The 144,179-nt window shown below is 42.7% G+C and overlaps 1 protein-coding gene across 6 annotated transcripts; it reads left to right on the forward strand.

The window, feature by feature from the left end:
• The first annotated feature begins 40,070 nt into the window (after positions 1 to 40,070).
• Positions 40,071 to 99,326, forward strand: FAM107B (family with sequence similarity 107 member B). 6 transcript variants are annotated; one of them, XM_053943303.1, is made up of 5 exons: positions 40,080 to 40,169; positions 41,936 to 42,052; positions 89,840 to 90,023; positions 94,016 to 94,169; positions 96,164 to 99,326. In XM_053943303.1, exons 3-5 carry the CDS (start codon positions 89,896 to 89,898, stop codon positions 96,278 to 96,280), a joined length of 399 nt encoding a protein of 132 aa, XP_053799278.1. In that variant the 5' UTR covers positions 40,080 to 40,169; positions 41,936 to 42,052; positions 89,840 to 89,895; the 3' UTR covers positions 96,281 to 99,326. The 6 variants fall into 6 exon arrangements, with proteins under 6 accessions (XP_053799284.1, XP_053799278.1, XP_053799281.1 ...); XM_053943309.1 differs by lacking the exon at positions 41,936 to 42,052 and having other exon boundaries at positions 40,071 to 40,169; XM_053943306.1 differs by lacking the exons at positions 40,080 to 40,169; positions 41,936 to 42,052 and adding an exon at positions 57,681 to 57,830.
• Positions 99,327 to 144,179: the final 44,853 nt, after the last annotated feature.

Genomic DNA, 144,179 nt, shown 5'->3' on the forward strand with positions numbered 1-144,179 from the left:
TTCATCACAGGACAGGCTTCTCCCTCCCTCCACAGCCTGCCCACGTTAATGTGCACCCACATTCACAGAAAATGTGGGATTAAGATTTATTCAGATGAGCCTTTGGGCTGCTCTGATTTCTCCTGGGAACTGCAGAGGTTCCTTTGCAAGTCCCAGGTAATGCTGTCAGCATCTGTCCCACCCAGTGGGATGGAGCACAAGGGCACTCCGCAGGAGGCTCACCCCACATCCTGGCACAGGGGCTCCCCAGGCAAGGGGCACATGAGGCTGGATGATGCCATCCAAGTCACTGAGCCCCTGCTCCATCATGCCTCCTCTCAAAGCACACAGAGCATCCTCTGCCATCCCAGAGCAACTTTATTTCCTTCCACTGCTGTGGCCCGAGGGAGATCAGCTGAGTGCTGCAAAGGGAAAAATTAAGAAAAAATATTTCAGCTGTTCCCTGCTGTGTGGGAGCACAGAAACAGCTGCAAGTAGCTGTAGCTCCTGTCTTCTGGGAGACAACTTTTTTGGGAAATGATGAACGTTACCCAGAACTTTAAAAGCTGTCCTGGGGCAGTGAGGGGAAGGACAGTGCTGAGAACTTCAAGATTTGCTTTTATAATCTGATTATCTCCAGTATTTCTTTAGCCAACCCACACTGTCTTGAGATGGACACTTGTCTGTGGGTCAGGGGATCCTCTAAGACCCTAACTCCTGGCAGTAGGAAAATGGCTACTTTCACATTTTTAACCAAACCCCACATTTTTTTTAAATGCTCCCTGCACAATCACCTGGAGTTCTCTGAAGCCTCTGAGTTCTCCATCAAACTGAGAAGTGAAACGTTGCTCCCACCCTGTTTCCTCCCTTTTAACCTCAACATGAAGGGCTGGACAGAGAAGGGAAAATGCATGAGCAAACATTAGTTTGCTCTTAAATAAATTCCAGTTGAGAAACAAAAGAGAGGACTGCAGCTTTTCCACCTGTCCCTTCCCTTGCCCCACCAGCTCTGCTGGAAGGGACCCCTCTTACCCAAACACCCAAGCTCTGCTGTGCTGTGCACCCCCAGTGCTTCCCATATCAATCAGAGGAGAATTATGGGGTGACACAGAGCCTGTGTCCCTCTTTTTGCCATTTTTCATGTTCCTCCCCTCCTCTGGTGCAGTTAATGTGCAGCTGATCCTGGAACTCTGATCCCTGTGGAAGCCCAGGGGCAGCAGAGTGGGCAAAGGGGCTTTCAGAGAAGGGAGAGGAATGAGAGGTGTGAGTGGGTCTGGGGTGTCCCAGAGCACAGCCCACTCCCAGGGAAAAGGGGGGCTCCATGAGGGCTCCTTGCTGTAGGTCTCTCCTGTGAGTTTGGAGAAGCACCTGCAGTATATGCTGGGATGTCAGCAGCCTCAGAGTAGGCAGGAACAGCCCTGCTGTGGGACATTTTCCATTCCTGGGTGTTTGGCAGCTGACTTCAACCACAGAAACCAGCAGCTTCTGCTTTCTCAATTCTTATTGCAAAGCCCTTTGCAGCATTGCACAACTTGGCCTCACATCTGGCAGTATTGCTGTATCAAGGACAAATATATAAATGAGGATTTGATGAGGATTTCCTTTCTTTTCCTCTTCCTCTTTCCCCTTTGCTTTCAACTTTGTTTTTTTTGCTTTGGGCAAACTTGCTTGCCTGTTTTTGTCTATGGGGCATAATAGTATGGAATTCACAGATTCATTAAGGTTGGAAAAGACCTCCAAGATCAAGTCCAACCTTTGATTCAGCACCACGCATGCCCACCAAACCATATCACAAAGTACCACATCTGCTCCTTTTCCAGTTCCACAGATTCAGCAGTACCTTCCCTTGGCACCAAAACATACAGCAAGAGTGAGGAGGTGAGGGAATATTTTTATTCAAGGAAATTGTCTTCTAGACTGTGTTCCTTAAATATCCAGTCTGTCAAATACAGTCACGCACTGGCAGGATCACCAGAACTAGTGTGGGATGCAGAGGAAATTGGAGGCAACTATTCCTAGAAACTAAATGTCTCAAGGACAAGACTTTAAGCAAATGTCAATGAAAGTAAAGAAATGAGTAAAGAAGCCTACATGACTTGTTCTTTGTGAAAAATTTGTGCAAATACTGCTATTGTCCCAAACATGATCTATTTTTGTGTCCTCTACATAGAAAAGTACAAAGATGTCTGCTGAGGGCAGACAGGGAGACCTGGCTCATCCCTCTGCCTGTGTCCAGCTCCAATCCTAAATTTCCTCTTCCCACTAACCAGAAACTCCTGAGGTGATATTTTCTTGCCAGTTTTTGGATGGATCTCCTGTGCTCTGCCTCTGACCTGCTCCTTTCTGCAGAGAAAGCTTTGACCAGGTTCCTCAGTGGCAAATATCTGGCCATAGCTCATGGCCCTGTTTTGCTTGAGCTGTTTGTCACCTGTAATACAATTTTTGTGAGCTATGTCCTCCCTTTTAGATTTGGGGAAAATTCATGATGGTGCTGTAAAAGAAAAGGAATATAAAGGGATTTATCTTTTGTACAAATATTAAGCAATACTTCCTGTTGTAGCCTCCTTTACCTTTCTAAAGTAATGACAAGTAGCTTTAATTTAACTCCTATTCTCCTTACAGGTTTAGCCACTCTGTCATTATTAAAAATGTGGCTATTTCAGGTGTTTGTCAGTAAATCCTGTTTTGGGTGCGTGGGAATCAGCTTGTACTCAGGAGCTCATTGTGTGTCTTTTTGCAATTACAGAGCAAATAGTGCAGGAAAGGCAGAAATCAGGATAGAAAAAAACCCATGGAAATCAACAAGTTTAGCCAGGGAATGTGCTGTGTTGTAGCAGTGAGTTGGTTATAGACAAGCTGTCTGTAATTCATAGTCTGTTTCTGGCGGGCATATCATTCCTGGAAAAACAAAAAGTAGCAAAAATCCAAACTGGTCCAAAAACAAAAGCCTTCAAAAATTCAAAAATTTCCATAAACCTTTCTCCCCAGTATCCCCAGTAAGGTTTTACCTTTTTTTTTTTTTTTTTTTTCTATCCTGCATTAATTATAAGACCAGGGATCTTCCCTCCTCCCTTCATTCAGTTTGTTTCTAAAAACCCTTTCTCAATTCAGAGATGCACAATAACTCCAATCTACTCTCAGGGCCACCTTTGAGACCCAGAGGGTGGAAGATCAGGACTGACCTGTTTTTGACAAGCAGGATAGAGACTGGAATATGATTCCAAGCAGAGACATTAGAGTTAAGTGTTTGAGAGGCCTTTTTCATCTTGAGGTGGAATTAAAATTTGTTGATGCATCCAGTGCCTTTAAATACAATCAAGAGGCTTAGAGACAGACAAAGTGAGGCTTTTATTTCAACTGGAAAGTGGTTTCTGCCCAAAGAAATTGTGAGAAAATGTTTCTGTAAGAGGACAAAGAGGTTTTCCAGGCAGAAAGTACAAAAGCTGTTTACATGGGCTTCAGCATTTGATCACAAAGCCTAGGGCAGAGCTGGAGAGAGCTTGTGACAAAGCATTCTTCCTTGAGGAAAACCAGCAAGAGGGAGTGAACTTCAAGAAGAGATCAGGCAAGACCAGTTTGACTGGCTTTAAACCCCTCCAAAATGCCACCCCTCTTTGTAAAAATGCCACCCTTCTTTGTGATAAAGAGGACCCTTTGCAAAGCCACTTTGCAGTGCTGGCTTTGACACTAACCTTGTAACTCGAAGAGCCACAAAATAAATAAGGTGAGAAGTGAATCCTCTCAAAAAAAAAAAAAAAAAAAAAAAAGCAACAAAACTTTCTCAAATATAATTTTGAGAAATAGATAGTAGCTATTTCTATACACCTATTTGTATATTAAAAAAAGAAAAGAGAGAAAGCAAATGAGTCCGGGAAATTCCCCATTGACTTGCTATTGATGTTATGCAGAAAGAGCTCAGATCCTGCAGCAATGGGAAGCTCATGACACATCTGGAAGCTTCTTCTGGAGCTGAAAACTCCAAACCAAGAGCAGCCTCTGGCTCCCACATGCTTTTGGGCTGTGTGACTTGCACTGTTCATGGAGAAATGTGCTTGCCTTAGACCCACACCTTAAATTAAAGACAAGAGGAATATTCTGCTCAGAGAGCTCTGATCTGGTGAGGCATGGATGGCAGTGTGGCTCAGCAGCTGTTTTCTGACCTTGAGGTGAGGCTGGCACCTTTGCTGATGGGGTAGGATGGGATTTTCTTTTTTAGCTTATATCAAGTTTGATATGCCCAGAATTAAACACCTGTTGGGATCCCACTAAAGCCAGCTGTAGCCCTGAGCCAGTGCAGTTCTTCCATATGGGTTGTGGATTAGAGACACCCCACTCTCCACCACTTAGAAGGCAGAGATTACATCTGACATCCAGAATGGCTGATTCTGTGCCTCCCCAACCCTGGGGCCTGGATTAGGGAGTCTGGTTTGGCTTTTGTCACCTGTCCCGTGGTCCTTGGGGGTAATTGCAAGTTTGCATGAGTAATGCATAGACTGTTCTAAACTATTGGGAGCTCAGAGTGGTGATGATCACGCTATAAACATGGGATTCCAAGCGACCTTCACAGTGGCACCCTCCTGCCACTTCAAGACACTTGTGTCTGTGCCAGGGCTTTGGTCAGAACAAGCCAAAAGTCCTTTCTGCTCAGGAGCAGTAATTCTGATCGTTCTCAGATGAGGACGTGGACACTTTGAGAGCAGCTACTAGCCTCCAGGCATTTGTGTGAAAGGGCAGTGAGGTTCTTTGCTGGGATTTAGGAGAGCCTGGGAGCGGAAGCTGGAAGTGTGGGTGTGTGTGATGTCCCCCATGGCTTGTCCGGGCTGAAGAAAACCATCTGTCAGATCAAGTGCTCCCTGCTGGCCTGGTGGGCACTGAAAAGATACAGCAGACAGGACGTATGTGAACACCCATCCTCCATCCTTCCTGTGCATCCTGCTATCAATGGCTTTTTCAGGATCCCACAGCTTTCTCCAAGCTTTACTTTTATCCCTGGAGACTTGGTGGGTTTTGTTCTTTGTCAGGGACCAAAGAGACACAGTCTGTGTTAGAGAAACACAAAGGCAGATTTTCTGCCAATAAGAAAATTCTGTGGTTTGTCTACGAGCTGCAGAGGCACATCAGAAACATGTAACAATCCAAGCTGAAAGCCCAAACAGAGCTGTAGTCCTGCTATCATCTGTGTCCTTCCTCCTGACATGGACCTGGGACAGGAATCAGGAGGGTTTAGTGATCCTTTGTTCAAGTTTCTTGGCTGGTCACTCATCTACCACTTACCACAGCCTTGGGCTTCCTTTTCAACTTCTTCCCCAGGCAGAGCCCTTCCAGCCTGTGTCTCTCTGTGGGGGCAAGGGGCTCTGCTCCCCAGCTCTCTCCCCTTGTGCCAAACCTCTGCCCAAATTTTCAATGAGCTGTGGCTGTGCTGCAGGAGAGGGATGGAGGTGATGAGTGCCTGCTGGATAGATTCCCAAATAACTCTCATATGAGAAGGGTGCTGCAGAATCTAAACCAGTTGTGGTGGTGGGAAGCCAGAGGTGACTTTACTGGAGGAGGTGGGGCACAAGAGAAGAGGGGAGAGGTAAAGGGCCAAGACCTGGGGTGAGGGTTGTGCACCCCACTGCTAAAACCATGGCTGGCTCTCAGCCACATGACCATTTCTTTGCAGGGTGATACAGCTGCATGCTCTGCTGGGCCAAGGGGAAACAGAAAGATCAGCTTTAATTATTACAGCCCAAATTACATGATGGAATGAGCTGATCATGTAGCTTGTCTCTGTGTCATAGTTGGCATGTGGAGCAAATACATTTGTTTCTAAGGATTATAGGCCAGAAATGTAGCTATTATAAATCCTCTTATCTATTCCACGAGGCACGTAAGAAAACTTCTTCTTTTTATCTTGGAAGTGCTGAAATATGTATGAAATGTTACTTGCCCTGCACGCCCATAAATATGGCTCTTGCCTATCATGGTGCTTTCATTCAAGACATTATTTCATCCCCCTGGCATGGCATTAACCACACCACCCCTTCCTTATCAGCCCACTCCTGACAGGGAGGAGCACTCGTGCACTGCTTGTCCCGTTGTTCCCTGATCCATTTGGTCTGGGTACATGATCCCAGGTTTGGGCTGAGTGTGTGACCCTCCCTGCAAGGAGAGACACAGGGCTTAGTGCTTGCAACCACCAGAGTCATTGATACACTGGGAAAGTTTACCTGGATCCAAGCCAAGCTAAACCTGTGCCTGATGGAGAGGGGACCACTTTCCTTCCTCTCAGAAGGGTCCTTGGGAGATGGCATGGAGAAAATATTCACAGCACTTACTGGCAGGGAGTCTGTAACTCCTCATGGCTTCTCTCCTAGCTTCCCTTGACTGCCTGAGGTGGCTGCTTTTCTGGTAGATACAGAAATTAATTTAGTCTTAAAAATTAAAAAGCAGAAAAATGACACTCTCCCCTCGGATCCACCCAGCAGCTCCTGACTAAGGAATCCTACATTGCCCCATCAAACCTGGCCTTGAACACTTCCAGGGATGGGGCAGCTTCTCTGGGCATCCTGTTCCAGAGCCTCACCACAGTCAAGATACTTAAGTCTGATTGAATTTTCCAGGAGAAAGTGGTGGCCCGATGTAGCAGGGAATTACACTTGTTTGGATGTTTCAGTGCTACATCCTGCAACTACAAGAAATGCCTTCCTCACCAAAAATTTTGGTCTGCTGCAGTAAAGACTCATAAGACTTACCTCAAATCCCCACTGCATTGTGATCTGTACCTTCCAGGATATCTGGCTTCTGTGTCCCCAAAATCTGCCTGAAATTTCCACTTCCTGAAAAAAAGGAAATGTTTTTAGAGAAAGAGTATCACCTGTAAAATGAGAACAGAGCACTTGTAGCATACTCTACTCATCCATATGCTCAAACCCAAACTAAACACCTGTGAGGCATCTTGGCAACATTTTGACAGTCACTGCCTTCAATGTCTGATGAATACTGTTGTTTTTAAATTTTCCCCAAGCATGAAGAATTTCCTATTTAGAATTTTCCATCCAGAATTTTCCCATGGGGAAGATTCAATTTGCAGCAAGTTAATGGTGCTGCCATCATGGTGGTGAGGCAGCCTTCAGACAGCTGCTGAGGGATGAATGATGAGAGGGAGTGAAATGGTGCAGGGCATACAAAACCTTTGCCTGCAGATGGTGTGGCTCCCTCTTGGCATATACTCTTGTGCTGGGCACCATCAGCTTTACTCTTACAGGGACTTTCACTGTGGCCAAGAAATGGTGCAGCAACTGGAACCTGTTGTGCTCCAGAGCAGACAGAGCAGTGGAAAGCCAGGGAGATGGCAGAAGCTGGTAGAGCCTTCACCCAGCACATCCCAGGGGCATTGCCAGTTCTTCCTCTCTGTTGCTGCTGCTGCCATCTCCTCCCCTCCATCCCCACAATTCCCACTTTGTTTCTCTCCCCTCTCCGTTCTGCCTTACTAAACTGATTTTCCTAAATCAATGCAGAACTTAATTCTTATTCATGGTCTTCTTTCCCCACCAAAAGATTTTATAGAAACTTCTGAGTGGAAGAGAACATTTGCTCCTTGCCCCCCACACGGTTGCTTTGTGTAGCTTCTGTCAAAACAATGCTGAATAGCAGCAAACTATTCACTGACCCGTCACTTGAGAGGCTGTCGTTGTCAGCAGGTTCTCCATAACCGCCTCATCCATCCTCCCACTCCACGTGGTCCTTGGGTGTGTGACAGATTTGCAATCCACACTGCATTTTTAATAAGCCTGTCCTCCCTCTTTGGACGTCAAAGGCACTGTTCTGAAAGTCAATCTCAGCCTCTGACCTCTCTAAGCTTCCCTCTTATATTTAATCTGGAAATACTACTCTGAAGGACGAATATGATCTGCCTGCTCTATGCTCCGGCAGTACTCCCTGCCTTGCCAGTGGCTCTGTGGCATTTTGCCACTGCCAGCACAGAGCCCTCCAGGCTGCCTCACCCACACTCATGTCCATGTCCCCAGGTGCCACAACAACACATCTTTTAAATACCTCCAGGACTCAGCCACTTCCCTGGGCAATCCGTTCCACTGCTTGACAGCTCTCGTGGTAAAAAAAACTTTTCCTAACATCCAACATAAACCTCCCCTGGTGCAACTCGAGGCCATTTCCTCTTGTCCTATCACTTGTTAATTGGGAGAAGAGACTGACTTCCACCTGCTACACCCTCCTGTCAGGGAGTTGTAGAGAGGAAGATGCTCCTTCCTCAGCCTCCTCTCATCCAGGCTAAACACTCCCAGTTCCCCCAGATGCTCTTCACCAGATTTGTGCTCCAGACCCTTCCCCAGCTCTGTTGCCCTTTTCTGGAGTCATTCCAGTCCTTCAATGTCTTCCTTGTCATAAGGTGCTCAAAACTGAACCCAGGATTCGAGGTGAGGCCTCACCAGTGCTGAATACAGGGGGACAATCCTTGCCCTGGTCTTGCTGGACGTGCTATTGCTGGTACAGCAGATGGCAGGACTCATCTGATCTACCTCAAGACAGCTGAGATGGCAAATCAGAAGTTTGGCTGTGAACAGATTTTTCCCCTGAATGTTGAAGACATTCACTTATCAATGGGCAAAATCACACACAGACAAAAAAATCAGCCTGTGCTTTGTTCTGTATTTGACATCAATGGATTTTTCAAAGGAATGGAGTTAGTATTTTAATATGGAAAAGCTGAATAATTCCAGTGCAACTTTCTCTTTGGAAATGGACAAATAAGCTTAATGACTTCAGCTGGAGCATGAGACAGGCAACACTGGGTTCAAGTGTCAAGATTAAATCGTAGATTTAGAGGTGGCTCCAGCCAGCTTTTTCAGTCAAATGCTGTGTAATTCTCTGATGATTTCTGAGCTTCAGCTCCTCCATATGTACTACTGGCATTATGGGGAGGTGATGGCTGACACGGGGCTGTTGGAGCCTCGCTTTCATGCTAGACATGAGTTACAAATCTGTTTGATGAAAGATATTTTTGATGTAATTCATGTTTCTGTCTGGTATTAGTACTATTCAAAATTCTGTCTCGTTTTGACAAACAGTTTGATGGTTTGCATTTTCCCTCTTTTTCTTTTTCTGTTCTGCTTTCTATTGGAAAATGCAATAAAAAAGGAAGAAGAAGATGATGAAGAAGAAAAGTCACCACAGAAGCAGCTGGATTTGCCAGTCTTGGAGTATGAGCCCTTATCAGGTATGAGTGATGTTCAGAGCTTGCATCCATTCTGTGGAGCAAATTGAAACCAGTCTTTTCTAGATGGGCCTGAGCTGGGATGATAATGTGCTGACATTCAGATCATGGCAATGAAAGGAGAGCTATCTGTGATAACAGGCCTGGAACTTGTTGTGTGTCTGTTACAGCTTGTCTATTGCCTTGGGGTCTGTTTCCATTTGTGAACACCGTGGTTCTCTGGGTCAGGCATTTGCAGCTAACCTAACTGAAATTGGCTTTCACCTCCTCCCTTGCAAAAGCTATGGGTACATGCAGTATTTGATCTCTCCCTCGATCTGTACACTGCACAGACAGGTTCTTACAGCATGAATAAAGAGGAATTTGTCCATATCCCCCTATAAAGAAGTTCATTCCCTTTTTGCTAATAAGAAACGATGGGCCATGAAACCTCTCTGTAAAGTTTTGGATATGAATCACAGCCAGGCTAAAGGTTGTTAACTCCAATTTAGTAGATCTTGCTGTTAAAATCATTGGCCCTTCCCAAAACATCTGTTAAAAAGATATCCAGCAGAGTCTTTTTTTCTGCCACTCTGTTTTAGTGGGAAGTTCCTGCTTCTCCTACCTTTACTTGCCCAGAGTTATTTTGGGAGCCTTGTGCACCTCCTGCTTCCAGACACGTGCTGGGGGAAGTGGACAACAGGTATTTCTTACAAAGAGAAGCCTTCAGGCCTGATAAGAGAACATCCATCATCAGTGTTACTGCCACTTCTCAGGCCCAGCTGCTGTATCTGCTTTGTAGACTCAAAACCTGGAGGGATTACATCTTTCTCCTGTGGCTTTCTAGACAAGGCAAAGCAAAGGGGAGGCCAGCACAACTTTCAGCTGTGTAGAGCTTCCCCCTACCTTTCCCTCTCTGCCTGGCTTGCTGTGTGCAGAGCAATAAAATAAAAGATTCTCAGCAAATCTGTGGTTACAGATTGAAGGGGGGCCTGTGTTTAATATGGGCCCACCCAGACAGCAAGTGAGACATCAGAGTTGGAAAAGGACCCCGGAAAGAGTTGCCTGGTCATCGATTTATGATGTTTAACATTTTCTGGATGAGTGAATTAATTGCTTGGCAATATCCAGTGCTGGGACCTGAATTCTCTGTTTATTTATGATAATACAAGCTCTGGTTCAAATGGTTGTCACCAGCTGCAGATGCTAAGATTTAGGATGCTGGGACTGGAGAGGGGAAAACACAGCAACAGCTGAGCAGCTGCTGGCCAGGGCAGCACATCAGGACAAACCTGCTGAGGGATGGAGTTCGAGCTGATGGAGATGTGGAAAAAATGTAGGGGGGGAAAAAGCCTTAAACCCAAGCTGTGCCATCTTCCCCACTCATGTCAGCTCTGAACCAGCCTGGCACAGACACTCAGGGCTCGCGTGCAGCATCTGCACCACGTCCTGCGGGCAGCATTGCGAGGATGCAGCAGTGAAAGGAAACATTCGTACCGATGTAGCTTTCACCCTCCATCAGCTGCAATCAGTCACAAGGTTGCTTTTATTTCTTGTGGCAGAGGAATGAAAGTGAACCTCCTGGCTGTGGCATTTATGATCCAACAGGCAAATTAGTGAGCAGAGATGCTCTGAGAAGCACACAGCTCTGGGACTGGTGTTTCAGAGTCAAGTGGAGATCAATATTGAGCCCTCTGAACCACAATTTGTCTAAACTCCAACAAAGAGCGAACATGAGCAAGGCTTATGTAATTTTCTAAGCAGATGAATAACAAATATTTTCCATGTAAAGTCTGAAAAGCTCAGACATAATTTTGTTATTGTTTTTTAATATTACTCAGAGGAATGTGTCTTTTTTAAAAATAAAAACCCACATAGTTTTTCCTGATTTAAAAACAGAATGGTGCCAACAGAAAGGCAAGTTTGTGAAGAAAATACTCTTTAAAAAAACACAAACAACAAAAGGATTGTTTTTAATGAATCGTAAAATAATAAAATAAACTGACAGAATGGTTTGGATTGGAAGGAACCTTGAAGACTATCCAGCCCAACTCTCCTGCCATGGACAGGGACACCTCTCACCTAGATCAGGTTCCTCAAAGTCCCATCCAACCTGGCCTCGAACACTTCCAAGGATGAATATCTGAAAAAGACTCAGTTCACAACCAGCAAGATGCCAAGAGGAATGGGAGGAGAGACAAAAGCTCTGGGAACCACATTGATGTCCAACTGCTGTCCGCATCTGTCTGCAGATGACTCTGCAGCACAGAACAGCCTTTCCCAACCCAGACCTCTGTGAGGCTGGGCATGGAAGCTGGCAGTAGCTGTGTTGGGTGGCAGTGAAGCTGCTTTGCATGGTGAGACTGAGGGAGTTTTCCCCTTGGCACCTCCTTGGGCCTCCCTCCAGGTAGGCACCAGATCAGCATCTTCCTCTTCTGGGATGGCCCAGGCCTGTTACTGCAAAAAGGGGCAAACTCTGACCACAGAGAGCACCCATGTGGTGCTGAGGTCCTTCCCAGTGAGTTTGCAGGTTCCAACAAGCTGCAAAGAGTTCAAGAAGGAGCAGCACCCCTGGCAGAACCAGGAGGAAGAGGTGAGGGTGTTTGGCTGCCCAGGGAGTGAAGGAGTAGAGGACAAATTCCTCATCTTAGCATCTGCTAACCTTGCTGCAGGAAAGCAGCTCCACCTTCACTCTCTGGGCTAGAGCAGGCTGTCACAGTGCTCCTTCTCCTGCTCTTTGGTGACAGGTCCCACCATAGCTCTGGGCCATTACCTGAACATCTGTGGCACAGGGATCCCTGCCAAGGGCTTCAGTGTGAGCCCTGTGCAATGCAAAAAGCAACTTTGCTCAGCCTTCTCAGCACTGCTCTGCAACTGCAACCTCACCAGCCCATCATCCATCACCTCTGCCAGCACAGACACCATGCTGGCACGGGCTGTGAGTTCCACAGGGACACAGCATCCAGGGAAAGGTCAGCTCCACAGCCCAGCCAAAAACCACCCATCCCTCCTCCACAAACCTTGAAAGCAAAGCCAAAGTAGGAAACCAAGGGAAACAAAGGAAAAACAACGTTCTGGCTCCTTGCTAAAGAAAACCCTCAGGGTGGCTCCTCTCTTCTTGCTGCTGTGGTGTGGTTGCAGCTGCACCTCAAGCCAACTGGCCATGATCCAAGCAAAGCAGAAAGCACATTTCTGAGCAGGAATCAGGGGCTGTGGCAGGTAACTGGCAAGTGGATGTAGCTGCAGTAATTTAATATATTAAGGACTCTGCCTGGATGTGCTGCTCATCTGCTCCTGCACCAGGGAAGATGATAAAATCTTCTAGTGATAAAGAATATGGGAATTCCAGCTCTGGATGGTAGGCTGCCCAGTGAGACAAGGGCATGTGTTCATTCCTGCAGCCTTGCAGGTCAGCCTGTGCTGTTGGTGACACTAAAGTAAACATCTGCACTGTTGCAAAATGACTTTTTTTTTTTTTTTTAAATGCCTTTCTTAATCTAGGGCTGACTTCCTTCAATTCTGGCAGGATTAAGCCACAGGTATTTTTAACCAGTGCTGGAGCAACTGCATTTTTGCTCAGCTGCAAAACAGTTTTCCGGGTTCAGCAGGTCTCTCCTCTGCTCTCTGCTCTCTGTTCTGGCTCTCTGCTACTCACAGGGCTTCTCCAGAAAGCCACAACTTCCTTCTACAGCTGCCAGAGAATGAACTATTTCATGATCTGGAACTTTAACCTTTTCTAAGATAGCAGCTACCATAATAAATGCCTCAACTTGCCCAAGATGTTTCTACCCTTGGCAAAAAAGCTGCTTGAGCAAAAGTGGAGCTGCAGGTTAAAAAAATGGCAAATGAAGCAGGTCCCCAGAAAGTATTTTGCAGAAGTAACCCACTGGTGCAGAGTGGAGTTCAACCTCTGATTTGGGTCTTGCAAACCAGCAAATCCAGCAAATACCTCATGATCTAGGTTAACCTCCCTCAAACACACTGCAGTTTTCTTTGTGTGAATGACTGGTGGTCAAGCCAGTTATGACCTTGCAGGAAGAGTGTGAGTCTGTGGGTAGGAAGATCTGGATTGTTTCCATCCCTGTTACTGTAGGGTTTATGTGTGTTCCCCTCTGCAATGCCATGTATAAATGGGAAGCTGAAAATTCCAGGCAGTGCTGGAAATAAAAGAGAAGAAAGGGTCCAAGGTGGGTGGGTGCTTTATTACATGGAGCTCCCTCAACGTGACTTCCCCTCCAGTGACAAAAATTCTTTTCTTGCTCAAAGCATCAGCAGCTCTCCCAAATTATAGTCTGTTTGTTTACATTGAGACAAAAATAAGAACTTTAAAAAAATCCCTTCCTGCAGCCCCGGATACAAATATGAAGCACACACCTTGAATATAATTTAAAATAACAACCCATGGCACATGTGACTTGATCCAAAATACAAATACCACATAACATGTCAGGGACCAGAGAGCAGATCCTTTCATGTTTGGTGAACTAGCCCTGACCTGTCTTTCTTGAGAGCAGGAGCCTTTGTCACAGCCCATCTGAAGGGGGGCAGACAGAGGGAGGGTTCCTTGGCAGCTCCCCCAGATGCCAAGGATCTGGGGATGTCCTCTGCAGGGTCCCTTCCCTGCCCTTGGTTGCTGACATGGAGAAAATGAGGGCCTGAAGCACCAGCCAGCTCAGGAACAAACTGCTTTGGGTATTACTTTCCAAAAAGCAGATGGTTTGCAGTTTCCCTTTTGGTATGGTTGATAGGCAAACACAGGATGGGAGATTTATCTGTGTTCCTTGAAATGGCCAAGTGGAGTTGGGAATCTGGAGGGATTTCTGGTATTTCCTACTTTCAATCAGAATAAATATACTTAAGGATGACCTTTATCTTGATATCTTATCCCTACCTTTTCTAATCCTGATGTGAAAAACAAAGTAAAGAGATTCCTGGAAATGTGACGTTGAAGAAAAAAAAGGTGCTGGTCCTCCTCTTTTTCCATCTCTGGAAAGGGAATGTGGTCATTAGGGGGTTTGGCAGTTCAGCCTGGTTATTATTTTATTCCATATAAATCCAGAGTTCTTTCATTGTGCTCAGTGAAACTTTCCTCACCTTCTGCTTTTTTAAATAGAAAATATAAATCACTTATATTTAAACTACTTTTGGACCACCATAGATCCCTAGCCATTAAAAACTTAATGGAGGAATTAATGTTCTCAGTTAAAATATCAGTATCCTTGAAACAGAGTCAGCAAAACCTCTGACCAATTAAAGCCTTTGCTTTTAATATTAAAAGTTGTTCCCCAAAGCAAATTCCAGGAGAACAATCTGTTGTCAGCATTGCTTTTAGGGAGCACTGAACCTCTGGCAGACCTGCTAGATAGAAATCCTCTCCTGGAAGCTTCTGCAAGGAGTTTTCCTCCAGCCTTTTGTATCCTCAAGATTCTTTCCCTCTCTTCCTCTGTGCTCAGTGAGAGATCAGCCACTTTGGCACAGCAGACTTGGTCTAGGTTTTTATTTCTCACTTGGGATTCTCCAGCAGCTCCAAGCTAACAGTTCTTAGAAAACGACTTTAGAAAAGAAAAAAGTAATAAGTTTTTATATTAAAAAATATTGCATTCCATGCTGTATTTCAGGAAAGTCTGTGTGCAAGGATCCAGATGAGCTGCCCCTCTCCACATCTGCTCATGTGAGGAGGGACAGACCCTGTCCTGTCCTCCTGGAGAGTAAGACTTTGGGCATATTCTTTGTGTGTCCTAAAAGGCCCCTAGCAGACAGGCCTTTCAGTGAAGAAATGCTTCCTAATATCCAACCTAAACCTATTATTTCTTCTTCTTATAGTCTCCTTTCTTTTAACTCAAGGCAATGAAGTACTATGTACAGAAGAGGTAAATGAAGGCTCATATAATGTTCAAATTCTTTAAATTCTTCAGTCTTGAGACCCTTTTTATGGGAGAGTTTGGGACATACAGAACTTGTATGGGGATAGTTAGGGCAGGAGAGATATAAAAAGACCAAATTTAATGGTGTTTAAACTATTAGCACTTCTAAAAGGAAAATATAATCTTCATAGCTGAAGGGATATGCTTATCTGCCCTTGAAGTCACTGATTTCAGACTTATTTGGAGGTTAGATATTCATCTAGCTGGACGTCAGGCCAGACCCAGTGTAGTGATCCTGATGTTGTTCCTATCCATTTGCATGTCACACTCCCTGCAGCTAAACTCTTCCTGATGAATCAGTTTTGTATCTAGGTTGGATCTGTCCATAATTCTCTCCTCTTAAAAATCCCAACCAGTCTCTCAAACAGAGTGCATACAAAGCAGAAAACACCTTAGGGTGCTGCTGGAAAGCAAATTTCAGTAACAAGGAGCTGTTTGCACACAGTTCAAGGATTTGGCATCTCCTCTTACCCAAGTCAGTAGAAAAAAATTCACCATTATCTTCCAATCTTTGGGTGTTGCTCTGTATGTTTAGTGGCACTGTGTTTACAGCACTGGTTTTATTTGTGAAAGGGGAGCTGCAAACAAAGGTCCAGCTCTTGTCTCCAGGAGTGGGGGAGGCTGGATTTCCTGTGGGGAGGAAGCTGGGTAGGTGGTGAAAACTTTGTGGAAAGATTTGTTTTGCCAGCTGTGGTGTGGTGGGATACATCCCAAGCACCCTACACCTATGGCTCCTGCTGCTTGTCATGCAGCAAGAATAAAACCTCAGGTCTCTTGGGGTTTGTTCAGACTGGAAAGTGCATCCTTAGAGCCAAAAAGGTCAGCAGAGTATTTCCTGCTTTCAGCCTGCAGAAAGTGGCATGTCAGTGAGCAGCAGCACATCTCCAAGGGCCAAGAGGAGACAGGGAAAGCCACTGAGGAGTTGCACAAAGCCAAGTATTGCTGGAAACTACAAAGAGCTGGAGATTGTGTAATATCTGTGATGTAAGGGCTGACTAGAGCAGAGAGAAATTAAATTCTATTCTTTCTAATACAGACAGTACAAAAGCACCCACACTCCTCAGCACCAAGCCATGCCCTGAGCATAAAACCAGTTAGTTACCCAAGAAGGGATGAAAGCTCCTGGTGCTCTGGGGTCAGAGCAGGCAAGACACCAACAAGCAGGGCTGCTGTTCACAGCACAAATTGAACAGCACTGCAAAAAATTCACTCCCAACCTCCTGTCCTATTTCAGTGTGGAGAGTGGGATGGTACAGAATTGGTGCCAAGAGGTACCTGAAGATCCTCCAACAGCACTGAAGGAGGAGTAAATAAAGAAGCAGATGAATTTAGGTGCTTGGTTTTCCAGCTCATGCAATGAAAAATTGTGATTTTCCTCCTGGAGAAAGGGTTCTCCTCCCTAATGGCTGGAACTGCATGAAGCATCCCAGTCCCAAGCCATGCCTGGAGCAGGGTAAATGATGTGCTCTGTAAAATATGGTCAGGTTTCTGTATCAGATTGGCTAAATATGCTTCTGAGGCAGCAGGGTCTTCTCCATGCTAGACTTTGCTGATGTGTTTAAAATAGCTCCTACGCTTCAGCAAATGCAGATTCCTGCTCTCTCTGAGGCCCCTCAGATCTGTCTGCTCAGGCTGGCAGAGCCCAACTGCAAGAAGCAACAAGCTGCAGGACCATCTGGCTTCAGAACAGCAGTGCCAGGCAAAGCACAGCCCAACGCAAAGGAGCCAGAGCAGGGGCCATCCACCCGGGGTGGTCTGTGCCAACCACGTCCCAGCAGGGCCACGCAGTGTCCCCAGAGCACACCTACACCTCCTTCCTATGGGAAAAACAATCTCTGTGCCATGAGCTTGAGGCTGAGGAGGGACAAGTCACCTTCCCTGTGCTTCTCTTCCACTGGCACTGGTGCAGGGGTAGATTTGGGCCTCGTTGTCTGCAGGGAATATCAAGATGAATGAAATAGGACATTTTTGTTTTCAGTGTGAGAAGTACATGCTGTGGCACGTCAAATAGACCATGGCTCTGATTTCTGTAGGAGTACTCCTACACCTGGTTACAAGGTGAACATTCCAGGGAAGAACCATGGATGTGAGTATAGTCCAAGGATTAGAAGAACATCCTGGAGACCTGGGTTCAGGTTTTGTTCTGCCACAGTCCGTCTGTATGAACCAAGAGGAATCACCATCCCTGGAATGATTTAAAAGACATGTGGATGTGGCACTTGGGGACATGGTTTAATGGTGGACTTTACCATGCTGGCTTAATGGTTGGAGCTGATGATCTTAAGGGTCTTTTCCAACCTAAAGAACTCTATGATTCTATGATCATTGTCCAATTTGTGTCTCACTGACCCAGTGTTGGTGGAAAGCAATGCCATTTTCCATGCTAACAGTGGTCTGGAGGAGGAAAGACGTGCAAGACTGCAAAGGGCTGAGCTGTTGCAGAAGAGCACGGTGAACAGCCAGTGCAAGGAAGCTGAGATTGTACAATACATCCGGCCCTGGTGGCAATTTATTCCATGCTTTCTTACATTTCCACTTGGCTTCCTCTCCTGCCCCAACCCAGCTGCCGACCCTCTCACTGAATATCTGATTTCCCAGCTGGTAATCCTCACCCCATCCACATCCCTGCTGAATGTGGTCTAGACAGTCTAATTGTATATAATCCTAGAGCTATATCAACACCTCATGCTAAACCCTGCAGTTCTGTGCACGCCAGGGATTCATTTGCACACTGCTGAGCATTCCCAGCACGTCTCATTAAGGAGAATGCTGGGGATTAAGAGGTGAGGGTGAGGTGAAGATGAAGGCACATCCTCCCCAGTGTGGGACAGACAACTCTGCCTCGGACTGATTTTTCCTTATGACGCGACAAATGCTGAAGGGAGTCACGATGTCACCTCAGAGCATCTCGTCTTGTCCTTGCTCTGCTACTGCCCCTGGCATCTCTCACTCTCCTCCTTGCACAGCCTCCCTGTGATCCAGGCATGGGTAGCTGTGCACATCTGAGAGGGACACAACTCTCTGCACACTCTGCCTGCCTCACAGAGGAATCCATTGTATTCTTCATGGGTACAAAGCAGTGCTGCCTTCTCATTTCTGCTGCAAGACCTAGAAATCTCTTAAAATTACAACTTCTTTTCCCTTTTGACTCCCTTCCCTTGCTAAAGAGGGAGTCAGCCTCAGTAGAACCCCTCATAAGTGCATTGGGAGACCCAAGCTGAAGAGCTGACCTCTGAAATTACACCCTGGCCTCTGCTGAATGACATAAGGTGCTGTGGGAGATTCTGGGAAAGGCTGTAGCACAGTGAAGACCTGGCTGGTGTTTTTGCTTAACACAGGCTATGCTCTATCAGTCTCAAGGGTTTGTCACTGTGCAAGCTTCAAGTTTTGGAAAGTGTGAAAATGAGCTGGATGAAATCAGGAAGGGAACTTATCTCTTTGCAGTAAAGACAGGGGCCAGATGCCGAGAGGTTACTGGGAAAAGAGATGACAAGTTTTTCATGACAAGTGTTTATCTTCAATTGCTCACAAACATTCTTTGTCAGGAGAGGATGGGTGGGGAAGAACAACATCTTTTTTCTGTGTTTTGAAGCCTTAGAAATAGAGACACATTCTTGCTATGGCAAACACCCTTGCAAGTTCCAACAGCCACATGCCCCAAGGAAGCACTGGAGCAAATGTGAGAGTTTGGCAGACCATGCTGCGGTGTCACACGGCTGCCAGTACCCTGAAGCATGTAAAGGCTAAAGGGGAACTTCAGGGGGAAAGGGCAGAGTGGGGACAACCTTGCCTTGGGACTGGGGTCTTTGGGGTGCGACAGGGAAGGTGTTGGAGTCGGGTGATGGATTTTAGGGACTTTTCACAGCAGGAAAGACTCAGACGTGGCTCCTCTTACACAGAGGACATCCTGAAGGAGATTATGAAGCAGAGAAAAGTGGGCAATAAGGGGACTCTTGGCGGGATTGATCTGCAGGTCAGTGTGAAAGGACAGCCAGGGCATATCTGTGAGGCCAGCTCCTCACACTGACATGCACAGCTATCGAAACACCGCTGGTGAGGCCAGGTTTCATTGTTTTTCCTTCCCTTCACTGACTTATTTTTTGCCCTTTCCTTTTTTCTTTACTATACCCAAAGTAAACACACTCTGCTCAGACCGCTGCCTGACACAGCAAGTCAGGCTGGGTTTAATAGCAATCCATGTTTTCAAAGCTCCACCAGATGAAGTGTGAAGGACTTCCAGCCCCTCTCCCAGGCTGGCTCCCGGAGGGGTCAGCGGCTGGTGCACGGAGCAATGTGTTTCCTGCCCTGCAGCAGCAAACCAGAGGTGGATGGAGGAAACAGATGTGGAAAATACACCCCCCTTCTCCTCACTTCCCCACAGCCTGTCTCTCAGAAGCTGCAAAAAGCAGATTTGGGCTCTTTTTTGGTGTGCTGGTAGGGACTGCTTAGTTTTGCTAATGGAAAAGGGCTGCTGATTCTGGCAGTGGGGTTATCATGTTGCCATGCAAACACACAAAGCAGGAGGGAAACATTTTGCTTTTGGTTCTTGCTATTTTTTCTTACCATTAGTCAGGTAAAAACTTCACAGGGCACCTTGGGGGGTTTCTCAGATGCAGCCAATAACAACAGTCTTCTCTTTGAACCACTGACTGCAGTGGTTGTGATGCCTCTGGTCATCTCCCAACTCCTTGCAATCCCAGCTGGAAGGCTACAAGTGAGCAGAGGCAAGTTTTATCTCCAGCAGAGGTGAGTGTTCATTAGAGTTTGCATTGTCAACAGCTCAGCTCTCTGCAAGGGAATAAATACCCCATCCTCAGATGCAGCAACTGCCAAAAGCCTGGGAGCATATACCCTGAAACACTCATTGGGTTCCCTCTGAAAAGAGAATTTGACAGGACTAAACTTATTTGCATGGAAAATTGCTTAAAGATGGGGCTTGGGATCTGCACTGCTCTGAGTAGAGGTTTGCTGTTGCCCACTAAATATTGTCTTGTACATTATAACTGATGCACATGCAAACTGCCTCATTCTAATTGGGATATCTAGCTGAGAAAAGTCATTATGGAAATTCCTGCAATTACTAGGTATACACTTTATTTATTCTTGGATTGCATTGAATCATGAAGATAAGTCTGATAAGGGTTTGGAAGAGAGTTTAAATACATCAAAATATTCCATACAGAATAAACCTATGAGGGATATGGTGAATCTCTTGGTTAAATAGATACACATGGTCCCCAAATACCCATGCAGCTCTCACTTTTGATGAATTACCCAAAGAAATGCCTATTAATTGATGCCATCTCCCCAAACACCTGGGAACCCAGAAGGCTTCCAGTGCATCACTGGTGCATCGGCCTTCCTCTTTTCTTTGGAAGAGAATGGACATGGCCATGGACAAGAGAAGTTTTATAAGCCAAGCACAGAGCCAACAGAGCTGGGACTGCTGCCTGGGACTCAGCCATCAATCAAATAAATTATCACTAAATGAAGAAAGCACTGCTGTTGCTGTCAAAACCAGAGGAATTTTTATCTTCAGTTTCACAGGAAATTGGATGGGCCCCTTAATCTTCCTTACTTAGGGAGGGGCAGGAGTGGGAAAATACAAGTTTTGCTAAGGAAGAAAAAATAATGCAGATAATGTGTAGTGTTTTTGTCAGGCTTTTAATTGCTGTTGCCAAGGAAATGTATACGCTTGGGTCAGGGATAGTGTAATGACAAAATGCAAACAGCTTGATTCATGTTTGTAGAGACACAGAGCCAAATTCATCCCTGGTGCAATTGGGCTGAAATGCAGAGATGGATTTGGCTTGTTATCTAGCTAGCAGTTCTGTGTTAACATGTTCTCCCAAGCTATTTTACAAACAACACCTAATTTATTAAAAGGGAAAGTTTAGGAAATGTTTTTTGCATGATTTACTGCTACTTGCCTGCCAGTTGTTCGAGCAAGACTCCGCCAGTCTGTTCCTCTTTGCATTTTTATTTGCGAAAAGAAATGCTCTGGCTTTGGGACTTAAAATCTGCCTCAGCAAGCTTTTAAATCAACAGCAGTAATTCTTTCACCCTTGATTATCACTTATTCCTATGTCTTTTTTTTACAAGACAACATTTCTAAAATAATCAGCAATTATTAAATTCCCATTTGCAATATCACACTGACTGCACAATACTTTTACTACCAATACCAATCTGCTGCATAAATTATCACCGTAGATCACGGTTACAGCTTTAAAGCAAGGGATTGGAATCAAAATACTTTTAAAGGTCTCTTGTTCTTTAAGTGTTTCCTCAGTCCCATCTCACTCATATCCTCATCCTGCATAACGAGCTTTGCCTCAGTGTGGGATCATGTACATCAATCTGGGCAGTGATCATGGAATAAGCTCCAGGTGCCTGGATGTGCACAGGACCCTCTTTGACTTCAGCAGAGTCCTGAGCACGACCTTGTTTGTGATGTCAGTGCCTCAGTGATGCACCCCTGCTGGGTGTCAGCACTCAGTGCCTCTGCCTTTGTCACACAAAGGGGGAAAATGGGAGCACCTGGCTTGAAAAGACAAGGAGTTTGGGAAGGCTCGGCTTTCAGATCAGGGCAGGTCCATGCCCAGCTACATTAAAGAGCTCAGATCTCTGTATCTAACCTGGGTACACACGCAGGTCATCCTCCTCTAGCAGAGTTTGCAATAGATTTTTCCAGCAAAAGGAAGATGACATTGGTTCCTCCTGAATTTCCAGCAGAAAAGAGCAGCTTCTCCAAAACCAAAATGTGTTTTCAGAGGAAATACATTCTCCAAGAGACCTCTGATGTAAATCTCATGAAGAAAATGAAAATGTTCCAAGGTTTGCAATACAAAACTGAACATTTTATGATTCTAATCCAACATTTTTTGATTTTGGGGGTTTACAAAAAGCCCCAAAGATGCCTATAGAGGGAACCTCTAGTTAGCAGTTACCAGACTGGATTCTTGCAACTCAGTCATGATGAGTATTGATATAAAAACTGTCAGGGTGGCTAAATCTTGTTCTAAAATACCAGAGAGGAAGCAAGCTGAGGAAGAAGAGAGGCTCTCCTTATCTTTGATAAGGAGAGCTTTTAGCTGTGGAATGAACTTGCAGCGAAGTTAGGGGAGAGCTTGGATGCTATCCTTAGGAGCCAGGAAGCAGGAAAGATTAATCCTAATCTTCCAAAAGACCTTGCTACCCCAGCAGAAAATGACAGATGCTGTGGAAACTTTACATTCTTCACTCTAATTGTCACCAAAAAATGTCCACATTGTTCTTATGAAAGTTGCAACTGGAAGCAAAACTAAAAAAAAAAAGAACCTATAAAATTAATCAACATATAAAAAAATTAACTGAAGAAGCTAAGAAGTTCATCTGCTCCATATTTTATGTGACAGATACCTCTGCAGTAAAGAACCTGATGGAAAATCCTGAAAGATGGGCGCAATTTCCCATCAGCACACTGCAGAATTGCAGCACAGTTGATGTTTTACGTAATTTAAAGGATTGGAATTTCATAGGAACCTAGAATCACAGAACACAGGTTGGAAAAGACCTCAAGGATCATGCCATCCAAATTCTCTTGGCAAAAGCATGGTCTAGATGGCCCAGGACCCTGTCCAGTTAAATCTTATAAGTGTCTAATGTTGAGGAATCCACCACTTCCCTGAGGAGATGATTTCAGTGGCTGATGGCTTTCCTTATGAAGTTTTCCTCTTGTGTCCAACTGGAATCTCCTCAGGAATAACTTGTCTAACTCATCTTTTCTATGTGACTCCTTGTAAAAAGGGAGTCTTTATCTTCTTTGTAGCCATCCTTTGAATACTGGGTGGTGATAGGGTGTCTTCCCTAACCCTTCTTTTCTCAAGGCTGAACAAACCCAGCTCTCTCAGCCTTTCCTCATACAAGAGGCTTCCCAGTCCTTGGATCATCTCTGTAGCCCCTCTCTGCACCCTCTCTAGCCTGCCCACAACTCTTTTTGGTGTGAGAACCAAAACAGAACACAGAATTCCAGGTTTGGCCTGACAAGTGCTGAGTGGGATGATGACTTTATCCTCTCTGCCCTTGTTGATGCAGCTCAGGATACTGTTCTTTCTTTGCAGCAGCAGCACAGAGCTCACTCATCCTGAGCTTGTTGCCCCCCAAGACCCCCAGGTCCCTTCCCACAGAGCTGTTCCCCAGCTGGGCTGGTCCCAGTCTTTGCTGCACTCCTGGATTGTGTTTTGCCAGGTTCAAGACCTTACACTTGTCCTTGCTGAAGTTCACAAGGTTCTTGATAGCACAGCCTTTGAGCCTATGCAGGTCTTCCTGCAGGGTGGTTCTCCCTTCCAAAGTGTCCAATCCCCCACTCAGTTTGGTGTTGTTGGCAAATTTTATCAGGGTACACTTGATCCAGATCAGGGATTTGTTGCTAATCTGTCTTTCACAAATATCTGCTGTTATTTTTTGCCTCTATGACCCTAAGGCTGTATATTTTTAACCTACTGTTTACTGTTATCTGTTGCACAGGAATGCTGGAAAAGCTCAGGTATAAATAATTTGGAATGCCCTGGGGAGATGTTATTTTACTGGCTTTGTTTTCAGTTTCAAGTAGCTGTTACATTTTGTAGAAATGTAAAACCACATTAAAAAAAAAAAAAACCAAAAAAACAAAACCAAAAAAAACCTCCAAGATCAAATTAGGCTGGTCCTGGGCAAACTTAACAAAGTTTGTCTATTTCCTGTCAGACACACAGACTGTTCTGCTCAGGAATTTGTGCCTTTCAGTCCACATTTAATTCCATTTGCTGCCTGATTTCTATTTATAATGCACAAAGCAATATTATTTGCCAGTAACACTTTAAACAATGCCAGCAATATGCTGCAATGTGAGCAGCATGGGAAAGGGGAGAAGCCTTCCCTAAGTAAGTCACTCTAAATTTCTGCCTTGTTTGAATGTTCAGAGAACCACAGGAATGAACTATAGGTGTTCAAGGTTCACATTGGAGCCTGACAGTTCTGTGTTAATAAAGGTTCTGTTAACCATGTGGTGGCCAGAGGGGGAGATCCCTTCAGAAGGAGCCTTGTTTTCCTCAGGTTTTGTTGTTCTTGTGATCTGTGATTTTCTTTATTCTGTGTACACATTCAAACCAAACTATTTCAAGCTAAGCACAGACCTAAATCACAGGCAGAAACCAAATCACTGAACCTTATGCTTCTTTTTCCTCCCTCCATCCCACTGACATCTCCATCTATGTCACTGACATCTCTACCTCTGTGCCTATGCCTTTGCCAGATCTTTCCAGAGCCACTCATTTTCTTCTCACAGTTTTCCTTTCCTTTTGGAGTATGTCAGTCTACCTGCTTTCATGTCTCCTCTCACCATTTGAGCATCCAAACCTTTGCTGAGTGTCTCACTGGGTTACACAGAGAAAAGCAAAGCTCTTGAGCCCTCGAGCTGATGACTGAATGTTTGTGTCTTCAGGTGATCTCACCTCAGGCAGATCCTTCAAATACATTGGTGCTTTCCCCGTGGGGAGCTCAACCTCAGGTGTGGTGGTCAGCAGTCCAAGATGAACAAAAAATGGAACAGTTACATGTCTGATGTTGGTCCCAAGTGTATCATTCTGTCAATTAAACTACTCTACAGCTCACAGAACACCTGAATACTGTGTAGGAGGTGTAGTGTTGCCAAACAGCAGGCACAAATCAAAGGAGAGAGTTTGCCACAATATTTTGAGTTATGGGATGTTTGGACTACCAGCAGTTTGCATGAGTTCATTGATGAAAAAAATCATAAAAATCACTGAAATGACTAATGGTTGCTAAAACGTAAAGATACCATCTGTGGCTTGGCACATCCCATACCTCGTTGAGGGCTGGGAAACCACTATTGTTTTATTCTGTTCCTACATACCTTCACTGCTGGGCCTTGTGGAAAACATAAAATAGAAAACAACCATAGTGAGGCCAGTCTCATCTTGTAATGACACTTAAATGGCAACTAAATGCAAACTTCATTAAACAGAGACAATTCTTGCTCCACACCCCCAGAAATGTGAGGTTAAACCAGCAAGCTCTTACACAGGACAAGCGTCTGTCTCCAGCTCTGCTGCTTCCTCAGGTTTGCTGTTCAATAAAGTCACAGTAATTCGGAGCAGAGACACAGTCCAAAGCAATCAGCTCTTAGCCAGGAAATCCCCCCCAATGTCAAGAGCATAAATCTCCCAGCCCACGCAGAGCTTTGCATTCCTGCAGCACATGGGGCCCTCAGAGCCCTCAGGAATGGCAGTGCTGGAGCAGCTCTGCTCCAGGGCCCTTCAGCTGCTACATCTACTGTGTTTGCCCCTGGTCCCTTTGGGGCTACTGAGGATTTCTTTAGTATTCCAGGAAAAGCCTGAGTGGATCTTCTGCACTGTCCCAGAGCCCGTGCCAGGTGCTGCAGGAGGGGCTGGTAGCTCTCTTACTTGGCTGGCTTTGAGTCATCCTGCTCAATCCCTGAGCAGTGCTAGCAAACCCTGTAATTTTGCCTCATTATGTTCTAACGAAGCAGAATGGGACAGAGCTTCAATTTAGTGGTGTTCTTTTCTGACAAGGCTGAGAAATGTCATCTGTCACTGAGCAATGAAGCTCAGAGGACTCAGCTAAGTTAAGATTCTTCCTGTTCAGATCAGTTATTTAGAAGCAAGAGACTCCTACCACACACACCAAAAAAAAAAAAAGGTCCTTCCAAGCTCCTTGTGCCTTTCACCAAAGCTTTTCACTGCCATATTTACAAGTAGGTCAGGATTAGTTTGCAGCATCAGTGGGGGAAAATGATCTGGTACCTGGTCCTGGATATGGACTATAACTTTTAAATCTAAGAGAGGCCATTCATGATGAAGGACCAGCTGTATGAGAGACAGGTCTCACTGCTTGCCTTGGCCTCAGCTGTGATGCAGAGCATGGAAAGGGAAGTGGGAGCCCAGTGTAGAGCCACAGACAGCTCTTCATATGGCTCCACTACCAGGTTTCCTTCCACTACAGCTGGCCAGGGTTATTTGTTGGGGGATAGACCAGCTGTTTTCTTCTCACGTGTTACAGCCTTAAAGAGGGAAATGGATTGTAAAATATGCGCACTGTTTTCTCACATGGAGAAAAAGAATGCTTGTGTGTATCCTCTTACTGGAAAAAAGGCCCACAGCATATTCATGGAGCACCTCAGCCCATCTGAGCTAACCCTGCCTGAATTTCAAAGTTATTTTTAGTTTTTAATAGACTTTTGAAAAAGAAACTACACCAGAAAAGCCTTTTTTTTTTTGGCTTTGTCTCAATAAGATGGGATACACAGGGTGATGCATAATGTGTTTGGAACTTGAAAAGTTTTATACCACTTTCAGTCTAAAGGGAGGCCTGACTTTGCCCTGTCTAAATGAGAGCCCAGCTGTGAACCTCAGTCTTACCAAGTCCTGTGAGTGCTGAGGCAGTGAAACAGACTTCCTAAAGTTGAGACAATTTCAAATGAAGACATTGAGAATGAGGCATTGGTATCCTCACAGGCTGGACATGCACTGGAGATGTGAGAACTCAAATTAGGCACAGCAGGATCTGACTTTGGCTCCCTCATCTTAAGAAAATGCCCTAAATTCTGACTTCTCACTATTCTGAGGTAGGACAAGCTGATTATCATGTTCTGTAGATTTTCCCAGAAATGCCATTGTTGCTGAAACTGGTGTGAAAATTCCCACAGAAACCCCTCAGCTCAGGTGCATGAGTTTTCTTTGTTTTCTAGTAAAAATCCATCTCACTGGAAAATCCCCAGTCTTGTCTTAGCGTTATCCTTATAATTTGCACCCATGGACACACAAGTGCAGGTGCATTTTGTTTTCCAGAGCTAGGCACAAAGGAAGCAGTGCCCATAAGAGGCACAAATTATCCTCCCCTATAACTGAGGACAGAAAACCACACTTACAGTAATTTGTAGGCACAAAAGAAGCAAATATATTTTAAAAGGAAGGAAAAAGTCAAGGCCCTGTTGCATAGCAGGGATCTCTCAGGTTCAAATGCATATTCAGAGTGTGAAAGGGCACAGAGGAGTGAAAGGAGAAGGCATGGGTGAGAAAGAGAAGTACCTTCAAGCAATTTAAAGCAGTGTCAGGATAGCAGGAAAGAAAGCTGAGGAGGTAAAAGACATTGTGCAGGGCTGTGTGATATTTAATGAACTCCTTGCCCTTGACATCTGCTACTGACCAAAGAGATGGGCACAGGAATGTTCTATAGCTGAGCCTACAAAAATTACAAAATCAGATTTACTGCCTTTGTGAGGTTCTTTCATTCTAATAATAAAAAGTAGCAAAATTCTACTCATCCTACCACTTTTAATTCATGGCACTTGGGATGTTGGAAAGCCCAGCTCCTGAGTGAGTGCCAAAGAATCCATGTAGTAGTCCAAGCCCATGTGCTTGGATGTGGGATGTGGGATCTGACATGGACTGTTCAAACCAAAACCAAGATGGGCCAATCTATGATGGTGTCATAGAATCATGGAATGGCCTGGGAGGCCTGGCTGCCTCCCTGGTGTTGTGATGTCCTCAGGCAGAGCACCCTTGGCAGCAGTGCTTCAGCTCATGGATCCCCCCAAGAAGCAGCTCTTGTGTTGCTGTACTTGTTACAGCATTGAGGATGCATGGGTAGCTTTGTCCTTTAAGCCAGAACCTTTGTGAACAGGCAGACCTCAGTCAAATCTCTGCTCAACTGCCTTTTCTCCAAACTGCAGTTGAGTTTCAGCCTTTTCTGCCTCTCTTTGTGAGGCAGCTGCTCCATCCCCTTGCCTTCAACTGTATTCCTCTGCACCTTCTCCAGCTCCACCAGGTCCCCACTCTGATACATCAAAGCTCAGAGGAGTTGTGCTGGGTTTGTCCTGCAGAGCCTTCAGACATGTGTGACAAAGGGACACTGTGCAAATTATGAGTCACACAGCCCTGGCTGATACAATTTGGAGACCAAGAATTATCCCTAACTCATAACATATTGTATATCAATTATTCCATAATTAATAAATGTTTCCTCATTTGTTTGTTTTAATTTCTGCAATCTGTTCATGAATAGTTTGTGAATATAAATAGTACAAAATCCAGGGAACAGACTGTTCATGGAATTATCTGCTGAGCTCCCTTTGCCATGAGTTTCTTGCCCTTGTTTTAGTTAAATTGTCACTCTAACTTCTTGCACATTCCTTGTTTTTAATCACAACCTTGCAAGAATCCCCTGGAAATACCATGCTTGCCTGTTCCTAACAAAACAGATCAACTTGCAGCTGGATTTAAGTACAGTTGATGAGAAAAGCAACATTTCATTGTTTCATCTAACTACCCCCTTCTCTTTGTTTCCTTCCACTGTGAACTCTCTAGTTAGCAGAATATTTCCTACAGCAGAAAAAAGCCATCAGGCCTTTGGTCAGACTCCAGCTCTGCTAGGAAAGCTGTTGTGCTGATGGACCAAATGCTTCCAGCTCCACCCTTTTCCTCTGTCCCTTCTTGCCATCACCTCAGCACATTCCCATGATCCCAGGCACCCAAGTGGATTTGCAGACCCAAGTCCTGTATCCTGTAGTCAGACATAGAGCTGTACCAGGGGATTACAGTATCCAGTAATCTAGAAATTGGCTGGAACTGTTGTGTCATATATGAAATATGACAATCTCCTAACCCATATGTACAATTTATTAATGACGGTTGAGATGGGAGAAGATAAACTGATTATATAGATATTTATGCTCTAGAGCCCTGAATGATCTAAAGTGTCAGAAGCGCTGAAATTTAGTCTAATTCCATGGATCTAAATAGCTCAGGATTGTTTTAATTGGGTTATGTATTTAGTTTAAATGAGCATGAGATGGCTCTAGGTAGTCCCTGAATAATAAGATTAACTAAGGAGATGGATTGAAACCAGAACCAGAACCATTTGTCTAACACTTCCCCGTCAGGGACTTTTGATTATATCCCCGTCGTTCCTACTTTGATTTTGCAAACAAAAATCTGGCATATGCTGTCATATGCAAACAGGGCCTCAGGTTCAGTGCTTGGACTGGTAAAACCATGTTTGTATGCAAGATGTGGCAGGTCCTAGGAGGGCTGGTGACATATGCTAAGCTTCAGCTTGCTCCCTCTGATCCCTTGATCTCAGTGGTCTCTGAAATGAAATGTGCCACAGGGAACAGTTTTGCCAGCCTTTTCCCATTCACTTAATTGCCAACAAAATGTGTGTCTCCACTCTGGATGCTGTGAGACCAGGACAATGACAAAAACAAGGGGCCATGAGTAAGCACTACTGAGCTTCCCTCTCCAAAATTCATTCTGTTAACACATACATAAAGTAGAAAAAACCACTGATTTTCCATTCTGTCTCTTTCTGGGAATGAACATACGGAAAAACACCAGTCATCATAGGAGGTGAATGAAATATCCCTCCACTGCCATTAAGTCCAGGGAATACAGACAATGAGAGTCACACAGGGGAGGACTTGGTGTTGCAGGCAATGGAAATGCCATTTATCCAGGCTTTAATGCATAGGAAGCTTCCATAGGGAAGAACAAATAGAATCACCCACATTAGAGGGTCTGCCCAGGATCACTCCAAGTCTAACATCAGTTTTGCTAGGAGAATTGGTATTTCCAAAAGAAGATTTATTTTCCCCCAGAAGCAGGTTTTTAGACTAAATGGAAATATTTGTTAAAAGTTTTAGGAAAGCATGTGGGTTTTGCTTAATACATGAACAAACCCTGAAAAAAATGTTTGATTTTAAACTGAAACAAAATTGTTTTCAAGTTTTTGTTTAAATATTTTGCAGGACAGAAATTATGTCTGAACAGCTGTTTTTATCAGATCAGAGTCAACTTGAGTATTGTATGTCTACCAATAAAGACAAATTTGCAACTCAGTATAACTCCTCTCAGAGGAGTTTATATAAACTCCTGCCAAAACCCACCCTGTAACTATGTCCATCCAAGAGATGCACTTTCCCCTTATGATTTCCACAGCTCAAGGACATTTAGTCCGAGTAAAGACTAAATGCTTTCTGCAGGGCCATGATGGTGAGTGAATACACTGGGAAAACTCCACTCTTCTCTACAGCCAAGTTGCTCATTCTCTCACTTCTAGAGCTGTGTTTTTCTAAAGATTGGTTTCTGATGTTTTCTAACCATCCTTTATTTCCAGAGGACACTGAAGTGAATTATTTCACTTCTATGCTTCCAGGAAAAGCCAGCAGGAAGCCCTTTGTTTCCCTTTCTTCCTCCTTTGTGCTAAGGGGATTTATTTAATACAGCTGGGAGGTCAGGCCCCCAGAGGTCTATTTGTACGTAATTCTACAACTGCCTTGCATTATAAAAGAATGCAAATGCAATATGTATTGACTCTATGGGTCACAGTGGCACATCTTGTTTGGGGAAATACTGAAGTTATCTGTAAGTACATAAATAAGGGAGTGCATTGAAGTATGCTGTATTTACAGGGTGCCTCTGCCTTAGTTAATAGCACAGAAGAAACAGCTGATCAAAATCAGAATACAAATGGCATAAATTTGAGGGAATTACAAGGAGATAATTCAGATTTAAATCCTTTGATGAAAGGGGCCACAATTTAGCAAGATGAGTCCTGTAGCCATGTAAATGAGAGCAGAGCTTTTTACTGGACCTATTTGTTTCGGTAATTGTTGTGGGGCAGCCCCGCTCACCATCAGCCTTTCATCTCTCCTTAAAAAACACTCTGTAGCTTTTTTTGGAGTGATGTTATTGTTTTGATGAATCCTGCTAGAAACTAAAGCAGGATTACAAAACCAGAACTGCAATAAAGGATACTGGGTGCTTAGGGAGAGGTGAAACCTCACTTTGACTAAATTGTAATTCGGGCTATTTCTTCCAGTCAGCCAGGAATTGTGGACCTAACTCAAATGAAGAATCTCTTGCTGATTTTGAGGGGGCTTGGGATAAACAATACTGCTGAGATCTAACACCAGAGAAGCCTATAGAAATTTGCCTCCCTTGACCATAGGATAATGTTTCCTTTAGGAAGAATTGTACTAAGTGATAGTGATTAACATTTACAAAAAAACTTACTAACCAGTGCAGAATGAGAAGATTACTGAGCTTTGAAATTTCTTGCCAAAAGACACTGCCAGAGTCTCACATGAATTTAAGGGGAGGCTGGACAGGTCCAAGGGAAAAAAGATCGATGGAGGGTTGTATGTAGAAATCTTCATCTATTTGTAGAAATTAGTAGGAATCTGCAGTCAGTTCAGGAGGCTGTGAGTATCTAGAGACTTTGAGTGGAATATCATGTATGTTTGCCCTTTTCTTGTAGTACTCCTTGGGAATTTACTTTTGTACATGGGTTGTGACAGATTTTTAACCTCAACACTACAGCCTTTTTATGTCTTTATACTATGATTGATCAGAAGGAAGCCCAAGAAAGGTTCCCAAGAGGATCCTGTGAGGCCTGTCCTAGGACAGGCAGTGTTTCCTTGGCCTGGCAACGCAGGCTGAGGAAGGATGATCTGTGTGTAGTCCCACCATGCCCTTGGATGAGAGCTCCTCTTTTATTGTCTGACATCCCAATCTAGCTCGGCACAAATTAATGATCTAGCAAACAGCTCACAAAGATGGCAGCAGCAATGAGACAGATTGTTGATTTCCCACCAGAGATGTCAAAATTCACTCTGTATTTGGAGCTGGCTGAACAATAAACTTCTTTTAGATGAAAGGAAATACTGTGAATAAACATAATCCAAGACATTAATGCATAATCAGAGTAAGTCATTAATGTTATGTTGAGTCAAACTGCCATGTAACCTTGATGTGGGTTTACAGATTCCATTAGTTTAATTCCTAAATGCATATTTTCCCCTGAATGAAATAAATCCTGTTTCTTCCCATTTAGCCTGGTGAAAATACAAAGATATAAATAAGTCACCCATTTAAATAGTGCCCAAACATTGTTTTGATATTTGCATAAAGTCAACATGCAATGTAAGGTTTTTTCCAGAGGCAAGGTTCTCACAAAAGGCAAGGTTCAAGACAGGCCAGAGTTCAGGCAGGACCTGCAAAGCTGGACTTGGCTGCTGTGGTGTGTGTGTAAGACCACAGAAAGTGACAGTAGTTGTCTCAGTTACTGGAACTTGGATGGGGTACTGATCCAACAGGAGCACTAACAGGTTCCTTTACTCACCCTTTATTCAGTATAATAGGAAGATTCCACAAATGGAATACTGTTGTTCACGGAGTTGTAAGATGGACTATCTCCATCAGCACTGATGTGTTGAAACTCATCCAGCAATCCAGAACATAATTTATCTGCCTAACACAAAAAGATGTTAAGATAAGCTTGTCCCTTTTCCATTTGCTCTCTCACATTCATTGATCTCAAAAATTAAATGCCTTTCCTGTATTTTGGCATAGCCATGAAGAATCTCCCAAGGGTTTCTGTGGCAGGCTGGGGACTCTAAAGTGATTTACCCAATACCTTTGCTAAAGTTGTCACCTGAATTGTCATACGTGTTGTTCTTGCAGATAGAAATACTTACAAGAGTTCTATTGACAGGTAGAACTTTCAAACTGATTTTTAGAACTGACTGTGGTGAAATAACAGTCAACATTAACAGGAGTTTTCCTTTGGAAACCACATGAAAATCAGAAGGAGACTGGCCTGAAAGTGCTTAGTTTCAGTCTTGAGTAGTCATGTTTACATTATGTAGGAATAGTTTATCTCATTTCATGTTCACTGGGGAATCCACTTCTTGAATTGTACTCTCCAATAATTGAGGAGACATGCAGGATTAGATCGGGATTTATAATGAGGGGAGAGCAGCCCTAAGGCAGATGCTCTTAAGCAGAGCTATAATTTACTGGCAACCTTATCTAAGATATGGTCAGTCAATAAGAAAGCCTCAGAGGGTGTCAGGGTAGCCACAGCGTCAATCAACCTGCTGATTTCTTCATAAGGAATACCAGCTGGTTACAAAACCACAGGGGGCAGACAATAAAAATGAAGAGTTAGAATAATGATTTATTTCAAGTGGGAAACCAGGAAAATAGTTTGAAACCTATTTCAGTTAATTGCTTGCTTTGCTGTCATTACTCCATTACTATTTGTAGCAGAATTGGTGACAAGAGACTCAGCTGAAATTCTAAACTGATTGAGCTGAAATGGACCTATTGTGCTCCCACTGTGCCTTCACTACCCATTGCTGAAGGCTCTGATACAGCATTCCCCATATTTTCTTTCTTGATTTACACAATACACTAATACACAACCCAGCTTCTCAGCCATGGCTGGAAGCACAGGCTATGGCTCTGCTTTCCCCTGGGATTCTATCCCATTTACTTTGTCTCTTCAGCTTCTTCCCACAGTTCTCCCCATGTGTCTAGAGGACCAAGACAAGCACTCCCATGATGAATGACTCACTGAGAAAGAATCAGAGAGACTTTGAACTTATTTTAGCACAATTTCCCCCCATAGGAAGAACGACCCCACAAGTCCTAGCTGCATGCAAGACTAGAGATAGCCCAGGCAGAATTTTATGGTGTGACTGCCTAAGACAGGCCTGAGCCAGTTGGAGATGCCATGTGGTGATCACAGACCCAGATCTGAGGTGGACATGCACTCCAGTGTGCAACCTGCCTGTTGCTGGGACAGTGAGAACCTGGAGCTCTGACTCCTGTTCCCAGAACTGCTACTAGCCCAGTGTGTTAGGTTGGAAGTCTCTGTCACCCCTAACACTTCTCTAAATCAACTGCCATCCTGTGGCTTTTTTTTTGTATTTATGGAAATTATGGAAAACCAGAGCAGCTTGGCTATATAAAGGATTTCTAGGTGCTCAGTAACTGCTGTGGTATGATAAATTGGACTAACCTGCCCATGCAAGGGGATTTTCATACAAGCAAAACTATTTTGGCATGGACCCATCAGTTCTGCAGAGCCTGCACAGAAGGTCTGAGATGCTGAGCTTGGTCAAGACTCTCTGCTTGGCACAGCATAACATATTCATGGGTTTCTGCATAGGAAATCCCACACAGAAATATAGGGAAATCAACACCTAGAGATTCAACTTTTTGCTTTAGATATCAAAGGTGAGCAGGTGCGGGTTTCTTTCTTTTTTTCACTTTATTTTTAGGCATGGTGATTTCTAATTCTCCTATTAACTTCAACTAGGGTTGGAAGTTGAAAATATAGTTTATCATTTCTAAATTAGACATGCTTATATATTCTGGTGATGGGCATGCTGCAAACACCATGGTTATTGATCAGCTACTAGGAGGAAAATTAACTCTATCCCAGCCAAAACCAGGACAAGTTGTTAGGTTTAACCAGTACTTTGAGATCCTGTGATGGAAGATGCTGTAGAATCTCGATCCATGTGCGTGATCCTCTGCAAGTGCGTACATGGCCCATTGAAAGTCCCCAGAGTGCAATCATTACTGCACAAAAGACAGAAATAAAGCTACTTGTCCCTTGCAATTTGCATGTACTTTATGGTTTAGAGCACAGAGAATATCTGCCCATCTTTCCTTTCATGGAGGAAAAAGCACTTGATTGTTTCTGGTAGTGGGAAATGATATGAGATTGTCTGTTCCAATTGCTGTAGGGCCACCCCATATACAGTCTGCTAAAAGCCTGTCATTCTGGGTAAATAAACCAGCTTGGGAATGGAAAAATTTGCCCAGCCTGCACAACAGTCCAGATGTATCCTGGCTGGAGGCAGGGACAGACCTCCTCAGAGGCTTTGTCTCACGTTTTTCTGCGTCTCCAGCTATTACAGCTGTATTTCCACAGACTTCCCTGTGTCATCCCTGGGAAGACAGCTGGCTATGTCTTTTTAGGCCCAGTAAAAGCAAAATTTCTCATGATCTCCACAGGAGCAGGAGCAGCATCCAAGCCTTCATCAGGCTATGGTGCTTTATCTCATCTAAGAGGCTGACAGGAATACAGGCTCAGTCTAAACTAACTTGAGGGCTGTGGCAATTTTAGCAATGGCTTAATTAGCTGCATGAGGCTTTCTGTGTCAGACATCACTCTAGAGAAGTCCAATGGAGAGGAATTACGGTATCATTACTTGCAGCACCTCAAGCCTTTGGCCTTTCAGAGGATGCCAGTGATGTGTTGTTGAGTCTGTTAAAATGTTCTGCGTTACAACCCTGAGCCCACCTGTAAATGTATGTTTGAGGATCTGATTTACCCAGAAAAGTGCCATGGAATGCTAGGCACTGTGTATCTGTGTTTTACATAGGATGTAAAGGTATCCTTTCCACAGATGCTGTGTCCTTCAGGATCAAACTGACACGTAGGCTCAGAGATATTGGTGCCTGCTTCCCTGTGCCAGTGCCAGGGGTACAGTTTGTGTTACTACAATGATGTAAGATCACTATAATGACATGAGAAGGAAAGCAAAGGCATATAAAAATGGCAAGATTAGGGGAGAAGGTGGCCAGAAAACCACAATCCAAGCATATCTATAATTTTCTATAATTTCTGTCTAATCTTATGAGACCTTGAGGTTCTAGAGGTCAATATGGAATTTTATCTGAAGATGAACCTTACTTAGTGTCTTCTATCTGCAAGTTCAAATGGTGTCAGTAAGGAAGTCACAGTTATTTTCTCTGTTCTACTAGGCCAAAACCTGAGGCAAAATGACTTATTTCAGGTTGCCCAGAGAGTCAGTAGTGGAGGCAATATGAGAAGCTGGGTCTTAAGTCCTAGAAGAGGGTGTGCAGAACAGCCTTTCAGAGCACAGACTACTACAGGCAGGGATAAAAACAGCCTTGAAAAAAGTGATCAAATGAAATTCTGCTTTTGGAAGGTAAATGAAATCCCCTTTTTTTCCCCTGTAGCCTGGGGAATGAGCATGTTTTGGATCCAACTGTGTGACATTAATCACTATATGGAATATTTGAGCCAAAGGTCATCCACAGGGGGGCAACTATTAACATATGGGATTTATCTGTCTACTTCTTCCATAAAGATGCAGAGTGCTGGATAATTAAACTTCTGAGTGCCAGCGTGGAGTGTAGTTTGTTTTTTTCCACTTCTCTTTGTGATTCGATCCAGAACCATTTCCTTTCACTGTATGCTCAGAAGGGGAGGAAGCAAAGGTGGCATCCTGATCTTCATTATTAATACACAGGAAAACTTGGAGGAAATCCCTTTTATGCCCCCAGCTTTGTGTAAAGAAAACCCTGCAAGGTCCAAAGTCATATTGTTCAGCTCCTATATATATGTTCATCTATGTGCATAGCAGATGTTTCTTCAAACACTTAACTGATGTTTCTGCAGAATTATGGTATGGAAAAACATTCATAGCAACCTGCATTCTCCTTGATTTACTTCTATTAAATTAAAAATCTAGGGAAAAAAATACATTTAAAGTGGCTACAGAGGAATAAAGAAAACCACAGTCTCCTGTGATTCAAGTCAGTGCTTCCCCACATTATATGGAATAAAAATCCTGGTGTAAAGGCAGAACTCAACTCCTGTTTGCAAAGGGGAGCAGGAGGACACAGGGAGGCATTTTGCCACTCTGAGTGAAGAAATTACACAAAGCTAAAGAAATTCTGAGGAAGGTATCTAGCTGAAGCTGGTCAGGTGCTGCCTTGTACAACCAGCAAAAGCACTTCCAAAGCAATCAGTCCTGTTCTAATACAGACATTTAGGGTAGGAGGCACAAATCTCTCTCTGAGGGTACCCATCTCTTGCCCAGCTCTCATGACCTGCTTAGACAAAACATCTGCTTGCAGACAGCTAAAACTAAGCAAGGGGAATCCCACAGCAGCTGACTCCACTTGTGTCTGCCCTTGTAAAATGCTCTACTTTGTTTCTGCTACAGTAAAATTGTTATTACTGTTATTTAAAGTTATAATGTGGTAACACTCAAAGGCCAGGTATGGTGCAGGCACAGCATAAAATGCAATTCCCAGCCTCACAAAGAGGGACTTAAATTAAAGGATGATTTTGCTCTTAATTTTGCAGTCTGACTAAAAAAATTACAAACAGCAACAGGCAATTAAAATACATAATACTTGATTAATGAGATATCAAAATGCCAAAGTACATATTACAAATGTCCTGTGATGATCATATGATAGAATGTCTATGCACTTTTGGCTATAATATTAACAAGAAGGGAATTTTTTCATATTAAGTATTTCCAGTAAATCATTCTGTCTAAAGTGCAGCCAGTTTATTAATGGTTTTTTTATTCCAATACACTGCTTTTAATTTAAAATAAAATGGTAATGTTTTACATTTATGTATTATTTTTCATGTAGAAAGATCTCTGAGGCTCTTTTGAGTGCTTTCTAGAGTTTCAGTACCCACAGTGCTGGGGAGAGAAGGCTTGTCATGCGCAAAATGCAGTTGTGGCCAAATTTCTTCATCACGTGAACCATGGACTGTAATTTTCATGTGGTCAAAAGGCAAGAGGCACATACAAAATGCCTTAAAGAAAGAATAAGAATTCCAGGAATCTGAGTGGCTCACAGATGGGAGACAATGCTGACCACTGATGTGTTCCTCTCTTAGGGGCTGCAGCTGAGCTGGACTGACTCATTCCCCTGCAGGGGACCAGGCAGGTACCAGGCAGCTCTTGCACCAAAGCCAGGCAATGTGATGACTCAAGTTATCCCTTAAATTGCTTGTGAGATGTTTGACTCAGAGCTATCATTTGACCACTGTCTTTTATGAGGCACTGAGTGAGGAATTAAGACAACAGGATAACAGGTTGATGCAACAGTTGATCTCAGCCATTGCTGGTCTTCAGGTGTGTCCTTGGTGAGTCCCTTCAACTTTCTGCTCCTCACAAATCTTTCCCTTTCTCACTTCTCTCCAGCAATATTCTTCAGGTCTGGATACAGCCATGGCAGCTTAGGGGCTGCACAGCATTACAATAATTTCACAAAGCACAAGATAATTCTCTGTGTGTGTGGAGTTTGCTAAATCTACATCTCCCAACGATGCTATATAACCACACACTTGGACTGAATATAACTCTGGAACAAAACACCATGAAAAATGCCCGTGCTCCTTTGACAAGCCATGGCAAGAGACCCAGAGTTTTTTTGTAATTTTGCCTCAGAAAAGTGTTACATTCCATTTAAAGGTGTGGATGTGCAGGATCTGCTGGGAAGACCATACATATCACAACAAAATAGCTGTCTGAGCCAAGGAAGGGTTGGGAAACACTGAGGTAACGTGTCAGATTTCAGAGCAGGGACAACTGCCTGTGCAGTGTCTGAGGCAACAGAGATAAAAAATCCTGATCAGGGCTACAACAAAGTGTCTTTAGAACACAAATTGTTAATGCTTGCATACAGAAATTATATGGAAAGGTCTGTAAGGTCAAGAATGCAAAAGATAGGGAAATCCAGCATTCTGCTGGCCTTGCAGTTAATTTTATTTCATTGTTGTTTGCAATTTTCTGGCCATAAACTACTTCCTCCTCCCATGCTTCAGATGGAGGGTTGCTCACAGACCAGGGAACTAATCAATATTTATACGGCCTCATTCATCCAGGCACATCATTTTACCACATGTATTTGAAAAGAATCAATTTTTATGAGATTTTCTCCATACAGTGTCCATGAGCACTACATACAGAACAACTGTATCTCACAACACTTCTGTAAAGGAAAGAGTGCTGGGGAATGAGGCTGCCTATTGCCAGGGCTGACACTGTGAACATGGACAACACAAATGGTTGCCCAGATTGGCACGTCACAAGGGGCTTTTGGAGGAGCATTTAGTATTTTTTAACATTTCATTTGTTCACAAGACAGCTCTGATTGTGTATGCAGGTGCTTGGCAGCAGGCTCAAATTGAACCAGATGTGACAATGGCCACTGGTGTCCTGGATTTCATCTATTTCCAAGGTTTCAACCCGGCTGCCGTTCATTCCTAGTGGAAGAACAGCTGCACACAAAGACCTGAACAGTCTTTTAGTACATACCAGCACTCAGGATTTCAGCCCTGCCTCACAGAAAACCTGTTTCTCCAACTCGCTTGCTGCCCTTCCCATCCTGGGGCAGAGGGTTATTTAGGATAAATTCGGTAGAAATAGCACCATCTACTGAGCACCCAACACTCTTCCTGCTGGGACCTCTGGGGTTGGGGGTTTTACAGGGAAAAGGTCTGTCTCCACAGCCCAAGGGATGCTGAATGCTCAGGTCCTCAAATTACTGAGCTCCCCAGATCAGCTTCCCCAGGCTGAAGCTTTTAATCCCTGAGGTGACTCCAGTCGCTGTGCTGTGACTCAAGTCATCTGTTTTGAAGAAACGCAAAATAATCCCAGTGATAAATACACAAACAAAATCTGTTTAATCCCAGTGTGTACCCCAGTGTAAACATGCATTTCATCCCCAAATGTCTTTGTTTGGGGGAGTCTGTGCACGCTATGCCGTGTCCCAGATTCTTTCTCATGTCCCCATCATATAATGCTCGCTCGGATACAGATTTTGGGTACACTGAACACGTGCTGGCTGGCTGGCCGTGACCTCCTGACCTTTAACTTGGATGGGGACTTTAATTCCTACAGAATGAACGGCGAGGGCATCCACAGGGACAGGGCTCTGGGATACGGGAAGGAAGCCCTCAGGGAAGTTACAGGCAGGCACAGGTGGGAAATTCTTTTCCATGGAAGGAGAGGTGGCTCCCCAAGGTGAGCCCCGGCAGGAGTTTGAGAGCACCCGTGGCTGCCCCACGCGCGTTGTCCGTCCCGGGCCGGGGCGGCGCTGAGCCCGCGGAGACCGGCCCAGGCCGCCACACAGGCCCAGTTTTTCCCCCTTTTCTCTCGGGATTTCCCCCCGCCATCCCCGCCACCCCGGATTTTTCCACGCCTGACAACAAAGGAGGCGGCGGGGCGGCCGCGGCGGTGACTCAGCGCCGGGCCCGCCCCCGGCCCGCCCCGCCGCTCCCCTCAGGCGCGGCCGGGCCGGCTCCGCGCGTGTGGCGGGGCCGGGCGGACACTCCGGAGGCATCGGGCGGGCGGGCAGCGGCCGCTCCTCTCCGTCCCTCCTCAGCTCCTCCTGCCCTCGTCCCCCGCGCTGCCGGGCGGGCAGAGCCGCCCCGCCGAGGTAGGTTCTGTGTCTGCTCCGCACACAAAGGCGATGGCGCGGAGGGACGGGATATCCCAGCCCGGGGGGGCTGAGGGACGGCGGCTCCCGGGGAAGAGAAGCGGGAACGGCGGGTCCCTGCTGGGGGGCACCCACGCCTTCCTTCGTGAAGGGAAACGCGGGGAGTTCGTCGTGGCTCTGCATAAATTAAAGGGGGATCAAGCAGGAGGGTGCCCGGGGTGTGCGGGGCTCCGGCGATGCTGCCGGTCCCGTCGCCCCCCGTGGGTGTCCCCGGCTCGCCGGGGCCGTGGAGCCGGTGTGTGTTCGGTGTGTCCGTGGGGTGTTCGGGTGTTCTTGTGGGCAGCTTTGATCCTCGGGTGACTCTTGCAGCCGTGGGAGCGCCCCCATAGTACCGCGGGATCCCTGGGTGCAGGCTGGCAGGACTGGGGAAGTGGGACGGGAAGAGGAATTGGAAAAGCAAATAAAAATGATAAATTTTTTTTTTCCCTATACGTGGTGCTCTGTAAAATGAGCATTCAGAGCAGCTGAACTTCTGGTGTGGGCAGTGGATGTCTTCTTACGGATCTTTAAACCACGTAGAAGCTGGGGGCAGGACAAGCCTCGAGGAGCTGCTTCCCCTGTGCTCCCACCGCTCCCACCTGGGTCTTGTCAAACTTTCCCTCCAGGACCCCGGAAAGTCAAGTGTCCCGGTTTTCCTGTGCATTGGGTTGAAAGGCTGCGAAGCTGGCCAGGGAAATGGAGAAACGCGTTGTGGGGGTGTAGTACGGGAGCTCTGTGTGCCTGAACTACTTGTTTGCTTCAGCCATTGAATTTTTTCATAGCTTAATGAGTTCTGGCATAAATCAATACTCTGCAAATGTGGTGTACGGCCGTGGCTGGCATTGGAGCAGAATCTGGCCCTGTAAGCCCAGGGCATGCTTGTGGCAAACTCAAAAGAAAGGCAGAAACATGTGAACTTGTGGGATTTCGTTGAGAATTCACATGGCCAAACCAAAATGTAACAAAAGGAGGAAAAGATGTTTCTGTGTGAGCACAGTGTGATCGCAGGGTATAGTTTGTGGAGGGAGTATTGTTGAATAACTCTGGCAGTGGAGCTGCTCAGTGTTGTGGTACATCTGTGTGTGCACCGAGTCCTGTAGCACCAGTAGGACATTCAACTTTCATTGACTTGGTGGAGGAGTGTGGAAGGATGTTGCTGGAAATGAGAATGATTGCTTGTGGATCTGGTGGGCAATTTGGGAGGCATTTAAACTGTCTTTAATTTCCTTGTGATATGAACAGGACGCTGGGAATCTGTTGCTTTATTGATGGATGTTTTCCTATGGACAGACAGCTTGTGCTATGAATGTGATGGCTGCTCGTTTGGTGTCAGCGATATTTGCATAGGGACAATAAACAATTGTCTGCTGAGCTTTATTATAAAGAACCAGAAATGCCCCATATCTCCTGAAATAAAGCCTTTTTTGTCTTAATGCAACTGTGGGCCAATTTCGTGCTTGGTGTAGTTCCACTGATGATGGTGGAGTTTTGCCAGGGATGGTTTTGGCAGGTGAAATGTCACTTCTATGTTCATAATGCTCAAGAATAGCATCACTATATTGTCTTCAGCACTTGAGTATTGTAAATTGAAATGGCATGCTGATACTTCCCAAAAGCTAGAAGTGGGAGAATCATCTCATCAGGTCCTCACGATACTTTCCCACTTGCTTTCTCCTTTCTGCTTCAGATCTCATATCCCTTAATTTATTCTCTTCCTTCTTTTTCAGTCTTAGCATCTTTTTTCTCTCTTCAAACTTAAGAAGTTTCTCTGAAGTCCAGTTCACCTCCAAGCATTTAAAGGTTTTGAGACCGTGCTGAACCGTGTACCACCCCTGCACGAGTGGGTAAGTGAGGAGCTCCGTGGCAGCTGCAGGGGAGATCTTTCTCGCACGCCACGCGCTCTCCTTCACAACATGATTTGTGTGGTGGCTCTGCTCAGTGTGTTTGCTGAAGTGGCAGATTGTCAGAGTCACACGGTGGAACAGGCTGGCTTGAGAGAGTGAGAGACTGGGCTGGGGGTGGGGGAGTCTCTCAATTTTTACACAGCTGCCTATACTCAGGGCATTGAGAAACTGGTTTTTAGAACATTCTTTCATGACTTCATTAAGGACAGGGAAATTACCTAAAAATTGGGGCAGAAGGAAAAATGGGGAAGAGAGAAGGAAATAATCATGTTTGCTAGCTGTGGGAAGAAGAGTGGAACTGTTTAACAAGTAATTGGCTCTAACAGAACTTTGGCTCTATCAAAGTTTTAAAGAAAATATTTTATTGAATAAAGCTATGTTATCTTTGTACGTGGTTAACAGTATTAAATACATGTGGCCAACTCTTAATCTGTTCTGGGACTGTGGTAGTTGTAAACAGAGCCAGTTTCAGTGCTCAGCTGCTGAGCTGTTTTGTATATGACATCTCTGTGCTGTACAACTTTGCATCTTGTAAGAACCCACAGAGAGCATGTCTGACACAGTTCAGGGCTGATACCGTTCTTACACAGTATCAAAGAGCAAGATACACGCCTGGTCTCACTGTGAAAGGGAAGAAAATGCTTAATGCTTCACCAACTCAGTCATAAGTCTAAAGTTTGCTCTGGTTTGGCCAGACCTGGTGTGTTTTTCACTGTCAGTGAAGTATGGTTTGCAGCACAACATAATGTTGCAAAGAGCCTGCAACTCTTCTGTGTTTACTTAAAAGGCATGTAAGTCAGGGTTTTGATGTTTTGTTTTGACATAAGACAGTGGAAAGATTCAGATATGGAAAGAGAATAGTTTCACATGCTAACCTGAACATAAAGCTGCAAATTTGATAGGAAAACAATATTTTTATGAGAAAGATAAATTATCTGTTTAGAACTACATTTATCAGTGATACTTCCACTTCCCGTGTCTTGCATGCTCTTGCCAGGCTTATCTCTTCAAATGCTTCATTTATATTAAACCTTCTAAAACCATGCTGAAGTGGAATACCATGTGTTCCCAGTGTGGGGAAGACACCTTCCCTTTGCAGATGGGGAATAAAAGCACAAGCAAGAAAATGAGTGTCTGTGACCACACAGGAACTGTGTAGTGGTGGAAGAACTTGAACTCATGTGTCCTGAGCTGTTGGCTAGTGTTGAAATGAAAGTACTGCCCCTGCCAGAAGGAGTGGGAGAAGAGGCACAGCCCAAAAGGCACAGTGTGAAAACTGTTTGGGTTACCTGGCTGTGATGTACTCAGTGATCGACTGCTCTTCCATCACAACCATGCTGGTCTTTGTTAGACTGTGGAAAACAGAAGGGTTTCGTATTGATAAGTACTTAAACAAAGAGAGTCAGCATATGCAGGAGAGAAGAGAAAAAGGAAAGAGACATTTTTCATCTCCTTTCTCTACCTGCCTTCAAATAGTGGGTGCTGTTTTTACAGATGGGTCTCTGTCTGGGTCTTTGGGGAGGTCCTTCGTCTGTCCCACTGTACAGTTGTCTGTGAGCAGGTGCCAGCAGAAGGGCAGGAGAGACTTTGCAGAGCCAGGTGGGTCAAGGCAAGGCCAGACTGCCTTTCTGTGACCCCAGCAGCTGGGTGAGGTGGTTTGAGTGCAGATCCCCACCCTGAGAGACCAGGCTTGTGCTTTTTTTTCTAAAAGTGTTTTCTGAAGGGGTGGCTGCTCTTCATTGTGATACGCACAGACACTCACGTAGCTGCTCTTCTCACATGGCTGCTTCTCTGCTTTGGTTAGTTGGTGTGAAGGGCTGTGGGTGTTGCATGACAGCAGGGAGTGGCCTGTGGCAGTTCTCCTGTGGCACAAATCTTATGGGGCTATATGATCAGGGAGCACTGGTGTCTGCAAAAAAAGGAAGGATGTGGTCTTTTCTTCCCTTTTCTGTGTAACTCGAAGCACTGGAGCTTACCTGCTACCTCTGTGCTCTGTAAATTTGGGAAAACTGAAGTGTTTTTCTTTACAGTGCTGTGTTTGGTGCTTGATGGTTATAATTGTGAAGTCAGTCCTGTTTGTAACTTTGGTTTCAAAATAACTTTTGTGCTGGCAGCCTACTTCTTGTGCTTAGGCCAGTGCTGTAAGTTTTGTGCAATGAAGTGTGGGACTCTCACAGGTGGCAGAACAGTGTTTCTAAGCTGTGTCTATGAAAGAATAAGTTGCAAAGATTTTGGAGCATTTCTGGGTAGTGATGTCTGCTGGTCTGTGTCACATTTCAAAATAACTTTTGAAATCAGTATTTCCTCTACTGGTTTAGTCTGTGTGTGTAGCTGAAAAGGCAGGTTTTGTGGTCACTTAGTGCAGTTTGCTTGTAGCATAGCTCTAGTCTGCAATGGAGTTTACTGAGTCTTTAGCAGGTCTTCAGCTTGCTTAGCTGGGACAAGAATCCTAGTTTTATAATATCAGCAGGGAGCACAAATGCAATAACCTTTGCCTTGTTTAGCTTTATTTATCCTAGAAGCAAAACTCCTGGATTTGCTTACATTTTTAAAATGTTTTTGACAACATGAAGGCAGAAGGTTGCCTTTTGTGCATATACATGCTCCTCATCAAGAGAGAAACAGTGCAGTCATTTAGGAACAGTGGGACAAATCCCTTTCATTTAGATGAGCTCAATTTCTTTTTTTTTACATTTATACTGCAATTTTTGGCAGCATATGTGCTTTCAGGATGTAAAACCTCTGTGCTGTCCTTTAGCAAATCTCAGCCATTTACAGTCTCTCTGTGTGAGCTGCATTAGAGTCCTGTAGAGAGCTTGTGATGACAAAGCATGAAAAGTGCTGCTGCTATGAGAGGTATTTTAATATCCTGGAGAACAAACTTGTTGCTTGTTGTGGTGGGATGGATCTTGTGTTTTACCTTGTACTGGGGAATTACTTACCTTTCTCGTAAGCTATAGAGCTGAAACCCAGGAATGCTTCTGAAGGAGAAACTGTCCTGATGTTTGGCTTCATTTGAAGCAGTCCCTCTGCTTTCTAGTACAGTATATTTTAGGCAGGAGAAACTCAGTCTTGAAAGTGTTACTTTATCAACGGAAACTCAATTTGAGCTTCTTTTCCTTACTTGATTATTCAGAGTTCTCCTGTGCCTCTTGAAGGATGTCCAGTTCACCGTGCTTGTGCCCTCTGGTGCTAACTACCTCACCAGGTCAGCAGTGTCTGCCCTGAAGGGGAGGCAAGCACTGCCCATCAAAGGTATTTCAATAGTCATGGCATTCAGTGGGCTGTCGAGAGGAGGATGATGATGGCAAATAATAGAACAATTCCTTTCATTCCTTGCCTGTGCAGTGAGTGGGCATTTGTCAGACCTCATGTACATAGACAGGCTTCTTTTTGTTCTGGTGCTAATAATAAATAGAGTTCACAGCTCCAAGTAGCCAGGACGATGTGGCGAGAAGTGGGTCAAGACCATTCGTGTGTGCATAACTGCATTCCTAATCTAGGCCAGTGCCTGTGCTGGATGCTTCTAAACAAGCTGAAAAGATTTCAGGGAAGCTGGAGTTTATGCTGTCAGCTGGGTGAAGTGCACCTCTAGCTGACTGAAGCACTTAAGGACAGGCCTCAGAGTGAATGGTCTGGGGTAGCTTTGCGTGTTAGAAGGACCACAGAGTAAAGCTCTACTGTTTAGTACCTCTGAAGAGCGAGGAGTTTAAGGCAAAGTAAATTTTCTTCTTCCTGGCAGGATGACTTGTTGAGCAGCCCTTCGAGCATGTGCACTGCCCTGCTATTTGACTGAAATATGTCTCTGCTACCTCAGTTTCCTCTGAAGTGTCACTGGGGACAAAGATGACTTGCTGAATGTCTCATTGCATTGCTGCCATGTCCTTCAGGCTTGCTGCAATGCTTGAGCTCCTTGGGGCCCTTCAAGAAAGAGTGGATGCTTGGCCTCACCCTGAGATGCAGTTTGGAGCTTGGCTGATGGTAGAAGAAGAAAACCAATTCTCATCTGAAACCACTGGGGTTTGTTGAGTTTATTTTTGGAGAGAGTAGAGAGGAGGAGTTTGATTGGGTTTTGATTTCTTTTATGATTCTGTGCTTAGGGTTTTTTTTTTTTCATCCTAGAGCTTTTTGAGGTTACTTGTCCTTGAAGAAGATCTATGACATGTAAGGCAAGCTGTAATACACTTATTTAACTCTCATAATACCCGGCACATCACTGCTGCTCCCTGAAAACAGTCTGTCAGAAATTTATACACAAGTTTGGATGGGAACGGACGACAGCATAGGGAAAGAATCATGGTAGTTTTGCTATTTTCATTGTCTGGGATTGTTTTGGTATTTAAAGTAAACCAATCTTTTATTCCAAGCCTCAAGTACATTTGAGGCTGTCCCGGTCTAACGTGCAGAAGCAAACAAGTGCTGGGGATTGTACCCAGGGTGTTGAGGGTGTGGGCAGTGGGCTTTGCCACACAAAGAGGTCACCTTTGGAAGGTGAGCTTGGCTTGCCTTGGCACTGTCCCACCATTCTCCTGTGTCCTTTGTCATAGTGAGCAGTCAGTGACACAGTACCTGATCAGGCACAGGGAGTCTGGTGTGTTCTGGAAGGGAGCCCTGGCTGTGCAAGGGTTGTCTGTGAGTGATTTCTTACCACAGATGGCAACTGTGGGAGCCACTGTCTCTCCAAAGGCAGTGTTAGCCTGCTCATTACTCTATTTATCTGTTTGTTCTTTCAAGTACAAGAAGGCTGTGCAAGTCATAAACTTCTTACACAAAATATGAGCAAACACATTCTTCCATTTTCCAAAATACATTGAAAGCAAACTTTGGAATTCAAGAGAATAATGTCTGTGAAGAGCACAAAGCATTTATCTCTTGGTGTGAAACTAAATCCTGCTGAAAAGATTTAAAAAATATTATCTGAAGTATAGCAACTCGAAAGCCAACCTTGAAGCTTGTCCTGAAGACTGGAGTTTGTGAATGTCTGTGCCTGTCAGTCTTAGGTGGAGGATTTAGTTTAAAAGGTCAAAGCAGTGTTACAGATGCCATTCTATCAAAACTCTCTTTTGGGGAAGCTCCACTCTGAATTCTTGGGCCTGTCTTGCTTTGTCTGCAGTTAATGACTGATTCATCTGGGCATAAAGAGGGAGAGGTTAAGAGGCATCACCTGGCCTTGTTATATTCTACATCCTTTTCCTAATTGGGCAAAAGTGCAGTACCTTCAAAGTTTCCTCTATAAATGTAACTTACTGGGTGTGCAATGACTGGTTTGGTTTTGGTTTGTTAGTTAGGATCTTTTTCAGTGTAGTATGTAAGCAAAATTAAATAAATTTCCTTACTTGAGGATTTGAGGACAAGTTAGCACATGAAGTTTGCCAACTATTGTTTTGTTTTCCAGTGGTCTGAGAGTCCTTCCCACTTATCACTGTTGTAAAGAGACAGTCTCTGCCCTGAAGAACTTACAGTTTAAGTAAGGAAGAGTGTGTGAGTAGATATTAGAGACACAAAAAGGTGAAGTATGTTGGTGTGAGGGTTGAAGTGAAAAAAAAATTTCTTGCAATGAATACAGCTGCTTTGATGGAGAGACAGATTTTTACTTTAACTTCCACTGTAGCATTATGTATCTGTATAAAGCTGCTTCATTGCTCATGTTTATTGCACTACAGGAAGAAATTTTAGCATTGTAAGCTGCTTCAGAGGGTTCTATATAATTTCCAGCTAGTCAGGGCCTACTTTTTCTCTATAGAAGCACTAAAAAAGCATCTCCTCAACCTTGGTACCTATTTCCAGGTAACTAATAGGATCAACAGATCCAAGACAACATGTTCCTTTAGCTAAAAATCCATTTGCCAGCTTCAGCCAAAAATATTGCAGGGAGGAGAAACACTGGTCTATACAGTAAATCTATTTTTCAAAAAAAAGCAGGATTTAAGACAACTTAGACCAGTACATTTTTCCTAGAAAATTTCCAAAACTTAAATTGTGTGCACTTAAATTGTGCAGTTTTAAAGCAGATGACTAAAACTGGGAGCCAGCTAAAAATGCAGTCAAGGGTCAGGCAGGTCAATGATACTGGGATACCTTTTTAAAGGGACTGGTAGAAGTTCAGGATGGGGAAGTATTTAAGTCCTGGGGGACTTCTTGAATGTTGTGGCAGTGGGCCATATGGATACCTAAGTAGCTAAATTTTTTGCTCAAATTGTAATTCCTGTGTCTGTCTAGTCTCTTCCTAATCCATTGCGATGATTTCCTGTGGCTAAGTAGTTCTTCCTTCTTCCAAAGCTGTTCCAGTGTTGCCAGCACAGGATGACTGCAGGCAGCAGCTGCCAGGGAGAGGCTCCTATTTCTGTGGTGCTGAGGTTGAGGTGGCCTCAGTGTGTGATGTACAACAGCTTTGCCTCAGAAGGATGCCCAGGTTTATATTGCTGTGCCAATTAAGATCTCAGTGTCTGGTACAAAATTCTTAATTGCTGAAGCATCCTCATATCAGCTTTCAGTAAAGTTGTTTCCCAAAGCATTTTAGTTTTCATTCCCCACCACAGAATTATGAAAAAAAAAAAGGTGACTGGTTGCTGGAGAACAAGTGATGTCACCTGTTCTACTCTCCTGTGGATTTTTTTTTGTATTGATGGAAGGCTTTGTTTTGATGCTTAATTCTTTTGACTAACAGCATCTGGTGGCATACAGGGGAGTGCTGCATGTGTAATGCCTGTTCTGTGCACTAAAAGGCAAGAGTTTAGAATGAGCTTTAACGTAGAGGAATGTGTGCTTTCAAAGACTTTATTCCTTCCAACACTGAAATTGAAGTAATGAATCAAATTGGGCATGACATGCATTGATAAAGTGGTGCTTTGTTAAATGACTGCTCTAAGGGATTGTTTCAACCCCTTCCTCCCATTTTAGTATTGGATCTTAATCTCTTTATTGCAAGTAACATCAGCACTAGTAGAATTAAGAATTAAAGTTTGAGCCAGTGGTATTTATTCCTGTTTTATCTCTAATGATGAAGAATCCTCAGCTCATTTCCTTCTCAGATGTGATGATTCACAAGGCTTGAGGTTCATCTTTATTTTATTTCCAGAATCTCATTTTGATTTAGGGTATTTCCCCCCCCTAATAGGAAGCTGATTGATTGGTAAAAGAGGCACAGATGTAGTTAATTTATTTTTTAAGTGCAGATGTTTTGCGTGTGAGGAAATTGGGTGAAGATTGGATTTAGAAAGCCCAGATTACAACACTGGTCAACAAAACATTGAATATCACAAAAAACTTATTGCTGTAAAAGCAATGACATAAGGAGCTCTTACTCCTCTGTATTTTCCTCCAGGAAGAGGAGTGGAAAAAAATTCTGTACTATAATAATCAGTCATTCAGATTCCTAAGATTAAATGTCTCTGTAATCAATGCACTTTTTTTTTTTTTTTTTTTTTTTTTTTTTTTTTTTTAAATTTAATTTTTTTTAGACTGACATAGTTAGGATGCCATGAACTCAGCTCAGGGTAGCATGGTTTGCTACATGGGAGGCTTTTCAAGAACTGTAAGAAATGGTCTCCTTGAGGAAGGAAAGGATAGGGAGTTCCACAAGCCATTTACAAAAATTACAACCATTCCAGTAAATGTGGTAAACTGGGTAATTTTTGCATAGAATTTTATATAATGTTGTATTTTAAAAACTGTGTCAGGGTAAACACATCTTTCCAATATCTATTTAAAGTACATAAATATTTATTATTGTCCTTCTTTTACAGATTAAGAAACAAAGGCTGAATTGACTTGCCTAAAGCTATAACTAATTAATGCAAGGATAGAATGTGAACTTGGGACTTTGAACTGAGAGAACAACAAACAAGATGAAACACTGCAAATGGAAGCATAATGAAAAGATAATATAAACTTTATATTTCAAGCATAAACTCACTACCCCAATATACAAATCATCTTTCCATAAATGCCTTTAGGCAAATAAGCAGCCTAAAAAGCTGTTTCTCACTGAAAACAGAATCTGTTTACACCAGATCATTTCTTTACTTGCCAGTTTTGTGCATCCAGCATTACCCCTATTAAGCTTGTTGCTTCTGAGGAAATTCCTAAAGACAAACTGGAATTTAAATTAAATTTTCAAATAATTTGAGTTCAAATTAAGAGAATCAGGCAAATTTAAACTTCATCATGAAAAGCTGCAGCAAAATCATGCTTGAAATTTCCTTTACTTATCTCCCAGGTAGAAGGTTGGTGTGAGTCAGCCAGAGCACTTGTACTAAATGTGGGAATGGAGCTGACTCAGAGACAAGTGATTGGCATCATTTTATGGGATGTCACCAACTGCAGCTTGAGTAAATATCAGATTTTCCTCTGTCTTGGTCAAATGTTAATTTTCATTGCAATTTTGACTGAACATAGCTGGATTTTTTTTTTTTTTTTTTTTTTTTTTTGGCTTTTGGTGAGTTCCCTGGATCACAAAGGCCATCCATGATCTTTATTTTTTTTAATGGAAAGGATGGTGGATCTCCAAACACAGTTCTTATTTCTCTGAATTGCATGCCCTTGAGGTGATAGCACAGACATGGTCACTGCACCACTCCAGTGTTTGTGCATTTTGGAAGAACAGTGTAGTCCTGTAACAGGGTTTGGGATTTGTCTCCTCTTTTTCTGGACATTAATTTGGGAGGATTTTTGGAAAGAATTAATTGCAGAGTCTATTCATTGCAGTGGTTTTGGTAAATGCCTTTGTGTCACTGGTGGAAATTGAGAGATAGGGAGCTTTTAATGGCATTTCTGTATAACTTTAAGCAATTTCAGACTTTTGTAATGATAATTTTTTTTTTTTTAAACATGCTAAGTTAAAAGCAGACCAAATATTTTCTAGTTTCTAGTTTTCTGAGCTTCTAAATGTCTTCTGTATTGGATGTTGTTTGAATTGCATGCCTTTGCCTGAACTGTCTTGTTTGTTCTGGTGTTTGTGATTCATTTGAATCACCAGCCAGCACTTGAATAATGGAAAACCTAAAGTAAATAAGTGATAGTGCCTGCTAGAGAATCAAAAGGTTCTACAGTGAGCTGTGGTGCTCTTTAGAGCAATTTAAATATCTTTCTGTAAACAAACTGTTGAATGAAGAGTGGTTGAATGGAAGCTGAAAAGCTTGAATCATTCAAGTTTGGGACACTGAGAGTCTAGAATAAATTTAAGTCTTATTACTTTGAAGTTCTTAAAAGGGACTGTAGGGCATTCTGAGAAGGGCTTTCTTTACCTTTGCTTAGGGTTTATAATTTAATCTAGGATGTGGAGGACTAAACTGGGTTTATTCTCATTGCACCAGAGTTACAGTTTCCTCCCATATATGGCAATTTTTTAAAAGTCAGTGGGTTGGGTTTTTTTTTTTTTTTTAGGTGAAAGATGCTTTAGAATTTAGATGCCAATTCTGTAGTTAGCAGCAGGAAGTTTGTAAAATGACTGGAAGTGGTTCTTGAAAGATTCTGAAATATTAATCATGTTTATCACATTGATGGTATATTCTTCCAATAGAAAAGGTATTTGTATTTTAAACTGGAATAATTTTGGCTTCTGAGGCATTTTTTGTTTGTGGTGGGGGTTTTGTTTTGGGCTGGGTTTTTGTGTGTGTATTTGGTTTTGATTTTTTTCCTTAAATGTGCCCCAGAAGCCAGAACTATCTTACAGGACACCTACTTTCAGAAAGAATGAGGCAGGTAGGTACATTAGAGCTGATCCTTTCATCATGTTTGATAAATTTTGAAAGAAAATGTAAGACTGTAATATTAGATGGTAAAGAAAGTGAAATATGAGATAACAAAACAAAAAAAGGTATATCTGTTTGTACCATATGTATTTCTGCTACATCCTGAAGCTGTACACTTTCTATCTGAGCAGCATGAGATAAGCTTGTGTGAATCTTTCACTCCATCATCACAAACTCAACCTCTTCTGTGTTGTGTAACTGTTGTCCTACAGTTCACATGTGGTCAGTGTGGTGATCCTCCAGTTTTGCCTTCCATAAACCTTGGTTTTGTTTTTCTGACAATTTATTTCCTGTTGATTCAAATTCTTAGTTTATTTTTTTGTTGCTTTTAACATTCTGCCAAAGGCTGTTACTTGAAATTGTTGTCTGGCAGCACCGGATTGAAGCTTGTCAGAGCCTGGACTCCTGGCACCTTTTATTGCTCAGCCACCAGTTTACATAAAGTTTAGGGGAATTTCATGGAGGCTTCAAACCTCTTAATTTTGGCTGATACTGGCCAAAAGTTATGGGGCAGGTTTCATTTGCACACTTACGTTATCATACAAGAAATCTGAGAAGGTTGTTTAATGTAAATTCGTGACCTGGCCCTGTATTTGCTTCTTGGTTATGGAACAATTTTCCTGAATGTGTTTTTGCAGCTTTGCTTTTACCCAGGGAACTCCCTGTGGTGGCTCTGGTTTTGCTAGAGCTATACTGATTTCATTAAGACGTGGGCATCAGAATGGCATCCAAGAGTTGTCCTACCTTTTGTGTAAATGCTTTACTACATGGTTGCTCCCTCTTTAGAAAGGTTGTTGTGCAAGCAAACCATGTTGATTTCCTTCAGCATTATTTAACTGGCAGTTTGTGGGTAGTGAGTGGGGAACAGTAGATAAAGATTTTGTTCTTGCTGACTTTCTGACCGGTGAACCACATGAAATTTTGTAAAGCTGGAGGTGGGGAAAAAACCCAGTGTGTTTCAGCTGCATTATTTGGTTACAGCTGTAAAGGCTAATGTTCGTTTATCACTTCCTTCTAGAAGCTTTCTATAACTGCATGAGCTATTCCTGCAATTCAGTGACATGTACATCACAAAGGCTTGAAAATTGGAATGGGTTGGAAACTCCTGTTATTTCAAATTATGTAGTTGTAAACTGGCTGCACTTCTTTGGGTTGAAAGACTAAGCATTGATTTCAACATACTGCTGGGTTGTATCACAGAGGAGATAAAAGTTGATTTTACAGGAAGTGGAAACTTAGACATGCTAGTATGGAACTCAGTAAGCCCATGGTGAATATATGTTGGCTGCTCACAGATCATATCATGAAGCAATTTATTTGTATCAGTGGCCTGTCACATCATGTAGGATTAATCTTTGCTTAAATAGAGAATTTTTATTAAGGAAAGCTAATGCAGACCTGAGCTTGCATTCTAGCTGTGATATCTCTGTGGGCCAATAACCACGTGTTTTATCTGGTTTTCTTCCCGGTGCACGAACATGCCTAGTGAGTAGCACATGAAAACCAAATATAACAAGGGTTGATACACTTGGCCAACTTACAGTATAAGGATGTCATTATTTTTTCCTACTTCCTGCCTTTGTTTTTTTATTTGAAATGTATCTATCTAATTTTTTTTTAGCAGCCTAAACAAGGTTCTTTCCCATTTAATCTGCAAATTAGTCTTTCTATGGGTATGGCTATGTTGAATGATGAACTCGGTTGTTATTTATTTATTTTTGTGATAGCTTTTTTACTTGGTTCTTGAAGGAAGTGACATAGTTAGTTTTCCTTATTTTCTTTGTACATCAAGGAAGGTGAGGGTCACATACTATAGGGGAGGAACAAAGGGATGTCAGAAATACACCACTTACCACTGTCAATAAAACTCTAATTAACTAAATGCCCTGTCTGCCTTCTTGCCCATGTAATATATAAAAATCAGAGAGATTCTCCTAATTCATTATTACTGGTTATCAAATATACTTATATTTCCATTTACAGTAAAGCCTGAAGAATAATTGGCTGACAAGTCTCAATATACAAAGAAAACTTGGTTATTCAGGTTATATATTTCCCTACATTTGCATGTTTGCACTGGTGTGCTGAAGATTTGCCTTTATCAGTCCAATCCATATTTAAAATTGCCTTCATATATGCAACGTTTGAGTCCCATAGCAGGATTCCTGTTGACATTCTTGTAAGATCTGCCCAGAGTTTGTAGCATCACAGAAGGGTTTGGGTAGGAAGGGACTTTAAAGTTGATCTACTTGCAACCCCTGCCATGGGCAGGGACACCTCCCACTAGAGCAGTCTTGGTCAGTGCCCCATCCAGTCTGGCTTTGAACACTTCCAGCATCATCTGGATTTGCTGCAGTATGAGGGATGCCATCTGCAGAAATCCTGGGAGAGGAGAGCTTCTGTTGAGCAAAGCCTGTGCCTTGCCTCCTCCTGTACCATTAACCTGGTTTCTCTTGATGTGATGTCTTGCTGCAAGTGCCGTTCACCACTCAGTCAGGATTTAAACTGTCTGAGCAGGAATTGGGCAGCTGGGCTGCCACTGCAGATGGTGTGACTCATCTTGCCTCCCCCAGGAGGAATGAACCTCCCTGCTCCAAACTTCTGGTAGTTTAATTTCCAACTTTTTCTGCTGGAGACCAGTAACAGTTTGCTCACCTGTCCAGAAGGGATTGAACCAGTATCAGTTTTGCCTGCAAGTGGATGTCCTTTGGCTGCATTTACAGTCACATGTAATGAGGAGGAAAACAACTCTGACTGCTTTACTTTTTATTCCTGAATCTTCTGGTTTTTGTCTCTAATCTTCAGGCTCAGACAATAAATGGGGTTTAACTGTGGATCCTAACACTGAGCTGATTAGATGCAGATCTGTGGATCAAACATTGAGCTGACAGAAGGGAGACTTGCTGTGCTGCTCACGATGAAGTTGTGTCTTGTTAGTTCCCCATCAGACAAACCACGTCAGTGTGTTTCTCCAGAGCCCAGTGGTCCCTGGGTGCCATCCTGTGTGTACCACAGGAGGGGATAATGCAGGGACAGCATTCACACCACTGGAAGGGCAGCACCAGGCAGGAGCTGGGACTCTGTCAGCTGCAGATTTGGTGTGACTCTCCCCCAGTTACCCTCTTGTGGGTTGGTGCTGTGGGATTGTGGGCCGCTCTTTCCAGAGGGTCATCTGCATCACCTGCTGCAGGAGCTGGTGGGACTGTGCCCAGGTTGCCCTTGTGCAGTGTAGGTTCACAGGGGTGAACTCCAGGCAGCATTTTCCACCAGTGCGCCTCCCCACAACGGCTGCTTGATTGCCCATTTCCCATAAATTTCAGATGCTGTCAGAGAGTCTCCTGACTCTTTTCTTGGCAGTGTTGTTGCAAGAAAGCATTTTTAGTAGCTGCTTTTCACCATCAAAATTATTATTCTGACATGAATCAGAGCTGACTTAAATGCAGGTGAAGGATGACTCCCTAAGCTGGGGTGTCTCTGCCAGACCCCAAAAGTGGTTGAGCTTTCTGCCCATGAGTTGTCCTGAGCTGCTTTACATCATCTCCACATCCCAGAGTGGGGTTTGCCACAGCTGATAGCAGCCTGTCCTGACAGCCTGCAAAGGGTGGGGGAAAGAAAACATCCTGAAATCCCACTCCCTACAAATTGAGAGCCCTGGTAACCATTATTATCTTTTAAGAGCCAGGACTTCCCAGGGTGATTCTTTTGGGGCACAGGAAAACTCATTGTTTTCTTCCAGCCCGTTTTTTTCGTTCCCTGGTTAGCCATTCATGTAAGTTTCCTTTTAAGTGGTGTTTACATTTGCAGCTTTAAAAATGTGGGAAAGGTTCTGTCGTGGCAGGCTGTAATACAGTGCAAGTAACTATTTCTGAGCTGGCCTTGCATTGCCTCTTGCCCTCTCATCTGTCATCAGCTCCCTCCTGTGTTTTGTGAAGTTTTTGCTTCACTGCTGAGAGTGGCGCAGCAAAAAGTGAACTCATACAGAGCTCAAATTACTGTTGAACCAGTTCAGGTCTGTTTAATGGAAACCTTCCTTCTCCAAACCCTTTCACACACCTTTTACTTGAATCATAAAACTTTTTCTGTTTGAACTTAGTGAAAACAAACCCCAAACCCTTTCTGTTCTAGTTACAAAACACTTTGATTCCCTTCCCTGGTTTTGTTTCGCATTATTTACTGAGCTCCTGCTGGAGTAGCATCTTGGGGTAAAAAGACACTCCTTCTTAGCCGAACAATTTAAATTTTTCATCAAGGGAGATGTATAACCAAACTCTTTGTGAAAGGAGTTAGCCATCCATTCTACTCCAGCTCTAAGTAGGAAGCTGGATCATTTGAAAACCCAGGAGAATTTGGACTCGATAGGGTACGTACCTATGCAATAGTACTTCATCAGCTGTGGACATAAAGGAAAACTTTCTGGCTGGTTCTGGCAAAAGCTGCCATAAATGTATGATGTTGAGTGTTTGTGTGTATCTGAGCTCATGAGACTAGGGTGAATTTTTGCATGTTATGCTGAGTAGTGGTGTGTGAGCATCAGCCCATAATTACAAAAACTGTGGTACGTGTCTTTTCCATTTTTAAAATTCTTTTCCTGAGGCAGAGATGTGCCAGGATCTATTGTTGATCTTGTTAAGTAAATTCCATCTCTCCTTCTGTGTTCTAGTTTTGCTTTTTGGGTTTCTGTGCTGTTGGCTAACTTGTTAGTGATGCTTAAGTTTAAGAGGGTCTAAGTTGCACAGTCAGTCATGTGAAGAAAAAACTAATTTTTTTATTATTTACTATAAAGAAAATATTATAAATAAATAAAAATATTAAATAAATAATAATTTAAAAACCAAATAATAAATAAACAAATATTTCTATTATTTACTTCTGAGTTTTTTCTCTGTACTCCTTATGTTGCTTTTGTTTTTTTGAGATGGGTTATACGAAGTTACTATGGCAGGGTGTGGACAGTTTTTTAAAATTATCAGTCTTGCATTTTATGCAGGAAAACCTTTGCTATCTTCTGCAGTCAGAATTTCAGCAAACCCACTATCACTTCAGAATCATTTGGGTGTGGATTCTCTCCACTTGCTGTGTTTGACTTTCACAAGGATCAGTACATATCTAAAAACATGTAATGAGAACAAGTAAGATATTTTAGCCCTGCAGACTTGTTTCTCTGTAAGCATTCAGCCGGAATTATTGAGATCAATGGTTTCCTGTGTTTTATTAGCACAGCAGTTTCAGCTGGTCCTGTAATCTCACATTTCTTTTTATAACTATTTTATAAGGAGAAGGACCCAGTTAAACCAGTTCAGGTTTCTCTGTTGCAGTGCTCTAGTGCTTGCTCTCATTGTAACAAGTCTGTTTTGGCTGTCCATTTGCTGTGCTTCCCAAGCCTCTGCCGTGTCTCCCTGGCACACCTGCATTTGTGCCAAAAGCTCTGCAGTCATTTAGGCAGCTGTATCTTTTTGACCATCTTTGCCTCCTTGTATCCAGATGTGTACACAAAAGTGCACAATCTGATGTTTGCTTGGTATTTTTGAGCCAACACAGGCTGAGATTACAAGGTGGTTCCACCTCTCTGTGCAGGACTGCTCTAGGCACTGAAATCTCCCAAGCCGGAGCTGTGTGTCCCTCACACCCTGGGGACAGAGCAGGGCTGGTGCAGGGACATGGAATAGAGAGTGCAGTGGGAGAGGGGGTGGCAGCTGCTGCAGGGTGATTAGGACAGCTTGTGCTATCTGATATAGGGAGCCAGGTGGTTTCTGTTTGTTGCCAGTAAGGGAGGGGATAAAAGGTGGGCAGTAAAGAGGGGCCATCCTATACCTGCATCCATTGCCCCAGTGCAGGTAGCTCAGATGTAGCAAGAAGAAGACTTTAGCTCTTGGGGCCTTGTGCCTCAAATATTTGTTTTCTGCTTCTCCAGACCAGAAAATAGAGATGAGCAGAGCCTGAAGGCTTCTTCAAGACCTAAGGCTGAGGTGACTGATCTTCCTCTGGATACCTGTGAATGGTAAAGCTGTGCCACTGTGGTCTTCTCTGCTCTGCTACTGAACTGCTGGCACCAGGAGATGTATAGGAGCATCCACTACCTTTGTCTCCATGCAGGAATCCTGCCATTATTGTGGTACAGGAGTGAGGTCAGGGGAGGGTTCTTTACATTCTCAGTTGGGGTGGTAAGACTTAGGTGCTCGCTATGAATTCAGGATTGGCATAAACCTGTTGTAGGGTGGAACGGCTTGGTTTGTCTATGTTATGATTCCAAGTATTTTGTACTTGGAATGTATAAATGTACATATGAATGTATAAATGGGGGTAGGTCTTTAGGATTCTATATGTCAAAACATTAATTTTAACTGGACTAGAAATACATAAAAGTAATGGTGGAAAATATTATTTGTAAATTAGTTTTAAATAAATGTGTAGTTTAGCCATAGTGAAATAATTTAATCTAACAGCCTTCCTTACCTGCCCCATTCTAAGCAGCTTCAGGTTTCCCCCTTTATTACCTCTTGAAATTTACTGGTTAAGAGGTCAGAACCAGTTTTTTTTTTTAGAAACAAACAAAATGTCTCAGTAATCTTTCAAACTGAGAGGTATTTTCTTGATTTTTATTACATTGAAATAATTCTGCAACTAGCTATTTTAATTCAATAAATAGTTGTTCCAAAGCTGAGAAAGTGATGAAAACTCAGGAATGTGACTAAATTGGCACTAGCGCCAACCCATGACACTAAGATAGAAAAAGATAGCTCTAGTAGTTCTAAAATCTGGAATCAGCACCAAAAATAATCAATTTGTGAACTTGAGATAATAATTACTTTCATAAATTTTATCTATAAACAAGATGTCTGTTCTACTTTGTGCCCAGCCTGCTTCAGGGGGTTTTATCTAAGTCAATAAAATCAGTTTCACTTTGATGCTTTTGTGGACCTACTCTGCCTTCACTTACCTCTCTTAATGCAATGCTGATAGGAATATCAGTTGAAAGTGTGTTCTTGTAGAACATTAGAGCTGAGTAATTTTCCATGTGTAATGAAGAATTTGGGTAAAAGTGTGTGTTATATGTGACTAATTAGTGGTGCAGTTTATCTGCCTCTTCAGCAAACAAAAGGCTCATGTTACAGCAACCTTTCTACAGAGAATAGCAATCGAGATTTCTGCTTAAATGATTTTCATCTTTTAGCATCTGTTCAATTTCTAGAATATAAATCAACACTGGTGCATTCTCCTGATATGTCTTTGAATCCTTTTTAGCTGAAGAGAAAAATGGAGGCATGGCATTATTTTGAGCCTGCATGTGCTTTGCTGTTGATGTAAAACAGTGAAACTCACAGACTGCAAGCTTTCGATATGCAGACGTTGCCCCTGGCTGTGCAAGAAGATACTTAGATGTGCAGATCATGAAGAAAATTTGTGGTCTTTTAAGGAAAGATTATGCTTGGTAAAAATGAGTTTGAAAATTGAAGCTTGCTTTGCCTTCTTTCTTAAATCTAATAGATGCCTGGATAGAGGGAATTACTCATAAGAAGGAAGTCATAAAACTGGTCCGAATTAGATTTCAAAGGCGAGGGTTACGTTGGTCATTTAAAGCCTTGGATTTCTCACCACCACCAGAGTCAATAAACAGCAACCTAACACAAGGTTCTGGCAAAGTATGGTCTGCCATGTAAAGGCCCTTTTGCAAGTTAAAATTGAGTGATTTGGGATCATATTTAGCATCTGTGGCTTGTGCTGGAGTAGTAAGTACATGGGAGGAGATGGCTTGTTCTCAGCAGTGTGGGATGCTTGGAGATCCTGCTGAAATGAAGCCTTTATTTTATTTATGCATGTTTTGACTTGGTCTACAAATCCAAGCTGGAGAATGTAGGTCAGCTGCACAGTGAGGCTCTGGGTTCTGAGAAAGATTTCCAGTCCTGTCCCAGTGCCTCTTTCCAGTAGCCTTTGGGCTTCATTAACGGTCTGCTTGCTGGCTCCCTCCAGCATGGAGACTATTAGCCATCTGACACTCCTTTGCCCAGGGGCAGCGTGTTTGCTCAGTAATGAAGGAAATGGGTACCAAGTATGTTACATCTTTCTAAAGCTGTTACAATTTCCCTACCACCACCATCTTTACTGTTAATCCAAATATTTGATATTAACTAAATCACAGTAGACTAAATAACATTTTCAATTCCAACTGGATGTGATTGCTTCCAGGATGCTACCAGGCAGTGTCTTAAGACATTTCTATCTGAATACAAAATCTGACTGATGGGAGAAGAAAGAAGATGCTGCTAATGAGATTATGAAGTGAAATATTGGCAAATAAAATTTTCTGTCATGGAGACTAGGGAAGGAGAAGAACAATTTATGCAAAATAAATACTTTTTTTTAACATATTAATTATGGATTAAAATTTGTAGTTTAAGCAACGGGATTTAATTACTTAGCTGAATCAGATTTTATAGTTAGTCTGTGGAACAGCCTGCATTTGGGATAAATATTCAAAACATAATTATTGCAAGAATTTAAACCAGAAGTGGGAAGGGGAAAAGGGATGGGGAGAAGTAGGAAGCAAATCTCTGTAAGGCTCTGAGACTAGGACTTGTGAATTTAATTGAGGGTTTTGTTTTGGTTTTGTTGAAGCTTTTAAAGCTTTTTCAGTCAGTAATACACACCTCCTCTTCTGAGAAGTCAAGGATCTCTGACAGACAACTTAACCAGGGTTACCAAATGAAAACATATCATCTGTAGCACCCACCTTCCATTAAATTATTTCGACATCAAAAGGCTTTCACTGAGGATAAGTTTTCTTATGTTTTGCACGGTCCACAGTTCATTTTGGTTCTTGATTCTTCATAGGGCTGTCTGCTATGAAGCCATTTCTTGCCTTGGTAAAAAGTGGGGGCTTTTTGCTTAGAAAACATTTGCATAATGGTGGTGCCTATTAAACATAAAATGCTTCTGAGATATGCACTGGAAAGAATATCCATGAATAAAAAATGAACCCCTTAAATCAATACTATTACTTTTAATTCTCTGCTTTCTTAATCTTGCCTGTTGCTTTTATTCTCTTTATTATCTTTCCATGATGGTGAAGTTTTCTTTTCAAAAGAGGCAATGTGGCCCTGATGTTCTCCATTGCTTTGTTTCATCTGCAGCTCACACAGTAATGTGATAGGGACATTGGGAGTTACAATTTCAGAACTGTGCATGCAGGTAGTTTGTCTTTAAAACATTTTTTTTTCCTGCCCCTTGCTACTACTTGGGTTTTTTTGCCATATCATGTGTTCTATTTTACTGCTTTTTATTATTTCATTTTACAGTGTCTTACATAGACTGTGAACACAAAGTAAATTGATGGCTTCTGAATCAGAGGCTATTACAGCATTTTCCTGATTAGATGAGGCCTCCTTGCTCTCACTCAGATAAATCTTAAATAATCCAAAGCACTTTAGGTGGAAGAATAGTTTTAATAAAACTTACCCTGTGTTAAATTCCTGGAGATTTTTGTCTTTCTATCAGCAGTCCTCATTGGGATTATTAAAGTAGAGTTATTAACTTTCAGATGTTCATTAAGGCCATATTTCATTCATACTTCTCTTCAGTTTTCTTTTAGTCTTTCAATAAAACAGCATCATTGGGTCTTTGTCACATCTGGACTTGTCTCTTATGTGTAGAGGATAGAGGTGATTTACTGTCTTAATTTCAAAGTCCCAAATTTTATGCTAAGTACAGTGGCCAGTGTTCATTTCAGCTGATAGACCTTCCCTGGAGGAAGGCTGGTTCGGTAATAGCAGAGGAATGATGATGATAACGAGAGTCACTGGGCTGGAGGAATGGGCAGGTGTTAATGCTGGGCAAAGAATAGCAAAGTGAATAATGGCCAGGTAGTGAGAGTGACCCTCCGGCACTGACTTCTATTCAGACTAACTTTGTTACTCTTTCTGTGATCACAAAACTTGATTCTAATTTCTCTTCCCCTTCCTTGTTAGCATGGAGGGTGGTCCTAGCTGGGGGTGGCAGTGAGCCCACGCACTGTGCAAAGTAAAGGAAGGCTGCACTTCATTGCTGCTGTGCCCAGGCCCATTTAATCAAGTTTGAGAGTATGCATCAGCAGTGTGTGCATTTTATGGTGGTAACAGAGCCTCTTAGGCTTTAAATGCACTTTATTTCCAGTACCATGACAGGGTTTTCATCTAAGGTTTACCTCAGCATTTCCATTATAAGCCCCTGATCTCAAGGTATGGTGCTGTGCAGCAGTCTGGTTACAGAGGACTTAGTGGGAAAGGATTTTGTCAAGATTAAGAAGGGGAAAATTTTCAACTCCTTCTGAAGTTATGTCGAGTTAAAATATTGAAAGGAAAGAAAGGCTCCGTGTGTGTGATTAAAATGCTATTAAATCAAGTTTGAGGTGTTTGGAGTAAGAGGCATGTCTGTAGTACAGTGGGAACGTGGAGGGGTTAAAGGTAGAGTGGGACAGCATTTTTCATGAGGTGAGGACTGTGAAGTTGTTGGCACTGACCTGGAGTAGTAAACACAAATGTTAGCAAGGCTCCTGCAGTGAGCAGGGGCTGGAGTGACTGTAAATGCTGTTCTGCTGGAGTTCACCACCCATGTGCCGGGAGCTGTTCCAGCCACAGGATCTGCCTGCAGAGCTGTTTCTCTGCATCACCATTTCATGAGATGAGATTGCTGATGGCCTCTGACTCAATTTATTTGGCTTGATGCTGGAATGGTGTCTTCTGTTTGTTGGGAATTGTCTCTAGTTTGGAAGGGAAACTCTTGGATCTCTACTGGTGGCATATTTGTGACTTGTAATAAACTTTTCTGTGACTGTGAACCATGTGCTTGACTAAAATGTAAGAGGAAATTAGTGCGACATCTGGCCTTTGTAAGGGTCAGACTTTCATTTTTACTTTCTTGGCTAAAGTTTCATGAATTCTAAGTTAATCTGAGTTGAGTGACCTTTTGTGTGGGTAAAGCTTATCCTGCCTTTCTTTTTCTTTTCCCAATTTAAAAAGGTCTCATGGATCTGTGAAATTATAATTCCTTGTGCTGTGTAAGATGGTCATTCATTGCTCAAACACTCAGATCTAAACACACGATAGTTGGAAGCAGTTTGTGGTATTAATTAGTGGAAAAGGAAGACTTGAGTTAATCAGCTCCTAATGAATGAAATCTTAATGGTTGTATTGACAGATTCCAGTGCTGGCCTTGTGGACTGTTGTAGGATTTCAGCAGTGTGCAGCGATATTCACTTCCCAAAAGAAAGTCTGTTAAAAAAGAAATACTGTCTTTGCATGGCTTCAATTCTAAATTATCTGTATTAATTTTTAATTTTATATTTTTAATGTAAATTAAATGAATAGTTGATCTAGAACTAATAAAGCAAATGATATGTCAGATTTTTAGAGTGAGAAGGGATCTCTGGCACTAATGCTAAACAGGCTTACATGTTACTCAGCGTCCAACTTTAGTCTGCCAATCAGACTTTGTTTTTCACATATTTTCTTAATAGTTTGCACATTCAGGGAAGGTTTTTTACAAGAAACACTGTAAAAATATCAAACAGAGGTGATTCATCAAGATCGTTCTGATTATTTACAAAGGCAGTATGTGTGCCTATGTATGTGCATATGTATCTGTGTGTTTATGTGTATGTTTTAAACCAGCAGGCTTTACCCACACACAAAATGTAATGACATTGTGGTTTTTTGGCCACATTTGTGGCCATGAAATGGGCTGTTTATTCTCTTTTTAAGTCCATTTGTGGACTTAAAAATAAATAGATGTAAGCAAGATTGACACTTAAGATTATAAAGAATTCTAATACACTCTGCCAGAGTTAGGGTCATCTTTTTCCAATGATGTAAAATTCACGAGTCTTATCTTACAGTTTAAGTAGGCAGGATTTGAAATTACTGCACATCTAGAAGTGTAAGAATTAGTGAAATGCAGAAGGGTTTATTTTACAGAGCTCACTTTGGACTTTCATGGTCCACTTTGAGTTTCCTATTCTACCTAATTCCTTAAGTAAGTTGATTTCTGATTTGGACTTTTTAGTATTTTTTTTTTAATGTTCACCTTCTTACAAAATACAGAAGCTTGATGTCAGCGCTCCAGAGTGCCATGAAGGTAAATTGGAGCATGTTAGTGGATGAACACCATGCACCATGATTCTGCTCCTGACTTTAGTCCTGGGCTACCATGATAACCAGTCAGGTGGGGAGAAACTTTTCCAGAAAGTGACACCTTTTATATATATATTTATTTTTTTCCATATTGCTACCAGCTGTAACAGGGAAGTGGTATAAATTCAGTTTATGAACCCATGTTGTGTGTTTAGGCTTGCAAGGGGAGCCCTTCTGCAAGCTGACTACCAGCACAGGTGCATGCTCCTACATTCACGGTGCAAAGCACTGCAAAAAGGCTCTGGAAACTTGAAAAAACACTGGTGTCTAATGAGAAGTCTCATGTGGATTTAAACCTATATTTGATTTGAATTTATTTAAATAACTGTGAGAACATGTGCTACCAAAGCCACTTTTCTCAAGACCTAATTGCTTTTAAGTCTTGAAGAACTCATCTTGTGGATGCACGTCTGCAATTCTAAACAGCTTTAAGATAAATGTAGATTAATGAAATGTCTTGAGAGTACTTGCCTATACATGCACTTAACCTAATGGATGAATAACTGATTATATGAATGTTTCATTACAGAGAGACAGAGGAGAGTCTAAAGTTTTTAATTTAAATTAAGAAGGCTGGGACTGACTTTCATACGTGTCCAAATAGTATTCACGTGTCTCCTTGCTAGGAGTCTGCCACTCATTTACAGTCTGATCTCATCCCTCTCCAACAGGAGCAGATGGAGATTCTTGAACTTGGCCCAAATTCCTAGAAGTCTCTGCACTGACATTTTGTAAAGCATGAGAGGAACTGGGAATTTGGATGGCAGAGGGTGCAGTAACAGAGAATGGTACAAGGATGAAGCAGCAACACTTCCTGCACGTCATTCAACAGTGTGACATTGACTGTGATTATAGAATATGTCAGTGTGGCAGAATAAATGCTCCTGTCTTGCCATCTAGGTGACATCTGACATGGATATTCTTTGCTTGATTGTTATGCTCCCCATCACCCCCCCCACCCCCCCACCCCCATTTAATTAGCTCAAATTTATCATTCTCAATGACATTTTCAAACTGGAACATCCTGATACTTGAGTCTTTCCCTCTCTCCTCTCTCATTCATATTTGTATGGGAATTTTGGCTATTTTGTGGATATTTTGAGGCCTGTACTGAAGATAGATGTGAAAGCCACATGCAGATATTTCCTATTCCTCTTTCTCTGGCACATGCCTGCCTATTTCCATGTGGTCCTGGCATTCTTGCTCCCACCTGGGGGAACCTGGGAAGAAAGGCTCAGATCCCAGGGGATTTTGAACAAGACCATGACTGGTTCTGCTGTCTAATGGAACAAGCAGAGATGACTATGTGTATTATTGGAAATAAAATAGAGGGGGAAACTTTGGGTTGTTATATTTAGTTACAATAACTTTAACATTTTCCACATGGAAACATGATTCTGCCTTTTTTTAACAGGCAATTCTCCCTTGCAAGTCAGACTAGCAATCCCGTTTGCCCACAGCTTTTCTGATTGAGTTCTTATTTGCTTCTTCAGGGGCTGGAGATTTTGTGAGCAATCTTACAAGTTGATTATTCATAATTTAAAGCAAAACACTAAAGATAACAGAGAGTGCTTCTAGCGGAGTAACTTCTAAACACAAAATCCTCTTGCTTCTCTCAAAACATTAAATATTCATACCAGGAAAAGTCTGGAAGCTCTTCTAGAAAATGTGTGACTTCAGCCTCTGTGCCAGCAAGATTTGTGTTAGAACGAAATTGCCATATTGTGTCTGACTACAGTTGTCTCTGTATTTAATAGGTGTCTACTTGCGTGGTAGGCTTTTCAAAGGAGAGCTGAGAACATCTTTTGTGCATTAGTAACATTTAACTAGTAGCATTATTTTAATATGTGGAAAACCTGTGTCTCTGCATGTGTGTAAAGTTGCACACTAAGCTGAATTACTGCTTTGCAAATCATTTTCAGTTCATGAACTCAAAATTGTTCCCCTTTTTCTTGGTTTCAATTTATCAAACACAAAAGTAAGATATTGTTAATTAATGTATTTTTAGTCTCTGGGACTGGGTGACAGTATGTAAAGAAGATTGAAGCAGGTAAAGGAATTACTGCTGGTGAGTGATTAGATGGATGCTGCTTTTCAGTGCCTAGCAGGAAAACTGGCAGATGTGTAGGCTGCACACCCAATATCTGTTTAATGCAGGCTGTTGGAGTTATTATCTGTCATACCCAGCTCCGATAAGCATGGACCAATATTGTGTGCATCTTTCAGTGTAGGAGTCCTTTGCTGTCTCTCACTGCTCCCTTCCTTCTTTGTCTTTCTCTGTGACAAAATAACCAGCACTGAGAATGGATCATGTCAACCACTCTGCTGATCTGAACGCACTGAGCCAACATCCTCAGAAATTCCGCACCAGCTTCCAAGGCCCCTGTGGCATCAGTGCAGTGCTGTGGTCTCCCCTTCATGGTGCCCTATAAACCATGTTTGTACCCAGCCCAAAGGGGCTCTGGTTCTGCAGGAAGCACGATGCCGTTTGGCACTGCTGTGCAGCTGAAAGCCACACCAGAGAAAATGCAAGGAATAGTCTGCCTTTCAAGCTAAATATTCAAGCAGCTGCTTTTGAGCAACAGGCCTGCCAGCTCTCTGGATGCAATGGATAATAGTATCCCTTGCTGTTCAGTCTCCTTCTGTGCAAGGAACAGACCTCAGCTGACATTTCTTCTCAAGTTTTTTACCCTCATTTTCAGCCCTGCACATGTGTTTGTGGTTTTCTTTTAAACTGTATGATACAGTTCCTATAGTGAATCTTAATTTAATTCTTGTCTGACAAAGGTCCTCTTGTCTGTTTTACAAGAAGCATATGCTGACATCCACTCAATTCTTTTCATCAAGTATTTGGCAGTGTAATTATACACAAAGAGTTGTTCAGACCATACACCTGCTGAAAGATCTGGCCTACAGTATGTATTTTTCCCTGGGTTTTGATCTACTCAACACTTGGAAGATAATAAAAATATGATTGAGGCATAAAAATCTGCAATTTTTTATTTCAGTCTTAACTATTGGTTTTATGTTTAGTTTACTTTATTAACGCAAAAAAAATTAACTCACACTTGCTAATGCACAGATTATGTAAAGAATTTAGAAAGGCATAAAAAATCTCAAGTGCTAAATGAAACTTCACATTTTAGTGACTGTGAAGTTAATTGTATGCTACAGAAAGCTCTCCATCCCTTTTGGACAGACAAGGGATCTGTGGAATAAAGGAGACTCCTTGGATCCTTGTTGCTTTCTTCAATGGTAAATTGGGACCTAATAAGAAGAAATCACCTGGTATTTTCTTAACCTCTCATGGAGCATAGGTTTTAGTAGCAGCTGGTGAGCTGTTAGACTTTCCTAACTCAGCCTTGGAAATCTCAGGGACGGCTGGCCATGGGCATTTTACCCAAAACTCAGGTAATGTGGTAGCTAACAGTTATGGAGTTCTTGTACACCCACTCCTGCTTGTGCTCTATGGCATTCAGTTTAAATGGCTTTGTATGCAAAAGTCCTGGATCCCACATGGCGTCACTTGCTTTTTGTGAGCCAGTTCTGTAGGATGCATCACTGTCTGTCTGTCTGGTTACCTCGAGAGGGAACAACATTCATGCTGTCTTTCACACTGAATACGCCTGGAGAGTTTCTCTGATCAGTGACCTGTTTTATTGTTGTCTGAACTCTGCACTTCTGCGAGACTCAGCTTTTTTCTCTCCCTATTAACACAGATGTAGAACAGGCAGATGTTTCTATGAAATGATTGTGACATCTGTGGAGGTGGTTGAGAGCTGAGACTGAATCACAGAGTCTTCAGTGCTCTGTGTCCATTTTTGCTGTTGTCACAGTCTGTATGTCACAGCACATGGATAAGCAAATGGCAACAATGGGAATGGTACAGGGGCATGACTTCTGACTCTGTAAGTGCTACAGCTGCTTCTAGTTATACAGATATTGAAGAGATCAGTGTTACTCCAGCTTCTACATCCTTTTTTTCATGCATTTGAACTTTTTAAGGAATAAGTGGCTGATGCACCAAATAAACCAAATAGATAGGGATGAGCTCTCAAATGGAATTAAAGGCAGACTTCTGTAATCAATATAAGGACACATTGCCATTTCTCCTTTCCATCAGCTGGGTCAGAGCTGGCTGTTGCAGCAACTGGATGCTCCTTGTACATGGGGAGCAGTTGTTTTTATAGCAGCTGCCAAAATGGGACTGGTTGGGTCTTTGGGAGGGCATGAAGGACACCTTCGGTTTAACTGGGACAACTGTGCTTGCCGCCTTTCCAAAAACAAGGAGAAGCATGTTGGGGGAGAGTGAGAAAGTCCTGTGCATGGGCAGCTGTGAGAATCTGTGCTCTGGGATGGAAATCTGCCAGTGCAGCTCCTGACCACAGTGGGTACAATGTCTGTTATGAGTCAAGGGAGATACCCTGCCTGTCACTTGTACAGAAAGTGAAAAAGCCACTGCAGATGCTTCTTGTTCAATACTTTTGCCTTTTCTTGGTGAATACACAATTTACTGGGGATTTTTAATGCTAACATCCAAATTGTTTAATTTAGTGATTCTCTGGTTTCTAAGAAAATGCTTTGCATGTCTCCATGTCATTAATGCCTTTATTCAAAGTGGTGATCTGAGCAGGAGACTAATAATAGAATTTAACACTGTTGCTTTTGATTTGAGAACTGCATGAAGAATGGTGTCAAATTAAAATACTTTGTATTTTGTGTGTTGCCCTTTGTAGTCTGAACCCTTTTTGTGACAAGTGGCATGAATTTTCTACAGTTCTGGGAGAAAGCAAACGGCTATATATTTCTAATTGCTACTAGTTAGGAATGTGATATGTGTGTAATGCAAGAGAGATTGATTAGACTCATTAATGACATGAAATGAAAATGTCAGAGTATAAAAATAAGCAAACATAGTCACTGCATTTTTTATTACACTTTTGCCTTGGCTTTGGCATAATTAAAAAAGGATCATACACACAAAAAGGAATCTTGCCCTGAAAAACAGAACATCTGAGAAGAAAAAAGCTCACTCAATTATTGCCATAAACTGAGTCCCAGGGGACTGGGGAGTTGTTTAAATAATTGCATGAAAAAAATATATAGGGGAAAAAATAGAAGCAATATATATTCTGGTTTAGAATCACAATGAGAAAACTGGGTTGCCTCTCAACATGAGCACATGATTGTTTTCAGGACTGGCAGAAGCAGTGGAAACACTTCCAAACAGATCCTGGTGATTCTATGCCTGGAAGATGAGGAAGGAAATAAGTGTTCTTATTAGTGTGTTATTTTCTTTAAATAAGCTGCAGTGCCTTGTTACAAGATTTGAGGCCTTGCTTTAATAATTTAAAACTTTAAGACTTGGATCTGATGTTCAGACCCTTCTCCCCTTACCTTACCATTGAAGTGTCATCGGTAGCTGTTAGTCCTGAATTCTTCTGTGCTCCTGAGAGCCATCCAAGTACTATTTTTGCAAAATGGTTTATTGAATGGCTTTCCCTGCCTGCCTCCCCTTCCCTCCACAGACTCTTTATCTCTGAATTTGTGGCCCGTGAGGTTTAGAAGACAGAGGAACCACGAGTTCTCGGCTCCACGGGACTCTCTCCTGAGCCTGTGACTTTCTGTGGGAAAACAGGGGTACATGCCCCTCTACCACTGCAAGGGGATTTTATGACAAGCTTGTAAAAGTTGGGGAGGTTAAAACCAGACTTGGTCAGTGCAAGGCAGGAGAGAAGACCTTTCTGGGAACAGAGTGGCCTCTTCTGTATGGCAGTGGGAATACCTTCTCCTCTCAGTGCCTGGTGTGGAGATGATGGCCTCAGTGAGAGCATTGCAGGTTTTCTCATGAACTCTGTGGTCTCCTCCAGATATGCTAAAAATATCTCCTGTAATGGAGATTTAAAAAAATCTGTTGAACAGATTTTTAAATTTCTGCTATGTTTGACTCCTGCTTTAAAGAAATTGTTAATCTACCTGTTTATATCTTCTGCTGTCCCCATGTTGGTGAAGGCTCAGCTCTACTCACATCGGATGTTAACCAGCCAGATGTTCTGTATGTTCATTAGCATTAAATGTCAATGCCTGGGGCTTAAAATCAGATGAACAACTGGGTTTAAGTCACATTTTGTTTTGAATTAAGATCACAAATGAAAAATTTTGGATCAAAAACGTCTTTGGCAGAAGACTTCAGGGGTATGTAGGTGTGCTACAGCTCACCCTGGGGCAGGGAAGGGATGAGGGGCCTCTTGAAGTTCCTTCCAGCCCAATGTTCCATGTTTCAACAAAAATGTGATTACGGTGATTACAGGCTGTGCAAATTGCTGTAGATAAATTGCTTTCAGCAACTTGTGTGTGTTTTATGGCTGTCTCCATCAGTGTAGTTGCTGCAGTGTTCCGTGGGAGCAGCGTTACAGGTGCATCCGTGAGGGGCTGCAGCATCGTGTGAGGCTCCCCAGGCCATTGCTCTCGCCAGCACTTCTGCATGTGTGACTTTGTGGAGAGCTGCAGTATTAATATTGCCCACATTCCCTGAGGAATCAGATAAGCTGAGGAAGATAAATTGATTTTAGTAGATTGGCTCCAACTCATGCCAGCTGAGAGTCTAACCTAATGCTGTTTGTAATTGTATTTTGTCTGATTGTGTAATCTCAATGTAAAAATTGGAAATCTTGAATTCATGGGTTTGATTTTCTATGTACACCTAATTTCTGAGCTCCTTAATTCATGGTACACAATCTGAGTTGCATATATAAGGTGGCCTTTATTAAAGACTACAAATACTTAGGTATTAAAAAACCCCCAAACTAAACCCCGAAACCAAACAAAAAACCCCACAATCCCTCCCCACCCCCCAAAAAACAATACACCCCCACACAGAAAACAAACAAAAAAATTGAAACATCAACCACGACAAAACTACCCCCCACAGAACCAGACAGTAAGAATATCAGGTTGACCACCTGAAAACAGAGTATTCTGAAACACTGTCTTGACATTTTCCATCTATTGAATACTGGGAACTCTCTGTTCCAATTTATTTTTAAACAAGTGCTCTGGGAACACAAATGAAAATGTTTCAAGTATTTCCACACAGATTTATTTTAGTAGAATTTATTCTGAAACTCATTTTTGTTGTAAAAACATTACTGGGCCAGATTTATCCCCGGAGTAATTGCCCTTGATTTTTAATAGCATTGCAAGAAGGGTAAATTTGGCTTGTATTTAATTTATAACACAGGAAATATGTACAGCTACAGAACATCTTTACCCAGGCATGGTACACAAGGGGAAAACATGCATGGTTCTATCAGTGCTTTGTTAATTTAATTGTAACAACAGATGTAGCATTTCATTTATTTGACTGTTGTTACTGAGTTGCTATTCCAACTGTACCCCTGTTCTGGGGTCCACAAGGTAACAAGAACAGGAACCTGTTGGAGTGAACCCAGAGGCCCAAAGATGCTCAAGGGGCTGGAGCACCTCTGCTCTGGAGACAGCTTAGAGAGTTGGGGTTATTGAGCCTGGAGAAGGGAAGGCTCTGGGGACACTTTAGGGCGCCTTTCAGTACCTGAACTGGCTACAAGAGAGCTGGAGAGGGACACTGGACAAGGTGGAATGGCTTTAGACTGAAGGAGGGCAGGTTTAGATGAGGTATTAGGAAGAAAATCTTTACTGTGGAGGGTGGTGAATTGCTGGAATAAGTTGCCTAGAGAAGTGGTGTCTCTTGCCATCCCTGGAAGTGTTCAAAGTCAGGCTAAACAGGGTTTTGAGCAACCTAGCCTAGTGGAAGGTGTCCCTGCCCATGGCAGGGGTGTTGGAAGTAGATGATCTTTTGAGTTCCCTTCTAGTCCAAACCTCTGTATGATACTCAAAGTATATGTCTGTTTTCCCCAGCTACAACACGGAGTGAAAAGCTTCAGACCTTCTTGAAATGTTAAGCAGTTTTGCAACTTCCTCTCTCTTTCTGCCTCAATAATCTAATATTTTTGCTGATAGCACTTGGTTTTGAATCTGTGAGATGTCTTCCTTTCTGCTTATATCAACACCTGTTTCTTTCTGTGTTTGGAGAAAGAAAAATGCCACAGAGAAAGTTCTTTCCTCTTTGGTTTTTTTTATTCCCTCCTCTCTTCCCTTTTTAGGTTACAACATGCTCAGAGTTGATTTTAAAGTGGAGCTCTCTAGGAGGTGCAGTTTAGGCACAATTATGTTCAGTGGCATTTGGTATGCGTTCAAGAAAGTGCTTCCATTAAAGGCATTTCTTAAATTGGAAACCAGAGTAGTAAACTAGTGAGTGCTACTTGTGTTTGGTGGCCTGGAAATAACAGAAATATTTCTACGGGTATTTCCAGTGGTGCGGTTTAAATTGCTTTCAAACAGAAATTTGTGCCTCTTGCTTAACCAGGACACACAGAAGTGAGATGTTTCCAGCTGTGTTATGGGTAGTGGTATGTGGCCATATCTGTGGCTGGGGAGAGCAGTAATTCTGCTCAAGGGCTTCCTTCATCTGTGTGGATGTCCTGGCTCCAGGAGAGGAGCAGCATCTCTCTTGCTGTTGGACTGCTTCTGTGCACAAGCACCCAAAAATGTGTTTATCCCCTCCTCATATAAATGTCATCACTCAGAGAGTCATGGAAGGCTTTGAGTTGGAAGAGACCTTTGAGCTTCATCTAGTCCAACTCCCCTGTAGTGGGTAAGGACATCTTTCACTCAATTGTGTTTCTCAAAACTCCATCCAGTCTGACTTTGAACACTTCCAGTGATGGGGCATCCAGAGCTTCTGTGGACAGCCTGTGCCAGGGTCTCACTGCTTTCATCATAAAAAATTTCTTTCTTGGTGACCCTTCTCTCCATTCCTTTAAACGGTTTGGCTTCTAGATGTGAAAGCCCTTTTCTCTCTTTGATTTTCCCAATTTTTGGGACTTTCCACAATTGCTTAGTGGTTTACTCACCTTCCTGTACAGGAAGGAAGGGTCTTTTATTACTCTTGTGTAGCAGGTAGTTGGGGGTTTTTCTTCATTTCAGGTCTCATGCTGTAGATCACAGGAGCACATTGCTCTCAGTATTTAGATTACTACTTCAGACCAACAACATTAAAGGCACTTGCAGTCATTTTGTTATCTGGATAATTAATCCACAAGGTATTGCACACAATGTGGTGAATAATACAGGAAATGATTAAGCTGAGTATTTTCCCTGGGTTTACATCACACTGTATGTGAATCTGGAAGTATGCTGGAGATAGTGTAAAAAGCAGTGGCAGGTTGGATTTGTTCAGTACTGCTGTAGTTTATGAAATTTGAGCTGCAGTTTCTAACTAGTTTGATTTTTGAAGGAACCTTGCCCATTGCTTTAAAAAAGCCATTTGGGAATCTAGATTCTCTGGAGTTCTGATAACCTCAGTGGTAGAAGGTGAGAGTGTCTGGAAGCTGCTTGAGAGTGATGATATTTGACTTTAGTGCTGAACAAGCTGCTTTGATTTGCCCTCTGGATAACCATGCTAATGCTATAAGGAGCTTGCTTTCCCATTTTAGCTGCAGCAGTTAAAGGCCTAAAGGTAGGTGACATGAATGCTTCTATAAATATGTATGTTTTAATCAAGCCATTGTTTATAATTAGATAATAATCATAATGGTATAAATAAGGGTTAGAGTGGGATGCATAAAAGGTCTTAAGCAAGAGAGTGACAAGTGGTTGATGTCTTTAGTTTTTAGCGGAGGTATTTGGGTAAGATTTAGAGCCGGCAGTTGCAGCTGAACAATGCTGATTCATCTGATGTAAGGAAGGGTAGAATGAGGTGTGAGAAATTGGATGAAATTCTTGTTGCCTTGGCCTCCTGTGTCTACCTTACTCATTTAATATACTGCCTCCTCCTGCTTCTCGAGTCACTTGTTGAAGTAATGAAGTTGTCCCATGGGAGGTTTTTGGAAAGGGATGTTTAAAAGACATGTTCAGAGGTTTTCTACTAAATGGATATCTGCACTTTCTAGCAATAGAAAAAAAAACCTGGATGGGATAAAAATCTTTGAATTCTGCATAGATCTTGTTTCCTGATAAAGAGTCTGTGATGTAGCCTTTACAACCTTACCCATCTTGGCTCTGCTATAAAATTACAAATTTGTTACCTCCCTACTTGTGAGAGTAGTACTTCTGAGGGTGCACAGGCACATTTGCTGGCATGCATTTTAGTAAAGCTGCTGTTACTGTGTGGGAAAATTCTTCCATTGATTTCAAACTTCTAATGTTTTTATTGTAATTTTTTATCACTGTGTGAATTTAACTAAACATTGTTTTCCTGGAAGCACTGTGTTTTCAATGGTTGTTAATGTTTATGTTGAATGGAAGCCATAGGAAAGCACTGAACACAGTAGGGTGCAGATCAGAATTAATTTGTAGACATACTCTTATCAAAACCTGCACCCCTGCCCAGCCACAAAGATTCCACCAGGCCATGAGGTGTATGTGTACTTAAGTGTGTTGGTAAGAGGGAAATAGCTTTTGAAAAGAGGATGTTGCACCCAAAACTATGGGGTTGATGGCTTAGCTACATATTGAGATAGTGCCATGCTGCTGGGCTCTCATGGCGTGGCAGTCACCCTGCTCAAAGGCACATACTACTGTATCTCATGCAGCCCAATTTGCAGCAAACAAGTTAGCAGTGCTGGCAAGGTCAGGTTTGGGGATGAGGGTGGCAACCAACATCTTTTTATCTGGGAAATCACTTAATATCACTTTTTTAATATCACTTTTTATCTGGGAAAGTTACTTAAAATGTGAGCAGGATATTACCTTTGTGTGAAAGATGAGCTGACAGTGTCTCCCTGTTAAGGACACAACGTTAGCTGAGCCCAGTCAGTAAAATTTGCAAAGGTTCTACTATTTGTAAGTCCCAAAGGCCTTTGGCTTCCAGGAAGATAGAGTGTATAAAATGGGGATAATGATTCAGTCATCTGTGTAGACTTACGGAGCATAGTGACTCCCTCAAGTGTGAACAGTGAGGTTGCTCTAATTTCTGTTCCAATTGCCATTTGTAAAATAAATGTATAACATGGGGTCTAATGAAACTCAAATAGGATTGATATTTTGTCATTTCAGAGTTACTGGGATTCTAGTCTTTTCATACAAGTTGTTCTGTAGGGTTCAAGGGATCTGAGTCTCTGCACTAGCCAGTCGTGTTTTTGCTGGTACAGCTGTTCCCACTCTGGAGTAACCTTGCTTGATACTGGTACAGACTTATCCCTGTGCTGATTTTCACAAACACATTGCACAGAAGCTGCAATCCCAGCTGACTGTGCCTGTATCTTCTGAGGGTTTTGCTTCCTTGCAGGGCTGTTTGCTAATGCAGCTCATGATTTTCTCTAGAGTCTCTCTATGAGGAGCTGGGACTGGCTGGAGCAGAGTGTTGTCTGCTGGAAAGATCCTTAAGATGCTCATCTGGATGAGCAGACACCCACATTCACCATCTTCATTTGCCAGTTGCAGTGTGCTGCCACTGGTACCTGTGGTGTTGCTGCTCTCAGCAGTGCTGGAAAGGTGCAGGTGCGAAAACAAGAAGTATTAATGACAAATCTGAGCAGGGGAAGGCTCCTGGATTACTTCTGATATCCTAGCTTGTATAAATAAACTGGAAGTGGATCCTGTTGCTGCCTTTGTTGTGCTTCTGTGCAGCTTGTCTGATCTTTTGTGGGGATCCATGGGACCACATCCTCTGTGCAGGCAGGCTACTGGGTTCATTGTATCAGGTCAGAATCTTGTGTTCAACATCACATATCTCGATGATATGGAAAAAGTTGTGGCTGGTTTGTTAACATTCACATGACTATTAACATTCTTAGATGAAATGGGATTTAATTATAGCAAGCATTTGCTTCAATCTTAAACACTAATGTATGTATTGAACTCACACTGGGGAAGTGGTGAAGGTGCGGTATTTACACCCTGCTGAGCACTGAGGCTGTTGAGGAATACATGCTGTTTTAAAGAGGACAGATTTTGACAAATGGCTCTCTGTCTTACTATGAACATGCTCAAAAAGAACGTGCTGTATTCACCAGTGGGATAGGAAAGCCCTCAGGCTCCCAGCTCTCATTCCAGCTTTTCAGTGTAGATTTTTGTCTTGGAGTCATTTCTGAGAACATATTTACTAGTGTAGCTTAAAAAAAGCATGTGTTTAATGTGTCTCTTTTTGTCATTGAGATGATAAATTCACAGACAAAAAAAAATCACTGGGGACTTCGGTAATAGCTTGGGAAGGAAGAAATTCATAAAAATAGGCTTGGGGTGAAACTAGTGTCAATCTTTTAGGCATGAGACTTCTAAATCCCTAGCATTTGTTTTGCAGCACCAAGAAGTTCACAGCCTCTGTGTTATTAACTCTAACATCTTTCTAAATTTTATTCTGTGTATCTCTTAATCCATAACTTTGTACTTTCTTTTAAACATCATCAATTTAATTTTCTAAACTTCTTTCAGCAAATTACCTGTTTGGATTTTGCCTCTTGATTCTAAAGCAAGTCTTTGTTCAATCCTAAAAAAAAAAAGAGTGGTTAACATGAAATGGCTCCAAAATGTCTGACAAAATGCTGCCTATAATAGAACAAAGCATAGTGTTGTGGTAATTGATGATGTTTCTTATTGATTTGCTCATCCAAAAAAGCCTGTCTTGCTCTCTCTGCATTTGATATCCAAAATGTTGTCTTGCACTGACAACCACAGCTTGTTCCAGAGTAATTTAAGGCTCAGCAACTTGCTCAGCATCACAAATCCAGTTTTTGGTAAAGCTGAGAATAGAGCCTCTCTCTTCTGTCATGGCTCAGTTCCTCACTGTAATTGTGGGGCAGCTTTCCTACTGACTGAGTCTCTGATGTGACCAAGCCTGTTACAATGAACAGTGCTACTTCAAATTTTGATGAATTCCCCTCGTTCAGTAATTTTTCGCAGTTTTAAAATACAATCCCTCAGTGAGTCATGGCAAAATATGTTTGTCTAATTAAAAAAAAAGAAGCAGATGTTAATATTCTACTTTGCAGTCTGGAGTTCTCCACTGCTTGGTAAGCAAGCAGGTTGAGAAAGTGACTGTGTTGTAAGATGAGACAACTGTGGTGTTTGTAGGAACTTAAGCAACTTGTGTTAAAACGTTTGAAAGTGTTCTGGCAGTTTGGTCTGGCGTAGTCAGGTTTATGGGACTAGTAACACATCAAGATTTTACAGTAAAGGGGCTTCTACCTACTTTTATTTTTTAAGAAACAGTGCTCACATTTGCAGATCACCTTTCCCTCATTTAGGTGCAAGCCCAGGAATTAGCAATGCATGAGATGCTTATATAAATATCAATTTATTTTTCACCTTTAGTCATAAAGAAAGTTCCTCTAGTAAGTCCATACATCTTTGTAGGTTAGGCAGCCATAGAGAAAACTAGTAATTAATTTAGTGATAAGAAGCATGAGAGGCAGTGCTTGAGCAATGTGACATGGCACAATGTTTCCACCTGGAGTGCTGATTATTCACCTGTGACCATTTGTTGGAATGCTTCTGCTTGGAAAACAGGGGTGTGCTTTTTTAAAAGTCTTGGATGCCACATGGGCTCATTGAAATTTTAATTACAATTTTTCTCTGTGTGTTTTTTTGTTGTTTTATTTTTTAATAGTCCATTTAGTTATTGAAGGAGATTGGGAAAAGGATGACAGAAACACCTCTTGCCATTTCTTCCTTTCTTCTACAAATGTCTGAGACAGTGAGATGATGTCCAGCTGAGGATACTGCATGGTGACATTTTTAAGGAGGCTTTAACATGCAGTTTATTGCCAGTGTAGAAAGTTTGCTTGCCTGAAAGTTTCCCCTCTTTGCTGGCAGGCCCAGCAGGTGCTCAGAGCCCTCCAAGTTGTGTTTTCAGCAGCAGAACAAAGAGTAGGACTGGCTTCAGGCATGAAGAGGTGCAGCTGGCAGTGGAGGTTGCGATTGCCTCTATCAATAGGTATTCATCCTATTAATTAAGCTGCTGTAAAACCCAGCTAGAGGAGAGTTTTTCAGCCTGCCTGTTGTAAAGTAAGCTGAGTCACCTGTGAAATGATAATAAGAGAGCTCCAAGGCTTGTGACTAGGCTTTTTTTCAAACCCTCTTCTCTTGGGGCTGGCAGCAGCCTCTTTCATAAACGTGGCTTCCAGACCCTCTGTGAATGACAAATGGCACTCGCTTCTCTGGAAGCTCTGTGTGCTTTTGTGAACCTTGACTAGCAGGAGCCAAGCTGTGACCTCACACTGCTTTTGTTCCTCAGCTGTAGGCATGTTATGATAAAGACTTTCAGCCCCTTTCTTGGCTCTACTGAAGTCTTGTTTTGCAACCCTTTGGTTTTTGGCTTCTTTAAGGTTTTTCTTTATTTTTGAGCAGGAAGAAGGAAGCGTGTTCTAAGCCCACTTGCACATTTTCCTCTATGAGACCAGTGTAAACTAGTGTATGACTTTTTGGGATGCAGGTGGTTTGATTTAACCATTTGATGGAGATCCTTGTAATGCCTCTTAAAACTACTCAGAGCTTTTTTCTTGTTCAAATTACATAATTCAGAGTTCTTGCGTTTCAAGTTTAGGTCTAGTTCAGTTCCACTTCTGTAGGATATAAATCAAGTGAGCTGCCCTCTCTAAAGCCCTGGAGAAGGATGTGAGGAGCAGGTCCTACAAACTCCAGCTCACCCTCTTCACAAGTGCTGCTGAGGAAGGACAGCCTGAGACTTTCCTCCAGGTGGTCTCTCAAGCAGAAAGGTAACAATTGTAGGAAATTCCTTTCCTGCCACCAGTTCACAAGCTCAACAAACAATCCCTTTGTGGAGGCATTGGGGTCATCCTTCTAGTTTCTTACTCTTCTTTGCTAACTACTTGGAATTTGTTAAACAGTTCCCTTCTGGAGGGATTAGGGAGTGGTGGTCTGTTTCTCCCTTCCTGAACTTTTTCAAGTCTTTCTAAAAAGAAAAGAAAAAGTTGACAGTAAACATCCTAGAAACAGTCCCATGTCACCATACACAAAAAAATCTGTCAAATTATATGTTCTGTCAAATTATATGCTAAAATCTCCCTTGTGTTCATGCTAAGCTTGTGCGACTGCTTTTGTTTTAGGTATTGACATTCTGGGATCTTCATTCTAGGGAGGCTGAGAAGCCAAAGGCAACTGAGATGTGTGAATAACGCATCAGTCCCGTTCAGATGGAGGCTTGTTTCTTTAAGAGAACAACGCCCTTCCGCCTGAGCAGCGAGCTGCTCCGCTGCCCTTTCATGCGCAGCCTTCTGGCTGATACTCAGCCCTGCCCTGGTGCCACAGCTTCCTGATTTATGAGCTTGCAGGAGAAGCTGCTGATTGTATCTGCTCATCAAGAGCACCAGTGAAAAGTCACCAGATTTGACAGATGTGACTGAGTGTCAACATTTTCCTCCATTTTTATTTTCTGTACATTCCTGGGTTTCAGACCTCTTGTTCTTCCTATCAGACAGTGAGCAGATGATGTTCCTCTCCATGCCCTGTGGCATGTTGTGTTGTTTGCAGAACGCCTGTTGATCACTGTTGTATTTGAATAGTCATGTGTATTGGGCTTGGCTGTTCTAAGCCCACTTGTAGCTTCCAGGAGGCTTGTGCTGGCTACCGTACATTCTAACACCCACTCAATCCTTTTAAACCATTACAGCATCGTGCTCTTGGTTAAGGTCATGAGTAGGGTGTGGAACAGCCTTTTTGAAAAATTTCTTACTCTACCTCACTTTTGGAAGATTGGTCATCAGTTCTACTGGTGTGCTCATTTTTGCTTTTTCCTTCAGGTCTTGTTTTCCCTCCTTTGTAGTGGTTTCTTTTTCCACTGAGTTGCAGTGCAGAGCCTCATACTAAAATTTATCTGTGCCAGCTGAGAGTGGATAAAACAGGTCTGGGCAAGGAAGGGTGTCTCTTTGTGGACACAGTGCAGGCTGGAATGTGGATGTAGTTGCCTGAGCCAAGACTAACTCCTTGAGGTGAAGGTTTTATTTCTTTCCTGTGATTAAGCTGGGAGTGTGTGTTAGTTTGGAGTAGCAATAGGTTTAAGGAAATTATTTCTTTTTGTTTCCTTTTGTCTGTTTCTAGGAAATCTGTGTTAAGAAATCAAAACAGGCTGGATTCTTGCTCTGAACCATTTATCACCAAAGAGAAAGGGAAAAAAGCAATCTTTGCTAGTTCTGATTTTTCTTTTTCCTCCTAGGAAAAGGGTTTCTTCCTAGAAAATGAAAAGAACTTGAGTTGTTGAGTTGGCAGATAATTGATACATATCTGCCCGGTCTGAAGAAGTACTTAGCTTTTACATAACTACCTATGAGTCTGTTTAGGAAGCTGCCAAGCTGCAGTGAACTGTGTGGTTTTCATTACGTCCGTGTATTTTAACTTGTTGCAAATGGCCTTCTTTTATGGGTGGTTAGAATTCCTTTTAAGTTGTCATTCAGAAAGCCCCAGAGGGGAGGGGAGCTGTGACAGCTCAGCAGATCGTGCTGTGCCCTAACTCCAGGCAGGATGCTGCTGTGCCCTAAGGAGCAGCACGTGGCACGGAGCAAAATCTGGTTCAGCACCCCTGCTGTGCTCCTTTGGCAAGACTTGGGGATTTACAGCACTGGAGTAACTGAGGCAGCATGAGAAATACTTTGCTTGCTTGGTCTCATTTTTGATGCTGTAGCTCCTGAATGCATAACTACCTGATTAATGCAGAGATTTTAATCTTCTTACCCCCTTGCAAACACTTATTAATTGTACTCACAGATTTTAAATTTGTAGAACTAGAAGGGATAATTATGATCCTGTAATTTGGTCTCTCCATGCAACTGAACACAAGTCTTTTACTAAATCGGTGGCTTTATTCCCCTCACTTTAAAAGTGTGCTCCTTATTTATGGAATTTGTTTTCTAGCCTCAATACCCAGTCATCAAAATTTCTCAAAGCATTGTCAGACTTGTTGCTTATATGATTATTAGGCTGGTATTAATCTTCACATCTTAAAAATCAAATGAGCAGAGCTGCTAGAGCAGCCTCAATATAAGACACATTCTCCCATTTACAGATGTTCCTCTTCCATTTGCTTTTAATTTCCTAATTTCATTTTAACAAAGAAAACTTTGTTTGCTGTGCAGTTTGTTTGCTGTTTGTCTTGTTTACAGGGTTGCTAAAGTAACCTGCCTCTTCTCTTGCTCCAAATTTTCTCACATCTATTAAAGGAAATTCTAACCTTTTTGGCTTGCATCTGACATAAACTTCTGCCTGGTTGGATATTTGCTAGGACCCTCCGTCATCATCATCCTCACTATCATCATGGCATCTAGAAGTGGATTCGTGTTCCAGGAGAATGACCTACACCCTTTGGTCCTGGACATTGTTCGGCCTCACTGGGACACACATTAGTCTTTAATCTTTCTCTCTAGATCATGTGAAGAAAATACAGAGCAAGTGGAAAAACAATCGCTGTCAACATGTTTCTCTCTTCCCTGGAGGAATCTTGCTAAAGTCCTGTGAACTAGATTTTAACACGATTCGAGGTTCACCAGTCTCCTTTTAGGTATCTCAAGTCAGATGTTTGAAATGTTTGCAGTCTTCCAACTGATAAGGGGCTGCTGGTTGCTCTGGATTTTGCCCTCTCCCCCAGAAATACCTGTTTAATGTTAAACATTTTGTATTTGAAGAATCTCTATTCTCTAATGCTGATGTTTGCAGAAATATAATGACTTAGAAGTAAGACTTCCTGCTAAAATTGTGGGGGATTTAGTATGTTTGCTCTTTCAGTTCAGCATTTTTGTATATAAACATGGGTTTGGGTCAGTCTCCCCCCTTCTCCCTCCCAAGTTTTTCTCTCATGTTCCCATTTGCAGGAAGTCCTTTACCACTGGGTGCCACTGTTTGATAGTTCTTAACATTTGCTTCAGTGAAGCCCTGAAGAAACTCTCCCCTTACTCTTTGGACTTCTGATTTTAAATCAAGGCTCAGTTTTCATACAGCATCCTATGTTTTGATGTAGGAAAATTTGATTCAAACAAACTTGCCCTGATTTTTAATTTAGTGGCCCACACTGATGGGTCTGCAACACTGAATGTGCACTGTAGCTGCAGGGAGTATAAACTGATCTTATTTGCTTTTCTGCTTTTAAAATCTCTTTTAAAAATGTTACATTCCAGAATTGTATATGAATCACTGTTGACCCATGTATAAATAAATTGCTTGTTACCTTTGGGGATTAATCTAGTTGCAAACTCTGCTGCTGAGTGCCTTTCCTAAGAGGCATAATTTCAATTATCATCTCCTGAAAATCATGTTACTGCACTGTTATAATTACATGTGTAGTGTTTGGTGGAATTTATGTGTATATTCAGTTGTGTGCCTTTGCCATGATTTATTCCTTTCAAAGGACTGACATAGATGAGAGGGCAGCAGGGTGTGCACAACGTGCTATTGTTCTGCAGGGCAAAAGCACTATTGTCACTTAGGGTCTTTTGGATGAGAGGTATCCAAAACACTGGGGCTTCTTGTCATCAGAATGGCTTTCCACACCCTAGACCTGTCTTGGGATTTAGATAATCACAGGATCCTGAGCAAAATGAGTATGGGGAATATAAAGTCCTTAAGAAATATGCAGGGAATTTAGGAAAGACAAGTGATGTAAGATGCACAGTGTGTCTTATCTGCTCTGCATCCCAGACTGGAGTCATGGTGTTACAGTGGGTGGACGACAGACCGGGATTTAGGGAAGATGAATGCTGTTCAGTGTGCAGCTCTTCATCCTGCATCTGTCTTTTCCACTGCCTGTGTCTGACAAAAAGGAGACCTTTTGGAAGGTCTCCATCTTTTCCTCTCTCAGTATTCTTAAAGCGCCTTGTGTGCAGACCTCTTCTTGCAGCAGGAGGGGAGAGGCAGTTTCTTTCTTTCTTTCTTTCTTTCTTTCTGTCTTCTGCCTCTCATTACACAGCTGCATTGACGCCTCTTCAGTATTTTAACCAAACAAGACAAGAAAGAAATGCAACCAACTATTTAGAGCTGATCCTTTCAGCTGGTTTCAAAGCCAATGGCAGAGAGCTTCCTTGCAGATCTTACAGCCCAAGGAAAATTTCTTTAGGATTAATAAAAATTCTTCTCATTGAGTTTTTTAGTCGAAGATGTGAGGCTGTTCTTAAGGCTGTTTGCATCTTCTTGCATCTCTTTCCCAAGCAAACTATAGACCAAGAGGAAGGAACTGGTTTGTCCTCACCAGCATTGCTCTCCAGTCCTTTGCCTCTCTGGGGGTCAAGACTGTTCCCTCCACACCCAAGACTTGACTGAACTTCAAAGCCCTGGAACAGAGATTGCCTGGTGCTGTTTAAATTGAATGGTAGCCATGAGCAGTTCTTTGCATTTGAGAGAATCATAATACTGCCCCAGATCTTGCACTCTGCCTTCCTTTAGGTGTCAGTGCCAATGCAAACATCTTTAAAATGGCCCTCTTTCTTCTGGTTTCTCATTTAGTGGCTGTTTTATCTGTGCTTTGTTGATGTTACTCTCAGCAGTACTTAAGGGAAGAAAATGAGTGTTAACTGGATTTCCTTCAGGTTTTGAGTGGGTTAGGTCATTTTAATATCGTCAAAAGTGACAACAGGAACAGCTTCAGGAGCCAGCAAGCTCTGCTTCTTTCCATGTCCTTGACATTACTGACATTGCTTTGGGCTGCCCTAATCAAGTGAGCCCTAGTTCCTAAGAGAATTCTATGTGGTCTGCCAGTCTTGTGGCAGCTGTGGAACTAATGAAGCCATGATACCCAGTGTCAGGGGAGTGCTGTGAGTTAAACTGTCCTGGCATGGGATGGACAGAACTTTGTCAGCCTTGGGATGGGATGTGAGATTTTGAAGTGCACAACAAAAAGCGAGATTTGCCTTCCAGAAATGAGTAGTAGTTTCTAAGATGCTCTTCTCTTTCATGTGTGGAGCCATAAACAAAAGCCAGATGCCTGCTAAAGGGTTTGAAAGGTCCGTGATGTTAATTTTGAAGAACAGTAATGTAGTAAGTAACCTGGTAGCAAGATAGTACTCAGTGGGCAATCCCAAGTACATGCTGCCCTGAATGTGTTTGATTTTGAGGCAGGTGAAGACACTACTCTTCAGATCTAGAAGCAAAGCTGTTGTCACTGGGAAGTGGCAGCTTTATTGAACAAAGAATGAGGGACTGGGAGGAATTGCAGCCACCTTCCCTCTCCCTCCTCAGGCAATGTAGTTGTGTTTTGCCATGGCCCAAACTCCATCCTCCCTTTCAACCACAAAAGACAGTATGAGTAAGAGTCAAATTCCTTTGTTGTTGTCTGGGGCTTGAGCATCTTGGCTGGGAAGAGTATTTTGTATTCTGTTTTCAGGAACTCTTCCTTTGAATTAAAGGGTGAACTGTGGGAAGTTATTAATGACATCTATAATCAAGGATTAATCAAGTAAATCTCTCTAGTCGAGTGCTTCTTACTGCACCGAGAGCATAGAGATAAAGACGATAGCGGTGTGAGCTTTCATGTGCAAACAGTGCTGAGGTGCTGCCTGCAAAGCACACTCTGCATTTAAGCAGCTCTTTTACTTTCTACCCAAGCTGGCTGATGTGAGGTGGTGCTTGGTCATGTAACATCTGAGCAGAGACATGCTGAAGAATTTTTATTTCAATTCTTCGTGAAATAGGAAGGGGGAGAGTAAAACAAGATTTTTTTTTTCTCTCCAAAGAATGCCTTTGGGTTACTTGTAGCAAACTGCAAATCTGTGCGGTAGTTTAAAAAGCTAAAAATGTAAGTCTTAAAACAAAGTGTTTGATGCTTTACAGTACAGCTCAGAACAGATGTTAAAGCTTTTTCGAGAATAAAATCTTCAGGAGGTATTCAGTGTTTCAGCTAGTGCTCCTGTGGAAGATATTAGTTCAGGAATTTATTAAGGTAGAAAGGAAATCACGTGAATTTAGTCTTAATGTAACTTTTGGATCTAATATAGTCTATTATTTTCATGTCCATTGGTATTTTTAGGCATTTATTTATCTCCTTTTTAAGGGGCCTCAACTCTACCTCTGCTTTCACAGCTGGAAATAATTGTGGGAATCATTTGAAGGGTGAAAATGCCAAATAAATGTGTAATAATATAAATATATGGTGTCTCACAGGAATTTTTATATTCAGATTCCATATGTAGAGGGTGATTTCTGGTATGAAGAATATCAGATAGAAAATAAATGCAATTCCCTGAATGCCATATAAACATGAGAGAGTTGTGGTTTTTTGGTGGGTTTTGGGGGGTTTTTGGGTTTTTTTTTTGTTTGATTTTTTTTTTTTTTGTTTTTTTTTGGTTTTTTTGGGGTTTTTTTTTTTTGTTTTGTGGGGTTTTTTGTTTTGGTTTTGTTTTTTTTGGGTTTTTTTTTTGTGAATTTCTTTGTCCTGTGGAAGCCATGGGAGCCCTGTTGTAGCAAAAACGGGTAGCTGCTGAATCCTTAACCTGGCATTGTTAAGATATCTATTAAAAACACTGCTATCTGTCTGTAGTTCTCTTTGTACACATGTTTCCAGTGTTACTACCATTAAGGGACTTGGTGGAAAAAACCCTCTGTAGATAGAATAAAAAGTTAATAATATTGGAAGCAAAGGTATCTGCTGGACATGTTCCCCCAAATGTGACTCATGCTTCTGGCATGCTCTGGTTTGGTTGTATCTCTTCAGCAGGACCAGTTTTTGAAGGGTCTTTTCTGTTTTCTGTGAACTTACTTGTGCTCCAAGGAAATTAAATGAGAGTTGCAAGTATGTGACTGCTTGGTCTTGGCTCTTCAAGGCTGAGATACTTCTTGATTACTCCAAGAGCATCTTTTTGTCTAGAAACATTAAACTTCTGTCTGGGAGGATACTTGAAGTAGTTTTTGTGGAGAGGCATTTTCTTTGTCTAGTGGGGTGTTGAAATTGCTTTGCAGTTGTTTGAGGAGTTAAAATTTCTCTTCCATGCAGGATCCCCAGTTTATTCTTTCTCTCTGTGGATCAAAATCCACATATACCAAAGAAGTGGTGGACAAAGACTGTGTTAGTTACTCAAGCACGACAAATTAAGGTAGATAAATACTTTTGTGCTGCTTGTGCAGTAACAGCTAATTCAGCAAATGCACTGGGAAAGCACCTGCCAAATTAGTGGGTGTATTAAGCCAAGCTCAGCTAAAACATCCCCTGAATCCAAATCTCCTTTATTTGGAGCGAGGTAGCAAGGAAACACAGCCATGGATTGTGCATTCTCAGTCGATCTTGTAACAGCAGATGGTTAAAAGGAGCCTCTCAGATGCTCTTCAGGCAGCATATTCCTGCTAAGTGATTATTTGGATTATTAATGTCCCACTGTAGCACCTAGCGATGATCTGAAAGCAGCTTTATGGGCTGTGACTTTTGTGGTGATGAGCACTAGAGACTCATGGAATTAAAAATGTTTTAATTGTTATTGCTTGAACATTGATTAAACTTGTTTAAGGACTTTTAAGGGATTCTGTCATCGAGCTTGACTGGTTTATTGGTATGAGCCTGAACCTCAGAATGAAACTCTGGGGATAAACTGCTCTGTTCCTGTCTGCTCTTGGTGTGGTGAATCCTTTGTGCCTCAGTTTCCTTTTTATGTGAAACTTGCCTGTGCTTTGTAAATGTTAGCTTTTACAGGGTGTGGATAGAGATCACCTTATCTTAATTGTATTGTTTGCATATAATATTACACAGTGACTGTGCAGGACTTTGTTGGTGGGCACCAGCCAGGCTGAGGTTTGCCAGAGGTGTGAGAGAATTCACTGAGTGAGAACTGGGTGCCCTGCGTTGCTGGCTCTGTTTGGAAATCCTAGTTGAAGTCATTTGCAGCTTAATCACACATGGAAAGACTCTTCCCAGGAGAGTTTTTATTCATTCATGTTTGCTGCTAGTAGAGTTCATGTTACAGTAGGAAACCACGATTCCTGACCTCTGAGTTGAATACATGTTTTAAAAACAGTGATGGGGCAGAAGAAAGAAGAATAAATAACCTTCACTTTAAGGGCTTGCTCAAACGAAATCGATGTGCTGCAAATTACAGCACCACACTTTGAGAAATGATAGAATCAAATGTTTTTCAGGGGCTTGTGTCAAGAAAATTGTACATTGTTTATGGCAGTTGTAGAGTAATTCTGCGTTTTTCATCTCCACCTAAGCGAACAAGAATTATCTTGAAGAAGCAGCAGGTTATTTTTGGATTTACTTTAAAAGAGAGCTGTTGATGATAAATGGCCTCTAGAAGACTCACAGGTCCATCAGTGCAACAGAACTGATAGAAGAGTAAAGCAAACCAAATATTTACAGAGAAGGTTTATTTTGGGTGGAGGTTGGATATGTAATATTTGAGTTATTTTAGTTGTGATAAGCCTGATGTGAACACTGAGGGAAAATGAAATGTTATGTCCTTATGTAAGAAGAGAACTGCAGCTGGTTTATTCACTGTCTGTACTAAAGAGAACATACCTCTACAAATGTTTCATTAACAGCATGATGCTGTGTGGTGTGTGTTGAGGGATTGTTTTTGGTTTTTGTATTGCATGCTATGGAGCAGTAAGGGATCTGAGATGTGAGTTTTGCCAAGGGTCCCCAAGGTGGGCTGTGGTGGAGGCTGAGGGACCTGGGCTGGCTCAGCCCAGAGCAGAGGTTTGGCAGGACCAAACAGCAGCCCCCTGTGCCTGGGAGGTGCTTTCCAAGGAGATTGACCCGGGCTCTTCACCAGAGTGCACGGCTGGAGCATGAGAGACAGCAGGCTGGAGTTGAAACAAGAGGTTCATGTAGGTGTGAGGAAGAATCACTGAAGAAAGGTGAGAGGGGCCATCCACAGAGGCTGTGCAGCCTTGAGGGTCTTCAGGGTCTTACTGGGAAATGTCCTGAGCAAGCTGCTCTTTTCTCATAGCTGTTCCTGCTCTCAGGAGGAGGTTGAATTAGAATTCTTCCAAGCTTCTTCTGACCTGTTTTCCTGTGATCCTGTATATTTGGCATGTGCGGTGATAGCTGGTTGCTTGATTGAAGCAAGGAGGACTCTGAAGGGGTGACAGGAGAAGTTTTCTTATTGCATGATCAGTGTCACTAAGAGGTTTCTGCCATGTACAGCAATACATTTCCATAGTTTTGTACTGTGGACAATTTTTATAGTAGTTGCAGAGGTCCCTGTGAGACCTGACACCCCCACAGAATTCAAAAATTCTTTATATGAACTTGCCTTGAAGAACTCATGAAGGAGCCACCCTGAGAGCAGTTCACACTGGTGAGCTGTTTCTCATTGAAGTTGCTCCACAGAAATTTGGTGTGTGAGATGTAGCACCACTAAAACACAGTTCACATCATCCAGTTTAAAAAACAAGCTGAAAGATCTTTGCCAGGTCCACTGGACAAATTCAAATCCAGAATACCCTTTTTGCATCTGCTGAAAACTTCCATGGTGTTTTGCTTCCTCACCTGCAAGCAACTGCAGCTGGGTGATGATGGTACTGTTCAGTTTTAATCTACTGAAGTATTAAGTGAAAATCTTTCTGTTGTATCAAGTGGATTTGGTCAGACCCGAGCAACAGTATGAGATTCCTACTGAAAGGAAATAGTTCAGGGATTAAACTGCAGCTGAACATAGGTTTTGTAGCCCATGGGGTGAGCCAGGGAGGGAAGGGCTGGTAACAATGGGATCTGAATTAAAGCACATACTCAGCTTTTACTGGAAACAGCACAGCAAATCCCAGTGATTCTCTGGTTTGTCCCTTAGTCCCATGAGTACAGTGTGCAGCATTCAGCTGTTCTGCCAGGAGAATGGAAGCCTCTCGCCTTTTCTTTCATGTCCCATTGATTCATGTCTCTAAACCCACATGCTTTGAGATTATTTTTGGGGTCTGTTTGAGGGCCCAACATTCCATCAAACTGACAATTGCAAATTCTGCATGCAGATTTTCACAAAAGTGAAGAGAGACAGAATTTCCCTGAACATGCTTTGTTTTGGATGCTGGTCGTCTTGTGAATGGTGCTTTTTAATGGAAAGGGGTTTGAATGGTCACATATGAATTATTTGAAAGCCATGGTTTACTTGTCAGCTGTTGATTAAAATGTTTTGATTCGATGAGTAGATAAGTTTTCTATAGCAGGATAGGAAGAGTGCTACTTTTCCAAATTAAATAAATCATGAATTCATTGTCTTCAGGTCAGTGGATTACTGTGGATTTTCACTGGGTAGAATACAGCCTTTAAAGAAGAACTTTACCTAGCTTTTTTCTCTTCAGCTTTGCCACTCAGAAATCAGTCCCCCATCACAAAATTGCAGATCTGGCCATTTCCACATGGAAGTTTTTGCTTGATACAGTAAAAGGCTTGCTTATCCACAGAGGTGTTTTCCCCACAGTTGACATGACACTGACAGCACAAAATGAGAGTTTCTTTTGACACACATTCACAGTATTTAATATACTCAGTATTTAAAATATCTTTAAGGTCTCAGTACTACTGATCCAAAAATGTTTAATCTGAATAGGCTTATTAAAATCAATAAGTGTCTTCACACACTTAAACTAAATTATTTGTCAAGTTCTTCTCAAAAAGGGGGAAACTCTTGTGTCCACGTCATTGGATAAAGGCTGTTGGAGATGCCATTGTTATAAAATTGCTGCCTATTTAAAAAATGCTACTGATGTTTTCTCTGAGAGCCTTTACTTTCTACAGACAAAACTAATCCAGCAAAAGCATGACTGTTGCCAATGTAATATGCTGCCTTTGTGGTTTAGGACATCTTTAAAAGGCCTTTCAGTGTAGATTCACTACAGTTTTTCCCATTTTACAGATACTGTGAACAAGGACACTGAACCCAAAGATCCATTTCCCATTCCACGAAAGATTATGGCTGAACCAGACTACATAGATGATGACAATCCTGAATTAATTAGACCTCAGAAATTAATTAATCCTGTGAAGTCATCCCGGAATCATCAAGATCTCCATAGGGAGCTGCTTATGAATCAGAAAAGGTAAGAGTCTAAAAATCACTTGTGCCACCCTCCCACCCCAAACACACAGCTGGAGTTTTAGTTTCATCAAAATGACGTTGTCCCCAAAACCCAGCAGGCGCTGTTTGTTGATTCAGATCTTGTGAATTGAAAGACTCTGATTTTTAACCATGGCATTTATTACTGTTTGAGTTTCAGTGCAAAAGCTTGCCTTAGAAGGCTTCTCATTTTGTTTTTATAAATACTCAGATGGTCAGTTTTGAGAGGAAGCAGTTCAGTTCTCCTCTATTGCATTTCATATAAATTACTTGGCCACTGTAATTTGTCTTGTACTCCTAATGTTATCAAAATTTGACAAAATTTTGCTATCAACAGTGGGATGATAAAATTGGCTTTCACCATTCCCAGTGCACTGTGGTTGAGGCCACTTTTAAATCAGAGAAATCATGTCGTTTATTTCACATGCAACTGTTCTCTACTTATTTGATCTGTCTCACAATGCAATGTGATAGTCTGGGGCCTGCTCTGCTGCTGCACAAGTGTTTCTTTGTATGTTTTGCAAATGCTCCTCTCTGGGATGGGATGCACAGCTGTTGCTCTATGTATTGCTTTTAGAGATGTAAACAACCATGTCTTAATTTCATCAACTTCAGAGACACAAGCACCTGGCCAGAAATAGATAAAGTTCTGTTAATAAATGTCTTCAGCAACAGAGAAGTCATTTAGAAAACAGATTAAGAAAATAGCCACCAGGCCACCTGGTGGAGGAAAAAGCAGAAAGCCTGTTGATGCTTCTTTGTTTAAACCAACAGAAACCAATTGTGATATCAATTGTTGATTTGTTGCATTGAAGACACCCAAAATGGACTTTTCAAAGGCAAGGTGTGTGGATCTATAAAATAGAAGTGGAATAAAGGTATTTCAGAGTGTATTTGAGCAGAAAGCTGGTGATAGCAGCCAATCTGACTTTTTGAGACCTAGAACCTTGATAAAGAAGAGTAAAAAGCCATTAATTTGGCTACTCCAGCACAAGTGGATTTGTGTATTTGGCAGGAAGAGTCACATTATGGCAGTTTTTCTCTCTCTCTTTTTTTTTTTTTTTTTAATCCTCTGGCATTGTAGTATTTGGAGGGGAGAAGGGGTCTTTTTATATGTAGTAGCAAAATCCTTAGAAATGCTGGGCTTACAGACTTAATTCTAAATGAATTGCATACACAATATAGCATTTCTTTAGTGATGAAGAAGGAGAGCTATTTTACAGAATGCCAACTGAATTGGAAGAAACTGGCCTAAATAGGTGTTTGTCCTATTTTTCGTTAATGGGATTAAACATCAAAGTCAGTTCCTGGCACCAAGAAGTTTATAGTCATTGAAAGAAAAATAGTTGAAGTTTCCTGATGATCTTAATCTAGAGGATGTGGAGGCTGCAATAAATTAAGACTATTTTTTTCTTTTAAGTTTATGAAAGCATAAAGCACTTTTAAATAGTATGGAGTTTTCTTTTCTTCTAGGAAAATATCCTATTACACAGAAAAGTTGTGCAGGCCTCAATACCCTCTCTTCTCTTATTGTAATTTTGATTAGCTCCAGCTGGTAATTTTAGATTCTTATTTATTGGTGCAGAAATAAATTCTTTGAGGATTTTCACCAGCAGAAAAATGGGTGTCTTTTAGAGAAGGGTTAGTCTTCTGTGCTTTGTGTCACTGTAGTAGCTCTGATAGGAGGCTTTTCAGTAATGCAGATATTAGGCTCTGTTCTGCTTTGTTACAGCAAACTGTCAAATGTATGGAGAACTTTCAGTGCTCTTATAGAAGTCTGCTTAACATGCTGCTTATTTTGTTGTGTAGATTCAGTGTAGACATCAGCAGCTTCACTTTTTGGGCTCATCAGCTCTGAACAGCCAGAAATGAATGTTGGAAGATGTTAGTACTGGTCCAGTCATTCTCCATGCCCACTGTGAGGAGTGTCTGTCAGGTCAAGAACTGGTATACTTGCAGAAAGAGTAGTTGTTTTGGGGAGAAAGGAAAAAAAGAAAAAGGATTCAGGTGGTGCTACCTCAAGGCACTAGTCACTTAAATTGTTTTTACTTATTAGGAGTCAACCTCAGCTCTGCAGAATATTGGTGCTATCCCTCACAGAGATTTTAACCCTATCAGCTCTCACTTGTGTTGTAACACATTTTGCTTCCTCTATATCGAAGCCTTAGGATTTGTGATTTAACCAGAACAGTCACCAGGAGGTGATACAAGACCCCAGTTAATCCAGTATCCACCACTTTGTTGCTTTTCCTTTTTACGTAACAGTGGAAACAGGATTGACTTTATAGTTCTTTTACAGATCTGCCACCCCCACCTGATTGGACTGAGGGGCTGTATTTACTTGTAGCTTCTGCAGGTTGCCTTTGTTACAGCACATCTCAACCAGTCTGTGCATCTGCTTTGCTGTAGTGCAACCTCAGTGAGAAAAGCAGCAACAGTAACGTTACCTATTGGCTGCTCTCTGGTTTGTGGCTGTTTTGACTGCTGATTGCCAATGTGGCAGCTTCCACTGACTCTGCTCTCACCAATCCAGTAGTAGTAGTAGTAGTAGTAGTAGTAATAAAAAATGACTCCAGCTTTTCCTGCCTGACTTCAGTTTTATGTGCTGAAATGTAATTAAACTAGCATGAAACATAAAATATGAACACAGTCTTGTAGCTTCTGTTGCACTCAGGCCATGAGATCTATTATGAGAAATAGGGAACAGCATTTGGTGTTGCTAAATATTTGATTTTGCTGTCAGGGAATCTACAGGGATAGAGTGTTGCATAATATATGGAGTCATTCCTAGATGCCACCATAAAATGGCATTTTAATGTTTTATTGGACATGCTGTCAGATATGCATATTAATGAATAATTGGGCAACCACAAATGTATAGCAAGTAGGAAGGGTAAAAATGTGCTTTCTGAAAGCTTATTCAGGTTATTGAATTTCTTGAAGTTGAAATAAAAAATGGTTGATGTTAAACTTAACGCTGGATGCTTTCACATAATCATCTTCACAGGAAAGACAACAATAACAAAGACAAATTTTAGATCTCCCTGCTCTACCATAAATGACACTAATACCTGAATAACAGGGAGAGCTTTGAATCTTATACCAAATTTTGAAATCATCATAGTGTCACAGAGATAAGAGAAAATGCTGAAGTCATAAAAATAAGTAGGAGTGAGTATCCATGTGTGTGCCTGTATAAATAATGTCATGCATCTTCCCAAGGAGTGAGCTTTCTCATTCCGGAGTAGCTGGCTTGGAAAGCAATTTGTGCTGAACAGGCTCGAAACATTCCGTTCATGTAGCACCTAAAGGCTTCTCAGAGGGAGAATCCTCCAGGCTTTGTCTGGTCTCCAAGGTGATGGCAACTTTTTTATTCTGGATTTGTGTTGTCTTAGGCTCTTTGTGATGTTTCATGTAGCCTGAGAGCTCTCACTGGGAGTAGCTTCACAGCCAGGCATGGGTAAATCTGTCACAATTTCAAGGAAAAGAGAGAATCCATGATTTCCAGGAACAGTGTGACAGACCACAGTTTAGTTTTGCCCAGTCAGACGTCTGTGGGCAGAATAGCCTGCACAGTGCTGTCTGAATACAGTCCTTCTGAGTTATCAAGCACCAAGCAAATTCTTCTCATCCAAAATTTGTTTCTAGCTCTGATAGTGCCTTCATCTGTGATGTTTTTTTCAGTCCATTCTTTTGGAATCAAGAGAATACAGTGAAGACTAAAGATGAATGTTAATGAAGTATACAGGAGAAATATTAGCATGCACATTAAAGGGAAATATCTTAAAGGCTTAAATTTTAGCTTAGGATATTGGTTAGAAATCAGACAAATGTCTGCATTGTTTTTTTCTTTTAATTATTTATTTATATTCCAATGTAAATGTAAATGATTTTAGTAAAGCTGCCTGCAATTCTGTGTGAATTCCTGCTAATTGAAATGGATCTCTTTCTTCTTCCCCCCCATGTAAATTGAAGGGGTCTTGCACCTCAGAACAAACCAGAGCTACAGAAGGTGATGGAGAAAAGGAAACGAGATCAAGTTATTAAACAACAAAAAGAAGAGGAAGCACAAAAGAAGAAGTCAGACCTGGAAATAGAGCTACTGAAACGGCAGCAGAAACTGGAGCAGGTGAGATGAGGAATAAGACATTTACACATCTGCATCTGAGCTACTTACCTGAGGCTCCTTTTTAGACAGAAAACAAGCGGCAGCCAATTTTTTGGCATATTTCCCTTAGTTAAATTCAGGTATCTCTTAGGATAAGTCAAATCACGCTCTTTAATTACCTGTTGTCACTTACTGTACAGGAACTGCTTATAGGGTCTGCCTTTGGTCAAATGAAGTCTGCACCAGCCAGCAGGAATGTGTGTGGAGCTAATGCTATTTAACCATTGAAACTGTGATTTAGTCAATTTTTGTAGTCTAACTATGATAAACTAAGAATGGCTGTTAGGCTGTAGTACATCAAAATCGCATTTAATGAATTAAAACCAATTGATTGTCCCGGGTTATGTAAGAAACTAGGTAACTTCTACAAGGTCTTTTATTGTCTTAAAATGTATGAGCCCATTGGTGTTTTCAAGTGAAAGAAAAAGTCCTCAGACTCTGTGCATGGAGATGATGTGGAGTTGGAGTTCCTCATGGTGAAGCTTTTTGCCAGGCACAGGGCCAGCCAAATGTCTCTGTGCCTCTGGAAGCACTTTGTGTGCCTGAGAGCAAATATCTCTACAGTGAAACAGCTCATCAGAGAAGTCACTGTGCATCAAGCAATGCATTTATTTTAAAATAAATTAATGCTATAAATAAACGCTTTAAAACAGTACCTCCTGTGTTTCTCAAAAGAAATCAATTAAGCCAAATAATTACTGTTCAAAATTACATGTAATCCAATCATTATAGTTTTTTTTTAGGGTTTTATTATAGGTTGGGGTTTTTTTTTGTTTTAATTAGGTTTAGAAATATTTTTAGAGAAAGCTATTGTATTTGTAAGTGTATCATCCTGTCATTTTTCTTATCTCTCTTAAGGGCCCAGCTTTGAATGGTTCAGCTTGTGGGAAGATTTGATTTGAAACTGTGCCATCCAATACAGATTATGTAGATCAGAAAATTATGTTAGAAGAGGAAAAGCCTGCCCATGCAAACAGTGCTGTGACTTTGTAAACATCATAGGAATGGCATTAATTGACAACGTGACTCATGGAGGGACATTGTTATGATTTATAGAAACAAGGCATGTCCCTTGTCAGTGAGCCAGAGACAAAGGAGAGATTATAAAGGTGACCTGTACTTGGTCCCCATTAATGAGGGAGACCTTGGTCTGATAAAAAAGGAAAAGAAAACCCCTAATTTCAGGCATTTTTGTTAGTTTTCTAAAGGGTTTTTTTTCTCCTTTTCTGCCAACTCATCTGCCTTCCCCAAGGATCACTCAGCTATCCATATTCTGTGCCATGTGTGAGCCTGTGCTGGGTGGCACTGCAGAGCCTTGCCACACAGAGCATTTCCATTCCTCACATGGAAATTTCGAATGTCTGCATGGGCAGGAGCTCCAACTTGGTTAAAAAAGTCAGTGAATGGACTCTCAAAAATGAATGGCTACGGGCCAACGAAGATTTTTGGGTTTTTATTGCTTTTTGTGATAGACAAACCAGATACTCTTAAAGAGGCTCAAGTTAGATACAGAACTTCATACCTAAACATTCAGAAATCAATTCTGCAAGTGTGCTCGGTAGTAGCTGCTCACATATTCTCCCCTGAGGCGCATTCTTCCTTGCTTTGTTGTAAAAGCCAGAGAAGGGAATTACTGTTTCTTTAATGAAGATCTCCAAGAATTTCTTAAAAAATGCTTCATCTTGTTCTTGTACTGGGCCTGCAGAGTTTTTCGCTGGTCTGTCTGGTGAAGGTAGACATCTGGAACAAGCTAGAGCCAAGGATTTGAAAAGATTTATTGTTTATGAGAACAGACACTCCCAAAAAAAACCAATTTTATCTTTTCCATGAGACAAAGAAAGGAAGCAATTTAAAGAGTTTGGCATGGGCAGTTATTGAAACCTTTCATTTTTTGTCTTGTATTTCAATGATGTGTTTTCTAAACTTTTTTTTAAAACATGTGATTCACTTTTAAGCTGGAACTGGAGAAGCAGAAGATACAGGAAGAGCAGGAAAATGCACCTGAATTTGTCAAAGTCAAGGGCAACTTGAGGAGGACGGTCCAGGAAGCAACAGAAGCACCAGACCCCTAGAGCCAGAGCCTGCTTAGACTTCCAGCTTTCCTGCAGAGAGAGGCTTTTGCAAGTTGTCTCACATTTGCCCCCTCAAGAGGAAAAATAACAGCATCCAGCTGACACTTACTGAAGATGAGATTTTTAATTCCTGGGACGTGTGGATTGAAAAGACAATTTCATAAACAGATCGACTTGCCAAATACAGTCCTGAGATCAATGAATAAGGAGTGTCTGTCAGTTCAGTGACATGGACCAGGCTGACATGCTTTCTCAGAGATTTTAACCAGGGATACTAGAGAAACTCCTTCAGTGTTGCACTGCTTTAACTCTTGTGATCCTTCTTTAGTGGAAATGATACACAGATTATATTTTGCTTTAAAACAGAACAAAAATCCTCCTGTTATATCAAGCTTTGCTGCGCAGGTAGATTTCCTCCATCTAGACCTACATCTTGTGTATATCCCACAACAATGTGTGTTTAGTTGGAGTTTTTATTAAATCTAGGAGAATATGAGGTGTGCTAATTACTGCTGCCCATCCCCACTAGGATAGGTAGGTGTGGGCAGGATAAGAATGCTTAAAATTCACCAGCAGTGAAAAGTTAAGCAGCCTTAAAGCTCATTTCTTGCTGTTTGGCATGTAGAATTTGGGCTATGAAAGAATGAAAATCTGATGATCCTTTCACAGGGAGACTCCAGAGGCTGATTTGTCTCTGTCTGTAAACTTACACTGTTGTGTACAGGCCTGTGAAGTGCAACCTGTGAATTTACTTCTCAAAGCAAAATTATCTGTCTTCTACTTTTCATGTTTTGAAATCCTGCTTACTTTGGTGTTGTGGCCTTTCTCCTCCAAGGGCATGCTGAACAGAGTACAGTGTTAACACATCACTTGGTAGTGTTTGAACTCATTTGCTGGAAGTGATCTACCATGAGTTCCTACTCTTTGCTTGCAGACACTTGTTGCAGTTTCTGCAGTAGAGAAGTGTTTAAACCAGACCAAACCAATTACTGGAATCTACTGAAATTGAATTTTTTCCCTAAAGTAAGGTATAAAGTGATTTTTTATTTTTAAGGGATAAAATGAAATTCATTTTATCCCATCCTTCATTCAGCCTCAAGAAAGAAGTGTGTTACCACTGAGACTTTGGGTCCAATTTTGTCATCTTCTGCCTTTCCACAAGTTGTCCCTGTGACTTGCCATTACATAAAATATTGCTCAGCTTGCACAGGGATGACAGAATCTGATTCTTCATGCTTATGACTACTAGCTATCCAGGAAAGCCTGGGATGAGAAATAGGGAACAGGTTGCTCATGTAGCATTATAGAATTGGATTCTTACCTGGTGTGATTGGGTGCAGATGTATCTTCACAATGTGGGGAGAAACCCTCATCTTCCTTGGTCAGAAGAGTCCTAGCTCTCACTGAAACTGTTCATACATACCTGCTGAGGATCTAATCCCTAGCCTTTGCCTTAGGATGCTAAACACAATAATTTCTACTTTGTAATTATATTGGACAGAACTGTTTGAGAACACTTTTTATTAATATCAGCAGTGGCATGTTTGTATTGTAAAGGTGTGGTGGAGGGTTGTTGGTTTGGTTTTTATAGTTCCTTTTGCCTTTCCTATAAGTATTGGACATTTAAAATACAATTTCAGATTAGCACTGGGGACAATACACTCACAATTAGAAATGTTTCTTAGATGCAGACTTTAATTTGTTAAGATACAGGCATTTTGTTTTTGTGAGGACATAATCAGATTGAGGGTAAATTGAATTGTGATAAGCATATTGCCATTGATTTAGACTTGCAGTGTGACTCAGGTCTAGATTAAATGTGAAGATGGTCTAAGACTGTTCAGATTACGGACATACAAAAGACAAAGGCCAAATGTAAGACTCTTCCATGTATTATCTCAACAAAGGAACACCCTGAATGCTGCAGGTACTTCCCTCTCTTCTTCCCTTCTGGCAAGAGAGGATCTTTTCTGGCAATACATCATTCCAACACTTGCACTGATTTTGTTTCATGTTGTTGAGACAGCGCTAGGTCGGAGCCTTCCACACCCCACTCATGCTTCATCCTAGCTGTTCCCAGCCTACCAAACATCCTTTCTCTTGGTTTCAGCTCCACATTAACCTTCTGCTCAGTATGGAAAAGTCTAGAAGTGAGTGAGGAAACCTTCCTCTGGTTTGAGCAGACCATTTGGTGTTAGCTGTTTCCCCTTGGTGATCAGGGCAATCCTACCACACATACACAGTGAAATGAAATCAGTGGCACCGGGAGTGGTGGGGGACAAAGACCCCCTGTTTGGCTTCAGGGGCTGTGTTGGATCTGGCCCTCAAGGCTAATCGCAGCCTGCTTTCTCCCCAGATTAGCTTGTGATTCAGGATAGAGTTTCTGAAACAGAGGAGGCCAGAAAACTCCCTTGTACATACACCATGAAGTGGTTTTTTTTTGTTTTTCATTGGAATTAACTCTCAGTGTGAACAGAACATCAACGTGTGTGTTAGACCATCTTTGAATCCTGCTAATCCTTTAGCCTAGGAACCCCAGCCACCTTCATATCAATTCTGACAGGAAAAAGCTTGTATTTGAAGTCAGGATTGGGCGACCCTTCAATGGGTGGCCAGTTAGTCACACCACAAGTGTCCTGTGCAGCTACGCAAGTAGGAAACTGCTTGGCAGTGAGTGTAAGCAATTCCTGCTCTGCCCTTCAGCTATGTGGGTTTTTGAAGCAATCCAGCGAATACTTCAGTGATCTGAAAATTGCTCACTTACCACTTTGTACTTTTTTAAAAACTCTTGCTTTTGATAGTAGAGTAGTAAATTTTTAGCATTTTTGTGGCTTTAACATTCTGTTAATATCTGCACTTGTTTGAGTGTACATATATAAATATATATAAATATAAAAAGGGAGCCTTAATGGATTTGTTTTCATAATTTAATATTTTTTGTATTTGCTCTTGTATAATTGTTTTTAACTAAAGGTATTACGAGAATGAGGGTGGAATACTTAGAACCAAAGTTATGCTTAATAAAATCTACTACATGCTTGGTGTATGTGGTTTTGTCTGTCGTATCCTGCCAAAAGCAAAACTTTGGAGGCTGCACTGAGATATCCAGTTTGTTTAAAATTCTGCAGTGTGGGGGGAAGTATCAAGATCATAGTGACTCTTGGTTTTTTAAACCCTGTGTCCCTGTTTGTATGTGCAGAAGTTGACAGGGTTTGCTGTGTCTCTAAGCAGTATTATCCTTCAAATAAATTTGATGCAGGAAGTTTTTAACAGGACTGTGCAGCTGTTCAGGTAATCCAAGGTGAGGCAGAGCATGAGGGAAAACTTCCAATGGGAGTCAAGTAATTGTAGAAATCATTCCCTGTCAATCCTTGGATTTACCAGCATTGCAATAGCTCCATTTCAAATGGGAGTTAGAAGAGAGTAACAAGCCTGGTCCTGGGTTCAAGTCCTACAGTGCTCCTTTTAATTTAGCCAGTGCTCCAATATGTGGTTCTAATAGGAAAAACTTGGGCATGAGAAAGAAGGTGCAGGCACAAATGATTTGCTGGGTTAGGGTCAGACAGCTCAGTGCCAAAGAGCAAAATCCTATGTCAGCAGCAGATAGGGAAGGTAGCAGGGGATGGACAGGGCTGGAAGAGGTGTGTGCCAACAGTTCTCCACAAAGATCCTCAGCTCTCACTGGTGAGCCCTGGCCAGCTGGGCAGGTGACAGCGGAGAGGGAGCTGGGGAGGAGGAGCATGGGGTGAAATGAAGTTGGGGGGGAGGAGAGCAGTGAATTCAGAACAGATGTCAGGAAGTGCTTTTTTCCTTCAGAAATTGCTCAGCATGTGGAATGGGTCCTGGCAGTACTGCTGATGCAATGATGCTGGACACACTCCCAGAGCTCTCAGATGCGGGGGAGGTAAAAAAGAACAGAGAGTTAATAAGGGGTGAGTTTCTGTGGCCTGTTGGAGATACTGCCCTGTGCTCTCCTACCTCAAGTGTAGCCAAATGTGTTTTGAATTATCCTTCGATATTTCACTCCAGCTCCAGAAAGAAAATTGTGAGGGCATGTGATCTGCTTTTGTAGCATGTCCAGAAGAAAAGATGATCCTCCTTTTGTCTGCTTTTTTGCATTGCATTGAGCTAATATTTGTCATGTGGCTTTGCAAGCACTGGTCCACTGGGGGCTTTGCCTGTGCTCCTGTGGCCATAGGCAGATGGGTTGTGTCATGCCATAACTGTGTGGAAAGAAGTACCTTGAGGTCCCTTAGCTGCTCTCACAGGGTCCTGATGGCACTTGTGGTGACCAGTTGCACTTAAGAAAATAACTGGAAACCAAAGAGCTCTTGCTGTGCAGTTTCCATAGGATCAGAACTGATGTTGATAGGGGTAAGGGCAAGTTGGGTTCTCAAAGCCTTGCAATAGAAAGAACACAAACACTTGATGAAATATGGAGGAATGGAAATACTTTTTCCCTCCCCCTGCCAGTTTAAATAGTTTGTGCTGTTTGAAATCTTTCATCTGTCAGAGTAAAGGTTTGTGGTACTGTTGTCAATATTAGGGATGACTCTCCCAAATGGAAGTGGTGGAAACTGTGCCAGAGGAAGTGTTTGGTGGTGGTAATAGAGCACAGATGTCCTCACTGTCACTCCAGTGTTTGTGTTCCACAGCTCATGTTTTGGCATTGCTTCAGACCTAGGTGAGGGCTGCACTGGGTCCCTCCCATGGCCTGCAGTGCCTCTCTGAGGTTAGCAGGACCTGCTTCTGTTCTCTGGGCTGATTTTGCTGAACATCAAGTACATGCATTTGAGCTAATCATCGACTTTTCCTTGCTATCAGAGCAGAGCAATCAGCCCTGTGGAGTGTATTGCCTTCCTTCGACTGTGGAGGAGCCCACAACGCCTGACTCGCAGAGAACATTGTCTACCTTGCAAGGGTTCTGAAGCCAGGCAGTTCAAATGCCACCTCCAAACCACCCACTCTTTTTCATGGAGTTTTGTGCCCCAGGACAGATGAGGCACTGGATGCCTTTAGTAAATATGGCCCTTCATGTCTGTGTGGTTCATAATGTGATAAAGAATGTGATGAAGAACCCATCTCTGCACTGTGCTCAGCAGGTCTGGTGCTTGGTGCCATGGAGTCAGCCCAGGTGCTTGGAGGGGACACGTGGCCTCTGCAGGGAGCTGCAGAGAAGGGACCTGCCCCAGGCCAAAGTGACCAGCAGGAGGGGAGGTGGCATCTCCACAGTGGCGTGAGGAAAGGAGGAGGATGTGAAGCACCTAAGAGGGGGCTCCAACAGCCAGAATCACCCACTGCTATAGCCATAGTACTTAATTATCTAGGTAATCATTTTCAGAATTAAAACTTCCATTATGCACAAGTCTAATCCCTCACCCAAGTCTAATCTGCATGAGCAGTTTAACACAGATTGAGGGTGGCACATGGAAACTTCAGCCTGATTAGATGGGAAGGAGAAGCATGTTTCTTTTCCCCTCTTCAGCTATTCGGAAAAAAAAAAAATTAATAATGCAATCGAAATGCCACGTCTACTTTATTGTGCTCAAAAATTAAGAGTGCCCAGAAAGCCTAAGCCCCTGAGTGGGGTTCATTTAAGGTAAGTATTGCTTGTTATAGAAAGGCAAAGGGAGCTGCCTCTGGCGTCAGGACATGGCAACCCAACCCATCTGAAATGGTCTCCCTGAAGGAGGGGTTGTGTCCATCTGGTTATCTGTCCTTTAACTCTTCCTTTGGTAAATGAAGCCTAAAAGATTCTCTGATGAAAAGCTGATCAGGATTTTGCTTTCATCAGTAGCAGCAGAAAAAGAGAGAGAACCCTTAAATTTACATTGTTAAACCTGAAACGTCTTTCATCACTGTGGGTCATAAGGGGTGATTTTCTGTAATGTGCAGTTTGAGCTCTTATCTTCATCCAGCTGTGTTTTGGTGCTAATCCTTTCAGTGAATTCTGCCCCATACAATTTCAGGGAACTACCTTCATGAGCTGAGCTCAGCAACAAAGTGGATTTGGGGAATTTGGGCCAGTGGGCCCTAAACATCACAACCTCTGGTTTGTTGGGGAAATTTTACTCTCATTTCTAGTACAGATAGAATTAACTTCTTAAATATTAAGGAGTAAATTCTCTTCAAACAGAGATCTTTTTTATCATTTTCTTGTTGCAAGGGAATTGCTTCTGCTTTATACCGAGAACTCTATTCCCTGTGTATTAGTAAATTGTTATGATAACTAGGCAAGAGGTGAGTTGCAAACTAGCTACAGGCCCCTCTGCAGTTAGACCTGCTCAGTCCTGATCCTGGAAAGCAGGGTTTGCTGTCTGGGGAGGAAAAAGGCAGTGCTAAAAGGAGGAACAGACAGTGGGAAGGCAAGTGCCTGACAGATGAAGGTTTCCACCTTGTACCCAAGGTTAAACAGCAGCTCTGAGGATGATGCACGCAGCCTGCATCTGTGTTCACATCTAATGTACCGTGTGCCTTTTTATTTCCCCTGAAGCCTCATTGTGTTCTTGATTCCTTTCCTATTGTTTCCTTTCACCCCAATCTCTTCCTGCCTATTCAGTCCTCCTTGCCTTTGGATTATTTCCCAGGGCTGGTTTGCAATGAAAGGCATTTAATTAACAAAGAATCCTTGGGATGGATCCTGAAATGTGTGTTTGAGGCTGACTGCTACAGCGTGGAGGGAAACCCAACCTGAGCTCTTGGTTTTTGGGGAGTAGAGGTGGGAAATACTGGGTATGCAGGGACCAGGAGCAGGTGGGAATAAAAATTCTGAGTGGCTGTCTGACAGAACATAAATGAGAAACCAATATAGACACCTCAAAGCTTTTATCTCAGACCCCTACTTAAAAAGGACTGTGATGAGAAAAACCCTAGGGGGGTGAAAAGGAGAGTGGCAAAAGTTTGTTCCTTGATTCCTTCTCTATTGCCTCTGACCTTGTGAGACCCCACGAGGGATGCTGCATCCAGCCCTGGGGTCCCCAGCACAAGGAGGACATGGAGCTGTCGCAGTGGGTGCAGAGAAGACCACAAAGAAGATCCAAGGGCAGGAGCATTCTCTTCTAGGAAGACAATCTGAGAGAGCTGGGTTTGTTCAGTCTGGAGAAGAGAAGGCTTTGAGGAAACTTCCAGTACCTGAAGAGGTCTTACAAAATTGAGGGAGAGCAACTTTTTATGTGGCCAGATAGGCTGAGGACAAGGGGGAATGGTTTTAAACTAAAAAAGGAGAGATGTAGGTTAGATGTTAGGAAGAAGTGCTTTACTCACAGGGTGGTGAGTCACTAGAACAGGTTGCCCAGAGAAGCTGTGGATGCCCCATCCCTGAAAGTGTTTGAGGGCAGGTTGGATGGAGCCCTGAGCAGCATGGTCTAGTCGCATCCCTGCCCGTGGCAGGGGGTTGGAACTAGATGATATTAAATTCTCTTCCAACCCAAGCCATTCTATGATTAGCAAGAAGCCCAAAATACATAGAAACAATGCGTGGGCAAACTCAACTTGCCCTCCTTAAAGCCATAAAGAGCCTCTTGGAAGGGGCTGCCATGCAGGCGTTTCCTTGCCCGGGTCCTTAGGCAGCGCGCAGCTGCCAGGGCCGGGATGCTGCGGGGATGCTCCCGCAGCCCCCGCTCAACTCCCACCGCCTGCTGCCCTCTCCTGGGCAAAGCGGAGCGGAGCGGCATCGAGGGGCTGCCTTGCCTTCCCCCTCCAAAGCTTTCCTCTAAAAACACCGCAGCGCTGAGCTGTCGAGACTGAATGACTGCTGCTTTCTTGGGGAAACGCGTTATTATTTCGTGATTTCTCTATGCAAATGTCATTAACACTTCCGCTAAGACATCGTTGATTTGTCGTGTTTAAAAGCCTTGACTGAGTGTGTTTCAAGACCTCGGTAACTCGGGAGCTGGATTCACAAGGGGTGTTTGGTGTCCTGTGCTAAAGCACGATGGTTTGCCATGGTGAGATCCGTGATGGCTCCTGTGGAGTCTCGGGGGCTATCACAGGCAGATCCCTGCAGAGGTCCGAGGTGTTCTCAGGACAGGTTGGAGATGTGATAAGCTCAAATGTGCCAGGGTTGTGTTTGGAACAGCCTTCTCCAGCAGCTGGTCCTTTGCCTTATGTGGTGACAGCCACCACTGTTTCAGTCTGGGGTTGTTGCAGAGGATTTACCTCCTGCTGCAATTCCATCAGCAAGCACGTCCCTGTGCTATCCCCCCTCTGCCCCTTCCACTGCCTCCACCACTAGCAGTGGTGTTCATCCTGTTGTCACCCCAGAGAGTGTGGGTGTGCCCTCTGTGGCCTGGCAGCCCTTCCCAACAGGAGACCTTCCCAGCCAGACCCTCACTCTGCCCCAGGGAAGGAGTGCAATGGGCCCATCAGAATGCAGGTGGGGAGAATCCCCCATTCCCACATATCCCACTCATCCACCTGCGTTTGCCATCCTGGTTTCCATACCTACAACTTCTCTCTCTCTACTCATTCAAATTCTCTCCTTTGCTTTCTAAAAATGTCCCCCATCCTCAGCTCCATCCTCTCCCTGGCAGCAGACTCCTCCTGTTGCTATAACAACGAGCAGCAGCCCAGCCAAATTGGCCAGACCCTGCCACATTTCCCTGCCTGCATCCAAATCATCTCCCTAGGTGTGAACACACTCTCTTCTTCCTCAAGTCTTTGCCATCTGCCTTCAAGGGGGAGATTGCTCCCTTTGGGGGGCTGAGGGCCCTCTGCACCCCCCATGTGTCTCCTGTACCCTCTGTTCATACTTTGCAGCCCTCCAGCTGGCTCCACACACAGGACCTGGACCACACTGACTGTCCCACCCACCCTCTGAGATAAAACACCACTCTTTTGGCCCATAAACACCATGTAGATTAAATTGTGAATGGAAATGGGGAAAGTTGTTTGAAATACAGTGGAAAATATACATCCAGGGTTGTATCCTGGTCTGGTCTGAAATCTGGAAAGTGTATCTAGCCCAAAGGTCCAGGGGAAAGAATTTTCTTCTAGAGTATCAGGGTGTCTCTGCCCTGTGGCCTAAACCACACATCCAGCCCAGGCAGTACCCACTGGTGCTGTGTAAAGCCTCTCTGTTATTGCAAGGGTGCTGTGGGCAGAGCTTGCTGATCCTGCAGAGAGCAGGGAAACAAGCCCTGCCACCCTTGAGGTCCTTGAGGGCCCTACTAGCAGACATTCATGGTGGCTTTTCCACCCTCAATCACGAGCTCCACTTAAAACTGCTTTCTCCCAGCCTTCCTGGGCTGGCAGCAGCAGACTGGAAGGTGCAAGTGGAAATGGCCAGTTCCTCTCTGTCAGAGAGAGTGTGGCACAAGGCTCCTCATCCTGAGCTGCATCTCTGCTGCCCTTTCCTTGGGCCAGCTGCTGTCCCAGGGCTCACCACAAGGATTTCTTACCTCTCTGCTGAAAAAAAAAACCCTAGGACAGCCTTCTGGGATAATGCCAGACTGGAGGGACATCAAGAACCACACCTCCAGTGCTGTGCCCTCAGCTCAGGAAGGGCCCTGAGGTGCTGGAGAGTGTCCAGAGAAGGGCAGTGGAGCTGGGAAAGGGGCTGGAGCACAAGTCTGAAGAGGAGCAGCTGAGGGAGTGGAGGATGAAGGAAAGGAGGCTCAGGGAGGGATCCTAGCACTACAACTCTCTGGAAGGAGGTTATAGCCAGGTGGGGGCTGGGGTCTTCTTCCAGGTATAGAACAGGAGGAAATGGCCTCAAGTTGCACCAGGGGAGGCTTAGATTAGGTATTAGGGAAAATTTCTTCACTAGAAGGGTTTCCCAGCACTGGAACAAGCTGCCCAGGGAGTCAGCATCTCTGGAGGCATTGAAAGGATGTGTAGATGTGACACCTGGGGACATGGTTTACTGGTCCATGGGTTAACATTTGGATTCAATGATGTTAAAGGTCCTTTCCATCCTATATCCTCTGCCATCTTCTCACCTCAGGACAGCTTGAGCTGTTGCTTCACCTGCAACATTTTCCATTATGCATTCCTAGGCTGGAGGCCAGGGGAAATCTGGGGGTTTCAAAAATGTATTAAATAGTGCAGCCTCCCCTAGTGAGTGGGCTGGAGCTGGTTTCCTCCAATATTTTTTGTTTGACAAGCAAGGTACATGGCCAAAGAGACCTGCTGAGAATTTGTTCCCTAAAAGTACCTTTGTGTGCATTTTTAAATTCTCCAGCCCCTTGGCATTTTTATCTCACCCTCACTAACTGGAGTGAAATCACTTCAAACCCAGGAAATTGGAAAGCTCTTCAGAATACTTATGGCAATTTCTGCTCTTTTTAGCAGTGAACTGTTTTTGCACTCTTGGCTGCAGCTGGAGCTACATATCCGCTACTGTTAATTTTGGGGGGCTTTGTGGCCTCAACAGCAATATAAATTTACTTCTTTTTATATGGAGCTTTGGACTAAAAACCTGTTCTTTCAGTTCATCTTGGATTTCTGGGTTCAAGAGCTCCCTTACTCCAGAGCTATGGATCTCTTCTTTTTTAAAATGACTTTTAGGTGCAAAGTGTTTTTGGCTGGGTGTCCAGATGGACTTTTCACACAACCTGGTTTTGATAATTGGGAAAAGGCTCCAGACAAATCTGAGCTGCTATTGCCACTCTTCCATCAGGAGGAAACATATGTTCTTCCTGTGACCCCAGGGGACAGTGCCCCTTTGTGCCGAGCTTTCCACCCTCCAAGGTAGCAGTGAGGAGATCATTAATGAAGCTGGTAAATGTTATGGGTTCTCTTAACAAAGAGAGGTTTGCTGCTGTAAGTGGAGACTCCCAGCTGCCCTTTTTTTGCCTTCACTCTGTGCAGGCTCAGCTGAAACCTCCACAGCAGGTCCAGGTTGTGCAATCCCAACAGCAGCAAGCAGGCCCAGATGTTCTTGTCCTCACCTTGGTTGAGGAACCTGCTGCTATATCCCAGCCTAATATCCACCTCCAGTGGTGCTGGCCTGCCTTCCTCAGCGTGGGGATGCTCCAGAGACAGGGATGAGAGCAGCTGGCCCAGCAGTGACATGGCATGCCCACAGAAAGTAGCCCTTGACCCTTATCCAGTGAAATGGAAGAAATTCCAGTGGCAAATCACTTTGGTACCAGAGATGCTACATCCCCTATTTTCTCCAGGAAAAGCATCATTCTTTCATTGCTCCCATCCAGACAGGAACATGTGAGGGATCCTGGCTTTCCACTTGCCATTTCAAGGGTATTTCAACCCTGCCAGGCTACGTTGTGATTTTCTCAGTCTATGTATTTTTTCCATTCCCAGCTTTTAAATCATCCTGGTGCATAGGGCTGTGCACAGAGGAGCATGAGAGGGAATTAAGGCTCAATAGCTTGAATGTCTTTTCATTCTCTTCCTGCAAGATTTCAGGCCTGAGCAATGCTTCTGAAAAGCTGTTTTTGTAGGCCCTTGTCAACAAGTTTGTGTCAAAGAAGTTCTCCAAAACTTGTTTATTCTCACCTTGAGTTGGATTTGTGCAACCAAGCATTCAAGAAAAGATAATGGCTTTTTTATCAGTTATTCTAATTCCTAAAGATTTTAGTACTATCTGCTGCATTTCATTCTGGATTCTAGGCGAGTTTGTAATTGGATTTTTTTACCAAAGTTAATATGCAGCAATGATGACATCCCTAAACTTAAGCTAATATAAAATTGAAGATATTTGGAATAGCTAAGCTTCCAAATAAGAGGAAATCATCTAAGAAAATGCCTGCATAGTTTAATGATGCTATTCAGTAAAGGCATTTTTTACGTGCAGCTCCTTCAAAGCAGCTGTCTTCATAAAGGCCAGTATTCAGCCAAGGAAGTTTCAAAAATCACTCATTATCTTCAAAATGCCTTGATTATCTGAAACATGGGAAGAAAGGGACTAGCAGACATGCTTGATCCTTCTTCCAGCCATGACTGACTAATTATTGTGTTTCACCTCTTTTGAGGTGGGGGTTATCTCATGGAAAGAGCACCGGAGGCAGTTCAGAAATATCTTGGCTGATATTTAAGTTCAGAGATTTTTGCATTACAGGCATGTGAATGTCAGAGTTTTCCAGGAGGTGCTGGGAGTGGTGCTGGAGATGTTTGCAGAGGGTGCTCTGCACACGAGGAGCTCCAGGACTCTGCACTGTGTTTAAATGTGCCTGGAGCCCACAGCAGCAGGAGCAGAGCTTGTGCAATGTGAGGTTTTGTGACTGTTCCGGGGGAACCTGCCTCAGGATAACTCATTAAGCAAAACAAAGTAGAGGGAGCTGTTTGGGTCATCTCATATGTGTAGTTTGTTCTTTTCCTTTGTGCTAAAAAAAAAGCTTTAATGAGTGGCTTTGTGTCGTGAAGGGCCACTTTAACATTTTCTTCTGTGAAAAATTAGGTGTTCCTTTTTATGTGTTTTAACATTCCTTTTCTGTAAGGAGGGTTGAGGAAACGTGGTGCTGAGCCTCATTCAAAGTTGTTAGTACTCTTGAAAATCTACAAATGTCACATTCCCTGAAGTTCATTGTTTACATCACATATCACTTTAGCAGATAATACTGTGACCTATGTGTTTAATTATTTTTAATCTTAGTTTTCAAGCCAGTAAATCGTGCAGTTTTATTTTCTCTCAATTATGTATGTTCAGATTTGTTACATCCCTCTCCTCAAATATTTTCTCTGGTGGTTACCTGGAACATCAGTCACTGTGAATGATGCACAGGCCATCCCCAAATCATGCATGTGGGCTCCCGTGTCCTCCCTTATTGCTCTTACATGAAATCAGTGGAGAGGAAGCTGTGTCTTGAATGGGGAACAAAGAGCCAGGAAGCTCCTGGGTTTTATTCTTGCAGCACTTTCTAGCTCACTGTGTGGTCCTGGCCTCCTCCTCAAGGCTCCAATTCAGCCAACCATCGCAGCTCTTTGCTCCTGGTGAGACCCTGAACATCCCACTGAGCTCAGGAAGTCAACAGAATCAATGCTTCTGTGCTTGGGCCTTACCTTTCTGCTGCCAAGTGTTCTGGTGTCAATGTGTTGTGCATGTCACGTACCCAGAATGGAAAGAAATGAAGGTGCATGAAAAATGGGAGTGACTATAGTGAGTATCTGGGTTTCTCATTGCTCTCTGTAAGCTTAGAAGGTGAAAATTAATGAGGTGTAATTAAAACAAAAATGCAGTGTGTGAACACAAGTCCAGAGCACCAATTAACCTGACATCTTGTCTGTGGAGTGAGAAGATATGGATTGAGATGCCAATTTTGCTGATGTATTGTTCATATAGGTGTAGACCTGTGGAGTTAACATCTGTTCTTTCACCCTGTGTTAAAAAACATACTCTGAGATGCTCTGTGGAGTGGGTGCTCCAGGGAGTGGGCAGCAAAAAGAAGATTAGACAGAGCTCCTGTGAGATACAGGTCCCAGGGATGGGGATCCTGCTCCTGGGATCCTTCCTAGTCATGTGCAAAGAATGTGGGTTCCTCAAGCAAAAAATCCTCAGGCTTCTTCTGGCACCCAGAATTTTCCCTCTGCCTCACTCTTTGCCTGGGCAGAATAATGAGCTGCCTTCAGGTATGATTTAAAGCTGGTCATGGTGATTTAGGGATGGAAATACCCTTACTTTTTAACATGATTTGTCTGCCTCTAAGTGCCGCTTTGAAAATATATTCCCTGCTGATTAAAATTAATGAGGGAGTCTAGAAGAAGGAAAATAGTGTTCAATATTCTGTGCTTTCTGAATTTTGGAAGGTTGCCTGGGAATATTTCTAAATTTTGTAAGCTTTCTGAGAAAAATCTGTAAAACTGAAAAGCACGAGGAGAGTTCAGCTGACACGGGTTATTTTTGTGCCTAGCTAATGAAAATCAAATAAACACACTTGTTCTCAAGCTGTGCTTCCTCTCTGTAAAATCAAGCCATAACATGACACTGGCTGAGATGCAAATCCCTTTCCTCCTGCCTTTTGGAGGGTCAAGAGCAAGGCCTTTTGTTGGCAACCCAAATCTTATTTGTCTGTCCTGTGGGCCTCATCTCATCCCATCTGTTAGCCTGAGTTGGTAGCATAATTCAGGTTGGAAGGGACCTCTGGATGTCTCTGATGCACTCTAAAATAGAGGCCAGCTTAGGGGAGGTCACTCACAGCCTCCTCCAGCTGAGTTTTTATTATGTCAGTGGGCTCGATGATCACTCTGGGTCCATTCTGTTGCAGGATATTCTGTGATTCTGTGATCTCCGAGGAGAAGATTTCACTGCCTCTCAGATCAGCCTGTTCCAGTGCCTCATCACATTCCTCACCCTTCAGCTAGGTAGCTCTCTTGTTTTTCTGGGTTCTTCTTTTGGGCTTACTTAGGCAAGGGCATCAGCAGATTTTAGTTGGTGTCTGGTCCCATTTTAAGTGCAGTGAGGAATGTCACCTCAGGTAAACCCCTTCCCAGGGTTCCCTGCAGAGTAGAAACAGGGACAGCTGGAATTATTTGGCAGCCCAAGCCAAGAAAATATTCCTGGTGGAGGCCTCCATGCTGTCTGTGGAGCCCAACCTTTGCAAGCCCAGCAAGGATCAAACCTCCTTCCCCTGCCTGATGGGCTGTGCTGCCCAAGGCTACAGGTAAAGCTGAGCTGGGGCTCAGTCCCTGGAGAGCTGGACAAGGGATGAAGGGGAGGAAGGTGCTGCCACTCCATCATGGTGTGACTTGGCAGAGCTGCTGTAGTGGTGTTGCATTGATTTTGGCTTTTGAACCAGTTGAAACTCTGGTCCATTATGAGAGAAATATTATATAATTACTGGAGCTACAGCCTGAGGAGGACATGACAGTCAAAATCTCTTTGTATGGAGTTCTAAAGATTTAATTCATATAAAACATCTTATGTCAGTATTATAATAATACAGATATTTAATGTGTAATGTTAAATTTATGACATGACCAAAGGGTTTATCCTCTGATAGGTGACATCCTCAGCTGCACGACGGGCTGATGGTGTGGAGCATGATGAATAGTCAAATGAGCTGCAGGGGACAACCACAGTCAGGCAAGCCATAAATTTAAGCTCTTTGTTCTCTGCTGAGACCAACCTACAGCATTTATATAAAAATATGACATAGGTGAATATTCTATCCGAAAAGGAGGGGTTGACAACACTAAGATTTCCCTGCACAGAGCCTCTGTTTTTCCTGCCAGAGGTACATTGCACTAGACACAAACATTAACATTTTCTGCTTCACAAGGCAACTGCTGGATGGGGAATTTTTCATCCAATAGTGTGGAAATAAAAAATATTTGACGGAGGCAGAGCCTGAATGGCATGTATGAATAATCAAAGGCACCAGCCCGCATCTGGGGTTTACAAAATGCTGTAGCACACTGGAGTTTTTTTTAAACAACCTCCTTGAAGTTTGAATTCTTGAGCTTCCAGACTTCTCAAGGCCCAAAGGCACTAAAGAAAAAAAAAAAAAGGATGTACAAACAGAATTTTAAATAAAGCTCTCTCCAGAGAGGAAACTAAAAAAGACAGAGACTTTTCTCCTGTAAAGGAGAAAAAGAGCTGAACACACAGGTCCTTTGTTGCATTAGACCCTTGAACTTCTCTACATGGTGCTATATTTCCAGTGGCTTTGTCTCGGGGTCGCTAACACCAGGAAAAAACAATGCAGGATTTTATCACTCAGCTTCATTTTGAGGGAGACTCCCAGGAACTAGAAATCCCACCTCAACTGTAACTGGTTTATTTTTGTGAAGCAGCAAAACAGAGTCTGGAGGAAGGACTCCCTGTGGAGTTAGTCAATGGAGCAGCTCCCTTTGCTCTGGCACAGCCGGCAGAGACCAGCCCAAAGAGCTGGTGGTCTGTCTGAACTCATAAACTGTTGGAGACTTTGAAATGCTCTGTATGCTGGTCACCAAAGCTCTTGCCTCTTCCCTAATTATGAAAATCTCAGTCCTGATGTGAATGGCCAAACTGCAATTTATCAGTGACCTAGGTCTTGGCTTTTAATTCCTAATAAAATCCCTGGAACATGAGCATGCATCCAACATCACCACCCAGGACATTTAACTTTGGGAAAGACTGCCTGTGTCTGTCTTCAGAGAGATGCAATTAAATGAGGGTCCTCAGCTGGGTTTGATCCCTGGAAATTCTTGAGGGATTTGGATACTTCATGAGGATTTTTAAATTAGGAGCAAATATGTAGTACCTTGTTTCATACATGTGGCACCTGCTGCTCATTACAGGCTGGAGACTTAAAGGACAGGCTTGTTGTGGTCAAAAGACTTGAGCAGAAGTGCTGCAGACATCTGAGGGTAATCCTGCCCCACTGACCTGCATGGGATGGAGCTCACTGCAAGAGGCACTCCTGACTACATGCAAACTTGGAGTAAGGAAAATAAAAGTCCAAGGAGTCTATAAAGGAAAAAAAAAACTTGCTCACAATGAGAAGATACAGGTAAACATCCGGTGCCTAAGTGAATTTTACAGAGAAACTGTCTGGTTTCAGCACATTAAGGCACTGAATAACCATTTAAAAGTGGTTTGGGTTTTTTTTTTCTGAGCTTCTGGCTCAGCAGATGAATGGGAAAAAGAATGAGAAAAAAATGAAGTGAAGAAAAAGCTGCTGCCACCTCACAGAACTCTGAGTTTAAATATTTTCTTGTGCATCCCCACATAAGCATTTTGATCCCTGACAAATAAAAGAACACATACCCCTGGGAAAGTATGTAAGGAATTGTTTACCAGGAAAACCCTTTTAAGGATGATTTGCATGCTGGAGAGAGGAAGTAATCTCAGTTGTGCAATTCCTAAGGTATTACAAAAATGTCTTGAGATGTACCTGTGCACTAATGACTCCCAGGACTACAAAGCAGAGTGAAAGAAATAAGGGATAAGCCTAAGAATGTTCCTCTGGGAAATTCATTGCCCTGTGATGAACATGAGGCCTTCAACCCTTTGAAAATGCCTCTAACATATTGGAGAAGTGAAAAATGCTCCCTGCACAGCGGTTCTCATGTGACAGCTAACAAAAAAAATGGGTCATATTGCACCCACATTGATACAGAACACTGGTTTAATTGTTGCAGAATAGAATTTCCTTCCAGCCTGGAATTAACAGTTACTTAAATAAGAGGATCCCACTGGGCATCTCCCACTGTTGATACTGTTTTATACCTCTCTTCCTGCCGTCCAAGGGAGAAAGAAAGAATGGGTTGCTGCCCTTCAGCTGCCCTGACATGGGATTTGGTCCTGCCAAGCTGTTGCAGGGTGTCTAAGGGTGCAGCAGGCACCAGCAACCAGCCCCTCCTAATCTAATTCCCTTGCCAGAAGTAGCAAAATCAAGGATCTAAAATTACTGTTTCCAAACATCCTAAAAAAAAATCAAATGGTAATTTTAATAATTCATGGAACAAGCTTTAAAAATTTGCTTGAAAAGGACTCAGTGGGATAGTTTCATTTTCTGCCTACAATTTGTCTACAGCTTCAGGGGCCAGACACTTGGAAAACGATGGATAAGCTGTCTATGCAGTCACGTATGGTAAGGAGGCAGAACTATTAACAAATATGCCAAATCTTTCTGAATACCAAAGGATTTACCAGTTATTTACATACAGCCCTCAGTTTTGTAGAGCTGTTGGTGAAAAACAGGGAGAGGTATCTCTGGAGAGCCTTTCTCCATGGTGCTGTGTTCCTAGGGAGCTCCTGATAATTCATCCTTTTCTTCTCCGTGGTGGTATCTGAACAGCTTCTTGTTGAGCCTAAAGCACATGAGTAATATCTGTCAACACTGATTACAGCTTTACTGCTGCTGAGACACTGTAATGTCAATTCTTCTTACATTTAGCTTCTCAATAGCCCCACTCTGAATTCAGATGTTTGCTGTAATTTAATAAAATACTCTAACAAATATATTTGTGTCAAACAGAAGTGTCCTCAGTGGTAAGTAATAAAACACATAATCCAGCTGCAGAAGCATGAAGTGTAATATTTCCTGTAATCATTTCCTTTTCTGTCTAGCAAGATGACCTTAAAATCTCTCAGAATGTGTTGAGCTCCAGTGTTGAAGCAGTTCTGATTTGCTCTTCATCATCTAATGAGTATATTTTTTCCTTCTCTGGTCACCAGACTGAAAGGAGAAGATATAAAAGAGTAAGTACTGTGCCTATCACAGCACTGAGTGAACTCAGCCACACCTTACTCAGTTTGTTTTAAGCAACTTAACACTTTCTTTTTCTTTGTTTTGATTTTTTAAATGCCCACAGATTTGGAAAGACAACTTTTAAAATCTGCTTTCAATTAAAGACCATATATTCTTCTTTGATTTTTAATTCCGTTAGGAAACAAATATAATCTTATAGAATTAGAGCAAAAACCTCTTCCCCCCTCTTTCACTGCTTTTCTTCCTGCTTCTTTTATTTTTATGCCAAATTACTGCAGGTTATCTATTAACTGCCTGGACTCCAGATCCTGGAGGAACACTTTATTTTTCACCCTACAGATCATAGGAAGGACTGGAAGGATTTGGGTGGCTTCCCCCTGAACTTGGGAATGGTAGCAAGTTGGAGATTTTTCTTTTTTTGGTGTTTCCTCCCTAGGGCTTTTAAGCAAGAGAAGATTTTCAATTATGAGCTGCAAATAGCAAACACACGAGGGTGCAGAGAAGTGCACCACGGAAAGATGTGAACATCCACTGCTCCAGCCTGGTGTTGTTAATGACTGCTACCAAGGGAAGGGGCTGTACCATGTCCTCTCATGTTTTATTTCTTTGTCTGGTGCATAGAAACTTCTTTCCTTTCTGTGCTGTGGCAGATCCTCTCCCAGATCCTCATTTATTTACATAGCCATTTAAAATACATATATTTAAAAGCAAAAAATGAGCGTAAGGAGAAAAAAGAAAAAAAAACCCCAAGGGATGCACTGAAGCTAAACTTCAAAGCCATTCCTTCCCTGCTGCCGCCTGTGACTCCACATCTCTTGGTTATGGAACACCAGTGCCCCATTTAACTTGCTGCCACCAGCACAGCGTGACCTCCCCGTGTTTATTTGGGATGAAAGAGGAATCTGCCTCTCAAGGAAGCACAATGGAGAGCACATGGAGGGAACCCAGCCTGGCCATGGGTGGAGACCTCAAAACCAGCTGAATACGAGCTTGCTGCACTCTCTTGGAGAACCAACCCATAAGCCATAACCCCCCTGGCTCTGGTGAGCAGAAGGATTTTCCCCAGAATGCTTTGTTACCCGCTGTTGATTCTTTGTACCCCGTTGGTCCTTCCCCTTTGTTCCGCCCCCTGCCCTCGTCCCATTCGTCCCAGTGCTCTGCCCCGGCCCTCGCTATCCCTGTATAAAGCCCTGCTTTCCCTGCCTCTTTGGCTCTTTGTCCCTGGACCCCCTTGGAAGAAGAGGCTCAATAAAGGCTTTCCTTGGATCTCCTCATGAAGACCCCGTCTCTTCTTCTGCGCCACGCGGATCCTAAAGGAGCTGAAATCCCCTGGCGAGAGCACGGCCGTGCCTGTGCCCCCAGGATATCTTTCTAAGGGAGGTCATTCGACAGAATGATCTAATTGCTGGCTATTAGTCCTCTGTATGACTCAAAAACCTGTCTGTGCCTCTTACTAAATCTTAACCCAGGACATAATCGCTGGGAATTGGAATTAGATGCTGAAATGAAGGTCGTGGCGCTCTGACCAACGCCCCGCCACGACAGCCACGGGGCTGTGGCACAGGCTCCTGGCCCAGGCCAGGCTCAGCCCTTGGCTTTGCTCAGACATCTGCTGCCCTTCCCAAGCACAGCTGCCCGTGCACCCACCGCAGATGGGACGCACAGGTGGCAGAGGGGACCTGGGAGGGCCACGCCGAGCGCAGCCTTGGACACAGGAAGGGATCAGCTGTTTCTCAGCGGGCTCCTTCTCCTGCCATCGACATGCTGGAGCTGTCAAGACGTAGTGAAGCAGATCAGAGGATTTCAGACAAGCTGGAAAGGAGATTAAGAAAAAGAGCTACAGTGGGAAATCAACCTCTCTGCTGTTTTTTATGGCTATAGCACGTTGAGTATTATTCAGCAAGAGTTGGTGGAGGTTGAAGGAGATGGCAAAGCCCTTAATTTCTACAAATGCTGTCTGTTCTGTGGTCTTGATCTCCTTCATTTCACCAAAAGTGGTTCCTAGGGGTCAGAATTTGTTTAGGGTCCGCACTCAGGCAAGTGAGATCAAGGGAGCTGATTGAGACTGGCTAAAAGAGAACAGGATGTGACCCGGGCACCTGGGGACACTTCTTAGAAAAGCATCACAGCCTTGAGAAGCAGGAATCTAATTCTGAAACTGATGTTGGCATTTCTGGAGCAACAGTGACTCTTCTGGATAACAGATCTACTTGCCAAAGCAGAATCTGAGGTGCCTGAAAACTGGGGCCCAAAACCCTGAGGCTGCTGTGCTCGAACAAGCTTAAGCTGTGTCACTGTGCTTCCTGTAGGCAACCAATCTACAAGATAAAGGACAGGGTCACATTTCTTCCCCTGCCTTTGCCTATTGCCAGTTTTACAGCACCAAATCATTTCAACATCTAATTCCAATTCCCAGTGATTATGTCCTGGGTTAAGATTTAGTAAGAGGCACAGACAGGTTTTTGAGTCATGTAGAGGACTAATAGCCAGCAATTAGATCATTCTGTCGACTGTGAAAGAGCCAGGTGCTGGTCCCTCCTCTGCTTCACCTAAAATTTGCATTGAACTGAGGCTCCTTCCCCCCCAGGGACCCACCTTCCTCCTGGGCATTCAGAGATGTCTAAGCTGCATCTGTCTTCACTGGCATTTATCCACTTTCTATGGTAATTGAGATGATGGAAGAAGAGGAAATAAATGAGAAAGCTTGGGAGGGGCAGCAAATGTAAAGCATTGTACAAATACTGTATTTGTTTTAAAAGGTGTAAATGATTTAAAGGCCCAAAACTTAAAATTACGCCCTCTTTTATTACTAAAGTGAATTTAGGGCTACATTTTAAAATTACATAGCCTGTTTCGTTGCCAATTCTTCAAAAACAATTATGCAGATCATCACTTTGTGATGAATGGGTTGCCAGCATGAGACCAGCTAGAGCTTTAAGGCTGAGCCTATTCTTCAGGCCACTGTCCTCTGACAGATACAGAGGTCTAGGTTAAAAGCTGATTTTATGGCTTACTTTTTGGGTTCCTGGTGGCTAGGAAGAGTGGGCAGCAAGAGCCGCAGCATATTTACCTTGATACAGCTTTAAGGATTTTATCTTAACTATATGTTGTGTGTCATTGGAAGTCTTCAGGTGCAGTATTCAGTTTTCTTCTCTCGTTTTCACCTGCTCCTGTGAGATTTGGAGATGTGTCAGTCCCCTGCAGGCAGGGCACTTTGTCTTAAATTAGAACAATTCCTCAATATTCAGCAGAGTCTGGTGTAATTTCAGTCACAGCATCCGAGTGGGATTTGATCCATGCAGACTCTGTGGATCTGTTCATTACTGTGCCCTGATTAAGCAGACACATCAGTGCATCTCTGTTCTCACTCACAGACTCCTTGGAGTTCACTCTTCAGCAGCATTAATTACTCCAGTGCTTGATTTTTGGGAAGCCCCTTTCCCATGTCCTCCAAATGGTGCTTCCTCTTTACAGGGCCCACAGATGGCTGGAAAACCATCCCAGCCCTGCACGTGTGCTGGGAGCAGAGGGCTGGGGAGGGCCCTGTGTTCCTCTGCTGCATCCCCCTGACTGCCCAGGGAGCAGATCCGGGGAACCACGTGCACAGACAGGGAGGCAGCCAGCAACAGGCCCCTCAGACACCTGCAATACATCATATGAAGATGAAATACACATTTAATTGGTGTGGAGGCTTGTGAAATAATTTGTCTTCTCTGAATCTGACCACATTTTATTTTTTTTTTAAACAGCAAGGCTGATGTATAACTACACCCAGATGTCTGCTGCTGACAGCTACTCAGATAAACCTATTTGGTTGTGCAAAGATGAGTATTGTATGAAATACGACAGTACTTGATCACTGCAGTATTTTTTTCAGGTGAAAAACTGATGAAGAAAGAACATGTGGCTCATGTTCCTGCATGCACAGACATGCACAGCCACCTACCCCATGTGTCCCTTTTGGGAGCAGCCTGGTAGGAAAATTCATGCAGATTTTATATATATATATATATATATATATATATATAGCAACCTTTTAAGTCTAATTTGCAACTCCACTGTGTATGGTAAAGACAGGAGAGCTTTAGCTGCAGTACCTGTAATCTGTAGTAATATAGATTCTCTGGAAAATCAGTATCCTTCCAATTGGAAGGCTGCTCCATGTCTGCAAACAGGTATGAATTGCAGAGTCCAGGGTGGTCCTGGAGCAGCTGCTCTCTGGCTGCTCACATCTATCCTGAATCACAAAATATCAGGTACTTTCAACAGAATTCTGGACACTGGATCAAAAAGTACAAGGAAAGAGTAAGAGGAAGGAAGGGTTTTATCAGCTTTCTGCAGCTGTATTTATAACTGGAATTTTTGCATACACTGATGTTCAAGTAACCCTTTCTTAGTTGCCAAGAAAAACTAAAAATAATAATTTTTTTTTCACTTTACTTTTATAATAAAAATGGGAGCGGGGGGGAAAGGTTGTCTTAAGAAACGTGAAATTCATAGTATTTACAAAGTTAATAGCTTTTGCCTCTTTTTCTTTTATGGGACAAAGTTATCTTCAAATCCACTTCATGGAAAAAATTCTCAATGTTTTCCAGCCCATGCAGACTGGTGACTGTGCTGGTGACCACAGGGATGACTGCTGACACAGAGTCACTGCCTGGCAGCCTAAGTTCCCAGCCCTGCATTCCCCTTGGAAATGAGCTGCTGTCTGTGTTGGAAATAAAAGCCATGAGGTTTTGTCCTGCTCAACAACAAGATGAGCTATTCGTTATTTGGCAGAATTTAGAACTTAGCCCTCACTTTTTTCACCAACTCCTGAGCTGTTGAGTTGGACATTTTCCCACCAGGAGACACGTTGTCCAGGCTGGATTACAGCAGACTTCCCTGGCTCTGGCCTGCTGTCTGCAGCCTCATCGCCCCAGGTGTCAAGGACTGGGGCCAGGGCTTGAGAAAAGGTGCCAGGTCAAATGAGGGGAGGTAAGGAGTCATCCCCTGCAGACACTGCTCGCCCAGAACAAAAGTTGCCTACTTTAAGCCAGTCTCTGACCATTGGTGCAGGAGCACTGGGCTTTGCTGTAGCTAAGAGCAATCCTTTGTAAATGCCTCACTGGAAGTAAACTTCACAGCTGGAAGTGGAAGTAGGAAAAAAACCCCATTGTCTTGTCTTTGTAGCACCCAGGCTGTTCTGGAGAGAAGAGGAAAGAAAATCTGCACTTCCTTGAACCCAGAGGTTTTGTCTCTCTCTGGCAGAAATAGTCCTCCCTCTTGTGTCAAAGTAACTGTAGGATTTTCCAGCGGGATCCTGTGATGCTGCACAAACCTACCTCTGCATCACCCCGGTGCCAGCTACCCCAGGGCCACCCCTGTGATCAGCCATTCAGACACTCACACTGAGGAAGGAGACTCACCGGGCCAGGAGGAAGAGGAAAAAGGCCCTAATTGACAGAAGTAGAAAAACCCAATTACAGAGATGAAAGAGCAGCCCAGGCATATGTTTCTCGGCTTTGGATCATCAGACCTGCCAGTTCTCATTATTTTCTAGCAAGGCTCAGTCTCTCCCAAGAAGGGGCTCTGGCAGTGTACGGCCCTTTGTGCCTGCCTGACTCACCTGAGCCCGGGTGAGCAAAACACCTGGCAAAAGCAGCATCATTCCTGTGGGGAGAAAAAAAATGGAATGGAGGAGGATTAAAGAAAGGAGGAGGAAACGGGGAGACAAGGGAGGGGAGAAGAAAAAGCGTATCCCCGGAGAGCAAACTAATCAAAACCACGGCATTAAATAAAACAAAGCATCTCCCATTAATAATTGAGGAAGCACGCCCGCGTGCTGCGTGCGCCGTGGGTCTCTCATCTGTCTGAAGGATGGAGGGAGCAAAAGGGAGCAAAGCAGGTATGAAAGGCATCGTTTCCCTGTGTCTCTAATGAGCACTGCTGCTTGCTTTTTCCCCCCACACACCTCCTCCCCTCATTATGCTCCCTTTTTCCCTCACCTATTTGTCATCTGCAAATGTCTTGTTCTTAAGAGGACACTGGTGTGGTGTCAGGTCTGAAGGAGGCAGCAGAGCTGCTTTGTCCTTGTGTGATTGTCAGCACTCCTCCCCTGATTAGGGCATTTCTCCAAAGGAGAGGCAGGGGTCAGTGGCATCTTTGTGACCCCAGGCAGTATCCAAGTGTCTGACACACACAGAGACTTATTCTCTTGAGGTGGAGAGACACAAGGATGGATGTGTGAATATCTGGCTCCCACACAGTGCATATCAAATATGGAACATTCATTTGGAAGAAATGGGGCACTTTAAATTAGGAGAGGGCAGGGTTGGTGGTATAACCCAATCTGATCTTTTTCACGTGTGCAGATCTGATTATTTCTTGTGTGGTTGGCTATCATTTCCATGCAGAGTGATGAGTGAGGCCCAGGGTACCCTGCCTTGCTGGCTGCAGCCACAGGTGATTGCAAAGGTAGCAAATGGGGTTTAATCCAGTGGCTAAAGGGGCCCAATACAGCCCTTCAGAGCTGTATCCCATGTGTCCCTAGTGTGAAGGGTTTAATGATAGATGGTGGCACACATGTCCCTCTTCTCAGGATGCCCCCTGAGGAAACAGCGGCTCTGTTTAGTCTGTTATAAACATCCCCATCTGTAGGGACAAAAGAGATCTGAAAAAAAGCCTGCTTCCATTCATGTTCTGTTTGCATTTGCAGTCTGCTGCCCCAAGCCTCCTGCCTGGTCAAAAGAGAGGAATAGGAAACTTCTGACATCTACCACCCATGAGAACTCATCCTGGCCCCTGGGCTGAGCCCACCTCTCCCTCCACAGCACAGGGAGCCCAGGGCCACCCAGATGGCCACAGCTGCAGGAACACAGGCACTGGTGAAGAACAAAGCTGGGGCTGCTGACTCTTCCCAGTGCTGCTGACCAGGCTGTGCTGCAGGGCAGAGACAGGGCTGTGCCCTGGTGTCTCTCCAGCTTCCTTTCCAAAGCCATTTCTCCAGGCAGTGACCATTGCCTTTCCCAGCCAACAAAGGAGCAGCCACACACCAGGACCAGCTTCCAGACAGGGAGGACATGGGAGACACAGACACACACACTGCTCTGGGCAAGATAAAGGAGATATTGTGCAATGGCTTGTTGAAAGGCAGGAGTTTTGGGACTGTTTCTACAAGCAGGTTAAGAAACCCCCTAAACCTCCAGTCACACAGATCCAGAAGCCCTTTTTGAGGCCTGGAAATTGAGTTATTCCCATTTTAGTTTACATCAACAGAATCAAAATTGGACATTTGCATTGCTTCCAAAGGAGCATTTTCAAGATTGTTAAGTGTACCTAAGTAGCATGGGGAGACCCCAGCAAGGGTCAGAGCTTTGCTCTGGTAAGTTGAAACTCTTCTTCCAAAAACATGTAGTCTAAAGCTTCAACTTCATTACCCATTTACTTCCAAACCTTGGTAAGATTTGGAAGTGAATCCCCCAGCAGCAGCCTCCACGCAGGATTTGCATTGGTTTTCATACTGGGTTTGGTGTGCATAGGTTGGGTTCCTTTTGGAGGACACACAAGCTCTGCCACCACCATTGATTCTGTCTAGAACCAGAAAGGACCCTGTGATTTGCACAAGTTCACCTTCAGTGAGCCCCAAATTCCTGGTTTACAGCCCTTCTGAAGGGTATGTGGATGGAAGAAAGCCAAAGGAAGTTTTCAGTCTAAAGGAATTCCAATAGCAAATTGCTGAATTACCTGCAGCAGTGTGTAACTTATCTCTGGTTACAGCAAGGATATCAGCAGAGAAATTCTGTTAAAAATCAGTTCTACATTAAAAAGGACTTGAGGGAGTCCAGAGAACTATTATTTGGACTGAAATAGCTATTTGCTATACAGTGCAAATATGTTTGTTTGCTAGTGTACCTGATGAGTGTGTTTGACTTCCATACCAGGAAAATCATTTAAAGCTAAAATATAAATTTATCAGAGGACACAAATACAGGTATATCAAGGGAATAGGCATGACTTTTGTAGAGAGAAGTCATTCACCACAGGTGTGCCAGAGCTCTTTAGGTGTGTTTAGGGTACAGAATAACTGAGTGTTCTTGGCTGGAAGAGAGATGTGAGGCCAGAGGGGTGAGCAAAGCTGTAGTGTCCCAGTGGAAAGAAGAAGGTGCCTGAGGCACAGCTGTTTACTCTTTCTCTCAAGCATTGCACCAAAAGAGACCTGCAGGTTCCAGGCTTTTGAAAGCAAGCTGAAGGACACACAAAAAACCACTGCAGTAAGAGTGAGCAGCAGCAAAATGCACTGGAGGGACTGAACTGTTTTTTTCACAGAGCATAGATTTAAATTGTCAGACTCCTTGCCACAGGATGATCTTGAAAATTTTCAAGGGTTCAAAGAGATATTAGACAAGTTGATGGAAAAAAAAAAATCCTTAAAAACTGTATAATGCAAAACCACTGAGTCAGAGTCAGGAAGACTTTAAGTTTCATATTTCTGGGTCTGGGGAAAGTACTCAGGGGTGGCTCATAGCCCTCTCAGTGTCCTACCCTCATCCTCTTCCATGGAAAACTCATGGACTCTCCTATGGCCTTGACTCCTGCGTCCACCTCGTGCTTTCATTGCACAGTGCTCAGGGGTCACCTCCAAAGTGAATAAGAAGAATGTCTTAAATGAGCAATGGAAATAAATACTCTCGAGCCACTGCCAAAACTGTGGCAGTTGCACAAGTTATTAGGGATTCCAAAGTTAAACTGGGTTTGAAAACAAGCTGGACAGATCCATCCTGGGCTATTAGACACGATGCCCCAGAGGCATTGAGAGATTGGAAGTGACTGTGCTGCTGGTGGTTTGGAGGTAAGGAAAATGCAGTTTCCTATCTCCTCTCTTAATATCCAGCATTATCTGTTGTAAAAATATACAACATCCATTTTGGCAGACCACATTAAAGAATGTTATCTTAGCCCTCACTGCTGCAGGGGCCCATGGAGACTTTTATCAGCTCCAAGGTTTTATCACTCAGAGGAAGGGCTCCAGCCCAAATATGAGGTGGGCAAATGATGCACTGGCACAGGTACAGCTCTCTGGGGATGACTGACTCCCTGAACAAGGTAAGCCTGGTGTAAGTGGAAGCCTGAGCCTTCAGTTTAAGCTGAGATGCTAAGTCATCTCTCCAGCTGATACAGGTCCAGCCTCCTCCATCCAGCTTGCCTTTGAAACTCTCAGTGCACAGCCTTCTCCCATCACAAAGGAAATTTTGTTCAAACTGAGCCTGAAACACTGACAACAATTTTTCTCTGAGCAAGCCAAAGACATTTCTTCAAGCTGCATAAAAATCTGTAATCACTTGACAGCAAGATCTAAACCAGATCTTGTAGCAAAAGAAGCCTATCTTAAAAATACCTTGGATTTATGAAGATGCTACTGCATTTTAAAGCCAGTATATTCAGCATTTCTATAAAGAGATTTTACCCAGGCAATCACATTTAACTCCAGCTTCCATCCCTGCTGCTCCCTAATCTGTGAGGGCGTGTTGATAACATACTGGTTTTTCAGTAGGAAATTCACTAAGTTCTAAGAAAAAGTAATTTTATTTCCATGAAAAGCACAGAGTGAATTTGCTCTAAAACCTTTATTTCCCCATAAAAATTGATAGAGGAAAAGTCCATGGTCTTTCTGTGGTTCATCTCTGTAGAAAGTGGTGATATGAAAATAGAACTGAATGGAAACAAGATTTTATTGTGTTCTTATTTGCAGCACTGCAAACTTCATTAATATAACAAAATAATACATTTTGCTAATCAAAAGAAGCATTATATGAGCTACTGGCACTGAGAGGAAATTAATTACATGTTTAAGTGCTATATTTGATATTTAAAAGGCTTGGTAGGGAAGGTAGAGGGTTCTCTTTTCTTATGAGTGACGTTTCTCAAAAGGATGCTGGGATTCCTATGAGAGTAAAATACCTTCAGTTTATATGGCAAGTGTCAGAAGTGTATGTCTCACTCCTGATATATTTTTCATTCCACAATATATTCATAATACGTCAGACATGCTAAGAAGTTGCTGAAAAAATGTGTTGATGGAAGAAATATGAGTTGAATTCCTGTAGAGCCCCTCCAGAATACCAATGAGTAGACTGATCCATCAGAAATATACACAAAGACCTGATGCATTAAAAAAAACCCTGTTGCTGCAAGTTGTATGATTAACTTAGCTGTCAGATGCTTGTTGTTCTCTCTCTCCCCCTTTCTAAAATCATAGTTTAAAACATAGATTTTCACAGTCATCTGCCCTCAAAAGTCAATGCAATAATTTTATGCACTCCAGAAGCAGTTTCACTCGGAGGAGCTCAAAGCACTTTACAAATAATACCCAGGCCCTGCATGGAATCGATAGAGTGGCTCTGAAACGGATGAGGACAGCTTCAAACTGGATCCAGAGACACCCAGCAGTTCCATGCAGAGCTGGGCTCCTGGTTTCTCCTCCCTTCCCTGGGAACAGGGAGCAGTGGGAAAACACTGACATCAGCAAAGAGGACCAGACGTGGCACAGTTGTCACCTCTGGCTCAGCGGTGACATTCTGTTGCAATAAGGTAGAAAAATTATAAAGAAAAGCCTTATAAAATCAGTCCTGCTCTGGCTAGCATGTCATTTCTTCTAAGTCAAGCTAGCCCTTTGCAAGTTCCCATGTGAAAGCAATCCTGGTGTGAGCAGTTTGTTAACATAACCATCTATTCCTGGATAAAAAAACAACTAGCACCTGTATAATTTGTTTTTACACCATTAGATATAAAAATGAGAACTACCTCTTTCAAACAATTTTCCTGCATGTAGACACCGAGAGTTTGAATGACCAATAAATACAGAATAACAATTTGTTCCTGACCAATAAAGCAATTGGCAAGAAAGCTACTGACCAATTGGAGACACGTGAGGTCTGTAAAACTGCATAAAAAATGAGTTACGTGAATAAAGAGGAAGCTTTTTCCACCATGAAGAAAATGGAGTCCATGTGGTTTATTCCCATAACATTCTGCAGCAGGTGAAGGTAATTCACAAAGGAAGAAAGTGACCGGGCTTTCCCTTCCTCTACATGCATATAAAGAAATCTTGAAGTTCTTTTGCTGTGCTTGTCATCAAAAAAAAGCCTTTCTTTTTGCATCTTCATGTATTAAGAAAGTACTTTGATTTTGGAGAGTGACTCAGCGATCTCTGATGCATATTATAAACTTTTTTACAACGTTTATTAAAAAAGTAGGGATATAATGTCATTCCATCAAAGGCTTTTCCTGAGTAATTTCCCCCTGAGGTGTATAAAAGATAATTAATGGAATCACACATTAAAACAAGGCAGAAATCCTGAGCCTGGTGGCAATATTTGTGCCCAGTATATTGGTAGTTTAAAAAAAAAAAACCCTAAAAGTCATCTCTCCTCTTAGGCATTTAATTTACCCATTCTTTTATGCCAATTTTCCAGTATTTGAAAGACTTTATAACAAAATGCAAGTTTTAAGAGTATAATTTCTAGCTAAAAAAAGACAAGATTTTATTCTAAACTCTTTAACTGTGGTTGGAAAAGGGGTCCTTGGCCTCTTTTTAATTAACTCTCCTGGGAATGTCTATGGACTTCCCCAGTTTCAGCACTGACCAAGAATATCCAATGGGCCATTGTTTCTGTGCAGTCTCCACCTCAACACAAGTCATGGCAAATACCAGTTTTTCTAAAGTCCTTTTGATTTCCAGACCAAGAATCTGAACTCCCATGCTGTAACATCTTTGCCCTTACAGAAACATCAAAGAAGCCCAAGAACTGTGAGGATTAAAAGAAAAAAATCATGAATTGGAAGACAAGCAGTTCAAACTGCATCTCCTTGATTTGGCTTCTGTGCATAAACTCACTGCACTGATCTTCCTCCTTTGATCTGGAGAACTGTGGAAACTCATTTGTCTTTAAGCGGTCAGAAGTTCTCACTCAGGGTAAAGTGTTTTAAACCCCACTGGAAAAATAATGCGAATTCCTGCAACTCCAACATTTTAATTCAAAGCAAACTGTTGGTACAAAAAGCAGAGATTCTTATCAGCAGGTCTGGTCAATGTTATCTCACACCTCATTTGTGGAGCAAACAGACTCTTGTCCAGGTGAAGCTGTGATGTTGGGATTGATGCCAGCCCATGAGCTGTGCCTGGGTGGATGCTCAGGGTCGGTCCAAATTTAAGATGACACTTGTGCCAGGGGGAAGTCTCCCTCTGGTGAGCTGGCAAAGAGGAGCTTCCCAAAGAGCTCTGCTTTAAGATCAGGTCAGAACTGTGCTGATACAGATCTCGCACACGGACAATGGGAAGGCATCCCATCCATCCAGGGAATAATGAATAAAATAGAGAAATGAGGGATTAACAATAGGAGAGGTTCTCATGCTGTATATGTTTGACTGCTTCTGTCTCACCTGTTATGAGGTCATTGACTCTTCAGTTTGGGATTGTATCTGTTGGCAACAGAACAAATAGGTCCCATTTTTTTACACTGAAACCTTAAGCTGCTGCAACCTCTGGAGATGTTGCAATATAACCAAAAGTATTAAAAGAGAGATTAATGTGAGGGAATTTGAACAGTAATGGAGGTAAGAAAACACCATGCAGAGCTTCAAAGGTGAAGTCTGAAAGGAGTTAAGGAAATGAATCATTCTTACTGTTGTTATTATTCATTTATATTGAGCCATAAGTGCACATGTCAAATCTGTGGAGCGGAAGCCAGAAGAATCAATGTTTTCTTATTGCATTTATGTATTTTTGTCAAAGCTTCATAAATTGCTGCCATTTTTGGAATCAGGTTCTGAACTTCATGCCAAATCCAGCTGTTGTTCTATTTCTAATAGAAAGCATTGCTGCCATTTATTGTTGGGCATAAAATTGAGAAAGTAACCATAAAAGGATGCTCAGTACTGTAACTCTGACAAATCCATCTCAATGAAGGCTGTTATCTAGGGATGTATAAATATTGAATGGGGAGATGCTTGTTTCCTTTCAGCACATTCTCCTGGATAATCCATTTGGCATCACAATATCAAAAGCTTTATTTTATATATTGAAGAGATTTGTTTCTCTGGTCCCTCTCATTCTGCCTGTGGTTTGCTTTCCCATTAAACTGGTTGAATTTCAATAGCAGGTGCCACAGGTGGGAGAGAGGGTTATTAAAATACATCAGTCTGAGTAGGTCTTTCCCAACCTGACACTTGTTTTTAAGAGTTACCACTGCTTAAAGCTCATTTTCTAATTACTGCTGGGCTCCTGGTACAAGGAGACAGGACAATTCACCATGGAGGGGCAGTAGTAACTACAGTGAGTGGGACCTGTAAAAAAGGAAATGGATGTCAGGAGATGTAGGAAAATTATTAACTCAGACACTTGGAACACCAGCAGACCATATACATCTGAGCAGCCATCTGCATTTGAACACTTCCCTATATGGGAAAGCTGTATTTAGATTAAATATGTCAGACTTCCTCAGGGGATGAAGAGATTATGTGGAGAGGGGATGGGGGGACTACTGTGCTATAAATAGCAGGCTCCTTGAATATGTCAAGGGACAAGTGACTGGTTTATCATCCAGACAGGCACAAGAGAGAGCTGCACAGTCCTGCTATTGATACACAGTGATCCTGTGTGAACCTCTGGCTCCTGCACTATTCTTTCCTTCACCTAAGTTGGTTGCCAAATACAGAGCTAATAAAGGGAGAGAGAAAAAAAATTTCAAGCCTTTGAATGAGATTACGGGGCACTATTGCCCATCAGAGCAAACTCTGTCTTCAGCTTGTGAGCCACGGGGTCCCTCTGCCTTGTGCTCCTACAAGCAGTGCCAGACATCCACTTGATGGCTTTTGGTGCTGATACTTTCCTGCTGAATTCTGAAATCCCTTTCAGCCTCACAGTCTGCTGTGCCAATAGGAAAGCATAATTTTGAAGGTCATAATTTTATGTGTATAAAATTAATCCAGGAATGTGTTTTCCCCATTAAGTTCAAAATACAGGAGTTTAGGGTAGCATTATGGTGTTCAGCATTGGCCCTTGCACAAACACAGTACTGGGAAGGAATCCACAGCAGAAACATGCATGGGGGAGAGAATGAAAATGAATTAAATCAGGAATTGGCCGCTTCAGGTTTCATAATTCTTGCAAAAGCTGAAGACTTCAGAGTCTTTCTGTGAGAGTCATTCCAGATGACCCAATAAACTCTTGTAGATGGGCAAAAGGAAAAGGGGAGGCCTACAGAAGAGTGATCTCTGAGTCTTTTTTCTGGGTCTTCAGCTGACAATTTCTGTGAACAACATATTCCATTTCCTTCTTCTGTGACTTCTCCAGCAATTTGTGTAGCCCAGTTTGCAAACTGTTTTGGCTGAGATCTTTGAGTTAGCTTAGTTTTCTCCTGCAGGGAAGGGCAGCACAAAGAAAGCAACACCCCTGACTGTGTGGAGCCTTTGGAAATTATTATACCTTTGGGATATTAGCAATTAACTGCATAGGCTATAAGTTTTAAGGAGATGCCATTTTGCAAATGTTTAAACAGATGCACCAGGAATATTTTTATATTTTTACTGTCTGACCATCTGTAAAGCCAGGTGTCTAAATTACATGCCTTAAGACGATTAAAATAGACATGTATATAGCTAATACAGTGAGAAGCTGATGCAATAACTTAAATAACCTCTCAAGCACACAATTCTGTGGCAGCTCTGGTGTGACATCTGGGCTGGGTGGAGGAACCTTCCATTTCTACACCAAGGAAAGCATTTATTGCTAAACTGGAGAGGGCTAAATAGAGGGACACTGGGATGGTTAGGATTTAGAGAGGCAAAGGAAACTGGTCTTGGTTAACTTGGAAGAGAAAAGCAAGGGTGTGAGAGCAGCTTTCTGACTCAGAGGGGCTGGTATGGAAGCAAGGCCAGCCCCTCCTCAGAGGTGCAGTGATCACATGGTGGGTGGAGAAAGTTCTTGGACACTCTCAAAACTCACTCCATGTGATGCTGATTTCTCATATACAGATGGTTCTAGCTGCCAGAATAATTAAGTACCTGGAAATGCCTATTATGCCTCACAGCTCCTGGCGGCATGTGGCAGAGTTATTATTTCATTAGAAAAATGAGGGACTTGTGTCAACCTTTTCTCATAAAAGAGAAATTAGTTTCAACCCCCTTTAGCCTTTAGATAGGAGTCTGATTGATTTGCAACTGCAGCAGTGGCTCCATGCAAGCCTTCCCCACACAAAATCACTCCTTCAACCAGAACTGAGAATGGAAGCCCCTTTGGGGCAGAGAGAACTACCTGAGCAATTTTTTCATCCCTTTGATGATGGACAAAAATTTTAAAGTGGGAAATGATGGACTTATTAATGGACTTGCCTCATTAACTGCTACCAATTATCAGAAGGCAGCTGTGGCTACTTGTTCTGTCCTGTGGCAATTGGGAGTGAATTCCAGTTTATTTTATTGAGGTGTTTTTGAAAGGATCTTCCAAATTTGTACCAAATTCTGCACATTTCCCCAATCTTTGTAGAATTATTGCAATATTAAAACATTAGTGTTGGTATTAGTAATGGGGGGATTATCCATCCTCCAGGGCTCCTATGTGGTGACTTGGTGCACCAAATTTATGAGTGGGGTGTTAGGACAGTAAGGTTTGGTTGAGTTTTTTCTACCTACCAGAGGCATCAAGAGATGATTTCTTTCGGGCATATATTTTGAGAACTGCCTATTTAAATTTGGCAGACCTGAATCACTGCAGCCCTAGATCTACCACAGTATAATTAACTCTAGTTTTGCTCTGTTTGTGCCTCTTCATTATGGGAACCAGCCATTCCCCTGTGATAGTACCAAGGAAATTGTAATTGTGTGAGACTGAGAAAATGGGTAGTCATCCTATGTGGGTGTCTTAGTAAAGCATTTTAACCCATGTCATGTGAAAATATTTATAGATTTTCCTTTTTTTCTTCCCTGATGGCATTCAGAAAATCACCATTGGAATCTCTCACTAGCAGGAGATGTGGACAGCACTGATGTGGGTCATTCCTTGTATGTAACTCTAAGTCATACAGAGATGACTTTTTAAGGCATTTATTTATATTTATATGAATCAGCCCATTCTCAGGAAGTTCTGAGATGAGAAGAGCAAGGACAGACAGTGACTCAGATGAGTGGAGATCCCAAATATTGTCCTTCCACAGCAGGATCCCCATGCCTTGCTGTCCTGTCTGTCCAGCCATACAAACTGCACAGGCTACAGGATACTCTGTGATTTGTGCCCTATTTGTGTCCAGACCGGACAGGGCTTTGAGCAACCTGGTCTAGTGGAAGGTGTCCCTGCCCATGGCAGGAGTTTGGAACTACATGATTTTTAAGTTCTCTTCCAACCTAAACAATTTAGTGGTTCTCTTTATGGCCCATCATTGTGAGGACAGTACTTGGTAACCTGGTGTGAGAGCTTACTTCAGTCTCATGCATGCAGTATATGTATTTTCCTTTCATTCTCATTCTTTCAGCCTACACTTGCTGGTAATAATGAGAATAGTAATTCCACCAGGGAAATTTACTGAGCTGAGAGAAACACAACTAAATTAGGATGTAATTTTAGAAGACATCTAATAGAAAAAAAAATAATGCAGAACGAAAAGGACTGATAGAAAAATAACATTTAAATTTATGCTAGTGCCATTAAAATCCTAGACAGCCTAATTTCCATCTCTCTTTACATACCCTCAGTATGCCAATGTGTGTATTTCTGTTATAATTATGTCCATGGGATGACCCAGAGATAATAGACTCAAATAACTTCAGAGCAAAACAGCTGAGCTCTTGGAAGCTACAGGAAGGTTTTGCAATGGGCAGGCCATCCATTTGACCAAAAAAATGAAGCTGCTGGGTAGTCCTAGACCTCTGCCCAGAAGAAGATGGTTCATGAGCTCTCACAGAGCTTGGGGTTTGGGGAGTGGCCAACAGAAAAATTCAGTCACTCAGTAGAGTGGTGGTGTTTGTGTTCAGCTGATGTTGCTCTCAAGACCTGTCCCTTTCTTTGGAAAACTTGGAAAATTTAGCTTCTGTTGTCCAGCAATTCAGATAAAGCTGGAGAGCATCCATCACCTAGGGCTGTTTTCCCTTTCTGCTGTGCCCTTGCCACTCTCCTCCAGGCCACAGGTGGGCTGAGAGGGCGATCAGCAGCTGCAGAGGAAGGAAGGACAGCCAGCTGGTCAGACACACATCAGCCCTTCTCACCAGTTGTCAGGTGAAATCCAGCTGCAAGGTTTTACTCCAGGACACAGTTTGGCTCTTGCTGGAGTAATTTAATGGGAGATTCCTGACTTCCTATGCATTATGTTGTCCAGGGAGGTAAGTCTATGCCATGAGCATTGAGGCAATTCCCCTGGGTATGGGAAAAGGGTCACTCTGGCCTCCATTGCCATTTGAGATTTACAAGTTCCCTGGTGGTTCAGAGAGCTTGACATGGTGAGATTTGTATTATTCTCAGGCAAAATCCAGCTCTCAATTAACAATTGTGCTGTGGAATTGGAGGAGACATATAGGAAAAATGCCTGGGGTAGGAATTTGGCCAAGTGACTTAATGACCCCATTTAAACTAGCCTATTATTTTTCCTGAACAGTGGAACTGTTTGGCAGGGAGCCTTTGAGTCACAGAGTGAGCCTGGCTGTCAGCAGAGAGCCCTTTAGCTGGGGTAGCATTTGTACATCACAACCCATTTGTGGTGATGCCTGCACAGCACCCCCAACACCAGCACCCCTGCAGCCCCTTGCAGCTCAAACATGCTTTACTGTCACACACAAGCAAAAGGACAAGCACAGAGTCAGCCTGTGCTCGGGCTCCCCCAAGCCTCCCAAGAGTACCAAACATAACAAGATAAAATCTAATCCCAAACCAGATTCTGAAGGATTCATCTCCAAGCCCAGACTTGCGGACGTTCTATCTGCTTTGGCATAAAACTTAACCCCCCCAGCCTGCTGCTCCTCCCCAAAACTGTGTTGTGCAGTGCAGGCTGAATTGACATCTGCACAGCGATCCATAGATGCTCTCAGAAAAGGAAGTGCAGTTCTGCTCTGCAGATATAGGGCATGACTCATCCACTAATTAGAAAGGACACTGAGAGTGTGTGAAATTTTATTGTGCTGCAGAGTTCCATTTGTGGGTCAGGCATGATCAACAGACCATGAGACTGAACAGCTTGGGAACATGTAACAATTAATAATGAAATACATCTGCATTCATTTGTAATTTGTAATCTGTTATTATCTAGCAGGGGCAGAGGTTTGTAAATACATGATAGGAATTTCGTACAAAAGGCATTTTCAGCAATATGAACTTTCAACTGCTGGCAGTATTTTGGTTATGAATGTTTTTAGGGGCTGAACTCTTTCTGCAGGGAAGCATCATCCTGGAGATGTGAATCCTGTTCTTAAACCTATAGGCTTTTTCTATTTCTCCATCTTCTCTAGTAGGTCATTCCTATGAAATGAACATGAAACATCTTGGGAGAATAAGAATGTTTCCATGGTTGTGCAGGGAGGGTACCAGGTGAAAGGCAAGGGAAGATCAGGGGTGCCAGGCTATGTTTGAGCCAAGGGCACTGCAAATACAGTTCAGTTTTTAAATTCCATGACTGAAAGTCAATATTTGAATACCAAAGTTCCTTCCCCTTCTCTTTCTTCTTCTCTTGTCCTTGCCCTTTTCTCTTTATCTTCCTCTTCCTCATTCCATTCCTGTATTTATTTCACTGAGTCCAATTTGTATTGGTAGAAGTTGCATGCAAATAAAGGGAAAAACAAGTGGTGTTTCTTATTAACATTCCTGGCAAAGCCCTTCCACTTACCAGAGCAGGCAAGCTTAACCCTGAGCCCAGGAGTTAATAAATGGCAAAATGAGGATAACTTGGTTAATCCAAACTCTGCCCCACTCTATCTTTTTCAAAAATGTGCTCTCAGTGTGCAGTGTAGCGGTTTTGAATTTCTTCACATCTTCTTCATTCATTGCATGAAATTCAGTGTATTTATGCCTCAATTAAAAATTAAATCCACAATTCCCTTGCAACAGGGAACTTTTCCATATAACCTTTGTGGAGCTTCTCAGAACGATGCTTGAATATCTCGCAAATAGTGCTTCTTCTACCCAAAACCAACCCTCTGAGTTTGACAAATATAATTTCTACTGTACTAGTAGGGGACTGGGATGCAGAAGGGATAAAAAGGACTTGATGAAAGTCCAAAGTTTTGGATGAGAATCAAACCTGCTTTGCCTTCCTCTTGGATCTGACTTTAGTCATTGGACATTGCACAACAGAGCTCAGATCGCTCATCCCACAGACTGATCTTGCTGCCCTAAGAGAAAACTTGTATGGGCTAGGAATCCTAGGAAAGTGAAGAGATCAAAGAGCCAAACATTTTTCTTGTATGATTCCAGAGGTTTTTGTTTCCCTTCATCAACAGTATATGGGAACTTAACAGCCTAACTGGTACTGAAAATCCAGGTGCAATGTAGATGCCTACCTTAGATAACATGGATTCCACCCTTTGCTGACAAGACATAGACTGAAAACTTCTGTTCTGGGTCATTATTTTTACCCCACATTCCATGTTTGACTTTGAGGAAAGTGGATCAGAATAATTGCACTTGATTAATGACATTTACTAAATGCCATTGAGATCTGCTCCCTGCTGAGACAGTTCCAGGAGGAAATTAACCTTCCACTAGGCCTGGATTGCCCCCTGGATGCATTTCTTTTTCAGGTAACTGCAAAGTGAGCAAAGTGGCTCGTGTAGTCGGCCTCTCACCTCAGGTGAGAAGAAAAAACTACCAGGATGGAAATGATATACACAATGTCTACACATCATGGGTTCAAACACCGTGCCAGCTTCCCACATTGCAATCCCCCTCTGGCCAGAATGCTGTTGCTCCATGAACCCACCTGTCAGACAGAAAGACTGCTTATGAGCTCTTTGTAAAAAGGGTCTGTCCACTATCACGCAGGTTATGTGTGGGAATCACCTTTCATTACCCAGTGCAAGGTGTTAGTCAATGCACAGAGCAGCCTGCTGAGGAAATCAGGTTTGGTCACACCTTTGTACAGTGCCAAGGAAAGTGAGGCTCTCCTTGGCCAACACATCCATACCCATGTTGTGGAGTTGTCATCAACTGTGTAGCACTGCCTTGCTCCCATTTTAGCTGCTGTGGCTTTGGTGGTGGTGGTGGTGTAACAGTCTGAAACTGGGACAAGGTAAAGGGAAACAAAGGGCTGTGATTTCAAAGGGTGTCTGCAAGCCAATTAATTAATCATGTTAGAAAAGTTGTACTTAGGAAATAGGTCAGTTGCTTCCCTCATTTATGCCTTTGTAGGCTCTTGACTCCAATGGACCAGAATTGATTTTTCAGCAGCAAAGTCTCAGGACTGCTGTCTATCTGACATGCTGCTCCCACCATCGATGTGAAGCCTGTCTTTGCAATGGTTTACCTCCCTTGAAATGATTTGAAAAAGGATGTGTGAAGTCAATAAAGAACAGGCCATTTTTTCACTGCACATTTCCTGTTTCAGTACCAAAAGGAAAAAAAAAAAATTACTCTGCAGACAATAGAAAACTCTACGGCCATTGAAAAGATAAAGTCTTGCCTTAAAGCAGGTATTATTGTTTTTTTCAGGGTAATGAGACCTCTCTGTGAGCACTAATAAAAGCTGCAATATGTGAATCTAACTCTCTTTGTACCTGTAACAAAAACCATGTATATCTTAAAAGGTTGTGTGGACATAAAAAAAAAAAATATAGTACCGAAGCCACATGAAAGTCAAGATAACCTCCTGAGAAATGTAACATGAAGTAGCAAACAGAGGGCAAAATTTAATGATAGAATATATAGATCATACGGAGCACGTAATGAAACACATAGATTTTATGGTGAAATTGCATTCTTTACTGATACATGTGTTATGTGGATGGGGTATTAAAGAAAATAGATGCACTTTTCCAGCAATCAAACCCAACACTCCACAGCACACACAGCAGAGAAACATGACATCAGTAAACGAAAACTACAGGGTTGTGGAACTGGGAGCAAAACCAATTTCGGCTCATAAGGGTGGATGCAGGGCAACTGCAGCTTCCTCAGGCCAAGTCCCCTGCCTCTACCAGAGGGTAGAAGCCTATCACATTTTTTGCTGCAAAAGACAGAGCTAGGAAACCTGGGGGAAAATTACAGGTGGAAGCCGAGAGAATGGCTTGAGCTGGGATAATCAGAGGCGTGGGCAAGACTTGGTAATTACAGCTCATGCTCTGGATTCACTTTCCAGGAGCTGATCCCCGCTGCTGGGTTAACATATGTGCATTAGCATGGTTTAACATTAACATTGATATGTTTGTGCTTTTGTTAGAGCCCCTGGTGAACTCAGGCCAGGATGTGGGCTTGAGGTAGGACTTCTCTTCCAGCAGAAAGTGTGAGGCCAGGGCTCTCTTTTCAGGGTAATTTAGCTTGTCACATGATGCTGAAAAACTGGGTCAATTAGTGCCTGCTGAGAAGTGTGCTGCCATTGAAACTGTGACAAACACCCACAGCCTTTCCATTTACTAATGTTTGCAGTGTTCCCACCTTTTTTCTTGACAGGAAATGCAATGCAGTTCCAGCTTTTGCTTGAGGGATAAGATACATCCTCTAAAGTAAAGAGCAATCAAAGATTCAGTTTGGGGACTAAGCTGGGTTTTGCTGTACCTACCCATTTGTGGGTGGAGTGGAAGCTTCAGACAAAGTTTATTAGAGAAGCCCTTCTGTTGAGTCAAGAGGTGTGGAAAGGTCCCCTCTTGCTTTCTAAACCCTTCATGGAAATATCTCTGGGTGTGCTTGGATCCAGTCTGAGGCCCAGACTTTGCCAATGTTTTAAATCTAATGATTAAATCTAAGATTAAATTATCTTAATCTTATCTTAATTAAATCTAAGATTAAAAAGGTGTGATCAAAGTTTTGTACAACTTCATCCCGCAGGATTAAGGATGCCAAACCAGATAGATTTACAGAAAAATGAATGATTTATTATGATAAATGATCAGATAAAAATATCTTAAGTAGGATTATTTGCTACACAGTATAGAAGCTAAAAACTACTAACATTGTAGAGTGTATGTATCCAAGAAATTGTATTAAAGCAAGCAAAAAAAATACCAATTATTAAGTAGAGATTGATGTTACCTCTACCAACAACTGTGGCCAAATCTCTTTTACTCTGCTTCGAGCAGTAACCTTGAGGGGTGTCCCCACCTAAGGGAGAATCTCCACACACACTCCAAGATGGTTATGTTAGAAGAACCTACTGTTTGAAGGTGGGATCGGACTTTTATAGTTTAAATTCTTTTTCTGAGAGTCACATGTCTCCAGGCCAGCTGTGTCAGCTGTTTTAGGTAAGGAAATTTTACCATATCTGCCACATTTTGCCTCACTATCAGGATGTTTAACTTTGGGGTTGATGAGTCACACCGGTATTAGCATAATTCAACACCAAGAGCAGCATGATTCCCCCTCAGTTTACCACTGACTGCCTTGCAAAATAGGGCATTTTTCAAGCTTTTTAAACCCATTCCAGGCAAAGAATCCTGTCTCATCTATATCTTTGCCAATAGAAACTAGAATTCGTGTCCTCAGCCTGCCAACACCTTCCTTGAAGCATCTCTGGAGAAATGGGATAAAATCTCTCTTGAAGGTAGTTGGAGAGTTAGCAACAAAGAAATCTGAGGCAAAAGGGTGTCTTCACTGGTCCAGTATTAGCCACAGTCCTGAGTCATGCTGCAGCAGATGTGCTCTCTTGGAGCCCTGAATGGAGGTTTTGGCAGCTGGAAACTGAAAATATTTTTGTTCCCTAATGCCAGAAAATGTTGATGTCTCTTCCTATAGAAGGCTCTTAAAAAATACAGAAAATAGCCACAGACACAACAGTAGCTAGATATGATGCCTGTGAAAGATTTCCAGCTATTGGTGACCTGCAGGGAATAGGGAGCAAATTTTCAAGGGAGACTTGCTCAAGAGTCCAGTCCACTCTGTGGAATCTCTGTGTACAGCAGCCAGACAGAGTGCTTTTAAAAAAGAGCTTTATCCTCTCAATGTGCCTCCTGTCATTGTGTGTCTGCTCCTAATGAGAAGCTGGACATCACATTGCAGATGGCTTTCACATGGTTCTGGAGTGGTACTGAAGAAAATAATAGAAATACTGCATGGATCTGGTCATGGAAAGATTTTAATTCTCCCCCCACACATGTCTACTAAAATTTTTGAAGGTCACAGTCCTCTGCTTAGTTAAACTGTGGAAGGGAATTTGGTTCTTCTTCTGAAGTCCTTCCTAAGGTCAGCATTATGATCCCTCTTGGCAGAGGGCCATGGGCAGGGGAAGGATGAAGCAGCCCTCCACTTTCTGGAGGGCAGTGATGAGAAGTGGAATTAGGTCTGTCCATAAGTCAGGCAATAAACCCCCATTAGTGAAATGATGACAACCTATTAGGTCTATTCAGATGTGTCCCTTTGGAGCCATAGAGAGCTGTTTAGAAAAGATTAAAGCTTGCTACAAAGGCTGTAAATGAGAATTATTGGCACATGATGACTCCAGCCCAACTCCCCTTTCTGCAGCACTTCATGAAGCCACAGGCAGCGCTGGGAACAGGTTCCCTGCTCCAAGGAAAGCAAATCCTGATGGCTTGTATTTCCTATCTCTGACAAGTGCTGGTCACCCAAGGGCAGGACAGGCTGTGGGACACAGAGAACCACTGCAGGTGTGAGACTTGTCAGGGCTGTGAAAGCAGATAAAAAGGATCACAATTCCAGCCTTGTGGCAGCAGGGAGATTGCAAAGAGCAGTAACTGTGTCCTTTATCACTGCTGGCTTTACTAATCCCATCTCCACTGCTGTAAGCATCAGCAAGAGCAACACCAAGCACTGGTACATCCACATGCTGGTTTTGGTTTGGTCTGGGTGTGTATATGCTGATTCTGTACAGATTGTGTGATACCAGCCAGAAACTGCAAGCCAGCAGACCAAAGGATTGGAAGAAGACTTTTCTTGGCCTAATTTACCTACCAAAGAAGTCCAGAATTCAATGCAGAGTTGAGACTTTTCTGCTCAGTGGTTTTTCCTAAGTGTCTTACTTCATTTGATGCAGCAAAACTGATAGTAATTCCTGGAGGGCTGGAGCCAGGTGAGTAGCAGCACCACATCCTCAGCAAGGCACTTGATTGTATTTACTGCCTTCATCCAACCATGCAACTCCATTTCTCACTGTGACTCAAATATCATTCTGACAGTCTGCTAGGGCTGGAAAATTCCTAATGCAATGGAGTTCAGGGAGAATTTCTTCCTCTGAAAAACAAACTACTTCCACCTGATTATGTTTTGTGGGTTTTCCCCTGACATAGCTAGAGATAGATTACTGGAGGAATCTACCAAAGTGTGAAAACAGCAAGGAACTTTATTATAATATCGGTAATATTTTTAATAAAAGACCCCTGAGCAAAGTAAAGGAAGAGACTTAGAAACTTTATGCGCCCAGCAGACTTTGGTATCTATAAATCTGCTTGTGAATAAAACCACTGATCTGTGTGAGACTTGGTAGGACTGGGATACTGTTATGATTTATAATTATGACCAGAATGAATGTGAATTGATGAACTTAAGGTGTGCTCTGCAGATATTTTGAAGCAGAGCTCAGATGGACAGCTGGAGCCCTCCTAACTGTGCTTATTCCAACTCCAACTAATATGCCATGTTGAACAAAAAGGATCCTGTAAGTCACTTCCCATGCCTCTCTCAACATTTTGATTATGTCTGAAATTTCCCAAAGGTCACCACTGATTTTTATTACTTTTTGAGATTTTGGATAACTGCCTCCCATCCAACTCAGACAAGTGCAAACAGCTCGAGGCTGTCAGGTGATGACATACCTATAATATTGCAAAAGCAAGCCATGTCTGCATTAATTTCCTTTTCCAGCATGATCAATAGCTATGAGGTTTATTGACTTCACACAGCACCCAGCCTGACAATAAAGTATATATCACACTACAGACCCATCATCACATCTATCCTTATCTTTGTCATCAGACAGCCCTTGTCTGAATCACCCCAGCAACAGGGTTGGAAATAAAAGGACAGGGTTTTAAAGTAAGAAACAATAACATTCTTTTTTAATTTCAGCTGAAAACAAGCCTTTATTTAACCCTTTTTTTTTCTTGATACAGTGTTGTGTAAGGGACTCATTTCCCTTCACCTGCACTTGAACTCCTGAAACTTTATCTTCTGGCTAGGTACAGGAAATCATAATATCAGCTCGACTGCAGCCTTGCTGCAGTTCATCAGCTGTGATCTGAGTGAAAGTAATCCAGTGTCTCCATTTGCTTGGGCACTGAAAAAGCAAAGGATCAGAGAGTGTTAACAAAAACACAGCTTGGCAGTTAGCATATCTGTCTGAGAAAGGGAAGCTCTGGGATGATTGTTTCACATGAAAGAAAACCCAGGAATACCCCTGACTTGTCAGCCCCAGGCCGATGTCCTGCTGCTGAGTGTTGCTTGCTCCTGGTTGGCCTTGAGTGCAGCTCTCAGCCCCAGAGACTGGCAGCCTTTGCTGACTGTGCAGAAGGGTGGTGCTCACATTGCTCTGACCCTATCTTTGGGGCCATTTCATGGGTTTTCTCTGGCGCACACACACTTACTGGAAGCCTCCTACAACCCAGACTGGCCAAGAAGTCAAAGACAGGAGAATGGACATCACATCATGTGTTTCAAAAAGCAAAAATAGGGATGTGCTCAGTTCTTGTGAGAAATAGAGACCTGCTAGGCTCAGGAAACTGTACTAACCTGGATTCAAATATGGAGATTTCTGCTGGCAGGCCTGGAAGAACTTCTGTGCTCACTCTTTGCATTGTCCACCCATAGGGAGCTTTTTGCTCCAATGGCTTCCTGTTTTTGAAACAGAATCCCAAGCCACCAAACATATTGCAGAGAGAACTGCAGTGCCCCATAACTGCATCTGCAGTGCAGCCTCTGCAATGTCTGACAACTGAATTAGAAGCTGAAATAGCTCCAAAATAATAATCCCTTAACAAACACATTACTTACATCTATTTGTTGTGTGAATTTCCAGAGGATCCATGATCACAATAGCAATGGGTCATTTCTGAGCCAACAAAAATGAGAAGTAGGTCTGCATTTGTTTTCTAGAGGCCCACTGTGAGATAAGGCCAAGACAACCATGCTGAAGGACAGCCAGAGCCCAGTGAAGCTTTGGTTAGAGCTCAGTTTTGTAAAGCATTGAGCCATCTGGCCTCTGTCCAGCAAAGCACTTCAATGCATGTTTAACATTAAGCTTGCAAGTAATGCTGCTGACTGCAATGGGCATTTGGAAAAAGTAATCTCCTTTGATAGAGGTCCCTTTATTGCCTTCCTTCAGGTGTTTCCAGACCACATTTCCATGGGTTTGCCAAATACTCAGTAGTTTTTATGAAGGATGTGGACAAAGGTGACCACTGAATACACCTTCTAAAATGCACCCAATTCCTTTGCCACACTCAAGGGACTAAGATACTGCCACATGCAATACAGCTTTTTCCTCTAATCACAGTCCTTAAAATATTCTTGTTTTCCTACTGTTTCCAAGGCTAAGGTCTAAGTTCAGTGAATGTGCACAGAACATTATGAAATCCACAGGCGGCCTCTTTTCTATTCCATTCCATCAAATAAATTCTCTCTGTACAGAAGAAACTAAACAAGGAAACTGAATTCTAGCATGGGTAATTTCAGAAAGACTTCTTTCTTCTCATTAGCAAAATGCATGAGAGAGATGCACCTACTGGTGCAGACTGTAGTGGAGTTTAATCAGTTTCAGCTGAGCCACATCAGTGTATATCCCAGCACAGTAACTCCAGAGTTCATTTAGTAGCTGCATATGTAAATGCCTGCTTATAAAGATCATGTTTCTTGAGGGCTCGTGTGCTCATTTATTCATGTCTCCTTTATATCACAGGAGCAGAGATATGTGTTATATTGATATAAAGAGGATAGTAAAAAAATCACCACTGACTTCTAAATATTGTGTTGGTATTTTTTATTTTATAGATTTTTTTTTGTGTGATATTTCATGGATCTTCCTCATCCACACATTTGTCCCAGAACTGATAAGAAGCCTTGTAAAATTTTAGTAAGTATTTCCATGTGAAGGTTAAATGTGGCAGTGTAGCTAAGGAGCTACACTTCATCATAGTGTATGAATAAGGTTGTCCTTCTGTCTGGTTATATTCCAGAAATTTGCCACACAATGTTAATATGTAAACCTCTTTTTAAAAAGGTTTTATTTAATTAGTGCTGCAAAAATTTCTATTCACAGAAGCTATGATTCCCAAGTGTGTGCACACACCTGAATAAGCCATGTCACTCCTGAACTGCTAGGATGCCTCTTTCAAAACCCTCCATTCAGTGTTAGTTATTTTAGGGGAAAACAACCAAACAGAAGAATATGGGTGTGAATGGGTAATTCCTCCCATTGATCTGCAAATAATTACTGATTCAAATTGCCATGGAGAAGTGTATTTTCAGTTCCTCACCTCCTGCTTAGAAGAAAGGAAACCTAACTGTATTCAATGATTGTATAGTAGTTCTACATGTGACAAAGACTTGACTCTATTTTTGAGGCAGGAATAATTACATTAGCAATATTGTTACCATGGTGTCACCACTGCTTTGGAAATTTATTATACTGTAGTAAATAAAATTCAGGCTCCACAATAGCTTCTACAGACAAGTTTAATAAAAATTCCACCTCATTATGAATATATGTATAAAACATCTGTAACTCTCATGGCTTAGAGGAAAGTGTCATGTGATGTTAGTATAGGAGCAGCAGAAATAGGTATGAGTGAAAAAAGAGTAGGGAAAAAGCAGTGATTTTTCATGGTCCAAATCTTCTGCTATTCCTTTTGGGACTGAGACATGTTTATTCTTTCCCACTCATCTCCCTTCATCTGCAAGGGATGTCTCTTCCTCAGCGTTAGGAGACTTTCTCTATGTCATTTTGTCACCCTTGACTGCAAGTCTCAGCCCTTGTCTCAAATTCTCAGCCCTTCCAGGAGCTCAGGCTGCATGAGGTGAGGGATTATAATGACCGAGGTGTGACCTCATTGATGAGGAAGGCTTGAGCCTTTTTCTGCAGAAAAGATTCCTGCAGTGGTTTCTTTGTGATGGAAAGTTGCACAACAGTTAATATTTTAGCAATTTATTCCCCATTAGAACATTTGTTTCATATCAGCAAAATACCACCTGTTACAAATTGCTTTGTGCTTTTGAAATAATTTACCTGTTTTTTCTGGCCTTCAGTAAGCAAGGAAACTGTTGTGATAGAAAGGTTTTCTTTCTTACAAATATGCAAGCATAAATCAATGCCAAGGTACAGCCACTGCAGGATTATTGCTGAAGTGGGACTCTGCAGGCCATCTAGGTAATGGCATTGTGCTAAGCAACAAAGAAGAGCAATGCTTTAAAAAAAACCAAACCAAAAACAGGCAATAAAACCTCATGAAAACAATGGTTTCAAGCATTACTTTTTTACAGCAGATCTGTAAGGAGATTCACTTTTTTACAGCAGATCTTAAAGAGATTCACTGCAATGCTGTTAACTGCCAGGTGTGTTCGTCATGAATGAGTGATTCAGGGTTGCTCAAAGAATCACCGCCAAAGGTATTGGCAAAATGTTTTTTTATATAAATTTGTCAAAGAGTGACTTCACAAAGTTTGATGGCAAGGTTCACAGTGTCAGTTATTATACAGACAGAACATACAAAGGAAAATTGAGTTGGAATCAATTTAGAGTGATTTATATGGAGACCAGAGGTACAAAAGGGTGAGTTAGACCTCCATGTTGAGCCACGAGGTTCACAGTGCCCCCACTTCTCTTCAAAACTCCTGATGGAGCTTAGGTTGAATATCAGTCTCAGACTTGGACAATGGTTTATGTCTAAAGGAATTAACTACATAGATTTTATCAGCACTGGTTTGGCATGTTATCAGCAGCTTTCTGAGAGTGTGTTGTGAATAAGAGCTCTCTTCACCTTGGGAAAGGAAGGATCTCTCAGACTCAGGTAAAGAATATAAAATCTTGAGAGACATTCCAGCTCAAGAGTCACCAGTGTGCAGTCCAATTGAAACTGAGCTAGAGCTTGAAGTGGACTTATCCAAAGATATGTTGTTGAGAAAAAGTCTCTGCCTCAAGGAACAACTTTGGGGGCTGTGCCAGCTCAAGGGGAGATCACCACCACACAGCCACACTGCCAGGAAGAGAAGTCTCAAAGAAGGCTCTCTCAGGCTCATATTTATAGGATAAAATGGTTGACTCATAGTCAGATTGCATACTCTGGGAAGGGTATGAGACTCCTTGTACCCACAACTTTGTTCCCTGACAAATGAGTCTTGGAAAGATCACTGCTGTTCCTGTGTCAAATTGATGATCAGTGTTCCAAGCTCATGTGCATCGATGCTCACTGGGTCACTTTGCCCCTTTGTGGGTTTCCTGGAGGAGTTTTTGGGCTGAATATTACTCCTAGAATCATAGAATCTTAGAACTTGCTGAGTTGGAAAGGATCCATTAGGATCATCGAGTCTAACTCCTGGCCCTGTGCCTGACACCCCAAAAATCACAGCACATGCCTGGAAAGGCTGAGGCCTTTACCTCCTGGGGAGGCTGTCCACTTTCTGCTGCTTTGGTTACAGGGGTCCAGTGCCTCCATCACAGTGTTAGCACTGTGAACAGATTTCCAAAGAAATGGGAATAGTT

This window comes from Vidua chalybeata, chromosome 5, assembly GCF_026979565.1.
Source record: "Vidua chalybeata isolate OUT-0048 chromosome 5, bVidCha1 merged haplotype, whole genome shotgun sequence".
Classification (NCBI taxonomy): domain Eukaryota; kingdom Metazoa; phylum Chordata; class Aves; order Passeriformes; family Viduidae; genus Vidua; species Vidua chalybeata.

What these genes read in the sequence shown, in the direction of transcription:
- FAM107B (XM_053943309.1), top strand. Translation starts at nt 89,896, where the DNA reads ATGGCTGAACCAGACTACATAGATGATGACAATCCTGAATTAATTAGA. An exon ending in CTGCTTATGAATCAGAAAAG is followed by an intron (nt 90,024 to 94,015) that starts GTAAGAGTCTAA and finishes TGTAAATTGAAG; the next exon opens with GGGTCTTGCACCTCAGAACA. An exon ending in GGCAGCAGAAACTGGAGCAG is followed by an intron (nt 94,170 to 96,163) that starts GTGAGATGAGGA and finishes TTCACTTTTAAG; the next exon opens with CTGGAACTGGAGAAGCAGAA.